The sequence below is a fragment of the Adiantum capillus-veneris genome, chromosome 17, assembly GCF_014529385.1.
Source record: "Adiantum capillus-veneris isolate H3 chromosome 17, ASM1452938v2, whole genome shotgun sequence".
Classification (NCBI taxonomy): Eukaryota; Viridiplantae; Streptophyta; class Polypodiopsida; order Polypodiales; family Pteridaceae; genus Adiantum; species Adiantum capillus-veneris.
Genome location: NC_140947.1, coordinates 4,562,345 through 4,706,523, shown reverse-complemented (window position 1 = coordinate 4,706,523; position 144,179 = coordinate 4,562,345). Strand labels below are relative to the sequence as shown.

At 42.0% G+C, this 144,179-nt stretch overlaps 2 protein-coding genes across 3 annotated transcripts; one reads left to right on the top strand and one right to left on the bottom strand.

Moving 5' to 3' along the window:
* Positions 1-49: 49 nt before the first annotated feature.
* Positions 50-16,528, top strand: LOC147436743 (aquaporin NIP1-1-like). 2 transcript variants are annotated; one of them, XM_086486172.1, is made up of 5 exons: positions 50-593; positions 778-1,011; positions 12,152-12,352; positions 12,542-12,606; positions 16,184-16,528. In XM_086486172.1, exons 1-5 carry the CDS (start codon positions 576-578, stop codon positions 16,350-16,352), a joined length of 687 nt encoding a protein of 228 aa, XP_086342298.1. In that variant the 5' UTR covers positions 50-575; the 3' UTR covers positions 16,353-16,528. The 2 variants fall into 2 exon arrangements, with proteins under 2 accessions (XP_086342298.1, XP_086342299.1); XM_086486173.1 differs by having other exon boundaries at positions 53-593; positions 781-1,011.
* Positions 16,529-72,562: 56,034 nt separating this feature from the next.
* LOC147436742 (1-aminocyclopropane-1-carboxylate oxidase homolog 1-like) lies at positions 72,563-126,720 on the bottom strand. Its single transcript, XM_086486171.1, has 4 exons — positions 126,474-126,720; positions 126,203-126,393; positions 73,131-73,449; positions 72,563-73,043 (listed from the first exon to the last, which is right to left on the bottom strand). Exons 1-4 carry the CDS (start codon positions 126,696-126,698, stop codon positions 72,795-72,797), a joined length of 984 nt encoding a protein of 327 aa, XP_086342297.1. The 5' UTR covers positions 126,699-126,720; the 3' UTR covers positions 72,563-72,794.
* Between the last annotated feature and the right edge of the window lie 17,459 nt (positions 126,721-144,179).

Sequence of the window (144,179 nt, the reverse complement as noted above, 5' to 3'; positions counted from 1 at the left end):
TCTTTTATAACTTCCCATCGACGGCAGACAGCATACCAGCTAGAGACAAGGGCGAGGAGGGCCAGGAGGCCCAGGCCACCCTCTCTCTCTCTCTCTCTCTCTCTCTCTCTCTCTCTCTGTGAAGCTGCCAAATCAGATGTGGAGGACGAGAGTCGACAGAGAGAGGGAGACTAGAGAGGGAGCGCAAATTACAAATGGCCCACAAAATGAAGATCTATTTGAGAATGGCTAGCTAAGCCTACATGTAGCTTATATTAGCTACAGCAGAAATTTCACGTGGTCCCGCCCTCACAGCAAGTTGCATGCGAAGCCCATATTGATTCAAAGGACGTGAAGAGTCCCAATTCTTAAGAAGGAATACTAGAGAGCTTGTGATGTTATTACAAGTGGCAGTGATCAGCTAGCAGAGCTTGGTGGTGCGCGGCTGCAAGTGCAGATATTTATACATTCTGCAGCTGCAATCTATTGTTGTGTAGGCGTAGCATGGACAGCTTACAGGCGTGCAGGAAGAAGGCGCAAGCGGCAGCTGCATTCGCGCTGTTTTCAGCCTGTCGGCCATCAGGGAAGCCCTGCACATGACCTTATTGCGAAAGGTTAAGTACACAGCCCCCCCCCCCCCCCCCCACCCCCCCCCCCCCCCCCCCCCCCCCCCCCCCCCCCCCCCCCCCCCCCTCTCTCTCTCTCTCTCTCTCTCTCTCTCTCTCTCCCCGCTAAGCGCACCATCTCTCTAGTCTTAGCAAGTGATGTGCATAATGTGCCCCTAATTTGTTTGTACAGCAGGCCACAGCAGAGCTCGTAGGGACATTCGTGGTGGTGCTGGCCTCCTGTGCAGGGAGCATCGCAGCGGCGAAGGAGATCGGGTACACATACGCCGAACATGGTGGTGTCGCAGTTGGCAGCGGCATGGCAGTAATGCTGATGGTGTGGGCGTTGGCCCCCATCTCCTCCGCCCACCTCAACCCGGCCGTCACTCTGGGCTTTGCTGCTGCCCGTCTCTTCCCTTGGCGAGAGGTATTGCACATTTCTCTCATCCTTGTTTAAGTTTTTGGCATAGGCATATGTACGCATATTATCACAAGAAGTTTTGGACAAATTCTCGCAATAATTCCCACATTGTGACTTACCTCAACATCATGAGCTTCTGTGAGGGAGGCATCGCATACCTAGCTAGGTACGATTGGGGGCAGGGGACCGCTGGCTCGGTGGGGGGGCCGGTGGTCCCCTGACCCCAATCGTGCCTAGTTAGGTATGCGATGCCTCTCGAGCAGAAGCTCATGATGTTATTCATTGTATGAAAACCACCGAAAAAGACTCCATTTTCCGACATGAGAAAATTTCTAAATCTTCTTGTGTATGTAGCTTGTGCTCATCTATTTCGTTAATGGCATACAAAAAGCCGCACTAAGCTAAAATGCCTCATTTATGCCGTTAGAGTCCATGCAAGAATTTGAACTTCCTCCCCTTACAACCCCTACACGTAAAATCGGTAACAAGGTGATTATCAAAGATCGTGTAGACTATGAGCCTTTTAAAAAAACATTTTCTTAGAGCAAGGTTGCGATCACTTGAGCGGAGGTGAAAAAGTTATAACCTCTAAAACATTTAAATTGCATAGTGTTCAGTAAGAACACATCGCTCTTAGCTCAAAATCTCTTCCTTCTAGTTAAAGTGTCACTGTCATTGAAATTTCTTTCATGTTCCCACCAAGCTTATTGAGATTTAATAATCAAGCCTTTACCATGAGAAAAATTATTGACATGGGGTAAAGATATTAGTTTATTACCTTGCACAATATAAATCATCATTCGTTGTCGTTATAAAGGGAGTACTTGTCTAAGATTCTTAGAAATTCTTGTTTTAAGGAGGGATTAGTCTCCCCAATCTCTTAAAATTAAAAAGCCCTTCAAAACATCAAAAGGGAATAAGTGAAGGGTGAGTTTAGAACATGAAAGACCTATCACAGTCGACCAAAAACTTTTGTATTTATATAAAGAGATATGGTTGAGTGCACATTACTACATTTGTGGTTTTTTTGTCATAATTTTTCTTTAGTGTTTTATTCTCTCTAGAGTGTCCTTGCGCTATGTGTGTATAGTGAATATATTTATTTTGAATCCAGCATATCTTTACTAAATTATCATTCATTGTAAAGGGCCCATTACACACTACCTTACAAGTGTAATTAATACATTAGCCATGCATTATTGTACACTTGGATTTGGGAGTAAACACTACCTCAGTGGAGATAAAACCTTCCACTTGCTTATGCATGTAGCATCTCTAAGGAGGACATGATGACATTATGCGGGCATTATGCCGACATACCACATTCTATACTTCAAAGGAGGAATGTTCAAAGAAAGTGTGCATGCTCCACGTGAAAAACACCCTTCAGTTAGTCGAATCTCATAGAATATATCACTCATAAAATATTCTAGATGTCATAAGAATATCCATGCTCATATCATATTTCAATGGAATCTTCCAAGAACCTTCTAGAATTTCTAACATGCTCTAGCTCTAGATATAGGCTATAGATATTTGCACATGGCAAAATACTAGCATACATATCTTCCACTTACGATACCCATGTGGCCCAAGAGCATTATAGATTACAAATGATATTTTAGCCTCTCTATGCCTTAAAAAACGCTACCATAAAAGCATTGTAAGTGAGTTTGTTGATCGAGAGCAATACATGATTGTTAGCCCCTAGCTATTGCAATTCCATTGTTACTCTCTCTTACTCTACATTATCTTTCCATTATATGTTGCTCGTTAGTAATGAACACATTAGTGATTATGATATATGCTAGAAAACCATAATCAATTATAATGTGATTAACATTACTAAGATGCTAGTTAATTCCATTAGTTACTACATTGGATTGCGTCCATTATAATGTATGTATTCCTTTTTAGTTCTTGCCTAACAAGACACATTATAATGCATACTCTTTCAATTGCCATAGCCTTTATGAAGGGGTTGGAGTCCAGAAAAGCCCTTTAATTGGGCATAAGATTCTGGAGGTGATAATTTTTTTTGCTAATGGGTTAATGCTAAGTGTGAGAATTTTGAGTGTGTAAGATGACTCAAGGGACCCTCCCCCCCCCCCCCCCCCCAAAACAAACATAATTTTTTTTTCCAAACTCACAGTTGTGAGCTATGCATTGAATTCTCCAGAATAAATGTACAAAGCAACCTCAAGCTCATATCAAGCCTTGAGGGATTTTGTAATACATCGATAAGCTACATGGCCTCAACAAAAGGCAAACAACTATCCATGTTCTGATTAGCATGCACAAATTCTATCAGCATGACGTTGATGGCTCTATACCACTCGTCTCTGAGTTCTTTTATCCATGGAAACAATTGATTCCCTGCTTTCTTGTAAAATGTATGTGAAGCTAGCTGTTGAGAGAACATTCTCAAACACTCGACATGAATTCCTAGCCTTCCAGATTTACTTAAAATAACAAAACCTAAAACTTTGTGTGTAGATAAGCAATGCTTGGCTATTCATCATGTATATCCCTCCTAAGAACATGTCGTTCTTGAAGAACCCTATTTTCCAAGTCTTTTGTATCCATTTGTAGATCTTCCCTATCAGGCGACTTATAGCCTGGCACTCCTAGAGCAAGTGAGGGAGTCCTCACTAACCAGTTTCTATCCCAAACATCTATTAAAACCAATATCTTTGACTAGAACCTTTACTCACGTCAACAAAGTCCCCCATATTACCTTCCACAAAATGATCTTTATCGCCAGTGGCCATCGTGGATTCAAGATGTTGTTTGCTATCTCCACCCACCTTGCCTCCCGCCATTGCTTTTCCCATTGTTTGTTAAGGGGGGAGAACCAATCACTTGAGATAGTTAGAGTGTGGTAGACATCCTTGGTTTGTGGCTTAAAGAAGTGGTTGCTCTTGGGCCATCGCCAAGATCTCCACTCGTACTTGGACTTGCACACAGGCATACATTGGTGGTCAAGCTCTTCGACATCTTTGTTGATCAATAGTCTTTCAATCTCATTGAGGTGGAACTGGGTAGCCAGTTGATCTATTCCTTTCTAGCTCCTACTATTTTTGTCCCAAAAATGGGTCAGTGATTTGAGCCCTTTATTATTGATCGTTTCGGCAATTTCTCACCAAAATGTGTTCAAAGGGATGCTTGTTTCTTTAGATATCCAAGGGAACCAACGAGTTATGGACTTTTAAAAGATATCTTGTTAACTCTCCCCACTCTAATGCCTCTGATGCTTTAGTACACTTTCGTACTAGCTCATCTATTGTGCCTCCAAGTCTTAGGCTGGTCCACTGAGGGGCAAGTAGTTTGTCATGCACCTCTAGGTATTTTCACTAGCCACCTTGAGAAAAGATTTTTGCCTTGTCAATCATGTCTCTGCATCTGCCACATGGTTGATCTCCACCAAGGGGAAAGCACCCAAGCTTGACTATATAGCCGAAAGACGGGCGAATCCCAGTAGTCTCCATCACCAAAGCAGAAAGAAGATGCACATCACCACGCATAAATCTACACCACCCATTATGAAACCATATGCAGTCCCATCAAGTTGGTCCACCAACCCAATAGGCATTTAGAAGAAGAGTCAAACACCTTCTAGAAAATCACTCTCCATTGCCACCATGTCAGACCAAGCCTACCACCCCTCGCTAGACATGCCGGAGAGCACCCTTAGCCATCCCTAAAAGCCAGCCCAAACTTAGAACCGAATATCCATACACATCTCACAATAGCGCCTTGCATCTCAGAGAACCGACCTCGTGCTCTACATCCCAGGAGGGAGTCTACCCCAAGCAGCATACCCTTCCAACTGTCCAACCTTACCAACAACACCCAATCACACTTGTAGGCCATTCTCCTCCCTGAGAGGAGGCGGCAGGACCTCCGGCCCTCAAAGCTCCAAACAGATAGGTTGTTTGTGGTTGGGAACCCCCAGACTCACCCTACTGTAGTGTCATCAATGGCCCCCCCACCCCTAGGACCGATCTCATAGGCTGAAAGGCCACGTAGGCCCAACCCATAGCACGTGCTAGGTTTTTACTAGAGGTCCCTAAAGTTTGGACTATCCTATATAAAGAAAAATTACAAGAAGTGACAATCTTATTATTTACTCTTTCATGTTGTTCTAACTCTTCTCAATGACTCAAAAGTAAAATGCTAGCTTTTACATAATACAGAATTTGTTATCTTTCACATCATCGATGTATTTGGAACACCCCAAAACCCCGAGAACAACTCGCTTCATGCCCCATTTGGACACCGAAACCTCTAGAGGCACTATCACACGCGGTGCAAACATCTCCCTACCCCTTATTTTCACGACATGCGGGATAGTGCCTCTAGAGGCCTTTTTTGGGCCTAACAGCCTCTGGGTGTCCAAATGGGGCATGTAGCTAGCCGATCCTGGGGGGTTTGGGCATTTCAAACGCATCGATGGTGTCAAAAACATCCAATTTTGGTGTATCTGAAAGTTATAATTTTATATATTGTGAGGTAATTGAGATTTGATATTTATGAACTAGAGGATCATAACTTTTGGGGTTAAACTTTTATCTTGTTTTTAGCAGATAAAAATGCTTCTCACTTATCCTTTTGTCGTTACATAAATAAGAAAGTTCTTGGGTTAATATTTCTAGCTTGTCCAATAGCATCTTCCCATATGTCCTATAATGGTTCGATCAAAGGGTCCTCACATTTAATAAGAGAGACCTCATCTTGTTGCCCCCTCTCCATCACATCGCCTTGCAAAGGTCTCCTATCACGTGGTGCGGGAAATGAAAGCGACGCGGTGAGGGAGCTTGGATGCAGTGATATAAGGGTGTTTGAAAACATAAGAAGAGCTCTTAACGCATGGTACATTCTTGGAATCTATGTGGTGAGGAAGCCCAAAAGTAGCGTTAAAAGGGGTTGTGAGAATGCTCAAAGTGCTCCTCTCGTGCCATCGTGGAGGAATCGAGAGTACTATGGACTTGAAACATGCATGTGGGAGTGGTAAGTAGCTTATATACTTTCAAAAAAATATGATCGTTGGTGCCACATGGCATTAATTGACGTATGCCATGTGGCATCAACGATACCATGTACGGACAAAAGAATCTATATAAAACCTCTACAAGTGCTCCTTTTCCACTGACCACAAAACTCTCACCCTTGATTTTTGGAGCATTGCTTCATTCTCTCAATGTAGTATGACACGACACAAAATGATGGGGCCTTCTCATACTTTTTTAAGCCCATCCATTCACTTTTTTTGGGCTACATTCCTTATTTGGGTCACCTTAGCTCCCCGCACAATGCGATAGCACTTGTTTGTGATTCCTAGAAGCTCTGCCATTGCATCATTTAGACTTATGGACTCTTTCCGATGACACGGGCTGCTCATCACATGTTCTGCATTCGGGATCCTCCCCCTCCTGCACGACACGATAGTAGGTGTTTGTGAATCCAAGAAGCTCCCCCCTTATGTCGTTCGGGCTACTAAACTCTTCCCAGTGACACATGCTCTCCATTTCACTCACCACTAAAATTCAAAGTTCAGAAACATCTCTCATCTAAGAAAGTAAGGGGGCCAAGCTTGGCTCCCCTTTCAATCTTTCATCCATGCCTGCCAAGGTGGCTACCAAGTCTGCCAAGCCAACTCCTTAGAAGCCAACTCCTTAGAAGCCCAACTCACCACCCCCCAAGGAACCCATTGCCAATTCTAGCAATCCAACCCCTAAGGAGCCCAACTCACCACCCTCAAGTCTCCCATGCCAACCCCTCAGGAGCTCAAGTCACGAAAACCCTCTCCTCAACCTCTTTCAGCAATAGTTGATCACAACAAACAAAAAATGCAAAGATTCTTTGAAGATCTTAAATCATATCATGCAGAAAGAAAAGTTGATTTGGTTGGTTGATTACATTATTCCACAAGAGTTGTATATAGTTTTGTTCATTTTGTCCATATGAGCAGACACTCTTTTTGAGACTATACTTTTGTACTAAAATATTTGATGTCAGCAATTCAATTCTTAAGTGTGTATCATGTTGTTATTTAGATTTGAATGTACGTAAAATACGGGTCACATCAACAAAGTAGAAAATACATGTATGTTTCCAAATTGTAGTGATTACAATATTGGAGAAATCCACTTCAGCTTATCAAGTCCTTGCAAGTGGCTCAAATGCAACTCTTTTTTGGGAAGACATGTGATGCATGAGGTTGCATTCTCCATCCTTGTGCTCAGAACAATGTCATCAACTTTGAATTTATACTCAAGGGATGTTTCTGGATGTTCCATTAAGAAACTTGAGAGATTCTTTGACATCTTGTAGTCTCTAGTTTGATGTTATTATAAGGTTTCTAGGCTCAATGAATGGATGGACTACATGATTTTAAACTCAAACTGTGAACAATTCTCCTCTAGAGGGACCCAACTACCTAGCTTGCTTCTCCACCTCCTGCAGTCATTGCCCAAAAGTAATGACTGGTGGCATAACTCGTATGAGATAGACATAGAGTTTGAGCTTACTCTACAATTGATATTGTCTCCACTATGGAAAGTCTCCTTGGTACCCCATCCTTCTCCAAGTACAGTGCCTAGTTCAGTCATATATAATCTTCTATTAAGCCACATCATTCTTGGCCTCTACAAATCCATTGTTTTGGAACATGAAACAAAGACATAAATAGGCAAGAACCATTGAATATTAATCCATATTGAAATCGTGCTTGGAGACATAGCTTTGAGGATATCTTCTTTGATTTTAAATTTGAAGGTACTTGGATCAGGGCTTCCCATTCTAGTGATCGGATGGTGGGAACAGGAAACTCATGTAGTTCTTCATGTGCACCTTCTCTTGATAAAACCCTGTAGTCTGCAAAATACACAAACATACCAACTGTTTTGTTAAAAAGGTGGCTTGTCAGCATCGAATGCAATCCCTTTGTGAATAGCTTTGAATTGGCCACTCAAGCTTCGATAGGCTCTCACTCCGTAGGTGTTGATAGAAAGATAACTGAAATCAAAGCAAAAAAATAAATAAATTGAGAGGACAATGAGAATCAAATATATAAGCTTTTGTGTTCCCTACAATGAGAATGGCCTATGGAATGTTCATCCAAGTTTAGCACCATGTCTTTGGCCATAGCCATTGTTGGTCACTTTGAAGACAAGAACACGACCTTTTCAATGGATTATCACTTTATCTTGCTTAGTTTGTTTCATTCTATGTGCACCTTTGCTTGAAGGGACCATTGTTACCCAGTCGTTCAAACAAAACAACATGGGTTTTCAAAGACCATTTCTCTGATGTTATGAAAATCTCAAGAAGTTATACTATGAGAAGGACGACGTGTAGTGGATGCCATGGAAGCTCGGAGATTGGAGAGGAAGAGTGTGTAACTTGAAAATGCTATAAAAAGAGAAAAAACCCTCACAAAACAAAGGGAAGGTGAAAAAAGTAGACGTTTGAAAAAACTAAGTGATTTGTCATTAATGGCGTTGTTTTTAGAGCCTGAAAAGAGAGATTTTCTATCTTCTAACTTGATTTTGTGAAATATAAAATGGAATAAAAGGCCAGTAATTTGGACCCAAACTTTAATGTTAGTTAGCAAAAACACTTAAGTATAGTGATTTTAGCCAAACGATCAAGACATTTATCCGTTCTCCACCAAAATAGGACCATAAAGACCCAAGGTAGAGGAGACATGAGTGCCATACTTTTGTATATGTGTCAATTTACTATTGGACTATTTCCTAATCCTTAGATTAACAAACAACCCTTTTTTAGCCGTTTTTGGCCCTAATGGTTTGGGCATACTACATGCTAGTGTACATGAAACTTGGCATGTTGTTCCAAGGACCAAGTTCCCACATGTCCACCATCTCCCGACTTAGCCATTTGGGTTTTTTGGATCCAGTTAGTATACTTGAAGAGCCCGAGTCTTCAATAAGGAGCCATTTCCCTTCTTATGGAGTGTCTTAAAGGTGCTCCCACAATTCGACTCTTTCCTTAGTAGTGCAGAGTCCATATATGTTAATAATGGTGAATGTTTGATTTTTCCACTTGACACTCACTCCTAAAGCTCTTCAAATGGATGATTGAAGACCACCTTAGGCTCTAGGTACCTATCCACATTTGCGAGGATGCCACTTTATCCATCAACTCCTTCTCTGTAGAATAGCAGCTTCTTCCCCATTGCTTGATTTTTTTTTATAGAAGCATCCAAGTGATGCTCTTGGATGGCCCAACAGTTGACTTCCGTGCCTTTTCAAACTTCCTCCTAGAAGAGGGAGTTCTTCTTTTGGGTTTTTAAACCTTTCAAATTCCATAACTAGTAGATAGCAACAGGTAACATTATTGAGAGAGGGGTATAAACTCCTCCACCTCGAGGAACTCTTCCTCCATAATCTCTTTCCTTATGTCCTCCTCCACTGGTACTTTTTCACTCACAGTGTGTGAGACTGACATCTTAGTTGTCATGAGATTCTCGGATTGGAATTTTGAATTACCTCAAAGATGTTAAGGGAGGGGGTTTTGGGATTATTCGATGAGGTTTCTTTTAGTTGTTCAGCCATCATATCTTGCGATTTTCTAATTGGGCAGCATACGAGAATCAGTAGTGCAAAATGGCCTTCTCATTTCTATTCTAGGCTTGATAGGGTTTTCATGGTTTCTCTAGCGTGTTTTTGTTCTCCTTTAGCTATTGATCCTTCCCTACTTGTTTGACAACCTTCTCTGATGGAGTCCCTATTTTAGGTTCTATCTGAGGTTTTTTTGGCTAGTATTTTTCCCCTTTAATGGCCAGAGCCTATTGCCATTGCCCATGCAACATGACATTAGAGAAATTATGAACCTTGAAAGGGCCCTTTAAGTTCAAAGATGCTTTTGGAATGTACTCTATACACCAATGAGAATGGGCTTGTGGACATGGTCACACCAATTTTTTCATTCTTTCGAATGGAAATAACTTGAGCATTTTAACTTCAAATTTGTCGGACAATTGTGCATTGGGAGCGCATTTCCGAGCTCTTTCCATAGATATGTTACATGATATAGTTTTGAGGTATGTGGATATGGGCTATCCATGCCCCCCCTTTTATGTCCTATTGTTGACTCAAATCTTATTGGTTTCTCTTACAAGGCCCCTTTGGGGTTCACATTTTTCCTAATGACGAGACCTTGCAAAGTGCCTAAATTTTCTACACTTGAAGCAAGCACCAAAAAGATGCCAAAGTTCAATGGAATGACCTTTCTATGGCCTCCACATTCACTACAAGGTTCTTGGGTTGGGACTTTGTAAGATCCCACCATATGCACACTTTATTTGTTGTGGAACTTGCGGCTCTTCTGGTTGGCACAAACAGAGGGATAGAAAGGGATGTTGCCAAATGTTTCAAGTTGTTCCTCAACCACATCGGGAGGTTTACAAACTCCACCCACACCACGCACATGTCCTTGAATGCATTGTGGATTCAAATGAAGGATCCCATGGGAGCGCACACATGGGTGCTCAATTGAACAATAGTGGGCTTTTAGCTAGTATTTTAGCCATTGTTGCCTCATCATTAGATTGTATGGAAAAGAAACCTTTTGCAAGATATTGGCAGTCACAAGTGACCCACTTTGATTGAGGACATTATCACTATATAACCAATTTATCAGCTTTGCTTTGGGAGGTACCTTGCCCATAAACCTGAACACAAGTGTCGAGCTAACCAACTCAATGAGTTGTTTCTTAAGTACCACCAGAGGGATAGCTATGTTAATTGCATCTTCAACTTCAACTATTTGTGGGAGCATTTTCTTGAGAGCTTGGAAGTCTCTGTCTCCCTTGTAAACTGCTGATTTTTGGAGCATAAAAAAGAAAACGCTTCATATGTAGATGCCAATTGCTATGTTGGGGTGATAAGGTAGCCAAGCCTCCCACACTTGCAATACCCCATCGATGGAAACAGATGACAAGTACCCTCTGAGCACAGTAGATAGTCTCTCAGTAGGCAAAAGGGTAAAAGTCACAAAAGTGACTGCCCTTTTGTCAAAACATTCAACACCTTTGGTTAGGGCATTAGAACTAAATCAAACACAACCCCAAATTCATGGGTTTAAAGTGTGTCTAGCCTCAAAACGGGTGAGCACTATAGCCAATCGACCAAATTTATTTAGTAGGCACAAGGGGAAAGTCACAAAAGTTACTATCCTTTTGTCAAAATGTCCAACACCCTTTGGTTAGGAAGTTAGAACTAAATCAAACACAACCCCAAAGTCATGGGTTTGACATGGGTCTAGCCTCATAATGGGTGAGCACCGTAGCCAATCGGCCGAATGTGCTTAGTAGGCAGAAGGGTAAGAGTCACAAAAGTGACTTCCCTTTTGTCAAGATTTCTCTTTGGTTAGGGAGTTAGAACTAAATCAAACACAACCCCAAGTACCCTATGCAATCAAACCCACACACGCGCGGTGGCTCAGGTCAATCACTCACAGTCACCCTTCAACCTGCTCTCTTGTGTAAGAGACTCATCCTACAACCCTCCTCTCTGTGCAGCACAACTCACCCTTCAAACCTCCACTCGAGTGTAGACCATTATAGCAAACCCTCGAACGTTCCCATCTCAGCTCAACGTATCTTTCATTCTGCTCCACACATTCATTTTTCCAAGGCACATAATCTTATTATGTATACTTTGATGATAGGTCAATTGGTAAGATGCTTGCGTAGTCGGGTTTAAGCATGCAAAGTGTATCCCATTGTTGCCAAACTTGAGAGAAAGAGTGGCGTACATGAGTGGATATGTGTGTTCTCCCCAAGCTAATAAAATAATTACATTGCATTTCAAAACAATTCTTCTAGCTTTCCAACAACTCTGAACTTTTGAATTTCCTTTTCCATGCTTGCACATCTTTGTAGAAATTCCATTTTCAAAAATTGTTGGCATACTATAACTTGATAGGTGAAATGAAACACCTTTGCTCAAAGTCCAAACTAGGTATAATAATTGAGCATTCTGATAGATGATGTTAAATTTAAATTCTGATAGATTTTGTATGCTCTCTTACAATCTTTTTCCAAGTGATTAATTCAAAAAAAAAGTATTAATGAATAATGCTTCGATATGCTAACAAGTCATCCTTCATTTCTATCTAGGTTGGTGTCTACATATTGTCACAAACTATTGGTGCATTGTTAGCTTCTCTAAGCTTACGAGTGATTGTACATGAGCCTACACTCTTCTTTGTGGCTATCAACGAGCCTCTCAACCATCCTAGTGCATCCATTACAATGGAGTTTGTGGCTACTTTTATTCTCATGCTTATAAACATGAAAGTGGCATGTAATCTTGGTGAGGTATAATTTTGGTGAATTTTGATCATGCATTAAGATTTTGCAATATATATATACACTCACTATTGTGAGTTTGGAGGGACAAAAAGATTTAACCACACTTGTATATTGTTTGGAATGTATAATTTTAAGAATAAACATAGAAATATTGAATATGGCTGAGTATGCGATTGTGGATGTTACATTTTGCAGAATGGAGATCTTGGAGGAAGCTTTATGATTGGATCTACTGTTGCTTTACTTGGATATTATGGAAGGTGATTAAAAGAACTCCATATCTCATAAAGAAACGAAGTAAGAAATTTATTTAGAGAAACATATGATTTAGTCAGCATGAAGTGTTCTTTTCTTAAATTCGTCCTCCATTGAGGCACATGATGATGACCTAAAATCAAATAATTTTATACATACAATAAGGAAGCAATCAAATCTCTACCTCTGTGTGAAATAGTCACACTAGTAAGGTCCCAATCATAAACGTATGTTCACATGATACATATGCAAGAACCATAACTTACTTCATAAATAAAAAGCTGAGCTATACCATATTCTTTATATGTATGATTATGTTTGTCTTAGTCTTTTTTGGAGCGATCCAGCATTCTCACCCTGGGCAGATACAAGAGAACGTCTTGAGACATCACCCACCTGCAATCAAACCCATGACCCGGGTCACGTAGTTCAAATGCTCAACCAATTGGGCTAGCTCTCGTCAATTGTGTTTGTCTTAGCCTTAAAAGATGGAAAGAGGTTAATTAATTAACTTCAAATATTATAAATAGTGAACTATCCCAATAGGTGGGCCAAAATGTCTCCCTTGATTTTTAGAGTTGAATAAAAAAGGAAAGGCAAAATGGTTTCCAGCTGTCTTGCAAGGGAGGTACAGGAGCCTCAGCATGCATGTGTCACATCGCAGGCAGCCAAGTCTATGAGGAAAGAACAAACGCACACATGCATGGATAGCTGAGGACAGAGCCTATGTGAGGCAACAGGTGCAAGCAAGCATGTTTTTAATCCGCCCATGTTGTACGTAGTGCATTGAATTGCTCGTGGTGGATTGGTTTACAGGAGAAGTTTTACTCTAAATACGAGCGTCTTGAGCTCGATTTGAGATGTTGGAGGGGAGTTTTCTTACTTAAGAACAAAGAAACCCCTTCCATGGTCGAACTACATAGATTCTATCTAATTGAGAGTAGCAGAGCCAGTAGTAGTAGTTATAGTTTGATAACAATCTTTCATAGCTTCACTAAGACCTACATAATACTATTGAGAAGAATTTCATAATGATAGGCTTCTTTGTGAGAGAAGAAAATAGAAAGTTACACTAGTATTTTAAACGTGTGGTATCACAATAAAAATTCTGTTTTTTGAAAAATAAAGTGTAACAATAAACTATTTAGATTACGACATATTTCAAAAGCATTAAAAATAATGATTGAACAAACTCTTGAAAGCATTGTAAAAATTTGAAAAAAAACAAAACAAAATGAAAGAGGACGAGAAAAATTGTGTTTGACACAATACTCAATGCCCCTCTTTAAAGGGAGGGGTACACAAATGTCAACACCCTCTCACAAGGGCCTACAAGGAATAATAAAAAAAGGTTTATTATCATTAGCTCGACATGTGGCACTAATCCACAAGCTTTATCCAATGGTCTAGAGATGCGCCCAAAATCCAACCCTTTACTAAGAACTACTTATGTAGTCCAAAAATAGGTGGGTCTTCTTCAATTCCCTCTCATTTTTATAGAAAAGTGAGGTTGTGTAGATAAATATTGTAGAGGCATCTAGATGCCAAAAGCAATAGCACGTGGCAATAGCACACGTCCGAGGTGGCAAGAGGTGCACACGTTGAAGTTGATAGAAATAGGGGGAACATGGTAGTGGAGTATGGGAGTGCTAAGTGGGGTGGGGAGCAATGCCTTCTTTTTATAAAGGTTGAAGGTTTGTACATGCTACAAAACTAGATATTGCTTGAGTGGTTAGTGCAATAGTCGTAAACGATTGTGCAGGTCTGCTAGAGTTCGAGCCCATGCTTTGCTAGTTTTTGATTTAACCTCAGTAGGGGGGCTTTGAGGATAATGTGGAGTCTTCTATGGTATCTTTTTAGATTCCATCTAATGAGAATGAGAAAGTCATCTTATCTAACATGGGTTTCGGAGCAAAGTAAGCTAGTCGAGCCTCATCACTATATCACACGGGCATGGTCAAATGGGATCAATGGTGGAGGAGGAAAAGACGACGCGCGTCAATTATAGATCGTCAGATCTGAGGTTGCCCCGAATTTACTAATCGGCCCACATTTACAATATGACATACTCGAAATGCTTATATTTCAACGGACGCATGAGGGTGTAGTGGTTAGTGTACATGGCTCGTGGTGGGGAGGTCGGGGGTTCGAGACATGGGGTGCGGATCGACCCGAATTTACAAGCCTGTGCGAATTTACTTTTCTTCTTGAATTTTCCAAATGCGCATCCCAACCATCGATCCCATTTGAGCATGCGCATGCTAGATAGTGTGGAGGGGGGACCTCTTCAATCATAATATTATTTATTGAGATGAAAGCTTCAAATTGTGTCAAGTACCTTAGGTGATGAGTTTAGGAGGAAAGCCCAATGAATCACTAGAGGCAAATAAATATAAGTACCCATAGTACGAACTCAATGGGAATGGCTTTCTCAACATAGTGGCTTTACATGAAGGAGCAAAATAATCATACATGTGACTTGAAAAACATCGCCTAAAATGTACTACAATCATTCAAAGGGGCTGTGGGAGCTATTGGGGTTTTTTTCCCTTGCCGAATTATGTCTCCTATGTTCTGGCTGTTCAAGGGGTGAGTTGTGGCAGGCCTTACTCCTTGGTGGAAACCCTAAGTCTTCCTATGTTCCCTATTGTGAGATTGGCCTCAGGGTCGGCCGGTTTATTAGCCGATGTATCTGGTGTATCTGGTGGTGTGGGATGTGGATGTTGGCAGATGCTATGGCTCGGGTGGAGCATGGCATTCTATGAAAAAAAAAGATGGTTTCTTTTTTTAATACAATTATTGCTGAGTTTGTGAGTTTGGGAAAAAAAGAAGCTCATGATCAAATTGATTTATTTGTTGGGTATGCCACCTTAATGTACATACCTTTTGGTGGCATTAGACTCTAGAGACTTTGTAGAGTTCAGGGGCGAGAGGTTCGCAGAAGCATTCCAATGATCTTCTTGCACCAAGTAATGCAGCTCTATCTTTTTGATGGAAAAAATAGATGGGAAATGTGGTGCCTATCTTGCTCAATGGTATTCAGATAGAGCTAAAAGAAAGCACTGGGCTAGTGGGATTCAGCAAGGAATCAAAGATCAAGCATTCGAACAAGTACACTAAATTAAATGGGCTAGAATTTAGGTCGCATGTGACTAAATTAAACTGATGGACACGGATTTGTTTAGGATAGTACACTTCTTCATGATCAATCGAGTGTTAAGACTTAGGAATTTGTCAAATAATCCAACTTACATTCTCATTCTCAGTAACAAATTATTTCATGCAATTTTCATTGTAATATTTATTTGCAAAGACCTGTCTTCTAAAAATGTAAAACGGTACCATTTGACCTAAGCCGACTTTTATTGAAATGTGAATGTATTGTTTGGTATAAGGATATATTTCTTCTCCTTAAATGCTTTATCTTGGGTGAAATTTGTATCCTCTATGATACTTGAATTTGTTTGTTTGTTTGTGTGTGTGTGTGTGTGTGTGTGTGTGTGTGTGTGTGTGAGAGAGAGAGAGAGAGAGAGAGAGAGAGAGAGAGAGAGAGAGAACCGAGGCTTGATTTTTTTGCATTAGGCCACTATGTGGTGGTTTGTCTATGAACCCTGCAAGATCACTTGGACCAGCACTAGTTGCCATGAACTTCAATTACTTGTACATCTTTATCATCGGACCAATAGTTGGAGCGATGCTCTCCGGCTTAACTTACACAGGAATCAAACCAACCAAAAGTGAAAGCATTTGATAGGAAGGCAAGGCAAATATTGCAAGCATGCCCTTTTTTGAAGTAAAGTACAACAAGGCCTTTACTTATCAAAAAGTGGAAATTGTATTCTATACTCATGTAGAATCAAGGACAGATAATTCCAAGTCTATGTACATAGAGCTTTTAAGAGATAATAAAAAAATTAAATTTGATTTTGCATGTTTGCAATTTTATATGTAGAGTGACCAACTAGTGTAGGCCTATTCAAGCCAACTTTTGAAATCTTCTTACTTGCATAATATATCAGAACATCAATGAATCTTCCAAAAGAGGTAATCGTATAGTTTGCAAGTACTCACCGAAATTTGCAAGTGTTATAAGTATCTTTTAATTGTGATAATTATCCCATAGTGTCTTTTTTTGTTCACTCTATTCAGCAACACTAGACAGGCAACAAGATATTTCTATGTCCTTGCATATCTGATGCCTGCTAAAAATGCGCAAATCCAATTGGAAAGAATTTTTGAATGATTCTTATGGAAGAGCAACATGAAAGCCACAACCCCTTGCCAATGGGGGAAATGGGAATGGATAGCAAGACCAAAGAAACAAGGTGGTATAGGAATCATTGACCCATGTTGCATGCAGAATCATTGAGTGCCAAATTAGTTATCTCGCCGACAGATCAAAATCAAGAATGGGACATCATGGTTTGGGATATGATAAGCAAAGCAGAGCTTGCCTTTGAAGGGGGCACATGGAAGGAGGCCACACTTTACGATAAGATTTTGGCGCTTCCCTGGGCAGTCCTGAAGCTTGGCGGAAGCATAGGGGAACTTGCATGAAAGAGTAACAAAGTGGCCTCAACCCTAGAATGGGGGGAGAAGTTCAGATACTTCAAGGGCTCCTCTCTCCATTAGTCCCCCTTGCTCTCTAAACTTGGAAGGGATTCCTTGAACTCCTTTTGAAGGAAAGTTGCACGATAGGCAGGCAACAAAGGGATCTCTAAACTATAACACCTTTGGGATGACAGAAACTTATGTTGGAAGGATGTGGAGCTATTAGCACTTCACCATAATTTGGGTTTGTACGAAAGGCCTCCTGGTCTGTAGACTCTTGTAAATGATGTTATCATCAGCTTCACTAATCTTTGGGTCAGAGATAGACTAGAAAGCCTGGCATTGGCCAAAAGATAGAGTGTTCTTACTCTCCAAGACCCAAGATACCTGTAGTGATCTGGTATACAAAGAGGATTGGTTTGCCCCATTCCCCAAAATATGGAAGAAAAATTATTCTGAAGAGCGTTGGCAAAGAAGTGTTAGTGCCATCTGGAAGATCAAATGGCCTAAATACATGAAGTGTTTTATCTGGAAGGTCCTTTAGGGAGCCATGCCTATTTGGATTAAGGTTCTCGCTAGAGGGATCGACAATGACACTTGCTCTGGTTGCAGATCAGCTTTTGAGGGGGCCCTACATCTGTTTAGCAAGTGCCCTGCCTTGTACTGAGGATTAGTTGCTAAAGTCTGCAAATGGATAAGAAAGATATGGATGATTATCTTTTTCATAAATGACCTGATCCTAGGAGGGTGTAGGTTCCAAAGCCAGGCTGTTACACACAAATCACCAGATTTTGTTACCTTAATCAGGTCTAGTAGTCTACGAATCTTTAGGTTCTTGAGGCTATCTGGTTGTGGCTCAATTTGATGATATTATGTGTTTGATCATCGAGATCATTCATATTGTAGGAGCTAAAAGATGGTCAACAGTTAATGATAAAGAGTGGCACCATGCACTGAGCGGCTTAGACCACTTGAAAGGTTTTTCATAGCACTCCTCTTTTGGTGTCGGTTGTGGTTATGCCCAAGTTCCTTATGGAATGTTTGCACACCTCAAGGCACATATAGTGCTTGAGGGAAATTGTATTCTTTTTAAGTTAATATAGATTTTCTCCACTCACAATTGTGAGTATGGAAAAAAAAAGTCATTTTGTCTAATTAAAAGCCAATATTTAGCTATACCAATTTTAGAGATGCTTCCATGCTTTATTAAACGCATGAGCATGTTCACTTCACACCTTATGCAAAACCTAAAACGGGGTTGACTATAGCATATACATATTAAACATATTATCTCATGGATTTTCTATCATATCACCATTTAATCGTGAGTGGTGAAGTTAAATTATCTCATAAATGAATTTACAATAAACCTTAAGCACTATATGTGCCTTGAGGAGCCAAAAGATACAAAAGAGTGAAGGCCTTTGACTTTTCATAGCCTTTAAAAAATCTAAATGGGAAAGCATGTCCAAGAAGTAGGCAATAGTGGTGGACATGTGGCCTATAGCTTCGTGGCGTAGCACACCAGGCTATACCTCACAAGCCTTCAGTATGCTAACATAGCCTCTAGACTAGATAGATGATACTGCTCCCATCAAGTGATTGGCCCTTGATTGGGTGCCTCTGTTAGTTAAAATGAAGTTTGATACCTCCTAGAGCTTATTGGACCACTCATCACTATCAATCAAACTAAGATGGATCAAAGGAGAAGATCACTATCCTAAAGGGAAAGAGAAGGTAGGGAACCACCTCTTCAAGGAATCCCCTTTCACAAGCCTAATCAAAACAACACTTACCAAGCTTAAAAAGATGTGAATGTGGATAGCCCAAGGGCTTGGGACACTCCTGGTTGGAGTATCCAGACGGCGATAAAAAGAATAGAGTTAAGGATGAAACATGCTCATCAGGACCAACACAAAAGAATCAAAGAAGTGTAAGCCTTGACTATCAAAAAGCAAGAAGGGATGGCCATCGATGTAGAGCACAAGAGATGGCTCGAAGTTAAAGCACATCTTGTTAAGAATAGCTACTTGAACAAATGAGGAAGGCAAGATTCTTACTTTAGATCTCAAAAAAAAAAGGAGCGGGCATCATCACAACAATAAAAAATGATGTAGAGAACAATGAGAGGTTCCCAATCCATTGACACTAAAGTCGTGATGGGGTCCTTGACAAGTCTCTAGGAATAATAAAAATTAGATCCCCTAAGCAAAAAATCGAAGGAATAGACCCTTACCATTGGCAATGGCTTGAGACTGTAGTCCTATCTCCCAAGCAAAAACGGGACAACCCCTAAAAGACCTATAGCTTTTCCAACCCTATAGCCTCTGCAAATGGGATAAAGAATTATCTTTCAACATTTAGTTTTCCTCTATGCGAGTGAGGGCACAGTTGTTGTTAAACTCCTCTTCCACTGAAGTAGTTTACCAAACGTTAATGCGTGGGGGAGGATAGTTACCCAACTAAATTGGGTCCACCCATCCATGTTTGAAAACCTTAGTCCATCCCCACTTACCACCCCGCACGCACACATGCTTCTTTATTTTTTAATTACTACCATATTTCTTTTACACTTAAAATAATGGTTCCTTTCTATTTTCACTAGCAATGATTCCTTAAAACAAGGTATTGAAAGCATTATTGAAAACATCCTTCATCAAATAGACATATTTTGACTTAATGTAATGTACTGTCAACTAGAAAACAATCTTTGACAACCATGACCAATACTCGTCTTATCTCAAGATCCCCTATACAAGGGTGAAAAATGGCACCCAATCCTTTATTCAAATTTTGAGGTGAAAGAAGAAATCATCCAGAAGTTCGGGTACCCATACAACAGGACGATTCCCCCAGCATAAGAAAATGGTATCCTAACTTATGTAGAAACATTAAGACATGAATGGAGTAGAGACTCTGTAAAACCCTCGGAACTGTCGTGTACAAATCCTCTGCCCAATCTCCCTTTTATAGCCTCCTGGCCCTAGGATCCCTTCTCCACCGGGCAGTGGGCCCTTGGCCAGGTCCTTGATCTTCAGGGTGGCCCTTGGCCTGACATTGCTCCCCCCTTGGAGAAGCGTTTTCGTCCTCGAAAACACAAGTAGTATCTTCGTAAGAACACTGATGTTTTCCTTATTGGCATCCCATACGCGATCCAATTGTCTATATAATACTTGGTGCAGTGATTGAGGAGGTTCAATGAACCAAGAGCAACATCTTGATTATCAACATTGTTGTCCTTTTGCAACCACCTGTATCTAAATGGTAACTCAATCTATAACTCACTTGAGTACTTTAAAGGAGTAACCACAACTAAGAGGTGTCTAAAGACATAACTAGTTTTCATACTTTCCGAAGATACTAGAAAAAATACCAAAAAACCTTGGTGCAACTTTCCATGAAGTTGTGAGCCAGATTTCCAACTCGTGTGAGTATTTAGAAAAGCTCATAGCTACTGAGGGACAGAATAGGGAGTGTCCTCATGTCTGAACGTTTGGGAATACACAGAACTACATGTTCACCCCTAATGAAGGTTACCTGCCAACATACTTTGTCAGCACACCTATTAAGTCCTCGACTTATGAAACTATTGAAACGGTATCCAACCCCACCACAACAGGTGTTCAAAGTTGAAAACCTTACTTAAGCAAAATTCTAGAATAGGGAGTGAATCACCCCTTCAGAATGCCTGCTAATGTATGCTCTTAGCAGATCCTTTAGCAAGAAATACTTGTAAGCTACCCATCCAACGTGGGATGAATAGCAGCAATGAGGGTGAGGTACTTTCCCCCAACCACTTACAGACAGTCTTCCACGACTGACGATAAACTATGACTCAACCATTGAGTATCTAGCCATATACTCGATATGGAATGGAGACAACCAACAAGGTTGCAAGTGGATTGGAGTTTAAACCAGCCAATCACAAACACCCAAACTGAGCCATTACCTTGTATGGCAGGGTGTAAACTCATACTAAATCTGCAAGAGAGATTGCACTAGCAGTGCAAAAGGGTGCAAAAAGAATAAAGTCCATGAATTTTCATGCTGCTCTGAACAAATTTGTGTTAAACACTAGGTCACATAACACCTAGTGTGCATGCATTTAACACAAACATATCCGAACCGCAATTCCATGATGAGACTTTCCACGATACGTACGTGAAAGTCTTGCAACAAAGTTGGACCGTAACATAATGTGACAACCTAGTCACACCTAGGTACCAACCATGAGACATTCCCATGAATGTAGCATACTTTACAATGTGTAGAAACAACCCTTCATTAAGGTGGTTTCATAGCACTTGTAATCGCAACAAGTCTGTACTTAGTACCCGACAATTTCTGGTATCTCTCTGAAACTGTGCCTGATACTGTGTGCCTCAAATGGTCTAATGAACGGATGCGACCAGCACCTAGGGACTTTTTCGCGACACATCAGTAGGAATTGGGCGCTAGTGTCAGTCCTAGGGACTCATAGTTGCCACATGTGGAATATGTCTCAAATAAGGATGTCAAGAAAAGTGACATCCATCAAATACGAGTTGTATGTGTGTGTGTGGAGGTAACTGCAAACACTCTGCGATGGGAGTGAAAGGGACCTCATTATCATGCTCCACACTGACTAAGCTGAACTCCTTGAGTTCCTAGACCATGATGTATCCCGTGTGACAACATGTGCCAAATCAAACCCGACAAGTGGGTCATAACAGCATAATGTATATTGGACACTACAACCCAAAATACTTGTTCGAACATGCCCTTGGCATGGCTCTGAAACATTCAAGCGTACTTATACGACTTGAAAAAACCAAGCAAAGCATACTAAAAAATGGAATAACACCAAATCAATAGATAAGTACCTGGAGATTTGAACTTAATGGTCACTTACCCGTATTCAAATGTAGAGGAGCATGTCGCCCACCTGAGAAAAAACCAAGCAACATTGCACTAGAGACCCTTGGTGTTGCCTTCGCAATCCAAACCCGTTGGTTAGAATCTACAAAGTCAAACCCCTTGGTAAGACCCTTTGTAGAAACTCCTCAACTAGAAGGTAACGATAATGAACATAGTCAACCATGTACAAAATGAATGGAATCAACTTAAAAAGTTGAATTTATCCACTACCGCGTGGTAAACTGCGGAACTCTTCCCTTGAAAGTATAACAGAAATGGATCAAATTGTGATCCTCAATGCCGATGGGATGATTCGGTGAACATCCACTGGGTCTTACCCCAAAACTGTACTTCCATAGACACTCATAGTGCTATAAAGAGAGCACGATATCAACACAAGTGAAATGCCTAGCTCTTATGGACATCCATGCTGTCACAACGGTTTGCTGCAGCTAGACCTCCGTGATAGAGATCAGCTAATGTGAGTTTAAGGCTATCAAAAACTCAAGTTGAGCATCGCACTAAAAACACGTAGTGCAAAAATGACACTCTAAACATCCGTATTGACAAGACTCTTGCTTGTCCATTAACGTCGATGTGTATTCCACTGGGTAGATTTGTTCAATCATGAAAACAATCACCCAAGGAATGCCAACAGTTGGGTCTTACCCGAGATATGACAATGACTCTTAGCCAGCATGTGTGGCTCATATCCCTCATGACTCTTAGCCAGCGTGTGTGGCTCATATCCCTCATGGCAATTAGTGTTCAATCGTTGAACCGATGAAGACTAATTTGGATGGCATCTTGCCAATTTCTAGCGGATAGTTAGAGCACCTTGGCTCAGGCTGACTCGCGAACAGAACATGTATCAAAAGATTCTTAGAAAGTTTTCATTATTCTTCGAGAGAAATAATAGAGAGAAGAAGAGCATGCTGGGCTAAGGAATTTTCCTTAAATTTCTAGAGTGTGTACCCAATCTGGGTGCTCTTACGCATCTTATGCCTGACTTGCAGCTTATCCTATAAGCATGCATCAATTTGCTTGTATAACGCTCTCATTGAGAGAGGTAGCAGAAAACACAAGCCACAGCTTGACCCACCTACCATGTATGGGGTCATGACTTTACAAAAATGACTTAAATATGGCACTTTGCCTGTGAAATAAGTCCTAGATTTATTTTCCTTTTAGTGTTTTTGTGTGTGGATAGTAGCCCAAAAAAATCATGCAAAAAAATCCTTCACTTATCTTGTGTCCTTGACAGAGTTGCTAGTGTGATAGCGGAAGCGTAATTCATGCAGCGGTGAAGTTCATGCCACTTGGTTAGCATGCCTTGCATGCAGAATTGTAAGCCCTTGCCGAGAATGATGGACGCAAACGTGAGAACCAAAACCAGAAGTGCCTTGCACAGTAGCATGCACTATTAGGGATACATCCTAACTTGACGTTGCCACACCTAAAATGGGAACAAATTTCTGATCGTATCAATTCCCCAAACTTGTGTGCCAATGTCCTTGAGTTGGAGTCAATGGGTTGTATTGTGGCATATGGTAGAAGCCTTGCTTCTCTTGAAACTGCCAAAGCACTTTGCTTTGCACAACAGATAATAGTTTCCAAAGTAAACATGAAAACATGAAAAAGTAAGAAAAACTGAAAATTGTCTAACCTGGTCGTCCTGCTAGAACTAGTTGTTCCGAGATTTTGTAGAAGAAAACTCGCTCCAAACCGGCTCATAGCCATATCTGCTTTGCAAGAGAGAATTGTCGTGTATATACACATGTCTTGTACGTTCTGAAATAACGGTCAATTATATTGCCAAATCCTTCCCAAGTTTGTATGCTCATAGCATATGCCAAACGTGAGCATTCGCAATGCCATATGCCCAAATTGAAGCCTTGCTTCACACAAATATTTTTATGCTTGTAGCTAATAGATGCTAATATTGGCATACGGAGATCGACCTTGTCAAACACTTCCGGTTGATATGGGCTACAAGTGTTGTATATCAAGTATCTCCGCCGAATTTTAGAAGCGGTGAGAAGTAGTTGGCAATGCCAAGCACATAGCACCCTGCATCAGGCCATTCAATAGGCGGTGCTGATCTCCTTGAGATACTAAAACATTGCCAAGTTGCTATGTTGTTGCATCAAAATGGAACCACTGAGGAGCCGTGCTACGGCTCAATACGATTGGGAGTCAAGCCGTGCTTGATTTGAGGTTGTAAGGCAATTTTTGGGCTTTTACGGACAATGTATGCAACAAAATATCAATGGATCAAATGGACACAAGCCGTGCTTGTAGGTAAAGTGCATCATGCGAGTCTCAAACATGACTTTATGTAGAGATACGGCAATAAGGATAGATCAAGTTATGCAGATAACAATGAAGCCAGAGCATCTGGAGGTACTGACAAAGCATACCTGAAATTGTTTGACGTTGCAAAAAAAATGTAGTGCAAACCCTCATTAACCGAACACATCCAGCCTAACTTCCAAGACATGTCGTGCATGCCGGATCATGCGGATGATCAACAAACCTTCGCGCTTGTCATGCTTGCACATTTCGGAATGTCTACAAATGCAGCTGGGCCTCAGACATTCTGTAATTATAATTGATGCTCCATGCAATCACCATGGCCCCTCCATGCTTGCCCACGATTATGGACATGCAGGCCATGGAAGCCTCCGATGGGAGGGGCAGCCATGGGACGGCCCCCTAGGGGATGCCCCTTGGGCACCCCATGGGCGCCCAAGCGACCTTGGCCAAATTGTTCAAAAAGAAAAAATTTACTTGAGCGATGGTGGGCATATCAAACCGACCTGCACAGGAAAAAATTAAGCCACCGTGGACGCATTGATGCGTTTTAGGCTTAGCTGAAGAAGCGAAAAATGTTGTGCAGGCTTGCGTGCATCAACCAAGCCTCATAATTCACCATTTTGTGCAGGTTGAGAGCATGGCATGTCCTCCATGCAAGGGTATGTTCCCACCATTCCTTAGCCTCTGTCAAGCCCGCCTGCGGAGGAGCGGCATGCAAATTCCAGGAGCTTCTTTAGCCATGCATGCATGCTTGCATTCAATTCCATCTGGCTTGGCTTCATGTCGATCCAAGCTCGCCATGAAAGGGAATCCATCCTTCACGAGAGAGAGAGAGAGAGAGAGAGAGAGAGAGAGAGAGAGAGAGAGAGAGAGAGAGAGAGAGAGAGAGAGAGAGAGAGAGAGAGAGAGAGAGAGAGAGAGAGAGAGAGAGAGAGAGAGAGAGAGAGAGAGAGAGAGAGAGAGAACAAGAGGGAGAGAGAAAACCATGCTTACAATCCCTCCTCCATGGCTGCTTTCCTCCCCTGAGCTCTGGTACCAGTGTAAAACCCTGGGAACTGTCGTGTACGAATCCTCCACCCAACCTCCCTTTTATAGCCTCCTAGCCCTAGGATCCCTTCTCCACTAGACAAGGTCCTTGACCTCCAAGGTGGCCCTTGGCCTGACATACTCATCGTTCACTGGGGTGGTTGCCTTAAAAGTGTCCTTACAACCATCATTGTTCATCACATGAATTGAAAATATATCAAGGAATCAAAGGTGGACTTGAGACAACTTGTATTAAGGATGATCAATTAAATCTTTCCTAGTTCATCCAGACTCACCAAAAAGTTTCTTCCCTAGCTTAACAAACAAGTGCATCGTGTTTCTTGGAAGGTGTCCTTTCGTTATCAGTGAATTTTAATAGTTCATATTGGATGCACTATTATAACATAAAGAGCTTCTACTAAATCATAGGAGTTCTCAATAATGAAAGTTCCACCTGGGATTGACGCAATGTTGGGATCTATTGTGGCTCAGGGGCTTGGATACTCTCATCTATCAACAAATTACTCTAACCAACCTCATTGTCATTAATGGCCCTAGCCCTCTTGGCGGTGATCTCCTCTTCTCTCTAAGGATTTGCAGTGTTCTTCTGGGAGCCATTTTTGTTATCCTTATAAAGCGATGCTTAATCATTAAGCAAAATATTGAACCTCAAAAGCTTACAATAAGATTTTGTTTTTTTCCTAGCTTAAGTAATAATATTCATTTTTTATAAAATCTAGGTCTTTTTATTAGATTATAGTACTATAAATAATTATTGTTAGGTATGATATATTTATCATGAGTTTCTTATACATTGATTTTACCTTGAAAATTATCATGTAATTTTTTGAGCTAGAAAGTTGCTAACTTTTTAGCTAGATTGCTAATTTTTCCTCTTAGTTTATGACCAATTTTTGTTATACTAATTGCCTAAATTTTACATTTGATCAAGATATTTTTTCACAGTTACTTGATAGTGGTTTGCAACTCTGGAAATTACTCGTTAATTTTGAGGGTCAATTTACTAATTTTTTCTTTTTAATTTATGCTCAAAAAGACAATTTTAGATACAGTAATTATCTAAACTAATTGTTTGGTTGAAGTTTTTTTATCACGGGTTTCTAAAAGTGTACTTGAACTCCAAAAATTATCTCATAGGTTTCTAATTTAATATTATAATTATCTCCTTTAATTTTTTGTTAAAACTAGAGAATTTTGGACATAGTAATTAGTAAAACTAAATATCTAATTAAGATAGCTTTAAAATTATCTAATAAGTTTTTAGGTTAATTTACTATTTATCTCCTTTAAGTTTTTGCTAAAAATAAAGAATATATCAAGTACTAAAACTGAATATCCAGTTAAGATATTTTTATCACAACTTTATAACAATTTAATCCAACTCTAAAAATTATCCTATAAGTTTCTAGGTTAAATTACTAATTATCTTTTTTGATTTTATACTAAAAAATAATAATTTAGAGCATGATAATAAGTAAAATTAACTATCTAATTCATATATTTTTATCATAGCTTTCTAATTATGTAACCTAGCTTTGAAAATTATCAACATAGAATTTTGTACATATTAAGTAGTAAGACTAAATATATAATCAAGATATTTTTATCACACCTTTCTAGCACTATATTCTTACTCTAAAAATTAATCCATAATTTTCCAAGCTAGTTCACTAATTTTCTCTTTAATTTTCTATAAAAAATAGACAGATTTATATCTAAAAATCATCAAAACTATCAAATTATCTCATGAATAATTAAGTTATTTTTCTAAATTTCCTACTAATTGTAAGCTAAAAATAGACATTTGTTACTCTAGTAATTGTTACCATATACATGTGGTAGTAATGTGTGTGAACACACTAGGACCGCCGGGGCATTTTTTCCCTCTTTAGGAGGTTTTTTCCCCCGAGCATTGTATATACGCCCATCACTCTAGGGCTATCAATCTTTCCATTGCATACTAAGTAACACACTCTCTATTGTGTGCCTTGAGCTTCCTTCGTCTTCTCCAAGCTGTGAGCGTTTCTCTGCAACCCTAATTCCAACAATTGGTATCAGAGCAGGTTGCATCCTCCCCGGCTTAGTCGCCAGCTGCTCCAACACACGCCTGCTCACTTTCTTTGATTTCAGTGAGCTTTGGCAAGTGTTCATAGGTCGATAAAAATTTCAGGGGAGCGCGTAGAGCTTAGTCTACTCAGATTTTTGATTCGGGCTCATTTCGGCCTTCGTTTCCACTACAGGCAGTACTACACAGGCTATTTCGTCATTTTGTGCAAAATTTATGTCAGTGCCGTTTTTTGCATAATAGGTGCCTCATAGTCTTTACGGTTTGTGCTATATAGCACATGTTGTTCCCGCTCCATTTCTCCTATTTTTGGGCAATTTTCACATCAGGTGCAGCATTTACCATGGCTGACAACAACACAAATGTGTTCAAGATGTTTGCTGTTGAGGACATGTTGGATGGGGACAATTACCCTATGTGGGCTTATATGATGCAACACGTTCTTGTGTCAAAGGACGTCTGGAATATTGTGCAGGGAATTGATGTACGTCCTCGTTCTAAGGATGCAGGCGATGTTGAGGATGTTGCAGGTCTTGCTGCAACGATTGCTGCTATTAGAGTTGTTTTGCCTATGGTAGAACAATCTCATTGGGATGTAAAGGATGCACAGGCTCATGCATTGATTGCGTTTTCTGTGAAGCGCACCATTGTTCCTCACATTCGTTCAGCAAAATCTGCAAAACAGGCTTGGGATATATTGGTTGGTCTATATGCAAGTCGCAATGAGGCTAAAATTGCTTTGCTGCGTAAAGAGCTGGAGTCGAAGATTATGCATGAGGAAGATGATATGGAAACTTTCCTTGCTAGTGTCAAAGATATCAATGAGCAACTTATTTTTGCAGTTGAAGTCATTTCAGACAGTTCCCTTGTGTAGACTATTCTTGATGCCTTACCAGATTCTTACCAGACTTTTGCTAGTACTTGAAGACTTATGACCCAAGGAAATCTAGAAGTTATCAAGTTTGATGCATTATGCACATTGCTGTTGCAAGAGTCACTTTCCAGAAAAAACAGGACTAGACAGCGTGCAGTTGAATAGGCTTTTATTGCTTCTCAAAGAAAGGGTGATAACAGCAATGCAGCCACTTCTTATGGTTCTACTACAAGTGGAAAAACTTCTGCTCCCAATGCTTCTGCTGGCAACACTTCATATAGCAATTTTGATGATAAGGGAAAAAAGAAAATGCGTTGCCATTATTGTAAAGCTAATGATCACTTAATCAAGTCGTGTCCTAAGTTGAAGGCCAAAGAGGCTAAGAAGAAAGAGGGTGGTTCCACTGCAAATGCTGGTTCCACTACAAATGCAGCCATTGTTGAGTCTTCTGTAAAGGGAGACTGTAATGCTGATGTTGATGCAGAATGGGCTTTTAGTGCAGAGTGCACTTACAATCCTGTTGTCCATGATGCACGCTTGTCAGTTGCTGCAGATTCACCTGTGTGGTATTTTGACAGTGGTGCTACAAAGCACATTACCTCACATCGTGAATTGTTCACCTCTCTCGAGTCTGTCTCTCATGGGAATTCAGTCACTTAATCTAGCAATTTTGATGATAAGGGAAAAAAGAAAATGCGTTGACATTATTGTAAAGCTAATGATCACTTAATCAAGTCGTGTCCTAAGTTGAAGGCCAAAGAGGCTAAGAAGAAAGAGGGTGGTTCCACCTCAAATGCTGGTTCCACTACAAATGCAGCCATTGTTGAGTCTTCTGTAAAAGGAGACTGTAATGCTGATGTTGATGCAGAATGGGCTTTTAGTGCAGAGTGCACTTACAATCCTGCTGTCCATGATCCACGCTTGTCAGTTGCTACAGATTCACATGTGTGGTATTTTGACAGTGGTGCTACAAAGCACATTACCTCACATCGTGAATTGTTCACCTCTCTCGAGTCTGTCCCTCATGGGAATTCAGTCACTTGTGCCAACAATGCCTCTTATCCGATTCAGGGAGTTGGAAAGATTGTGCTTACTGCTACAAATGGCAATTCTTTCACACTTGTTGATGCACTTTATGTACCTGGGATCAAGAAGAATCTCTTGTCTGTATCCGCACTTGCTAGACTTAGACTTGTAGTCAAATTTGTGGATGATAGATGTACAGTTCATGATCTCAGTTTTGGTGATGAAATTGTTGCATCTGGCCTTTTGTGTCGTGGGCTGTATAGGCTTACTTTGTATGACAAGTGTGGGACAAATTTTGCAAATGTTGTTGCTGATTCAAGGGCTATTCTAGATGCAAAACTTTGGCATGCACGTTTTGGTCATCTGAATTTTGTCAGTTTGCTGCGTTTGCAGAAATCTAATATGGTTGCTTCTTTTCCGGCTCTTGAAGCACCTATCAAACATGTTTGTGAAGGCTGTATTTTGGGTAAGATGTAGCGTTCTAAGTTTCCAAAGGATGGTTCAGTTTGGGCCACATGCAGGTTGCAACTTGTGCATAGTGATGTTTGTGGGCCCACGCAAACTCTGTCCTTGGGCAATTACCTGTACTTCGTGGCATTCATTGATGATTACTCCAGGCATGCATGGGTATTTTCGCTTAAAGCAAAGTCCGAATTTTTTATGTGCTTCAAACAATTTCTGGCTATGACTGAAAATGTCTTGAAATTTACTATGGGCACCCTCCGTTCCGATCGAGGGGGAGAGTATATATCTCATGAATTCAATGCATTTCTGGCTAGTCATGGGATAAAACACCAATGTACAGTGCCTTATACACCTCTGCAAAATGGTGTTGCTGAGAGGAAAAACAAGTCACTTACGGACTTGGCACGATGTATGGTCAAAAGTCAAGCTTTGTCGCATTCCTTTTGGCTTGAGGTCATCATGTGTGCCGCTTATGTACTAAACAGGTGTCCTACAAAAGCTTTGCAGTCTATTACTCCATATGAAGCATGGCATGATAGAAAGCCTTCTATTGAGCACATGCGTGTTTTTGGCTGTTTGGCATATGCTTTGGTGCCACAAACACAGCGCAGAAAATTGGATGATAAGGCTGTCAAATGTATTTTTGTTGGTTATAGTGCTGAAAGCAAAGGTTACAGGTTATATCATCCACAAACAAAGCATATTCTAGTTTCACGGGATGTAGTGTTTGTGGAAGATTCTGTTCAACCCTTGTTGTCATGTACTAGAGACAGTAATGTAAGCTCACATGACATTTATGACACTTTGTTGCCTCTTTTTAGTGGTGGAAATACGAATGTAAGTTCCAATGAGGCAAATGTACAGCCTATGGGGGTTTCTAAAAATGTTACAGATCAGCCTATTACTGATGCAGATGTACATGATGTACTTGATGAGGAGAGGGCTGAAAATGAGCAGGCTAGAGGTATGTTAAAATGGCTGCTGCACACTTTGCATGACAGTAAATTGGATGCACCTTTGTCTAGTCGTACTCGTTCAGGCTCTCGCCATGCATCCTATGCATCAGATTGTTATGCGTTGGCTGTGTCTAGCTATGTTGAGGAGCTTGTCTTTTGATGAAGCACAAAATTCAAAAAATTGGATGGCTGCCATGCCCAGGGCAGTCACTTATCAAAAGACCCCTATATCACGTGCGTTCAAGAGGTAATTAATAATACCCCAATATACATACTATACTTACACTGCGAGCCTATTTAAAAAACCCCCACCCCCCTCTGTATGTATACATTTTTATACATTTTGGTCTTTTAATAATCCTCTCCGATTAACTCACATGATATCATACACGTTCTAAAAAGTGACCGCCCCGGGCTGCCATGCAATCAGAATATGATGCACTTATAGAAAATGACACATGGACTTTATGTGATTTGCCTCCTGGCAAAAAGGCCATTGGTAGGAAGTGGGTTTACAAGTTCAAACGCGAGCCGTATGGTGAGATCGATCGCCATAAGGCTCAACTTGTTGCAAAGGGTTATGCACAGCAAAACTTGGAGACCTTGAAATGCCCAGGGCACAAACAACCTTTGTTGAAGCCATACGCAACACAATAGATGCAATCAAATTACCCAAGAGCGGACAGGAGCTCTTTCTTAAAAGGTTCATCACCACAATGCTTATGAATGTTAAGTGTACATCTACCTCAAAAGTGAATGTTTCAGCTGCATCTAAGTTGCTAAATTTGCACAAGAGGAACTTCATAGCTGCAAAGAATCGGTTGAGGGCAGCAGGTGATGGCAATTTGCCAATCTCTTTGTGTGCTCAACAGCCCATGGATCGTGGCTTCATAACACCTGATGAGAAAGAGTTGATCTTCTCTTTTTGGATGTCTAACACTCGTGTTTCACCCAATAAGAAGGATGTGTGCAGAAAGTGTATTGGAAGAAATTCATATGTCAAACATCCTGTGCATCTTCTTGAACAATCTCAGGTAATAATTTGCTTCACTATATCCATTTTTGTTTTATAATATTTGCATTCATGACGTATATTCTCTATAAATCGGTTGATAAGAGTAGATATGAAATCGGATATGAAGGAAGTTATAAATGGAAATAAGGGGAATCTATATTTGGTCCTAGACTAAGAGTAGATAAATATTGGATGTGAAGGAGAATATAAATGGAAACATAGTTTTTATCATACGCGTATGTTTGTTGAAACATACGTTTGCAGACGCATACTTTCACACGCGTATGATATGTATAAACTGGTTAGGTAAAAAACTGGTTTACATAACCAGTAAAAATCTTTTAACACCTATTTCTCACTGGTATACATAGTGGTTAAGTGCTCACATGTACTCGTCAAGTGTTCACATGTACTGTTTGTCATGTCAGATAGGTAAAAAACATATCTGTTTGAAAGGAAAATAGTGGTTTACATATCTAGTAAATTTTTTTGTACACTTATTTCTCACTGGTATACATCGTGATTAAGTCCTCACATGTACTGGTTAGGTAAATAACATACCGGTTTTAAATGAAAAGACTGGTTTACATTAGCAGTCAGAACATTTGAACTGGTAGACACTTATATACCATTGGAACGTACCAAGGACATGTGTTCATTTTTTTAAACACATTTTTCTCACTGGTATACATCGTGGTTAAGTGCTTACATGTACTGGTTAGTAAATAACATAGCGGTTTTAAATGAAAAGATTGGTTTACATCAGCAGTAAGAATATTTGAACAAGTTGACACTTATATACCACTGGTATGTACCAAGGACATGTGTTAATTTCTTTTAACACTAATTTCTCACTGGTATACATCGTGGTTAAGTGCTCACTTGTACTGGTTAGGTAAATAACATACCTGTTTTAAATGAAAAGACTGGTTGACATCAGCAGTAAGAACATTTGCATTGGTTGACACTTATATACCACTGTAGCGTCCCAAGGACATGTGTTCATTTTTTTAACCCTTATTTTTCACTGGTACACATCATGGGTAAGTGCTCACATGTACTGGTTAGGTAAATAACATACCGGTTTTAAATGAAAAGACTGGGTTACATCAGCAGTAAGAACATTTGCACTGGTTGACACTTATATACCACTGGTACGTACCAATGACATGTGTTCATTTTCTTTAACACTTATTTCTCACTGGTATACATCGTGGTTAAGTGCTCACATGTACTGGTTAGGTAAATAACATACCGGTTTTAAATGAAAAGATTGGTTTACATCAGCAGTCAAAACATTTGAACTGGTTGACACTTATATACCACTGGTACGTACCAAGGACATGTGTTCATTTTTTTAACCCTTATTTTTCACTGGTACACATCATGGGTAAGTGCTCACATGTACTGGTTAGGTAAATAACATACCGGTTTTAAATGAAAAAACTGGTTTACATCAGCAGTAAGAACATTTGAACTGGTTGACACTTATATACCACTGGTACGTACCAAGGGCATGTGTTCATTCTTTTTAACACTTATTTATCACTGGTATACATCGTGGTTAAGTGCTCACTTGTACTGGTTAGGTAAATAACATACCGGTTATAAATGAAAAGACTGGTTTACATCAGCAGTAAGAACATTTGCACTGGTTGACACTTATATACCATTGGTACGTACCAAGGACATGTGTTCATATATACTGGTTTACCTAACCAATTAAGTGAAAAAACATAGCGGTTTGAAATAAAAATACTGGTTTATAGTAATGTAACAGTTTTCCTCAAAACCTGCAGTTTTCTTCAATGTTCTTTAACCATATATGTCTTTCATTGTAGGTGGAGCTCTTTCTCAACTTCAAAGAACAATACAGTGAAATTGTAATAAGGCAGCGGGTGTTTGAGTACATGAAGCCATATTTTGTGCGGAATTTGAGAGACCGATATACTTGCTGCTGCATTTCACATGTTCAAATGTCCTTCCTAAAGGATGCCATAAATCACATGCGAAGTTCTGTATTCAGTCTGCATGGAAAAGCTTGCCATTGTCAATGCAACATATGCAAAGACAATGGTGGATGCAAGGCACCAAAAAACCCTATCAAGAGTGTAACAGCCTTATTGGACTCTATATTGTGTCCTAAATCAGATACGTCCACCTTCCATGCCCTTGCCTGCTTGAGTGGTCAATGTAAAAGGTGTGGCCCAGATAAGTTAGACTTCTGTGCTGCAGAGGCTTCATTTATTGCTAAAAAGATTGTGGTGAAGATTTTTGAGGACCTAGAAGTAGGAACTGCACGTGACGGTCTGAAGAAGAAAAGGAAAGTCTTGTCGCATAAGGAAATATCATGCTAGGATCTCTCAGTCATGTTCAAAGACCATCTTAAGAAATACATAATGCATAATTTTGTGTATAGATGGCAAGCAGAACAATATAAGGAATGTATACAAAGATTTCCAGAAGATGTTGTTGTGTCATTTGTTGACTTTGCTGAAAATTATAGTTTCAAAGAACAAAATGAGATTCAGTCCATGCACTGGTATTCAAATCAAGTAACTATTTTTGTGCACATAACATATTTCCGAAATTGCAGGTAACGACATCACCCTAGATCAGTATTATTTCTTTTGTATTAAGCCTTCAATAATTTCTGATTTTTATATTATGCAGGTGACATCCACAAGACAATTCACTTCTTCATTTCAGATGACAAGCAACATGACACACATTTTGTTCAACACTGTTTTGTGAAACATGCGGAATGGCTAAAGCAATTTGGTCTAAATATAAAACGTCATTGGGTATGGTCTGATGGAGCAGCTTCACAATTCAAAGCAAGAAGACCATTCTATTTCCTTGCCAGGTATACCATGTTCTAACAAACATTATCTGAAGGTGGTTTTAATATAGAGACCTATAATAGTGGCATTAAAGTTGTAATAAAATGCTTGTCTAACATCAGTAATATTATAATACGTGTTTTTTTTGGTAATTTTATCGTGCCAAGAGTATATTAATCTTCTTCTGTCCATTGAATAAATTGCAGATACAATGTTTTTACGGGATGGAAAATGTCTTGGAAATTTTTTGGATCCGGACATGGTAAGGGAGAACACGACGGTGCGGGAGCAGTGATAAAAAGGTCTTTAACTCAATACTAATTCCAAACTGCCCAAAGATAGACTGTGCTACAGATGTTGTGGAATTATTGAGACGGACCTTGTCAGATGGTGCTACAGCCACCTATGCATCCCAGGCCTGTTCTGTAAGCAGGATTTTTCGGGTGATTTAATTGGGAGATGTCGAAAGGGGAAAAAATTGGGATGTGAAGGCTGTAAAAAATACCCGCTCAATGCACTCTGTTTTTGCATATTCAGAGCATGATACAACTGCTTTGAGAACACGTTCACTGTCTTGTTTCTGTAGTGCATGTAAACAGGAAAAGTGGAGGCGATGTGTGAGCAAGTCACACGTTCCTTTCTGGACATACCTTATTTTGGAGCCTACAGAAGAAGGGGAAGACGATGACGACGAAATAAATGAGGATGCAGCATATGAAGGACACTATGACACCCTCAGTCAAGCTCTTATTATTGGTGATAATTTTGTTGTTCCCGCACCAAATGACAATGAAGAAAAAGTGGATTTCTATATAGTGAAATGCACTGCAGCTATTCAAGAGTTTCATTCAGACGCTGAAGATGACTGGGGCAATATCATTGGGCGAGGATCCTATGCTATCAAAGGGTTTTACTATCGTATGATAAATGAGCAGACCTACGAGCTTTTGGACAAAAATCCAGAGGTGTTCATATATTCACATCTTGTTCGGGCAATCAAAATCCCCATGATACCCCATCCCAGCAACTCAAACTATATACAATATCACTTGATGTCAGTGAGTCTATCTACAATAGTATGCCTTTTGAGCTGTAACCATCTTAAGAAATGCATAATGCATAATTTTGTGTATATCTGCCTATTACTGTAAACTGAACTGTCTCCCTCTCCCTCTCTCCCTCTCTCTCTCTCTCTCTCTCTCTCTCTCTCTCTCTCTCTCTCTCTCTGTGTGTGTGTGTCACTTCTCAGTATCATTTCTGTGTCATACCAGTCATTTCTCAGTATCATACCAGTATCATACCAGTCAATTCCCAATATCATACCGGTATGATACAGTATCATACCAGTCATTTCCCAGTATCATACCCATATCACACACTCCCCCCCTCTCTCTCTCTCTCTCTCTCTCTCTCTCTCTCTCTCTCTCTCTCTCTCTCTCTCTCTCTCTCTCTCTCTCTCTCTCTCTCTCTCTCATTTCTAAACATCATACCAGTCATTTCTCAGTATCATACCGGTATGATACTGAGGAGTGACTGGTATGATACCGGTATTATACAAGTTCCTCTCTCTCTCTCTCTCTCTCTCTCTCTCTCTCTCTCTCTCTCTCTCTCTCTCTCTCTCTCTCTCTCTCTCTCTCTCTCTCTCTCTCTCTCTCTCTCTCTCTCTCTCTCTCGTTAGGGGCACACAGCCCTAACAGGTATTCAATGCAAGTAACATGCAGTTATTCAGGAAACAGGAACAGTACACTGAGTATTCATACACAATACTGCAAAGTAAATAAGTAAAGAACACCATAAGGAAGAGGAAGAGAGACTGCCATCAGATTATCTTCATCATCATCACCCAATTACAGAGAGTAAACAGTAGTACGAGATCAGGAGAGAGAGAACTGCATCGACAGGAATGCCCATAACTGCCCCTCGTCATCAGATACCATAAGGCACATTCACAACTACCCAAAATTATAAGTACTAATGTCCACATATCCCTAAGGTTCAAAAGTTAAAGGTCTTTAGTTATAGCTCAAAAAGTAATAGCCTGACTGCCCTGAAAGCCCTGATAAATCAGGCACTAACATCTCTCTCTCTCTCTCTCTCTCTCTCTCTCTCTCTCTCTCTCTTTGTCATTTCTCAGTATCCTCTCTTTGTCATTTCTCAGTATCATACCAGTCACTTCTCAGTATCATACCGGTATCATACCAGTAACTCCTCAGTATCATACCGGTATCATACCAGTAACTCCTCAGTATCATACCGGTATCATACCAGTCCCTGTGTGTGTGTGTGTGTGTGTGTGTGTGTGTGTGTGTGTGTGTAACGTCTCAGTATCATACCAGTCACTCCACAGTATCATACCGGTATCATACCAGTCCCTCTCCCTCTCTCTGTCACTGCTAAGTATCATACCGATCACTCCTCAGTATCATACCGGTATCATATACGTCACTTCACAGTATCATACCGGTATCATACCAGTCACTTCTCAGTATAAGACACTCTCTCTCTCTCTCTCTCTCTCTCTCTCTCTCTCTCTCTCTCTCTCTCTCTCTCTCTCTCTCTCTCTCTCTCTCTCTCTCTCTCTCTCTCTCTCTCTCTCTCTCTCTCTCGTGTAACTTCTCAATATCATACCGGTCACTTCTCAGTATCATACCTGTATCATACCAGTCACTTGAAAGAATCATACCGGTATCATACATGTCACTTCTTTGTATCCGACTCTCTCTCTCTCTCTCTCTCTCTCTCTCTCTCTCTCTCTCTCTCTCTCTCTCTCTCTCTCTCTCTCTCTCTCTCTCAGTATCATACCAGTCATGCCCAGTATAATACCGTTATCAGACACTCTCTCTCACTCTCTCCTTTTATTTGCAATATACTTCAAATATAGAATACAACATATTTCCGTGCAACTTGCTTGTAAATGTATTATACATGAATTTTGTTACATTGATTGAGCCTTTTGGCTGAGTAATTCTCCATTTACATCCATCGACAAAAAAATACATTGACAAAAGTCGCCCACTTCACAGACTTTATGAAGCTTTCTTTTTATATAAAAAATTTGTTCCTTTCTTCTTGAAAAAGTCAATCCGCCATTTCCAATAAAAACGACGCACATAGGTGTCGTCAGGTTGTCCGTCTGCACAAATTACAGTCCTCTTTGTATACTCAATTCTGTCCTTAGAGTACAACCAGTGTGCCAGCCAGTGTATGACAGTGGTTGACAGAAAACAGGCACGCACTTCTTTAGACTCCTTTTCTAGCTTGGGAAAAACAAGAAATGACCCCAAGGGATTAAACATTAGCTTATATCCAGAATCATCAAAGATAAGTGTGTCAGGTGGTAGGTCAGGAAAATTTTCGAGATTCTTGTGGAACACCGGTTTATCTGTCGCGCCCAATTTAAAAGGGGCCCTTGTGCACTGCGCCTGACTTACCACTCTATTGAATCTTTTGTGGTGGTCAGGGAACACTGTCGCTAGCATGCGTTTGAGCTTCTCAAACTCGCAGCAGCTCCATATCCACACTTCGAACCATCTGAAACAAAAATTCAAACACTTCTGCATTGGGCCTTACCCAAAACTGTGTATCCCCTTCAACAACATACCGCATTTCTGGCCAGTGGGGCAATTCTTCACCATATTTTCCATCAAATTTCTTGAGCAGTAATCCATTAAGGTCCAAAATGAGAACCCTACGCTGGACTCTCAACGGAGGTGGTGGCCTTGGCCATATCAGTGGGATTCTTTTAATTAGTCTATACCATAGAGGAAACACGAGCACTGTAGGAGACAACACGCAATTCCATATTGCACGAATGTCAGCCCTGCCATTCTGCTTGTCAGCCCTGAACCTATCTGCAAGGCGACATTCTTCAACTGAAAACATATCTGCAGATGCAAAATTACACAAGACTCAAATTTAAATATGCAATTAGGACATATCTATAGATTGAAATCATACAATAAAAACACACAATGTTCAAAAATTAGGCACAAGATGAAAGAGACGTCAAATGGGAAAGAAAGTTATATTAATTTCAGAAGTGGTTACATAAAAAGAAACATGGGGGGGAAAACTATAATCTTTTGCAGGCTCTAGGTTTAGGGTCAGAACTTGTGTCGGTATTCTGCATCTCCTTAGTGTCTTCTATGTCCATCTCCTCTTCTGGCTGCCCCTGGGTCTCTTCCTCTTCCTTGCTTTTTTGCTCCATTTCAGGCTTCTCATCTCCAGTCTTCTCGATTTTTTTTCTTTTTGCCTTTCTTATATGCTGAGCAAGGGTCTCCTCGGGACTTCCCTCCAACCTGACATCTACACGACCATCAGCTTTAGAAAGTTGTGCAGCAAGAGATCACTTATTAGAGCCATAATCAATGAAAAAACTTACTCTTGCCACGTTGGCCTCATTTTCTCGAGGTCTTTGATCTTGTCACCCGCACGCTGTCTAGCAACACATTGTCTTCCTCATTCTGGGTTTTCTCTTCAGTACCAGTCGTACTCTGCTCCTTTACCTCAAAGTTTTGTTCTTCTTCTGTTGTTTCCGAAACGGGTTTCTCAGCATTACCAGGGACATTTTCATCAAGCAATACCTCCACAGGTGTCTTGTATACAGGCGTCACTGCATCGTTCCCTGTGTCTTTACCGGCAGTAGTTCTAAAGCAGCTTGACTCTGAAAAAACATCAGAGAGAAGACAAAAATCAACCACCTAATTACCCATTGAAACATTTTTCTCACCTATTTTTGGGCATGATTCAACTGGCTTCTTCTTTAGAAGGGATTGGTCTTCTGCAGAAATAACTCCGAGGCAATCCTTAAGCATGCACTTTCCTTTCTCAACCAAGTGAGCATAGCAGAATGCATGGTATGCATGTGAGCAAGGCAATAGAACAACATGGCTTGAGCGATTGTGATCATGAATTTTTACACCACAAGCATTGCACACATCAATGAGAACAACACTATGTCCAGGAGCTGTTACTCGTGCAGGCAAGACTATGGTTTCAGGTAGCATTGGTTGACTAATCATGCCTGTCACAAACGTGACATAGAGACCAATGGTTTCCTCACGGTCCAAGCATTTGGATAATTCTTCCTGTAGGCAAGAGACCTCTGTTATCAGACAATGTCAAACAGGTATAAAATCGGTATGAATGCTTGAAAATTGGTATAATGATGTTATCATACCGGTATGATTACATCCTGCTGGTATGATGTTATCCCACCGGTATAATGTTATTATACTGGATAGTATAACATCATACCGGTAGGATAACATCCGGTAACATCATACCGGTAGGATAACAGTATACCGGAAGCATAACATCAAACCAGTTGGATTTTATCATACCAGTTGGATCTAACCATACCGGTCGGATGTAACCATACCAGTAGGATGTTATCATACTGGTAGGATTATCTCCTAAATCCTACCGGTAAGATAACATCCTACCGGTAGGATATAATCATACCGATAGGATGTAATCATACCGGTAGGGTATAATCCTACCGGTATGATAACATCCTACCGGTATTGTCATCTACCCTTACCGAATATGATATAATCCTACCGGTATGAAAAATCATACCGTATGGTACTTTGCATGTATTATACTACAATCAGATGGAGTTAAAAGCATACCTGTGCCTGCTGTAGGGTGGCTTTTGCTTGGTCAAATTTTTCTTGGAGGTTGTCAAGCAAGCCTGTTGGTACATTGGCATCATCAGGGAAGTGCATTCGGATGGTGTCAAGGGCACCCTCGCAACGGTGCACATCAGCAACAGATTTTGTTAAGTATGGAGCCTGATTTACCCTTGTAATTTTCTGTGGTAAAAGCGCACATTTGTAAGGCCCCCATTATGAGGAGAAGCCATCGTGCGCGAAGAAAAATCACTCACCGGAAACCAAAATTTTCACGGACAAGAATCAGGGGCAACTTTAAAGGCCGGAATATTCTTTTTCGCCAGAATATTATGGTCGGACGGCGGCCGGAAAGTGGTCGGAAAACAACCGGTCGGTTGGCCGGTGGCCGGTAGTCAATGGCCGATGGTCGGTGGTCGGAAGTCAATGGCCGGTGGCCGGTGGCCGAATTCAAAAGCGGACTTGTCTTTTCAAGGGCGGCCACGCATGGGCGGATTGGAGGGTCCGATTTGGACTTATTCGCACAAGGGCGGCTACACATGGCTGTCTCTCATAAGAGAGGGTAGCCCTTTTGGCCTATAAAAGGAGGCCATTTCTACACACATTTCATAGTGTGTGAAGTTGATGCAACAAGGTGAGTGTGAGGTGGTGAGAGTGAAGCAAGGCGGGAGCTCCATTAAGGGTATAATCCCTTTGTAAACTACTTCTTGTTTTGAAGTACTAAAGCCATTGAGTGACTGCTTTCCCATGGACGTAGCCCACATTGGGTGAACCACGTATATCGTGTGTACTCTCTCTCTCTCTCTCTACTCTATAATCTTGTGTATATAAATCTGTCTCTCTCCATTAAGTAATCTACTCAATTATCCATTTAGCTACATCTTATTTCCTAACAACTGGTATCAGAGCAAGGTTTGCTCATAGCTAAATTAGCTCAAGGAAAGGATTCCTTGAATTAAGTGGGAGTTATGGCGGAGGAAGGGAAGCTCAAGATTGAGAAGCTCAACGGCAAAAACTAACAACATTGGAAGATGCAGATTGAAGAATATCTGTACCAGAAGGACCTCTATTTGCCACTAGGCGGTCTTGCGAAGAAGCCCGCAACAATGGCAGATGAAGCATAGATTGTCCTTGATCGAAAGGCACTGGGAACAATCTGGTTAAGCTTGGCTTCAACGGTGGCCTTCAATGTTTCGGAGATGAAGACCACGGAGGACTTGATGAAGTCACTTGACGACTTCTACGAGAAACCATCGGCATCCAATAAGGTATTTCTTATGAAGCGCTTGTTCAATCTAAAGATGGCAGAGAATGGTTCAGTTGCAGAACACCTAAATGACTTTAACACAAACATAAGTCAACTTCGATCAGTGAAAATCAATTTCGATGACGAAGTGCGAGCTCTCCTTATACTATCATCTCTACCTGATAGTTGGGACAGCCTTGTGATGGCTGTAAGTAATTCTATCTCTGGCACAAATACTCTTAAGTTTGATGATGTTGTGGGTGTTCTCCTAAGCGAGGAAATGCGAAGGAGAAGCATAGGAGAATCATCAAGTGCTGCACTATCAGTGGAAACAAGAGGAAGGCTTAAGGAGAGGTTCAAAAACCAAAAGGGTCGTGATCGCTCAAGGCGGAGCAAGTCACGCACAAAGTCAGTTCTTGAATGTTGGAACTGCGGCAAGAAGGGCCACGTCAAGAAGGATTGCTAGTCCAAGAAGAAGAAGGAGACAGAGTCTCAAGACAACAAGCCAACATCGGAGGCCAATGTGGCAGGTAAAGTAGAGCAAGATGCTCTAATTCTCTCATTAAACAATGTGTCTAATTCCTGGATAGTAGATTCCGGGGCTTTATTCCATGCGACACCACACAAGCAACATTTCCAAGACTACACCAAAGATAATTTTGGGTATGTATACTTGGGAGATGATGAAGTTTGTGAGATTGTCGGCAAAGGTACAGTTTCTGTCAAAACTGCTAACGGAAATGAATGGAAGCTTAAAGATGTTAGGCATGTTCCTTCTCTTCGCAAAAATTTGATCTCTATAGGACAATTGGACGATGAAGGTCACAACATTGCATTCGGAAACAAACGGTGGAAGATCTCAAAGGATCTTTGGTGGTTGCCAAGGGTGAAAAAGTCGGTACACTTTACTTGTGTACTGTTAGCACGCAACCTTCAACTTGTGCAGCAACTACAGAAGTTGACAGTGCGGTGTGGCACTACCGACTTGGGCATATGAGTGCCAAAGGAATGCAAATCCTTCAAACAAAGAAGCTTCTACCAGGTTTGAAAGAAGTGGACTTAGAGTTCTGTGAAGATTGTGTTTATGGTAAACAAAAGAGGGTAAAATTTCAAAAATCAGGAAATGAAAGAAAAAATAAAAAACTTGAGTTGGTTCATTCTGATGTTTGGGGTCCTGCAAGTACACCATCACTTGGTGGCTCATTGTACTATGTAACATTCATAGACGATGCGAGTAGAAAAACATGGGTTTATGTCATGAAGAATAAATCCGATGTATTTTCCATATTTCAAAGGTGGAAAGCCTTTGTGGAAAATGAAACAGGTACCAAGGTTAAATGCCTCAGATCCGACAATGGAGGCAAATATTGTAGTCAATCTTTTGAAAGCTTTTGTGCTAGAAATGGCATTCGGAGGCAAAGGACAACCCCAAGGACACCTCAACAAAATGGGATTTTGGAAAGGATGAACAGGACAATCATGGAACGAGCACGAAGCATGCGGCTACATGCAGGCCTACCACTTGAGCTTTGGGCGGAAGCTGTAAGTACGTCTGTGTACTTAATCAATCGTTCACCCTCAACGGCATTGGATGGGGGAGTTCCAGAAGAGGCATGGACAGGTAAACCGGTGAATTATGCATTTCTCAAAGTGTTTGGGTGTGAGGCTTTCATGCACATAGATAGAAGCCTAAGATCAAAGTTAGATGCAAAGTCAAAAAAGTGTTTCTTCATTGGCTATGGAGAAGGAGACTTTGGGTATTGCCTATGGAATCCTGAAGATGGTAAAATCTTAAGGAGTAGGGATGTAATTTTTAACGAACAAAATATGTACAAAGATTACTTGGAAAGAAAACAAACAAAAGAAACAGGTGATGAGTACATGGAGCTTGAGGACGGTGAAGACTCAAGGACTGCAAACGGTGACAATGTGCAACAACGTCAACCAAATGAGGAGCCTCAACCTATTCCCCGAAGATCTACAAGAGCAAGTAGACCTCCAGAAAGGTTTGTTCCTTCCTTCAACCATCTCTTGATCTCAGATTCTGGAGATCCGGAATCATACGAAGAAGCTATGCAACATGAATCCAAAGAAGAATGGACGAAGAGAATGCAAGTGGAGATGGACTCACTACATCGCAACCAAACATGGGAGTTGGTTGAGTTGCCTAAAGGTAAGCGGGCACTTCAAAACAAATGGGTGTACAAGCTAAAGGAAGAAGAAGGTGGGAAGAAAAGGTACAAGTTTAGGCTTGTGGTAAAAGGTTTTTCTCAAAAGAAAGGTATTGACTTCAATGAAATATTTTCTCCTGTTGTGAAAATGAACTCAATTAGGCTTGTCTTAAGCCTTGTGGCTGCTCATGATCTAAATCTCGAGCAAATGGATGTAAATACGGCATTCCCTCACGGTGACTTAGAGGAGGAAATCTACATGCTTCAACCAAAGGGGTATGAAGTAAAAGGTAAGGAGAAAATGGTTTGCAGATTAAAGAAGAGCTTGTATGGTTTAAAGCAAGCATCAAGATAATGGTACTTGAAGTTTGATCGATGGATGTTGGATCATGGATTCACAAGATGCAACTCGGATCACTGCGTCTACACAAAGAATTTGGGAGATGGGAAATTCATCATCCTAATGTTGTATGTTGATGACATGTTGATTGCAAGTGCTAACATGCAGGACATCAAAGACCTAAAAGAGGAGCTATCCAAATCTTTTTCAATGAAAGATTTAGGTGCTACAAAGAGGATACTTGGTATGAAAATATCAAGGGACAGGACGAAGAAGACAATAAAGCTATCTCAAGAAGATTACATCAAGAAGGTACTAGAAAGGTTTGCAATGCAAAATGCAAAACCAGTTTCTACACCTTTGGCTGGTCATTTTAAACTAACGAAGGATATGTGTCCAAAGACACAAGAGGAGATAGCCTATATGTCTAAAGTTCCATATGCTGCAGCGGTAGGTTCTCTAATGTATGCTATGGTCTGGACAAGGCCAGACATTGCACATGCAGTGGGAGTTGTGAGTAGGTTCATGGACAACTCAGGTAAAGAGCATTGGCAAGCTGTGAAGTGGATACTTAGGTATCTAAAAGGGACAACAACAAATGCTTTGTATTTTGGAGGAACTGATATTTTTCTAGAAGGGTATGCTGATGCAGATATGGCAGGTGACAAAGATACTCGAAGGAGCACTATTGGCTATGTGTTCACGGTTGGAGGCACAGTAGTAAGCTGGGCTTCAAAGCTGTAGAAAGTGGTTTCACTTTCTACCACGGAAGCAGAGTATGTAGCAATGACGGAGGCAAGCAAAGAAATTATGTGGCTTCACATATTCTTAGAAGAGCTTGGATTCAAACAAGACAATTGTGTCTTGTACAGTGATAGCCAAAGCGCTATCCATCTTGCGAAGAACTCAGCCTTTCATTCAAGGACAAAGCACATTGAGGTGAGATATCACTTCATACCCACTCTTTTGGAAGAGGGACAACTAAAGCTAGGAAAGGTGCATACAAGTGAAAATCCTGCAGACATGTTTACAAAGGTGGTCAACAAGGAGAAGTTGAGCTTTTGCTCATCTTCAATCGGCATTCAAGGATAAGAAGCCAGAATGGAAAGCAGTCACAGGTTTGGTTTGGAGATCAGTCTCCAAGTGGGAGATTGTTAAGTATGGAGCCTGATTTACCCTCGTAATTTTCTGTGGTAAAAGCGCACATTTGTAAGGCCCCCATTATGAGGAGAAGCCATCGTGCGTGAAGGAAAATCACTCACCGGAAACCAAAATTTTCACAGACAAGAATCAGGGACAACTTTAAAGGCCTCGCGGGCGGAGGCCCCCGAGACTTTTTTTTCGCCGAAATTTTCTTTTTGCCGGAATATTATGGCCAGACGGCGGCCGGAAAGTGGTCGGAAAACAACCGGTCGGTTGGCCGGTGGCTGGTAGTCAATGGCCGATGGCCGGTGGCCGGAAGTCAATGGCCGGTGGCCGAATTCAAAAGCGGATTTGTCTTCTCAAGGGCGGCCACACATGGGCGGATTGGAGGGTCCGATTTGGACTTATTCGCCCAAGGGTGGCTACACATGGCTGTCTCTCATAAGAGAGAGCAGCCCTTTTGGCCTATAAAAGGAGGCCATTTCTACACACATTTCATAGTGTGTGAAGTTGATGCAACAAGGTGAGTGTGAGGTGGTGAGAGTGAAGCAAGGCGGGAGCTCCATTAAGGGTATAATCCCTTTGTAAACTACTTCTTGTTTTGAAGTACTAAATCCATTGAGTGAACCACGTATATCGTGTGTACTCTCTCTCTCTCTCTCTACTCTATAATCTCATGTATATAAATCTGTCTCTCTCCATTAAGTAATCTACTCAATTATCTATTTAGCTACGTCTTATTTCCTAACAGATTTGACCACTGAATCCTTAGCCTTCTGACACTCGGCTGATACATTGTCATGAGATTTTCTAACCTCAACAAGAAGTTCTTGCAAGGAAGTGGATACTTCAACACTAAAGGCAGACTGAGTGGTCGCAAAAAGTCCACTTCCGACTAGTGTACTTCCGGATGGGGTATTTACTAAGAAGATGACAGAACCACTTGGGGTACCTATGGATACTTGGGAAGTCTCTAACTTCCATTGTTCTCTTTTCCTATCTAAGTGACCTTCATTGGTCACATTCTTCACCACCTCAGATGCAAACTCAGCCCACTTTACCGGACCTGTGCATACGAAATAAACATATCCGTGTGCAAACTTGACTCCCAGCAGATAGTTTGGTGGTTTGGATTGGTACACCTGCTTGTAGAGCTGGTAGAGTGCCTTGTAGTGATCCGGCCTTGTGGTTTTATCGGCACTTTTTTCTCCTTCACTAGAAGACACGTGAAAACTTTCATCCAGTCGGATATGGGCACATCTGCATCTTTCAACTTCCTAACATCTTTCCCCTCAAGACTTAACCCATATTCCCTGTGAAAATCCTCCTTTGTCGTGCAGAATGCCTTTAATGGCACCTCCACATCCTTGGGGTGAACAAAGCGGTTGATTTTGGGAGGAGGCTGTAACTTCTGTCTCTGAAAGGAATAAATCCATACTCATTACTCAATGTATCCACACCTCAGTACTCCACTACACACAGGTCTGCTGTAAACAACATAGAGAGAGACAGAGAGAGGTGACATACCTTCGTGGGAGAATGTCGGGTCTTTGTGGGGGAGACCTGTCGGGCTGCATTCCTTGGGCTCTTTCTTAGGTTGATATCCATAGCGAAGGATAAGCAACGTGCACAGGGGGCTGTAGAGCGAGCTGAGAAAGGCGAAGAAGGAGAAAGGCACAAAGATACAGAGAAGTCACAGTCATGAAAACATTCGACTGAACATTCGTTCTGATGTGGGCTCCACACGTGTTTTTGAATCCTCCACATGATTTTTAAGATTTTGTATCCTCCACACGAATATTTAATTCAAACAATTATTGCCCATAACACCAGTTTCATACCCCCTAAATTTTAAGCCTCCAAAAGAAACTTTCAACCGGTTAAAACCGGGTCACCTATTCATGCATCCACCCTAAAGGGTGCTAGCTATTAATTAGTGATACCAAGCCTTTGTTGAAGATGTACCCCCAGAATATTCACACCTGCCGCTCCATCCAGTATAACACCGGATAGTGGCTCCCATTGTTTCTTGACCTTGTAATCCACCTGGATTACTGGCACCTCATCATCTCTAACAACAGCTGACAGATCAACTGCTTTGGTATCAACTTCAGCTTTTCTCCGCTATCTGATAAAATCTGCTGCTTCAGGTAAAATCTTCCTGATATCATCTAATTCGATCGTCAATTTTTGAATTTGTTCACATATTTTGACATAGATCTCTTCTCTCTCCTGGTTAGAATTATCATTAGAACTCAAAGAATCAGGACTATCTTCACATTGCCAATCTTCTGTTCTGTTGTCTGTACTGAGCCTTGACTGACACTGAGAAAGACATTGTGCTTTCCCCAGTTCAGTGTTTTCTATTGTAGTCAATTCGATTTGACATGCCCTAGATCATCCACCACCAATCCTTGCACTGTAGCGAGCATGGTCTTAGGGATTTCAGATCATGATTGTTATGGCTGTCTTTTCTTAGTTGACGGGGCTTGTATCTTTTGAATAACACGAGCATCATAACTCTCTTGCTATTCTGGTGCTTCTTAGCTAGATCCTCTGTGATCTTAGTTGCTAGTTCTCGCTGCTCTTGCCATTCATTAACTACCTTCTCCTTGCCCTTCACCTTCCACATTTCTCTCTGTTGAGTCCATTTATTGGTTTCAAGAATGGTTGGTTTCACAGGCTCGTCTAGAAGTTCTTCAATAATCACCCCTTTATTGCGAGTGATTGCCTGTACTAGAACTGGTTCTAAAGCTTTTGCCTCAGTAGCCTCAGTACTAAGTGCATCTGAACACTGAGCTGCAAAGTGCCCATATTTCCCACAACTATAGCAGTTAAGACTTCGCTTCTGGAAATTTCCATGACCTTGGTCTCGGCCAGTACCCCCTTGGTATGTGCCGTGCCCAGTACCAGTCCCATTGGTGCTTAAATTTTCCTCTTTAGGCCCCTGGTTGTCTCTACCTTAGCTGATTCAGCATTTCTAAATGAAATTAGAGACATATCCTTACCTTTCTTGAAACAATGGATTTGAATGCAATGGTTATTCCACAGATGGCCATACGCAATACGTGCACTGTGGGCATTCGTTGGAAACATGATCTTTGGATTTGCATTTGGAGCACCATGTTTCCATCTTCCTGACTGGTGGTCTGATCTGGCTGATTTTAGCAGTCTACCTAGCCATTTTGTTGATTTTTCGAGACCAAGACCCTTTCTTAGCCTTGTCCTTGCTCTTTTTGTCTGAACTACTATCAGAATTGTTGGAAGTCTCACTAGAGTTGAAATTCTTTGTAGAAGAGCTGCTACTACTATACCTCCGCTTCTTATGGCTTCGCTCATTCTTGGCTTGCTACTTGAGCTTCAAAGCTCTCTGCACCAAATCATTAAACTTCTTTGTGGGTGTAGGTACCTCTTTCTCTCTCAGCTTCTTGCTGCAAAATCCATTCAAAAACCATGTACGCAATCTTTTTTTAAAAGGTGGTTCTTGCAGTTGTCTGGTCAACTCTTTGATGTTTTCCACATATCTTCTTATAGACAATTTTCTTGCCTGATCTTGTACAGCTCATAGAGAATGTCTTTATCGCCTCTATTGTCTGAGTACTCAAGCCCACAAGCTTGATCAATTTATTGTAAGACCTGAGCTGGCAAGCTGGATATCGGTAATACCAACTTTTTGCCGCATCCTTCAGTGTTTGAGGAAAATACTCTCCCCAGTCATCTTCATCAATATGCTTTAATTCAGCATATTGTTCAAAGGCTTGAATGTGGACATCAGGATCGTCTTTTTTTTTTCCTTTGAAAATTGAAAAAGAGATCTTTAAAGAACCAATATAATCATGCATGTCTATAACATCTTTGGTTTCTCTGGTCTTGGTATCCTGACTGCGTCTGGATGACTTCTTGTAATGATCAGTGTCGGCATCCGAGTGACCATCCTTTTCAGTTTTAGTCTCAATCTCTACCTTGGCCTTCCTGCTCGTACCATGATGACTACCTTTGCTACCCTTGGCCTCAGCTATCTTGTGTGTGGACCTAGAACCTTGAGTCCTGGTGTTGCATTCCTCACGCTTAGCGCTCCTCCTCCTTGAGTGACTGGAATGATGAGAGTCTCTGGTCTCATCAGCATAACTCTACTCATCCTGAGCCTCAGTCTCACTCTCGGGGTCCCTCTTAGTATCAGACTCTCTTCCTAACACTTCTGGAATAGGGTCGACTCGTGTGGAATCACTGCAAAACCGGGTTGATGATTTTAACCACGACTGACTCTTGGCGGCATGTTTGTAGCTAAGAATTTTAACTGGGAGATAGAGCTCGCTAGTCTAAAACAATCAGCTCTAGCCACCATGATCGCCAAACTAGAATGAGAGCTGGCCTCTTTAGACAGTTGTTCCAGTGTTAGAGTTCAGAGCTACTAATTACCTACGCAATTCAATTAGTGAGAACTGGAATTAAGTACTCGACTGAAATAGAGCACTGAATTGGAATAATGTACTAAAATAGAAGACACAAACTGGAAGACTAAAAATGGTATTATAGATTCAGATCAGTAGTACAAAGATAATTAGTACAATGTACAACAAGCTTAAGCTCAAATGAAATATGAGGATTGATTACCTGGAGTAAGTGATTACAAAGTTGAAATCCAAAATCCAAAAGCTTATGAAGTTAAAAGTCTAAAAGAAAAATCCCGTAAGCAAAAAGTAAAAAGCCCAAAAGAAGCCCCGGATACAATGTAGCAGCTCCTATTTATAGGCTTACAGAGTTACTGCAGTAATTGTTGTAATTACTACCAATGTAGTTGTGCCCGCTGGTCGGCCCTCTAAGGAGAAGGTCTCGCCTTCTGGGATTGTCCTCGCGTTCTACAAATTGGATTCTTATGTTCAAGTGACACGGTCGTCACTTTTGTGAAGGTATCCCCTTACTCCTCCCTTCGTAATTGGAAGCAAACTTGAAAGTAGAAAAACTTAAAATGAACAACGCATATGCTCTCTACAATGACATTTGCTTTGGTATGAACCATGAGTGGTAAGCAAAAAACTTTGGAATGCACCAACTTGCAATTTGAAGGCAAATAATCTTAAAACTTCCTTTGTGCAAGCATCAGTGATGATTTATGCAAGAGTAAAACCCTTTAATCAATGGTGGTGTAAGAGTAAAAATGCAAAATTATTAAGAGTGAACATGCTCGTGTAGTGAGAAATGTTTATGCAATGGAGTATGAATAATTAACAAACTCTTCTTAAGATGGGATTTAGGCTTGCCTCTTCTACCGTGGAGAGGATTACTCATGTAGCTAAGAGAGGCTTAAACATTTGGTATTTTCCAATTGACAAGAGTGGGGAGGGGATAACATTACTTGGAATGGGAATCCTCTTTTAAAAAGAAACTCCTTTGCTTATGATAAAATTACACTTCAAAAGTGAACTTTCTCTTGAGAGATTTAGATATTAACTTAATTATGTCACTAAACAAAATCTTACACACATACTTTTTAGAGAGGGAAAAAAAGATTCTATTTCTTCATTTTCAAGCATAATCAAAGAAAATGTTGTGAGCCTTTCATAAGAGCATTTCTTTTAGAGAAATTATAATGCTTCTTTTGAAAAATAAGGTTAGTTCCGAAAATTCCAATATTTATTGCCTTTGATTTATGGAATTTATCTCTTTGAAGTAGTTTAGGTAAGAGATAAGAGTAACTTAAAAGTTGAAAAGAAATATTCGTTGGGGTTTAGGGATAAGCATAGATATTAGTCACCATTCATCATGCATACTATATAGATAAGTATGATATCTAGGTACCTATGGACAAAGAAATTTCTTTCTACTCATTAGGAAAAATATGAACCCTCTAGGGGCCCTTTGGGAAAAAGGCTAATTAGAGGATAGCCAATAAGAAGAGGGTGGTGGACACACTCTATACCCTCAAAAAAGTAGGGGGACAAGATAGCCTTACACCTCTTAATGGCCTCTTACCTAGTGGCTAGGGGAAAGGGGGAGGCGGGGGGGGGAACCACTTTGACCTCTTTTCACCACTATTTGACCCGGATTTAAAAATACACTAAAAATTTCAAATTTTCAAAAAAAATTAAAATTCTAGTTTTCCCTCCTAAAAGGTCCCCAATCCTATTTCATGGTCAAAAAAGCATTTTTGACCTCCAAAAGTAAAAAACATGCACTAAAAAATCCCAATTTTTTTTCTTTTAATACAAAACATCATTTTCTTCCCTCCAAAGTCTTTCCAAACCTATTCTATAGTTAAAAAGTGATTTTCTCTCTCTACAAACCCTTTTCCAAGCTCTCCATTGTTGTAATAGCCACATGCACCCCCTATAGTCCAGCATTATCTCTATGATAGCTTTCTCCCACCTCCATTTTAGCACCAAGCAAGCTCCTCCCCCATCTCTTCCCCTTGCCCACCACATAGTTTCACACCAAGCTAGCTCCTCTCCCTTCTCTCACCTCCATTACAACATGAAACAAGATTCTACTCCTTCTACTTTCATTCACTCAAACTACATGGAAACCTCTACTCCCGAAGGTGGCAAAAGTATGAGCTCATATGACTTTCATACCACAACATCAAGAGGTGTAAATAGTGTGTGGACATTGCAAGGGTTCATCTCCAACATAAAGATAGAATGTTAAGAAAACTACCCTTGTAGCTTACATTCAGATTTTAACATCATCTCCATCTTTTAAGTTTATCATGCTGGAGAGAATTAACCTCTTTATGGCTTTCAATGTTAAGGCTTCACACCTTATAACACTGGCTGGTGCTATTTTGTTTATGGCTTTGGTGCGCCATCTATATTTGTGTAGCATGTGATTGAGTCTCACAATGCAAGTAAGTTGTGTTATCTATGGAGAGTCATCAAAGATTATCCTTCTAGTTTATTCTTTGTATAGTTGTCATTGGATTATTATAATGATATCATTTTGTATTATATAACTTTGTGCTCACATAATGTGTTGTTTACTTACAGAGTCAACTTTTTTTGAGAGGACATGAGCAAGAAACTATGTGCAGAGATGTAAATCACTCTATTTTTGGTCCGTGAGGAACCTTTCACTACCATGTTAAAAGATTTTGATAAGAATAGTAGGATTCTTGTAGAATCTTGGACCAATAGGTACTCTTTAGGATATCTTAGAAAAGCCATCCATAAAGTACTACTATCTTCCCTAGAGTCATAGACACACAAATACTCAAGTGTATATGAATCTCTAGATGAGGAAGACAAATACTTGTAAAAGAAGCCTAACAGCAACAACATTGTCTCCGTTTGTAATTATTTTCATGAAGCTGGACTCCTCTATAAATGCAATATAAATATGTTTTTTTTGTTAAATGGTGTCGCATTGAGTGAGAGTATTTAATTTAGATTACTGGAGTTTCATACAAATTTGAGAAATATTTTTGACCTTTATGGGTATTTTGATTTGTCTGTAAGATGTTTCAAGTCTCAAGTCTTAATCACTCCACCACAAAAAAATTCAAGCAATATTTTGATTTTAGTTTAATCATTAATGGTTATTCTTATTAAAGTGGATCATAACCTTTGTCAAGATGTCCTCATTCGGGGATGTTGAATATATATCATTAGCAATGTTTCACAAGTTGACAAAGCTAAATTCTTGCTTTCCAGCATGTTATTATTTCCATACTATGCCTATGCCAACTTGAGATGGAGGTGTCGATGTATAGAGGTGACTTATTATTGATTTGTGTTTAAGCATACATATATTGTAAAGCCTTTGAGTTTCCACCTTTTTGAGTAGTGTTGACAAGTTTTTGGTATCGAATCTTCTTAAATATCCCTATTCATTAGCTAGAGGTAGTTATTTCTTTGGTATTGCTAAAGATGCTACCAATAGCTATCACCTTGTGAACTTAACTGTTAAATTGCGGATTTGATTTTTACTATGTACCTCATTTGGATAGAGAAAGTGTAAATATAAATTATAGATACATGCATTGTTAACATAGAAAATATGTACCACTCGAGCCTATGTAAACTGCTAATCAAGAAACCTTTGGTTGGATACTATAACAATAGGGGTCACATGTGGTTTCAAATACCAAAGAAATGGCTTAACCAAAAAATTTCCAAGAACACGATGTGGACACAAGGAAGTAAAAATTGGCTTCTTGTTTGACTGATTTCTAGTGTTGAATGTTTAGTGCACAGGATTTGTGAGGGCTTTGACCTAGGGATTTCACTAAAGTATATGTAACATAGCACATGTATTCAACAAAAGGGATTTTATATTCTTGTAAAGTTACAGAAACATGTGTGGGCCCTAAGCAAGAGTGGCCACAAGGGCGCGTGAAATGCCCATCCAAGACTTTTGGATGGGCATTTCGCACACCCTTGTGGCCACTCTTGCTGAGGGCCCGGGGGGCCTTTACATGGAAAAAATTTGCAAAATTAATGTGTATGAGCATGTACAAGGTTTATGTGTTTTGTTTTTCTTTTTCTTTTCAAGTATTAAACTTTTAGGCTGTTTTCAATAGCTTCTAGCTTCCAATCGACTCCAAATCTGTCCGGGCTTATCTCACATGAATTTGTTCATCTCGTTGTGCTCTTCAACCATCTTGTGGTGCAAAAAAATCATATCTTGCTCAGACTCTCCGAAAATCAACGTGCAAGTTGGCAATTTCTTAAAAAATGATATAAAACAGGCATTTCTTACTTTTTCCTTAATCTACGGGCTCCAATGCGCATTAAAACCATGGAATCTAAAAATACTCAAAGAATCAATTTTTTTCATTGTGTTAAGGACTGTATTTCTTACGTATAAAACTTTACCAAAATCTCGCCCTAACACCTTCAAAAGTGGCTTCCAAGGAGTGCCCTCGATCAAAATTTGAGACTGAAGGAAAACAATCAAAATGAACTCCTAAACTGTGTACAAACTTTAAAATAACCAAAATTTTCTTCAAAAAATGTTATTGCTAAAAATTTGAAAATAGGTATCCCTTGGACTTCCCACAACGATAAAAATCAAAGGGTTCAAGGAGAGGTATGGTGTCACAAGTGCATGGTAGGAATCTCATCGAGGTTTATTCCGTCAAGGTCTCTTGTACTTTATCATGTCTTCTCATGTACAATCTTACCAAAAAAAATAAATTTACACTTTAAATGACTACAAATCACATTTAACTTTCAAACAATCTGAAATATGGTAGACCTAGAGTGCTCTTACACATCAACAAACAAAAAAGTTAAAATTTCATCTCATTAACTTTGATAAACATACATTCATGAACAACTTCCAAGGAGTAGTGCGGTCATAGTTCTTACATCCATTCCATGACATAGTATGCTCATGGGCTTACCTATCACATAAAAATATCTTTAGTGAGGGTGCGCCCTCATGTTAGGAAAGGGTGTGTTGCTAACAAAAAGCTGTTGTATTGTTCTACTAGGGATATCTCCATGTTAGCATAATGATTTTTTGTGTAGTGGGAGCCACATTGATTGAGAAGAGCTTTGTGCCACCGTAAAAGCTTCATGGTATGTCAGTTCCTTGAGTTATTCTTGCAAACAACACTACTCAACTAGCATAGTAAGAGGTCACCTTGTATCATGACGTGTTAGAGACATGTTCTTCAAACAAAAACATGTACGAATTCAACATTTGCAAGCTGTATAATAAAGACACTTGTTAAGTATATGATGTAAAAATTTGCAAGTATTTCCATCCAACTGGGAATAAACAATCCTAAAATATACATTAGGATGAGATTACCCACCTCTAATAAGCATGGATTTGAAGCACCTACCTGCAAGATGTAACAAAGAAGGTTGTTTTAGAGGAAAAGTGGTGACACTTGACCTCTCTAACCTGCAGTCTTTCACTATTTGTGTACAAGGCAAGCACTACAAAACAAGTAGAGGCAACACCTTAGACTTCAAAGTCTATGATCAGAAGAACACAACCAAAAGTAGAAAGTATATTGTTACCTTGCACCAAGGGGTGTTTCTTTCAAATATGTGATGATATTGGCAAGCTTCATAATGTATACATCCTTTTCCTACAATTGTTGTTAGAGAGTTTCAACCTCCCTCTTTAAAGAGGCAATACTTTCTTGTAATGCCACTATTTTGAGATGAAGAGCTTGACATTCGTGCATCCACGAATGCAAAAAAGCACATGCACCCATACACAACCAGTTGCAATAGCCTAACAAGCCTACTTCTCCCATCCCAAGATATTGAAGATCCATCAACATTCGTCTCATCAACGGTACGGCGTTCTTGGGATGACCTCTCCTAACCCTAACATGCGGCCTTTGGTGCAAACTCCGGGGACAAGCAAATCTGTACTCTTCTATTGTGCAAAGTACATGGTGGTGGAGACATACAATTTGTGATGTCTGTGAGCACCATGGCAGCTGTTGTGTGAGGAATCAAAGGATGAAAAGAGAGAGGGGGGGGGGAGAGAGAGAGAGAGAGAGAGAGAGAGAGAGAGAGAGGGGGGGGGGGGGGGGGGGGGGGGGGGGGGGGGGGGGGTAGGGAGGGAGGGAAGAGGGAGGAGGAGAAGAGAACAAAGGTTTTTGTTTTTTGGGATTTTATTTTTAAAGTGGACTTTCAGTGCTTGTAGGTTTAAAAAAGGGTCAAAAAATGATTTTTTGATATGTAAATATGTTGGGGGGAAGTTTTAAGTTAAAAATAAATAAAAATAACTTTTCTATTAAAAAAAATCAAATTTTGGCTCTTAGTGATCCACGTTTTTGTTGATGTGGACACACCTCTTTACTCCCTTCACTTTCAAAAGGCTAAAGAGAGAAAGTGGCCTCTTAGGTCCACATCTTAAATGTGTCTAAAAAAAGGCTAGAAAAGCCTCCTCAAAACTAACTTCTTGAATGCCCTTGTCCCCTTGACCCTACACAACATTAGCCTTAATCTTTAGAAATTAGGATTCTTTACAAGGCCCATGCAAAGTCCATATTTCTCATAATGTCTCTCTAGGTGCTATTAGCAAGTACTCTAAAGAACTATAAAGAGAAGAAAATATAAATAAAGGAGAAGAGAAACACAAATGTAAGGAATTCCTAATGGCTTCACCAAAAAAATATTTCAATACCTGCGTTATATTTGTGATGAAGCTTGATGAGTGCGAGATTGTCAAAAGTCAACGTCCCAAAAGGGAAAGCGTTATGCTTAAGAACAGAGCCTTAGTGGGCGTCGATGTTGAGCTAAATGCCAACGAGAAGGGAAACACATGTTTAGGTGTTCAGTCCAAGAAGAATATTTAGTGGCTGGCAGCTTTCATCTCCCACATGAGACACATGAGTCCCTCAAATGGTATTTTAATCACACCCCAATTGTTGATGTCATTTATTTTGAGGTAATCAGCTTTATAGTGTCAACAGCCTTGTGTTTCCCATAAGAAAAAGCTTCTTGAAAGAAAAAAAATCTAAACAAAATGTCAAGTGCTTTTGCGACATTTTATGGAAGAAATGGAGCTGCAAGAGTTTCTTGACAGCTTGGAGATGGCACATCTCATATCTGGGAGAGATGAAGAGGAAGTGAAGCTACGAGCCTTCCCACTTGTTCTCAAAGCAAAAGCTAAAGCTTGGTATGTGTAAGGTCTCCACCTTTCTAGCTGTAAGGAAATGAACTCAAATATTTAGGAGAAATCATTGGGTGTACAAACAGGTAAAACCTTATCTTGAAAGCAATTAAAAATGGTATTTTTAAAATCTTAAGCACGGCAAACCTATATCTAGGAACTCTCAGAACTAAATTCTATTAAAAACTGACACCACTATCCTCTCTGAAAGATTCACTGTCACTTTAAATTGTAAAACTAATTGAACGGTTTTAAATAATCATTAAAGTCAAAGCCTTTACCTTAACCTCCTAGATATTTATTAAATATTTACCAGATATTTTCAAAAAAACATAAAATTCATCCAAAAATGGTAAAATTGACCAACCAAGTTGAGCAAGTGCTAGGGGAGGCCATCATTGACCTGCCTAGTACACAATTAGCAGCAGGAGGCACCATCATGAGCCTGGGGGCTGCTTGAGCTGCAAGCAAGTGCCAAATTCAGCATGTGAGAGCCTTTGAGTGCCAGAAAATGCTGTAAATAGAACCCTAGGCTTCTCATTTTCACTTAGACTCCAAGTCCTAGCTAGAAATCGCTTGTGCAAGAGAGACACTTCACAAAAATCACTAAGAAAGCATAACTAAGTGATTAAGCAAGGTAGTTATGCTAATCTCAATTAATCAATAATTTATATCTTTTTTCAATTAACCTATTAATTAAAAAAAGATAAGATTTTTCTCTATTATTAAACACTCTATTATATTGTGTTTCTTTGATGATTCCTTAATTTTATTAAAGATTAATAATTTACTTCATTATTAATTCAAATTACAGCTAAAATTTATTAATTTTTACCTTAATTAATGGAAATTATATCAAAAATTTTGAATTAGTTTTAAGATAATTATTAGAGCTAAATTATATTGTCTAAGAAAATTATATCATAATTTTTTAATTAATTTTTATAAATAATTAGATTAAAAAATAGATTTTTTAAGCTATAAAACTAATGGGAAACTTAGTAAAAACAACTTAGCAAATCATGAGATAACCATCACAATTAGAGAACATTGTTAAAAACACGGGGTAATTATCTCAATTGTAGAAAAATAATCTAGCTATTTAATTAAGCCAAAACATATTGATTTTAACTAAAAATTAAAGAGAGAAATTAGCTAATCAAGTTAGATAATTATAAGATAATTAACAGAGTTAGTAAACATCAATAGTAAGCCATGATAATTAGCTTATGACCAAAAAATATGCTAGCTATTTAATTAAGCCAATTTAAACAAATTACGTGAACAATAACCAACCATCTACTGTCCAAACTTCTTACCTCACCTCTTATAAATTAGTAGTAAGAAAATATTTTATCCTTATTCCACCCCATATAGATAAATAAGCATCAAAAGCCAACTTTCCACTTTTCTTTACCAAAGATTTATGATCTAGCCTTATAAATCTCCTTTGCCCTACCTAGGTGGCCAAATATCTCCTGAAATCTCCACATAGTTTCTCTCTCTTCTAAAAGGAAAACCCCAATTGTATATCATTTTCAAAAGCAAGTGTTTTTGGGCCCCTCCTCTCTTTGTTTAAGCAGCATACCCTTTTGAAAATGCATGATTCCCCTTGGATGCAAACAAGCAAAGGGTCCATACAAGAAGACTTGGATGCAAAAGGTTCCCTGGCCTATTTTGGACCTTCCAAAACCTAAATTCTTGGTGCATGGGCGTGAAGAATAGTCCAAATTCATATCAAACACTTTAAGAAGGTCAATTTTTCTTTTTGAAGCATGTCATTCCGAGCTACAGGTCAAAAGTCGTGGTGAAAATAGTGTAAACCCGTCACAACCGCAGCAAAAGAGGACTGTAATTTAGATAAATCAAGAGGGTAAGATAAAATCTTACCCTACTCCTCTTCTAGAATATGAATTAATATTTAAGGTAACATGCATGATATGGGACCGATCTAAGGATGCTTCCAAGAGCAAGACAAACAAGTTGATGATACCTACAAGAGCCACCCGTAGGGCATCGTGGGGGTCCACATACATTATGCACCCCTATGGAGCCTTCACAATCAAAAATGCTAATTTTTGTGAGTAAATAATCCATTTGATATCCAACATTCAATAAGTGGTCAAAGGACACTTAATTAACACTAATCACTCACCCTAATTAAGTGTAACATAATCCCACTCTTGCACAGCTATAAACAACCCGGGGAGAGAAACATACCTATCCCAAGTCCATTTTGGTCTTGACCAATAGTAGAGAAACCCCTAAACTCTCTCTCACTCACATCTCAATCTCTCAAACCTAGCCTTCTTCTTGGAGGAAGTGTCATCCTATTCCCCTCTCCCTATCCTATAATCTCTTACCCCATTAATCCAATAAGAGTTGTAGCACCTCAATTGTATGTAAATACATCATGATCTCTCTCATTCTCATGGTTAATGAGCATTGAGTCGTCTCCGACAATCAAAACATTGCAACGCATGATGGTTCACCAAAGTCTTTCCTCCTCTTAAACTTGCGCAAAAACGAGTAAGTTTCTATTCTAAATTTTTCATTGGCTTGTTTCTTCACACTTCCTCTAATTATTTTAACAATCATTCTTGCTCCAAATCTCTTGTTTCATCCTATATGCATGTGGCTCGCTCTTATGGTGATTGTATTTGTCGTGTCATTGCATGGATGGAGATGAGCTCTCTATGCAACACATGCTAGTTTATTGTATGTAATTTCTTTGTGGAAGAGGCAAGTCTGTGCATATGGTCTTTGATGTGTACTTAAGTGAAGTGGAGTGTAGATATCCTATGTGTTTCTCTTATGGGAGAAGGTGAAAACAAGTCCTAAATTTCATATTTGCTTTTGGTGTATCGGCTTATGTTGCTCAAATTGTTGGTGGTATCAAGTGTCCTAAACATGTATGGTAAGCGGTTCTTAAAGCACATTTCTTGAGTGGGTGTGTTGTGTGTATTTTGTGAGGTTCGATTCATTGGTTTGGGATTAGAGGCCCCATTTCAAAAAGTCCGATCTCACTAGGTTTAGTGAACGAGTAAGGTCATCGTGTGTTTATTGAGTTTAAGCATATACCTAAAGATACATGCGTTAAACACAAAAAAAAGGCCCAAAGAAGTTGCTCCCTTTTCTTTAAAGGCTTCCATGGGAAGCAGTTCTAAGCATCATACTATTTGTGTTACAATGAGAATTTGGGAATGTGAAGTTCACCTAACTATACAAGCGTGAACCACATTATGTTATGCCTCATTTGTGAAAGCAAAAGAAGAAAATCGTGACCCAAAACATGTTTTGTGTTTTATTGGTTCAATTATGCTAAATGTAGTAAAAAAAGCTTTAAAAATCATTAGGCTAGAAGCAATAAGTTTAATTTATATTGCTTATATTTTTGCAATAGAGGATGAAGGGATGATGGAGAAGATGTAAATTTTCTTGTTAGCGGTCTCTTGTTAGTTGTCTTTGAGGTATAACTTACACACCCAAAGGTCCAAAGGTGGAATGCAAAGCTCGACCAAAATAGCATTGCATAATGAAGATCTTTGGTGGCTACATGTCATATCCACAGTAGCATTGACCTATGCCTCTCTTGTTGGCCAACTAATACATATCAACACAGTAGCATTGACCTATGCCTCTATTCTTGGCCAACTAACACATATCAACACACCTTCACGGAAATTTTGCCAATGACCTTGGGAAATTTACTTTCACATATTTTGTATAAGCTACGCATTGTACTTTGTCGGTAAGAAACTCATTGAAGCCTCTTGGGAATCCAAATTTTTGATGCCACAACCTAACGTTTTGAATGAAACCATTCAATAAAATTGTTTAGCTATGTGAGACCCTTATAGGTGACTATTACAACTTTCTCATGATGCTAGAGCTTCTAGGTGACCACATGATATTTAAACCTTGCCTCTCAAGGTCTAATTGAGGTTGCTCCTTTTGTGTGGCACATGTTACCATATACATGCGGTAGTGATGTGTGTGAACACACTTAGGACCGCCGCGGCATTCTTTCCCTCACTAGGAGGTTTTTCCCCCCTGTGCATTGTATATACTCCCATCACTCTAGGGCTAACTTATCTTTCTATTGCACACTAAGTAAAACACTCTTTATTGTGTGCCTTGAGCTTCCTTCGTCTTATCCAAGTTGTGTGTGTTTTCCTGCAATCCTAATTCCAACAATTGGTATCAGAGCAAGTTGCGTCCTCCCAGGCTTACTCGCCAGCAGCTCCAGCACACGTCTGCTCACTTTCTCCAATTTTTGTGAGCTTTTTGGCGAGTGTTCGTAGGTCCTCGACCAAAATTTTGGGTAACCTCAAAGAGTTAGTTTGCTCAGAATTTTGATTTGGGCTCATTTCGGCCTTCGTTTCCACTACAGGCAGTACTGCACATGCTATTTTGTCATTTTGTGCAAAAATTTTGTCATTGTTGTTTTTTGCATAACATGTCCCTTGCATCCTTCTACGGGTTGTGCTCTATAGCACGTGTTGTTCTTGCTTTGTTTCTCCTCTTTTCGGGCAGTTTTCACATCAGGTGCAGGCATTCGTCATGGTCGACAACAACACAAATGTGTTCAAGATGTTTGTTCTGAGGACAAATTGGATGGGGACATTACCCTATGAGGACTTACATAATGCAACATGTTCTTGTGTTAAAGGTTTTCTGGAATATTGTGCAAAGCATTGATGTACGTCCTCGTTCTGAGGATGTAGGCGATGTTGAGGATGTTGCAGGTCTTGTTGCAAGGATTATTGCTGTTAGAGTTGTTTTGCCTACGGTAGAACAAGCTTGTTGGGATGTAAAAGATGTGTAGGCTCATGCATTAATTGTGTTGTCTGTGAAGTGCACTATAACTCCTCACATTCGTTGAACAAAATCTGCAAAACAGGCTTGGGATATTCTACTTGGTCTTTATGCAAGTCGTAATGAGGCAAAAATTTCATTACTGCGTAAAGAGCTGGAGTCGAAGATTATGCATGAGGAAGATGATATGGAAACTTTCCTTGCTAGTGTCAAGGATATCAATGAGCAACTTATTTCTGCAGGTGAAGTCATTTCAGACAGTTCCCTTGTGCAGATTATTCTTGATGCCTTGTTAGATTCCTACCAGACTTTTGCTAGTACTTGGAGACTTATGACCCAAGGAAATCCTGAAGTTGTCAAGTTGAATGCATTGTGCACATTGTTGTTTAAGAGTCGCTTTCTAGAAAAAACAGGACTAGACAGTCGTGCAGACGCTTTTATTGCTGCTCAAAGAAAAGGTGGTAACAGTAATGCAACCACTTCTCATGGTTCTTCTGCGAGTGGAAAATTACCTGTTTCTAATGCTTCTGGTGGCAGCAATTCATCTGGAAATTTTGGTGATAAGGGCAAAAAGAAGATGCGTTTCTATTATTGTAAAGCTAATGATCACTTGATCAAGCAGTGTCCTAAGTTAAAGGCCAAAGAGGCAAAGACAAAAGAGGGTGGTTCCACTGCAAATGATGGTTCCACTACAAATGTAGCTATTGTTGAGTCTTTTGTGAAAGGAGACTGTGATGTTGATGTTGACGTAGAATGGGCTTTTAATTTAGAGTGTGCCTATAATCGTACTGTCCATGATGCATGCATGTCAGCTGTTGCTATAGATTCACATGTGCTATTTGACAGTGGTGCTACAAAGAACATTACCTCACATCATGATTTGTTCACCTCTCTTGAGTATGTCCTCATGGGAATTCAATCACTTGTGCCAACAATGCCTCTTATCCGGTTCAAGGAGTTAGAAAGATTGTGCTTACTGCTGCAAATGGTAGTTCTTTGACACTTGTTGATGCACTTTATGTACCTGGGATCAAGAAGGAACTTTTGTCTATATCTGCACTTGCTAGACTTAGTCTTGTAGTCAAATTTGTGGATGACAGATGTACAGTACATGATCTCAGTTTTGGTGATGAAATTGTTGCATCTGGCATTTTATGTCATGGGCTGTATAATCTCACATTGTATGACAAGTTTGGGTAGAATTTTGCAAATGCAATTGTGGATTCAAAGGCTATTTCAGATGCAAAACTTTTGCATTCACATTTTGGCCAGTTTGTTGCGTTTGTAGAAATTTGATATGGTTGCTTCTTTGCCTCCTCTTGAAGCACCTATCAAACATGTTCATGAAGGTTGTATTTTGGCTAAGATGAAATGTTCTAAGTTTCCAAAGGATGGTTCAGTTAGGGCCACATGCAGGTTACAGCTTGTGCATAGTGATGTTTGTGGGCCCATGCAAACTTCTTCCTTGGACAATTACCTTTACTTCGTGACTTTCATTGATGATTCCTCTAGGCATGCATGGGTGTATCCGCTTAAAGGAAAGTCCAAAGTTTTTATGTGCTTCAAACAATTCCTGGCTATGGCTGAAAATGTCTCAAAATGTACTATGGGCACCCTCCGTTCCGATCGAGGGGGGGAGTATATGTCTCATGAATTTAATGCATTTCTGGCTAGTCATGGGATAAAACACCAATGTACAGTGCCTTATATGCCTCTACAAAATGTCTCATGAATTTAATGCATTTCTGGCTAGTCGTGGGATAAAACACCAATGTACAGTGCCTTATATGCCTCAGCAAAATGGTGTTGCTGAGACTAATGCATTTCTGGCTAGTTCGAATGTAAATTCCAATGAGGCAAATGTACAACCTATGGGGGTTTCTGAAAATGTTACAGATCAGCCTATCACTGATGCAAATACACATGATGTACTTGATGAAGAAAGGACTGAAAATGAGCAGGCTAGAGGTATGCCAAAATGGCTGGTGCATACATTGCGTGACAGTAAATTGGATGCACCTTTGTCTAGTTGCACTCATTCAGGCTCTCGCCATGCATCTAATGCATCAGATTGTTATGCTCTGGCTATGTCTAGCTTACATGATATTGAGGAACCTCTGTTTTTTGATGAAGCACAAAATTCAAAAAATTGGATGCCTCGCGGTTTTGTCAAGAAAGGATAAGAGGAAAAGGTGCGCAAATGTAACAAAGCTTTGTATGGGTTGAAGCAATCTCCTCCTGCTTGGTATGAGAAGGCTGACACTCATTTGGTCAAATGAGGCTTTTGTAACAGTCCAATAGAAAGCACGTTGTATGTAAAGTGTGAGGGTGATGTATTTTTCAATATTGTGATTCTTTATGTGGATGATTTGATGATCATTGGACCAAATGAGAGACATATTGTTGAATTTAAGGCTAATTTGAATGCTACTTTCAAGATGAAAGATGTGGGGTTGTTGCATCATTACTTGGGTATACAGTTTAAGCAATGTGATGGTGCTATTGCCTTGTGTCAGAAAAGTTACATAGAGACATTTCTATGTAAGTTTGGACTTGAGGATTGCAAACCTATTGCCACTCCCATGGAAACAGGTTTGAAATTTTGTCTACATGATGCTACTGATGCAAATGTCACTCTTTACCAAACTGTTGTTGGATGCCTCATTTATGTATGCAACATGAGGCTGGATATTTAGTTTATAGTCTCACAGGTCAACAAATTTATGCATAGCCCAGAGTCTAAGCATTAGCAGGCTGTCAAGAGGATTTTCCGCTACTTGAGTGGAACTTTACATCCGATTTATCCCAAGGGGGGATCATTGTTGCTAGACCTACATGCTTTTTTGGACTCAGATTGGGCTGATTGTTTTGACACTGACTATCCACAAATGGTTTTTGTTTCATGTTTGGCAGTTTATGTATAGCATGGTTAAGAAGCAACCTACTGTGGCCACTTCGAGTTGTGAGGCTGAGTACAGGGCATTCTCACAGCTACGGTTGAGTGTGTATGGATCAGACACCTTATGGATTATTTGGGTGTTGGATTGGACACTATCTACACTAACAGTGAGAGTGCATTGGCAGTTGCGAGGAACCCAATTTTTCATGCTCGCACAAAGCACATTGAGGTGCATTACCACTATGTCAGGGAGAGGCTCTCAGCAGGAGAGATCAGCTTGGCTTATGTGCCAACACAGGACAACCTTGTAGATCTTTTCACAAAGGCATTGTCTTGTGAGAAGTTTGAAGTCCGCAAAGCTTTGGGCTTACTCCCCTTCTGGACTAATCATGTCCTCAAGGCATGGCACTTCCCTTTACTCTAAGTGTTAGCTCTCATTCACCGCATCACTCCACGGGGGATTTGTTACCATATACATGTGGTAGTGATGTGTGTGAGCACACTTAGGACCGCCAAGGCATTTTTTCCCTCACTAGGAGGTTTCTTCCCCCTTGCATTGTATATACGCCCATCACTCTAGGGCTAACTAATCTTTCCACTGCACACTAAGTAAAACACTCTCTGTTGTGTCCCTTGAGCTTCCTTTGTCTTCTCCAAGCTGTGTGTGTTTTCTTGCAACCCTAATTTCAATAACACACCCTTGTTATGCTTGGAATTTAATCAAGCATGTTACGCCCTCTCAAGCAGCCACTCATTTGAGGATAGTTGTTTTCCTTCATGTGACTCTAGTACTACTCTTGCACATAAGCTCCATGACCTTTATTTTGGGTGATCAAGAGCCAAAGACATTTTGACCAGTCAACATTTGATTTTGGAGATTTTCCTCAAATATTTGGAGTCTCTAGTTTCTCTTTTTACACCCCTTCCTAAGCATGAGGGAGTCACAGTGAGAGTGAGATTCATCTTTCTCCATAAAATGTCCATGTTTCTGAGATGGTATTGCACAATATGGATTGATTTTACCAACACCAAATTATTATCAACATGAATTGATTGATTGAGTTATGGATGGTACTCTTGTTACAATTTATGTAGCTTGCCTTTCTCAATTGTACCAACCACCCAAAGTAGTTCCTCAAAGAGGAAAGTCCCTAAACTTTTCGAGTAGTTGTTTATCTTTGTCGTTGGTGGTCCCTGTCAACTAATTAAGCTAGAGGTTGGTGAGCTTCTTATGAAATGAGTGCTCTCAATGAGTTCCTTTCACATAGAAATCACTTAAAATGTTGATAATGCCTTTAAAATGAGTTTCTTTCACATAGAAATAGAAATGAGTTTCTTTCACATAGAAATAGCTTAAAATGTTGATAATGCCTTTTAAATTGTTTAAAAGAAAGAATTAAAATACCATTTCTACAAACATATGCTAAATGGTCACTTTTTTGAAATTACCATGAATTGTGGCTGATTTCCCTTTGAAGAAAAATTTTCCTTCTATTGAGAATTTTTGTGTATTTTCTCAAATTTTCATCCCTTGAAATAGTCTAGAGAAGTTGCTCCCTTTTCTTTAACGGCTTGCTTTCTAATAGTATGGTCGTAGATGCACATGAAAGTTGATATGCCGAGACTAAGAAATTCTTCTAAATAAGAAAAAATGTCTCAGAGATGTTGCCCCCTTTGCTTTAAAGGGTTCCATTCTAAGAAGTTCTAGGCACCACATTGTTAGTGGTACAATGAGAATTTGGGAATGATAGGTTTAGTGAATTTCAACATGTGTAAATTGTATTAAGCGTATACCTAATGATACAGGTGTGAACCACATAAAAATATGCCTCAATTATAGAAGCAAAAACAAAAAATTTATTACTTGAAACATAAATGTTGTGTGTTTGGGTTTTAATGGTTCAATTATGCTAAATGTCGTAAAAAGGTTAGAAAAAGCATTGATTTAGAAGCAATAAGCCTTATTTATATTGCTTATATTTTTGCAAAAGAGGATCAAGGAATGATGGAGGAGATGCACTTTTTCTTGTTAGTTGTCTTTGTGGTATAACCTACACATCCAAAAAGTGGAATGCAAAGCTCAACAAGAATAACATTGCATTGATTACATCATTTGGTGGTGATCTGTCATATCCACATTAGCAATGACCTCTACCTCTGTTGTTGGACAATCACACCTTCATGGATATTTTGCCAATGAACTTGGTGCATGCCTAGACTCCCATTGCATGTATTCTATTACTTATTAAACTATTGTAAATTATGCCATGTTTTGTAGGAGCTACACATTGTACCTTGTCAGTTTGGGACTCATTGACCCCTCTAGGGAAGCCAAATTTTTGGTGCCCCAGGACAAATGAGCTTTTTGAGTGATAGCCTTTCAAGGAAATTGACTCTTACAACTTTCTCGAGATGCCCAAGCTACTACGTGACCACCTAATATTTAAGCCTTTCCTCTCGAGGTCTAATTAAGGTTAGCCCTTTTAAGTGGCACACCCTTGTGTCTGCTTGGAATTTAATCAAACATGCTAGGCCCTATTGTGCAGCCACTCATTTGACTTTTAGGATAATTTGTCTCCTTCTTGTGAATTTAGTAATGCTCTTTTACATGAGGTTTCATGACCCGTATTTTGTGTGATCGAAAGCCAGGGACATTTTGCAAGTTATATCATTTGACTTTGGAAATTTTCCTCAACGTTTTGGAGTCTCTCCTCAACTTTACACTTTTTACACCTCTTTGTAAGCCTGAGGGAATCGTTGTGAGAGTGATATCAATCTTTTTCTATACAATATCCATGTTATTGATATGGCATTGCACATGATGGATTAATTTTACTTACATTAGATTACTATCAACATGGATTGATTGATTGAGGGATGAATGGTACTCGTGTGCTAGAATTTATGCAACTTCCCTCTCTCAATTGAACCAGTTCCACCCAAGTAGTAGCTCCTCAAGGAGGCAAGTGCCTTAGCTTGCCAAGTAGTTGTTTACCTTGCCACTAGTTATTATGTGAGATCTTTCTCAAGCTTGGAGTCATTGAGGGAGTCAAAGTGGTCTCTATCACCTATTTAAGCTAGAGGTCAATGAGCTTCTTTAAGCAAAATTAGATTCTTCTTGACCGTAGGAGAGTAGGTGAATGCATTGATTTGTAAATCCTTGAATGGAGTGGGGCTCTTTACAACATAAGTAGATATTGTGATGTCTTCCTATGTCTTTATGTTGGAATTCTTTATTTTTCATTGGTTAAAATTGTGAATGAATGATCATTATGCGATCAACTCGTTTTACACTAGTGTCAAATTATCTTCTTACTAATGTTCAATCAAGAATAGCATTGGCCAATGGGTACACTTTAGTCATTCTACTAAGGGTTAGCATTTTAGCTTGCCTTGACCTTGCAAGCACAAAGATCTCCCGTTCTACTAGGTACACTCCCAAGACATGAAAGATGCAAAGTGTTTTTCTTATTCTTCAAAATTTTTGGAGCTATATTATTTTTCTAGACCTTAGGGCCTACAATTCTTAAAGAGACCATAGGTGACCACCCATTGGATTACAATAAGGGTGTGGACACTCTGAGATACCCCAAAATCTAGAGGGTAGGTTCAAGGGGAGCATGAAGAGAAACAATAGCAAGAAGAGGTGTAGCAAGAGGTTTTGTGGTGAGTTTATCACCACAAAATGTGTAGCAAAAGGTTTTGTGGTGAGGTAATAGCATGAAAGCATTTTTATAACAAAAGACTCTATATTGTTTTTTTTTTAACCTTTACAAGTGCCCCAAGCTAACCTAGCGCACATGGTAGCATCTCGAGGGCCTTTTCTGAAATAAAGCACTAGCAGAAGACCACAAAACTATGACTCTATTTTGTTGGACGATTAGATTAGTTTTGCAAAGCTATAGCATTAATATTCTATGCATGTGGTTGTTGTCAACCTACAAAGGCATGCCTTATCTAGTTTCTTGATGGTACAAATATCTTGGAAAACTACCATAGATAGAAACCTAGCATGCCATTTGTGCCATGACTATGATTAGCTATTGTTGTGATTACGTACATTGTAGCAAGTCTTCCCTAGCATTATTCTCTTGCATTACAAAAGAATTTGTAATTATGTTTATATAACGAGAATCTCATTCTATCCAACTATACAAGACAAGTCCATTGAAGCTCTATTATGTTGTTTCATCTTTTTTCTTGGGTTTGAGCTATGCACATTTTTGAAAAATTTCTTGAAATGACAATTAGAATTCATGGTGCATGTTGTGGTGATGATGCATATGCTCCATTGGTGGTCCATTCATGCAAAAAGAGTGCATGTGATGTTGTGGTAGTCAGCAAAAGGAGATGATGTTCCAAGAAAAATGAGCTATTTAGACTCTGGTAGGGTTGAGTTACATGAGAATATTATGGAGACCTTGGTGTGGCATGGAACAGTGATAGCATGCATGATTATGAAAGACAGTCAAAAGTGTAGGTTTGACTATGAGTAGATGGAGAGCAATAAAAGGGGATCAATAGTTTGCAATAATGTGGCTAATATGATGCTACATTGAACTTGACTGTTGCTCAAGGCACAACTAATCTGCTCAAGGAATGACCGGTTGAAGTTGGAGGTGAGTAGTCCTCGACTTGAAGAGCTTGAACAGGAAACTTCAAGGGTCAGTAGGATGACATGGAAGACAAAATTTTCAAGAATGCCACCAAATTTGAAGAGTGAGTCCTATAAACATCGTACCAATTTTGGTGAGAGAGGAGAAAATCTCACCCTAAAAATTGGTATGGAGACAATGTCTCCCACAAATTAGCTCTAAATGAAAAATTTACTAACAAAAAGGCATTCTCAAAGGTATTCTCATAAATGCTCCTACTAACCAAAGTCAAAATGCTAAATCATGGTTGTATTGACTTACAAGTAAAACTCAATTAGAGATCAACAAAATCTAGTAATTAAGAGTAATACATACTAACTATGGGTGCCATGAACACTATTAATGTCACACCTAGATGTTCTAATTCCAGTAAAAGAGGGTAATGACAAAAAATGGCATATTTCATGCTAATCATATTGGTCACGCCAACAGCCAAGCCAATGGTAGGACCAAGGGGGGGGGGAGCCCCTAGGCAAGTCCGGTTAGGCATGCAATTTGGCGGCTTTTAAAGATGTGCTAGATGACCTATAAGAGAAGATGGTTGGGTGGAGAAGAGCATGCTTGAGTCTCTTTTCCTTTCAATGGTATCAGAGAAGGTAAGTTTTTTGGGAAAGGAGGGTTGCAAAGAGCCACTCTTGTATGTGCATGGGCATGAAAAAGCTTCCATGGCAAGCTTGAATGAGCGGTGAGCCACACGAAAAGCAAGTCTTGCACACAAGGAAGGCGAGGCCTACATAAAAATGGACGGCTACGACTCCGAATCTCATCGCCCTTTTGGCATGAGTTTTTTTGGCTTCATGAGAAAATTGAAGTTGTGTGGACCGCTACGAGCGTAACTCTCTCTTCATGTGCTGCCACATGCTACCCATGCCATAGACCAAGATTCCTTTCATGGCAGGCGCCCTTGAAGGGGTTGCGCCCTTTAGGGGTTGATTAAGTGGCCCTTCCAAGGGGACTCTTCTCACATACAAACCAAGGCTTATCGAGTCTATAGAAGGATCCAACAACAATATCAAAGTTTGGCTAATAACGAGCTTAAGTAAAGTTATATATCTCTTGAAATTTCTGAGATTTCTCAGGTTTTTCTCAAAAAGAGTTACACTAGACACATCTGGTCTCGGATACTTAACCTCCTAAGAGGGACACACACCCTATAAATTCTCTATCTAATAATACTGATTTTACACGAGCTCAAAGAGAAAAAATTTGTTCCTATCAGATTCACATACCAAAAGAGATGGTCGTATACTCCGAGCAACAGAGTAAGATGATGTTGAGAGCCAAAATTATCAACTAGAATTTCCATAGTCATGAGATATTCCTTCAGTTGGACATTTTCCCAATTCAATTTTGGTTATTAACCACAAATAAAATAGATACTATTTATTTATAGAGTTTGACTAGATAAATCATTTATCACAATATACCTCATTGGAATAGTATAAGATCATTGTTTTACACTAAGTGTGTAATACAGGAGTTTCCAATTCTTTTTTTTTTTTCACATTATATTTCTCTTCTAAAATATTATGATGTGTATATCACTATGAGCAAGTACAAACTCTGTTGCTAATTTTTGTGTTTCTTATTAGCATTACTATTTTAGAACACTATTGAGTGTGTCATTTGATGTTAGCTTTGGTCACATCTAGCCTTCTAGGGTCACTTTTGGCTACTCAAACTTACACTTTTGGCTACTCAAACTTACACCTTTTAGCCTTAAGGACATGGTATAGGTATGTAGGTTCAAGAATTGTGCAATGATGATTGGGCACACTATAACCTCCCTCAAATTGTGGAGTGAAGAGGTGTAAGGATTCCCTTAAACAAAGATACTTAACACAAAGCTCTTCTTTTTTTACAAAGAACACCACCTGTTTTGAAATTTACTCCACATGTGAAGAGTAAATGTGCCCATAGACTTAAAAATAGGGTACCAACCATTTCTTATGTGTCAAAGGCAAGTCCATATGCTAAACAATCATTAATTGATTTACATTAGTAGAAAGCATTCAAAAGATTGCTAGAAAAGAGAGAGAAATAAGTTTTGCTTTATTCGGGCATATCGCTTGAGATAAGCTCTACTATTAGTTGAGAAGAGAGAGTACTAAGCTTTGATCAATCAGAGCATCTAGCATGAGAGATACTCTACAATTAGTTGAGAAGTGGAAGCGACAAGTTTTGCTAAGAGACAACATTTCACTTGAGGTAGGCTCTACTCTCAATAGTTAGAGGTTCCTTTTGGCCAAAGGAAATGTCTCTTAAGAGGATATTTGATTACAATTATTCAGTTCAATTTTTGCTACGAGTAAATAGCTTCGCATATGAGTACCAGATTTGGTATTTATTAAGTGGATCAATCAGCCTGAAGTAGGTTCCAACTAGGAAAACATTGATATTCTTAAAAGAGTTGTTTTATTGCTGTTTTCGAGACGCATATGAGTACAAGAGGAAAACATTGGAGGTGAAATTCTTTCAAGTATACCCTACCAAATTTAGCAAAAACTTGTGCTCATAGGTGTAAAATACTAATATGTAGACAACACAATATATATTCTGGTTGTGAGATGTAATACATATGATTCTATGCATAAATGGATTGCAATAGAAGTCAAGCATGCATGGTTGCGAGATGTATTACATATGATTCTATGTATGAATGGATTGCAATAAAAGTCAAGGATGCACTTGAAACATACCTCACTAGCTTGCGATCTATAGATTTTAAGGACAAAAGTCATTTGAATACAGATGAAAAATCTTCAAATTATTTCAAAATATATAAAATACCTGCAATGGTGAAAGAGAATTCTCTTTTAAGGAATAGTACTTCAAATTTTTGCATCAACACCAAGGGTAGTCACCCTGCTAAAGACCTCCTCTAGATAATAATGCTAACTCCAGGAAACAAAACTACCTCCACCTCATTGCTTACATACATGTCTCCTACACCTTACTGAGGTACAAAGTAATTATCAAAGGTTTTGATTGGTCTCATTCTTCATCAAACTCCTCTGTGAATGGTTATTGACAAGCTTTGATCTTTAGAAGAATTACACATTTCACTAGCCTCATAGACTCAAGAGACTATCTCCATGCCATGGGGGAGTACTTTCACCTCCACAACCCTCCAGCCTTATCCACTAACAAAGCTAATCAATAACCCATGTTTCTCCCAGAACACACCTACATTTTAAGATTGTTATAAATTTGGGGATCTTCTGCATGGAGGCTAGGTTTTTTCCCCTTGTTTTTTTCTCTTTGTGGTTGGGGCCCGAGGGGGGGGGGCGGGGGGCGGGGCGGGGGGTTTACATCTATTACCACATGTAGTATGTTCTATAAGACAATGATCATGCGATTCATGGTTATCAGTTACTGTTTTAAATGATTGTGCCTCTCATGCATGGTTGCAGGTGCACTAGTTTTACGCAAATGTTTTTATAACTGTGCCGATTTCGGCATAGTTCCATCAGTGACACAAGTAACGTATTACTGATAACTGGTGCACGCATGACCACATCCTAAAAGGTTTGCCTCGTTGGATTCTAATCAAATCTCTTATCAAGCAATTTGAGGATTAATACAATTAGATACAAACAATACGTTGTAAGAACGCATCAGCACTTGGCACGCATTGGTGGTCCTTTCTCCTCTTCATAATCTGGCAAAATCTAAACCATCTGTTGCTGTGTCATCGAACCTCACCTTCATGTAGTGTTGGAGGTAATCACGGTAAACAACTGCCTTGTACAGAGCTGGGTTGCGTTCACCAATGAGGTGAGCAAGGGGAGAAGTTGTAGCCTCCAGTGAGGGGCCAATAAAGCATGGCACAGAGAGGCGGGGCCTATCACCATTGGTTACCACCCTATGTAAGATGCTGGCAAATTGCCCATTTGAGAGAATCTGCAAGTCATCAAGTGAGTCGATGAGCTAGCATACATAATCAGACACGACAGTAAAATCAATAAGGACACAAAAGCAACTATCAACCTCCATCTGATCCGCTATATTGATGGTGAGCGAATTGGGCACGGGGTCGCAGGCAATCCATTGCCCATCCTTCAATATCTCCAGACCGCCCACTTGATCTTGAAGGAGGACAGTGATGAAGCCTGCATCTGTATGCTCACTCAGTCCAAAAGTAAGGCTGGGGTCAGGACAAGGAGGATAGTAATGCATCATCATGTTACACGAAGCCACATGTTGTTTCGACATCTCCTCCACAGTTGCTCCCAAGGACTCCACAATGGCTCCATATAGCCTTTCCCCTAGTTTGTGAGCCTCTGTCTTATACTCCAAAGCGGGTTCCCTGGTACGAAAAAGCATTCAAATAGCACATTCAGATAACATTCATACCATTCACAAACTTCAAAAGATTGATTGAAAAGTACTCTCAACATCGCATAGCTCAATACACAATTCACATTTCTCGACTGACAACCATCTAAACTACTCCTCAGATATAGCTACTTGAAGACATGAAGTTCATCTGCATATCAACATTCGTTAAAAACTTAATCCACTGTCTGTACCTGCGGTGTCTTCGTATGCACGCTTCTCTAATGAACATCTTGATTCCCTGGAGTCCAGCATCAGAAACATCCTTTGAAAATCTGCTTCCCATCCTTCATTAATCGAATGTGACTAATGACAGATGGTGTACTGTTGAGGATGATAAATGATGGAGTCCAAGCATTGAGTCATTGACACACTCCCATAACTGCGCTCCCACTCAATCCCTTGGCTTCGAAAAGTTGCTACTGAAAAAGCCTCCAAGTTCATAAGAGTCGAAGACCACCGTTACGGTCGCTTTCCAAAGGCATAGTTGTTGCCATTCAATTGCGAGAGAAAAGATAGGAAAGGTAAAATTCTTGATTGGTTGATCCCCTACGAAAGAGTAGAACTGGGACCAATCTCCCCACTCCTCGTGACTAGTTGCTCCATCATGGACTTCCTCTTCTTGTACTTCTTCATCTTGGACCGAGTTAAAGTCAGATTCATCATCCCTTGCAATTGTCGATGAGGGCGTGGGTATGTGACGAGGCTAGGACAGGTTGGGATGAAGAGGGATTGTCAAATCAGCCCACAAAAGCTCCGGATCAGCCCCAAAAGGTGAAAGACAGCCATGACCAGTAATAAGCCTCTTTCCGTCGCACCACCATAAACTCGCACGGATCACCGATCCGACTCAAGAGCACCCCTTGGCTATGATACCATGTCAAAGTTGCAACAGAAAAGGTGAATCGGATGATGATATGTCTGATACCACGAGCAAGCCCTCCCTCATGACCAGGCAGCCACTGGATCTCGAAGCTACCGCAAAAGATCTCCTTTGTAACGTTCTCCGTGTGTCTACCGCCCACCAAACAGGCCTCGGGTGCAACAGTCAGAAGTAAGCAATGCCAATGGGGAAGGTGGTAGCAGGAGGTGGAGCGCTAGACGCCAAAAGAGAGATCACAATGCAAAACGCTAGAGAGAGAGAGAGAGAGAGAGAGAGAGAGAGAGAGAGAGAGAGAGAGAGAGATGCAAACGCTCGAGAGAGGACAGAGGAGAGAGAAACGTTAGAGAGCTGTGAAACCCCAAAACACTGGCTACACATCTTGGGCTCACAATCCTCCCCTACGTCCACCATTTTGATAGCCATTTGAACTGAGCTGGACCAGCGTCAATACATCTTTCTTTACACACAGGCAAGTTCATCAATTCTTTTCAATCGGGATCATGCCACATCACATGGCATTACGCTGTTCATTTTACACTCATCATACAAATCACCTTGATGTTTACATAGACTACAAATTGTTACCTTGCTTTTTTCCTTCCTCTTGGTGATAGGCCATTGAGGGTCTCCAGAGGTCTCTTATGTATATAGAATAAAACCCCTTTTCTCGCCAAAAAAAAACCCCAAAAGGTTGGCTATAATCTCCAATGACTCAATGATACAATACAACTTAAACAAGGGGGTAGGGATCTCAACAGTTGACTTCTATAGAGGACCATTTTGACCCCTTGGGTCGTCAAGAATTGTCTCCGCAAGAAGAGACAGCCTAGTCTTGAGGGACTGCCTCTACATCAGCTGGGGATTCTCCCCATGTTGGCCCTCACACGCCCGCGTGCGCACACACCCCGGCCTACACCCCTGCCTTTGAGCCCCCCCCCCCCCCCGCAGTAAGGTGCAACAGAAGTGAATGTTGAACTTATCTCAAGATGAGTGCTCCGAACTGTGCTCAAGGGTTCCTTTCACTTACGGAAGGGAGAGCCTTCCGTTCCTTTAGTGAGCGAGTGCAAATGATCACAAACAAAGTGACTGACACTATGAATGAAGGTGCTGAGACTGAGAGAAAGAAAGAAAGAAAGAAAGCTTTATTTACGCCTTCTAAAGGCCGAAGTCGGCCTATGAGACAAATCAATGTACATCTAGTGGTAGTCTGGGTGTCCGGAAAAGAAAATACTGAAAATAAAATGCTAAAATGAAAGCTAATCTAGAACCGGGATGTGCAGTGTGGTGGTATGATGGTAATGAGAGAGAGAGAGAGAGAGAGAGAGAGAGAGAGAGAGAGAGAGAGAGAGAGAGAAGAATACGACACCAGACGGTTCTCAAACCCTCCTCCAAGGGCCTCCCTCTCTAAGGTGAGAGAGGTCTATGCTATTGATTGCACAAATCTAGTACAATGGTCTAGATGCAATGGACTTGCCAACAATGTCCACGACAATGGCTGAAATCTGAAAACGCTAGGGCTGAAATCTGCAAATATGCTGAATCCTGACACGGTGTCGACGAGGATGGCGATGGCAACGACGCGACGACGATGCGCTGAAAACGCAGATGCTGAAATCTGCGGACAGCGGGCTGAAACTGAAAACACTGGCTGATTTGACGGTGCAGCGAGGATCTCCTACGGGTATGTGAGATCTGCAAGGCTAGGGGCTGAACTTGCGGTGTCTTAAGCGCTGAAAACTGAAAACGCTGATGCTAGGGCTGATCTGAAGCCAGAAATCTACAAAACACTGATGCTGATCTGCAACCAAAAACGCTAGGGAATCTGTAGCAAAAACGTTGGTCCTGATCTGCTGTAGAAAACGCTATACTGATCTGCAATCTGCTGGCGCTATTTGCTGGGATCTGAAAACGATGGCTGATCTGGGATGTCCAAAACCGCCAGGTTGTCTTTGTGGCTGAAAACGCTAAGTCTCCAGCCGGTCTTGCTGAGGTGCACTACAAGTTGCTAGAATTTCTCGCATGAATCGTGCGATACTTGAACTTCATGAAGGTCTGCAATGCTTGCTTCTTTGGGCCGCGTCGAAAGCGACACAAAGTGATTTGTGGCGGCTTCAATGCTCCTACTTCGACTATGGTCGGGCGTCTACCTTCTTCAAGAATCTCCGAGAAGGAAAATTCTTGAAATCACTTCCAACACAAAATCAAGAACATATCCATTCCATGTAGAGTGACTCGAAAAATACTATGCTTCCTAAATGGCTGTGCATGCAATTGAGATGAGCCAAGTGATGGAGTGCCAAACCGTTCACCAAACACACGCAACAAGTGAGATCGAATCTTGCCTAAACCTATAAATTGTGGCAAATCACAATGAAAATGCCAATGCTTGATGTATGAAAAGAAAAAGGAGAAGGAGACTCTCTCGGTCTTTTCTTCTCCAAAGCACGACACACATGATTTGCATGATGAAGATGTGATTATTCACAAGGATGATGATTTGCATGATAAAGCTCTGGTTGTTCACAAGGATGATGGTTTAGTTGATGCTTTTCTAGTGAAGCTAACCTCATTGCAGACACGATCAATCACGGAGACCCAATCTTGGTTGTGAGGTGCAGCGGAAGTGAATGTTGAACTTTGCTCAAGATGAGTGCTCTAAACTGTGCTCAAGGGTTCCTTTTACTTACGAAAGGGAGAGCCTTCCGTTCCTTTAGTAAGAGAGTGCAAATGTTCATGTAAGGTGCAGCAGAATGAATGTTTGAACTTTGCTCAAGATGAGTGCTCCGATGTAACATTTAATGGTCTAGTAACTTGTGTGTAGCGGAAAATAGCATGAACATAGTGAGCATTTCATTAGAATAGCTTCCTAATGAGAATAACAAGAGTGCTTGGGTGGAAAGAGCAACAAAAAGCATAACACCTAGTTAGATAGCATGAACAATACTTCAAAAGAGAGAGAAATTAAGCAATTGACAACAATTGAGGACCGGATTTGCATGGAGCCGGTCCCCCCTCCAAAAGGCTTTGTATTATGGTTTCTCTCATCAAGAGAGACATTTTACAATACAATTCTTTGTGTTCCTTCAATACTAGCTAGTGCAATGAAGATGGAAACTTCATACACTAAGCAAAACACTTATCAAACACAACATCAATTCCCTCACGGTCTCAGACCCAAGACCTCACACACCTTCGAACATGGTGAGAGCTAGCGGGGTATGAGAGTAAATTGAGAGGAAGGAGTATTCTTACGAGAAAGATGTACATCTCCTCACATAATCACTCATATTAGCATAGCTTAGCTTAATAATTAGCATGGTAGACGAGATGAGCATGCATTGAAGCTTTGCTCTTGGTTGGATTTGCATCACAAAGCCAAGAGTTGTTGGTGTAGGCCTCCCATCTCACAAGCTTGGAGTAGGTGGTAAGCTTTCCATTAAAGCTTCAGAAGGAGAGAGAGTCTTCTTTGCTTCACACATGAGATTGTGTGAGTGTGTGTGATAATGCCTTGCAAAAATCAGCCCCCTCTCTCTCTTGGTCGACCCCCCTTGCTAATTACTCATGCTACAGCCCCATTGGACCTCCCCAGCCTCAACCAATGGAAATTAAGCAGCATAAGTGATAGCCTTCTGACATGTGTCCCCCTTTCCCCTTTTGTGAGAGCTTTAGGTAATTATTTAATTCAACTAAACTCTCATTGGATCCCTTTGCCTCCTGGCCAATAGGAATCAGGCAAGCCATTGGGCTGCTGAATGCTCATTGGTCCCTTTGGAAGACTGTGCAATAGTCTTCTAGAGAGCTTAATTCCTATTGGTTCTTTTATTAAGTGTTTTTAAATTAATTAAACTAGATTTACTCTAGCCTAATTCTCATTGGTCCACCTCCATGGCCATCCAATAGGATTTGAGTACACCTTGTGGGCATCTGGCCTAGGGAGCTGACATGTGTCCCTCTTTTCCCTTGTGTACAAAGGGAGCTTGTGTGTATGTGTGTGGGTGTTTCTCTCTCATCCCCTACTTCTTGGGCTCGCCCCCTCCTATGTAGGGCTTGACAAAGACTTTCTAGGACACACACAAAGCATCCAATTCCCCTAATGTTTGACCTTTGGACACAACCTTTGAATTTTGGATCCCTACTGTGGCCGATCTGCTAGCTTAACCAATATTCTAGCTTTTTCTCCCCTGGCACTTCCCCATATTAAATGATCAGTTTAACATGAGAAAATCATTTAGGAGAATTAGATATTGATTATTATGACATTACCTCCCTCTTGAAATCATAGTCGTCCTCGACTATGAGGTAGAGAAGATAAAGCATATTCATTGGTCGTTTTCCCTAGCGGGTAGAGGATCCCTATGTTACCTTACGACATCGTTCCAGAATGGATGACTAGTCCATTTGGCGCTTGAGAGCCTAAGCTGCCACAAGCATGTCTACACATTAGTCCTATCAGTCTTTCATAGTAGAGTGACAACCTCTACTTGGTATTCGAGAGACGTCGTCTCCGCAAACTTGATCTAAGCATGCATACTACTTCATTTTTGTACACAATAAAGAAAAAGAGAGTCTTATAAGACAAAAACTTTGTTCATTTTAAACATTTGTACATTTGCTTATTCTAGCGAAGCATTGTAAGCATTGACAAGGTTTAGGTTATCCTTTAATTGTATGCCTTGCATCCATCTACCATCTTCAAAAGGATAATTCTTGAACTTAATAAGATATCGTCGGACAGTCTTACCGCCTCTTAGTACCTTGTCTTCATGTTGGAGAATGGACTCGGGATGCAGCACCTCTTCTTGGTCCTCGATCTCCGGTGGGTCTTCAATAGTTGATTCTTGAGGTGGCTCTCCTTTGATTTGATTTGATTTGATATTTACGTCCTCGGGGAGACAAAATGACCCATGGGACCCTCGAAAACTCTAAGCAAACTCCCCTTGCGGGGGTGTGTGGTGTGTAGCACCCTTTGCCTTTTCCATGAGTAGTGTGTGATGTTCTAGAATACTGGCTAGGTATATGCCTAGAGCTGTAGGAGATGGGTCGGTTTTAGAGAGCAATTCCTCAAGAGTAGTGCATCCCCTTGTAAGCTGCTGAAAATCAACGCGTATGTCGGTGTATGCGGGGCATTCTAGAGTCACATGTGTCTCATCCTCAATCTTTTGTAAACTGCATTGGGTGCATTCTCTTTGGCTTGCATCAATTTTCAGCCATCCTCCTGTCTCTACTTTCAGCCTGTGAGCTCTCATACGCATCATAGTGATGGCTCTTCTTGTTCGGTGACACATAGGAGTTCTTATGTGAACTTGTGTTTCTGACATTTTGTATGCCTCCCAATACTTTGTGTGTATGTTTTTGCAGTAGTATTCAAATTTAGATCTGTGTGTAGCCGTCTTCCATTTGTTGTGGAGACTGTCTAGCGCTGTCAGCTCAAAATTCAGCATATAATCTCCTTCTTTTCCTTCTTCCATAGGCATGTCTACATATGCTTCCACATTCCATCTTGCACACCATCTCTTGATGTCTTGTACCAGACTTGAGGAGAGGATTTTGCTCTTGTTGGTTTTTTGTGGTGCACAACCGACTCCCCATGCCACTTGTGGTATTCTATTGGGAGACATCTTCTTCACTTTCATAATGTATTTGTACATTCTCTGCAATGCTTTCATTTCTAATGGCCTGTTGCTTGTTTCCAACATCATCACGGAGTATGGTGTCATCGTTTTGACCCCAAGATGTCTACATAGGAACTTCTTTTGTATCTTTTCTATTTCGTTCCATGTACTGGCCGATATGCTAGCACCCCAAACTTCCACCCCGTATAGTATGGTCTGTACTACGCATGTTTCAAATACCATTGCTTTGATCTCCCATCTTCGGATATTGCTTTGTGTACACATTCTCAAATTGGTAGTATTTGGCTTTGGCCGCATCAAGTCTGCTTCTTACACAACTTCCCCATGCATGATTGGAAGGAATATCCACTCCCAAATATTTAAAACTATCCACCACTTCGATTGCTTGGTCTAGGAACATCACCTTGGGCTGATTTTCTATTTTGTGTGTTCTTATGGACATAATCTTCGTCTTTTTCACATTGACAGCTAAGCCTGTAGCTTCACAGAAAGCATGCACGGCATCCATTGATCTTTGTAATGACCTGAGGTTATATGCAAAAAGGACTACATCATCCGCATATATGAGAAGCCAAAGTATGAAAGCTCCAATACTTGGTCTATCTTCTTCTTGTGCGAGTGCTTGTTGTATGAAGTCCTCAAGTTGATCTATGCGTAATCCAAAAAGTGTTGGGGACAAACGGCAGCCTTGTTTCACTCTCATGTTACTTTCGAACTCTTGGGAGAAACCCGTTTGCATTTTCAACATGCATCTCACCTTTTTGTAGAGACGAGCCACCGCCGCTCTAAGGTTGTATCGGTACTCCAATGTTTTCCATTCTTTTCCACAAACCATCTCTGCAAACTGTGTCGAACGCTTTTTTGAAGTCCACAAAACAACAATACAAAGTTTTGCCCTTCAATCGGCTTTCTTCCATCAATACTCTGAGCGACATGAGGTGATCTATAGTGCTGTATTGACATCTAAAGCCTGCTTGACCAATTGCACGTTTGTCATTACATTCAGCCCATACACTGCTCTTTTTCCAAAGAGTTTTGCCATGCATGAACCAACCATGATAGTGCGATAGTTTTCTGGCTGATTTCTGTCCCCACTTTTGAATAAGGCCTTAATCCAGTTTTCTTGCCAATCTGCGGGTAGATCTTGCGTGGCTAAGGAGTCTATGGATCCATTCCTTGGCCACCTTGCCTGACCATTTCAGCATTTCCGAGCTCATGTTATTGGTGTCTAGTGCTTTCCCATTCTCAAGCTTTTGTATACCTTTTAGAGTTGCCTTCATAATCAAGGGTTCTTTCGTTTGCAACTCGGGTTGATTTCCAATCATTTCCTTAGCGTCTTTGTGTACATAAAGTTGTTCCACATAAGCATACATGTCTTCTTGGCTGATGTCTCCCATGATATCCTGTCGTTTCCCTTTCATTTTCCACCATGCCCCTTTCGGGTTCTCTGTGAAATGCTTGATCTCTTTTTGTTCTTTTTCCAGCTCATATCTTCTTCTTTTCTTTCGTAGGAGTGCATTATATTCTTTGACTAAAGGGACCTCTGACTTGAGTGTCATTCTCAACCTGTGTTTGGCTGCCTTACATTCTTCATCAAACCATGAATTATGTGGCATGCCTTTTGCATCTTTCTTCTGTTTGCGAGCTCTACCCATTACAGCTTCAAGGGTTGTGATCATTGCTTGTTTGAAAATTAGCCACGTGTCTTTAATATTGCAGGGCATGTCATGTACCATGAGTATGCTATCAAGAAAAGTCGCATATTCCTTTTTCTTTTCTATTTGCATTTTGTATGACCAAGTCGGCTTTGCTACTATCTTTTCCTTCCTTTGTGTGGGCACTCGTAACCATACGTGAATGGGTGTGTGGTCCGAGTTTGGGGATCATTCTCCCACCGCAAAATCATGTATTATGTGTGATCCAAAAGTAACTAACCAACATGTAGTCAATGGTGCTCATCCCTTTATTGGCCGTGTAGCATGTGTATTTACCCGAGTTTGCAAATTTCCGCGATCCATTTATGACTAACATTTGCATGGAGTTCATCATGCTAATCAAGGCTGATCCTTGTGGATTTGTTATTTGGTCATGAGAGCACCTCTCCCACATAGGATCAGGGGTTTCATATCCCTCCTTATTGGCAGGATCTAGTGTGAAATCCACAACTTGCATTTGAGTGTGTGCTATACGAGCATTCAAGTCTCCCATAAGCATGACTATGCCCTCTTGTGTGTAGGTTTCAATATCTGCATACAATTCTCCAAAAGGATCTCCTTTGTCTATTTTGAAGGCATTATAGAATGACGACTCTCTATGCGGTATGTAGCATCCAGCAACGAATATTGGCTTATCCTTTGTCTCAATTTTGATCCAAATATATCTTTATATTCATCAACCTTGCTTATTTTGATCACCTTGTGCAAATCCTCCTTGTACATCACTGCAACCCCGCCTTGACCCCTCATTTTCATACTTGGCATCCATATGGATTGTGTCATACATCCCTCAATGCAAGGGATACGGCATGCATCATGTTCCCATGTTTCAAGCAAAAAAAGTACATCTGCTTTAGGCAAAACTTCTTGCAGACCATCTCCTTTGTGCCAGGGGAAACCCCGACAATTCCAACTTGTTACGTGTATATCTGTGATCCCATGGGTCCCTACCTATCATGCCTCCTATGATGTCCCCGTATTAGGGGATGCGTTCTTCTTTATGCGTTCTTCATATGCCTGTCTCCGTTCTTTTTGTTGCATGGGCGTCCTGTCCTCACTAATGTAGATTGTGCTATCTTTCAAGAAAATCCGTGCATTCTCAAGGATGATGGCTCGTTTGCGCGCATCTAACAATGTGCATACAATCGCACGATTGCCCTCGGCTCTTTTTTTGCCCACACGGTGTGCCCCGTATACGACCACGTCTTGCATTCCAAACTTGTCTATGATGATATCTGTTACATCTGTGTTCAATGTGAGCACTTTTTCATTGTCAAATTCGGGTACGCCACGAATCACAATGTTCATATTGCGTTTCTCGCGTTCATGGTATTCTGTCTCATCCACATTTACATACCTATCTGTCGCATGTGATATAGCATGTGAATTCGCATGGCCATTCCTTCCTACATTTGCCCATGAGTTTGCATGCCCAAGTACATTTTGTTGTATGTCGCATACATTTGCAAGCTTCTCCTCTTGGGTAGTTACCTGCTTGTTTAAAGTGTCTTGTAATGCTTGAAATTTCTCTTCTTGTTGCGTGATTTTCAGGTCCTGCATCTTGATTGTGTGCTCTAACTCCTGGTTTTTGAGAGCAAGTTTCTTAATGTCCTCACTCTGCCTCATCATCATTTCTTGCATAGATGTAATGAGACCCCATATGTCTTGCATAGAGCATACAACCGGACCGTCCATTCTTGTGATTGTACCTGTGTTTTTCCCTGTACCTATACTTGTCCCTGTACCTGTTTCTGTTTTGGGTGGAGTAGCTAGTTTTTCTTTCGTGTTTGCCATTGTGCGTATTGGTGATGATCGTACTGATAGGCCACTTCTTGAGACTCGCAGATTGACGGCCTCACTCATACATGAAGAGAGGGATGCTCTACTATTGAAAATGAGACAGCCTGCACGCGAGCAACAGGCATTGGCCTGCGCCTGAGGGAGAAGGGCCTGACCTGCGCGCGCGTCAGCAGCAGCAGGCAGCAGATGCACGCGTCAGCGCACGCGCACACACACACACAGAGCATTGTGTATGAGCCAATGGTTGGGCAGCTTGAGTTGATGGGCCATCTCATTGATTGGCCTAAGAATCTGAAAGGGATCATAGTACCTTTTTGCTAACTTAGCATAGTACTTTTAGTGTCCCGTAGGATTCTTGCCTGTCGTGTGCCTTAATCAAGCCTTGGGAAATTTGAGTAAGACCCAATCATTTTCTTTAAAGGCTTGGGCTCTTCTGTGCTTGTCAGTAGCAACCTTTTGCCTTTGCTGTGAGATAGAAATAGCATCCTTAATCTTTTGGAAAGTTTCTTGTAGGTCTCGGCTATACTCATCTGCAACGAAGATCTTCCCGTGTACCTTAAGTAGCAAGGGACTTTTTGATCTTCCCTCAATTACCTAAGGTGCTTTTCCCATGGAAGTATGTACAATGTTATTGTAAGCATACTCCACTAAGGGTAAGTACTTCTCCCATTGGGATCTTTTATCTACTTCCATTACATAGGCTTTTGGTAGATCAAGAATTGTTAGGTTAGCTATTTCACCTTTGCCATCCGTTTGCGGGTGATTGGCCGAAGAGAAGTTTAGCCTTGTTCCTAAATTCTCAAAGAGACCCTTCCAGAAATTACTGGTCATTCTAGGATCTCTATCCGACACTATAGACATTGGCATGAAGATTTGTGAAATGAAAAGGGTTGCCATTTGATGGGCTTTGATAGTCTTTTTGACAAGTATAAAATGAGCTTGTTTACTAAACCTGTCTACTATCGTCCATATTCCCGTATTCCCATGGATAGACTTGGGCAATCCAAAGATAAAATCCATGGATATGCTCTCCCATGGTGAATTAGGGATTGGCAAAGGTTGAAGCAATCCAAGTTGCTTTCCTCTATCAAACTTCTTCTTTTGGCATACCACACATTTAGAAACATACTCTTGTATGTTTGCTTTTATGGTAGGCCAATAGAAATATGTTTCAATTCCCTTTAGGGTAGACTGAATCCCTCTATGCCCTGCATAAGGAGGAGCATGAGATTCATACATTACTTTCTCACGTAGTGAACTAGTAACGCATAGTCTATTGCCGTAGAGAAGATAACCATCTTGTAAAGTAATGGTTTCTCTTTCTTCCCTAGTGCAAGGGCTGAAATCACATCTCTAAAATCGGGATCAATAGCATACTCATCTATCATAGAAGATAGATCATTGTGAGTTGCTATGGAAACCGCATTTACTCTCGGTCGTCTTCAGAGTGCATCGGCTACTTGATTATGCTTGCCAGCAATGTGAGCAATATGAAAATGAAATTGTGAAAGAAAGTTTGCCCACCTCATTTGTTTGTCAGAGAGCTCGGTCTGCGTCATGAAGTACTTAAAAGACTTTGGTGATCCGTTCGCAGAATGAAAGGAGTCCCCAATAAATAGTGCTTCCATGAGTCTAAGGCATGTAGAACTACGAGGAGTTCCTTTTCATATATGCCTAGAACTTGCTCAACAGAGTCGAGCCTTCGACTTTCATAGCCTATGGCGTGCCCTTCTTGGAGCAAAACAGCTCCAAGGCAATCACCACAAGCGTCACATTGGACATCAAATGGCTTTGAGAGATCCGGTAATGTAAGCACACGTTCAGAGATAAGCTTTTCAAAAGCATTGTTCTCCTTGGCAGCCATGTGTACCTAACGTTTTTCTTTGTTAGGTCATGTAATGGTCCTGCTATTAGTGAGAACTTTTCTATGAAGCGTTTATAGTAAGCGCACATACCTATAAAGCTTCTTAACTCATGAAGATTCCTTGGTTTAGGCCATCCTTTTATTACCTCTAACTTTGATGGATCCATTTGGATGCCATCTTGAGAGATAATGTGACCTAAATAATGAATCTCTTGTAAGAAAAATTCACTTTTCTTTCAATTAACATAAAGTTTATTCTCTCTTAGAACTTGAAATATTACCTGGAGGTGTCGCTTGTGTTCGTCTAATGAATTAGAGTAGATGATGATATCATCAAAGAGAACTCCAGTAAAGGTTCGGTGAGGCCTGAATAGCTTCTCCATCAAGCGGTTGAATGTTGTTGGTGCATTGGTCAAGCCAAAAGGCATGACAATGTATTCGTAAAGACGAAACGTAGTGCGAAATGCGGTCCTTACAATGTCTTGATCAACTATCCTTATTTGATGATAGCCACTTTTTAGGTCAATCCTACTGAAGTAGGTGGACCCTTGTAGCTTATCAAATAGGTCTTCTACCTACGGAACGGGAAACCTATTTTTGATAGTGATCCTATTTAGTGCTCTATAGTCGACACACATACGATATGTGCCGTCTTTCTTTTGCACTAGTAGCACAGGAGAACAAAATGGAGATGAGCTAGGCTTAATGAAACCAGCCCGTGGGGCGGTAGGCTTTGGCTTTTACCCAAATTCTTTACTTTAGACACACACAAAGCACTTTGCAAAGGTAACCTGTAACGGGGACTAACACCTAAGTACACACACGACTCGGAAGATAGAATGCTCCGAGCAGACGCCGACAACCTATAGGCCCCAAAATTGGCAGTATCCCCACGCAATAGATGACTTTCCCGACGCATACGGACTCTTTGCAAAACCTGGCAAGAATCTGCAGCACGCTGAATTCTCTGTTTTCTGCCCCGAAAATGCGTCAGATCACCTGTACAGCGGTCCCCTCGCGTCCCCGAACCTCTTGGGGGTATTAGGGTCCGTTTAAGGCCGAAACCCTAAACCTGCAAAAAATACACAGCAGGCTGCAATTCCCTGTTTTGGGCTCCGTTTCGCGTGCCGGTTGCATCTGTAGCAAGACCTCGAGCTCCCGCACCTGTAGGGCTACTTGCCCTTTGAATCGGACGAGATTTCTCACGTGAAACCTCTCCGAATTCACCTGTACCACATATGAATTCAATGTAATAGATGGAAATGACAAAAGTATGAAGGTCTCATTAAGTCATTTGTATCTATGTGTTATGACCTTTCTTGCGGATACATGCGATGATAAAAGAGTGTTTATAGCACAAGATCATCAATGGCGTGTATTTATGGTATGCAATCGAGGACGTTTGCGATTTCAAGAGGGGGGTATGTCACGCGGACGTGGCAGCTGTTAACTATGTCACGAGGATGTGGCAATTGCTAACTTTAGTTGTTGGTTTCTTTCCAATGGGTTTTGTTTTATTTTTGAGACCCTCTTCTTGAAGTAACAAACGGTCGGATATTGTATGGCCAATGTGAACGGTAGTTTCACCCGTAGACGAGAAGTGGTCGGCACTGGAATTGGTATAGTAAGAGGATGTCTAGGCTCAAAGCAAGATCATATAGGTCCCCCCGTCGCACTTAGCAAGTTGGTGGATACTAGGAAGTGAACTCAATAAAGGCCTAAAGTCAAGGTGTGACTACCAACAGAAAGTATCCGACAATAGGGCCACATTGCACTTTTGGATGCGGTCCCAATGAGGATAGATAGTCAGATGACCACAGGGAGCCCAACGGAATCATTTCCTAAAATTTAGGGAACTGTTATTTTGGGCCACGAAATGTGTTCTCGTCATTACCTCCGTATGACTAGGGGAACACTTTACAACTCTGCCGCGAAGTCAACTGAGCGACCATCGGGAGACTTTTAAGCGGCAGACCCGAAACGGGAAATGGTCTGTAAATGCGCCAAGTGGCACATTCCTGTGCACTTTCCTCATGCAAGAAGAAGTGGCGCTGAATTTCATGCTCAGAGAGGCCTCATTTGCAAACTGTCACAGGTTAAGAGCTATGGAGTGCTTCCTTTCCCCCTTATGTACAGTGCGGTGCCAGAAGTGATGCCCTGCATGCTACGCGTACACTGCTCTCTCTCTCTCCTATGAGCAGTATGTTATGCCCCTCTAGTGGGCTTTTCATTTGACCAATGTACAATTATGTGGGTTCATGGGCGATTGCCGAGGCAAGAGCCTCTTACACAGGTACTGGATTAGCTAGCGGCTACTAGCTCTATCATTACCCCTCCACGTTGGGTTGGGGTATATGTAGGCTGTAATCCAAAGGCTTCAAGGTAAAGTTGCAATACATTAGGTGACTCTAACAATTCATGCTCTTCCATCCACTTTGCATCCATAGGCGGATAGTTCTTGAACTTCACCAAATAGCGTCTTGCAACTTGTTCTTTAACTTTTTTGTCCTTATGTACCAAAACTTGCTCAGGTATTAGGATCTCATCAAGTTCCTCAACTTCTGGCTGATCCTCATCTGGCATATCTTCTCGCACATCACCCACGAAGGGTCTTAGAAGACTCACGTGAAACGCATTATGAATCTTCCATGCATCAGGCAATTTCAGCCTGTAAGCCACATCACTGATCTTGTCAAGCACTTGAAAAGGCCCATAGTAACGCATGCTGAGCTTAGGAAATAGTCGTTCCATGCCCTTCATCTTCTTTAACCTTGCCTTTTCGAACCTTAACAGAACCCAATCACCATGTGATAGTAGAAATTCACGACGGTGACGATGAGCAGCCTTTTTCTGCTTTGCCTGAGTCTTCTCCAAGGCAACTTTAATTTTCTTATACATCTCATCCATGTTCTCAACATATCGATCTGCCTCAAAGATCTTATCCTTTGTATGCAAAATGGGAGGAACCTTTTTGCCGCCTTCAACAATCTCAAAAGGTGCCTTGCCTGTGGACGAATGCACCGTATTGTTGTACGCATACTCAAGGATAGGCAAATACTGTTCCTACTTGCCCTTATTATCTGACACATAACATTTCAGCAAATCTAAGACAATAGAATTAGCCTCTTCTGACTGTCCATCAATTTGTGGATGAAATGAAGACGAGAACTTGAGCGTAGTGCCCATGTTCTCAAACAATTCTCTCCAGAACAAACTTGTCATGCGAGGATCACGATCATTGATAATCGATTTGTGGCATACCATGGTACTTAAACATATTGTACATGAACAAGCGTGCCATCTGATCAGATTTTATCTTCTTCTTGACAGGGATAAAATGGGCCTGCTTACTGAACCTGCAAATAATGGTCCATATACCATCATTCCCTATTGGCGTTCTTGGAAGACCAAAGATAAAGTCAATAGCAATGCTTTCTCATGGCTTATCCGGAATCGGCAGTGGTTGTAACAACCCTGGTGCCTTTTGCCTGTCAAACTTGACCTTTTGGCAAACTATGCATTCTCGCACAAAGGCATCCACTTCTCTCCTCAAGGCAGGCCAATAGAAGAATGTCTCTACCGCTTTAACTATTGCATCAATGCCACGATGCCCTACATACGGTGGGACATGACTCTCTTCCATGACCTTATGTCGCAGTGGCCTAGTGACACAAAGTCCGCCATGCATCATCATAAAACCATCTCTGAGGAGGTAGTGCTCGTGATGTTGCCCCTCTTGTAACTGTTCAAAGATCCTTGCAAAATCTTCATCAGCAGTATACTGTTCTTTCATGTCATCTAGCTCATGATGATAAGGAATTGACACAGCTGAAATTTGTGGCTTTCTTGATAACGCATCAACCACAACATTCTTCTTGCCTTCCACATGCATAATCTGGAAGTGGAACATGGAAAGAATGTTTGCTAATCGCATATGCTTTTCGGATAACTTTGACTATGTCAAGAAGTATCGCAAGGTCTGATGGTCTGTTTGGACAACAAATCAGCACCTAAGAGGTGCTTCCAGCTAGAAAGCGCATGAATCACGGCCAAGAGCTCCTTTTCATAGACTTGCATAGTCCTCTCTGGCCCTTGCAAAATTCAGCTTTCATAAGCTACTACCCGTCCGTCTTGCATTAGCACTGCTCCGATGCTACTGCCACACGCGTCACACTGGACCACAAATGACTTCCTGAGATCTGGCAAAACGGTAACTGGATCTGAAGTCAACTTTTCCTTTAAGAGACTAAAAGCTGAAATCTCTTTTGGGGTCCATCTGAAAGTGACCTCTTTCTTTTGCAAAGCGTGAAGAGGCGATGCTATCTCTGCAAATTTCTGATAAACCTTCTATAGTAGGAGTACAATCCCAAGAAGCTTCTGACATCGTGCACAGTCTTCAAGTCTGGCCATGTCTTGATAGCTTTGACCTTTGCGGGATCCATTCTAACACCATCCTTTGAGACTGTGGCCAAGAAAGTGGATCTCCTTTGAGGAAGAATTCACTTTTCTTAGGATTGACAAGTAACCTGTGACTGCGCAACTCTTCGAACACAATGGTCAAGTGATGCCTATGCTCCTCTTCATTCTTCGAATACACTATCATGTCATCGAAGAACGTCCCACAAACTGTTGATGCGAGCGGAAAGTCCGGTCCATCATTCTGTTGAACGTGGCAAGAGCATTTGTTAGCCCAAACGGTATCACTAGAAACTCATAAAGACCAAATGTCGTTCTAAACACAGTCTTGTGCACATCCTCTGGCCTTATATGAATTTGATGGTACCCACTCTTAAGGTCTATCCTGCTGAAAATTGCAGCACCCTCTAAAAGATCGAGAATATCATCAATTCGAGGAATAGGAAACCTGTTCTTATTCAACGCACAGTAATCAATACACATGCACCACAAGGTGGTACCAAACGTATTGTACGTGGCGTATATGTACGTACTGTACATTGTTCCGTACAAGAAAAAAAATTACGTACGTAAAAATACGTACTCTTGTAAAAAAATCGCAAAGTACTAAATTTTCTAGGACATTTCCAATAAAAAACAAGAGAGAAGCCAACAACTTATACAGACATTCAAAGACACGTTTTACAAGACAACCATATACTATGTAATTATTGCAAGAGACTTGGATTTTTATTTTAAATCAGCACCGTACGGGCTTTCCACACCGGGGGGGGGGGGAGGGGGGGAACCGGTGTATGGATCATTCCGTACGGTACGGAACGGATCAGTATGTACGTTTTGATCCAACCTTGATGCACCATGAGCCATCCTTCTTCTGCACTAGGAGTACTGGGGAGCAAAAGGGTGAAGAACTAGGCTGAATCAGCCCCTTCTCTAATAACTCCTCAACCTGGCCCATAATCTCTTTCTGCTGCGCCGCACTAACCCTGTAGGGAGGTCTATTTGGTGGGCTACACCCTGGCACCAAATCTATCCGATGGTCCTCAAGTCTCTCTGGCGGCAATTGCGGCGGTAATGTATCAGAAAAACAATCACTAAACTTTTGCAAAAAATGCTGACCTTTCTTTATCTAACATAGATAAATTTGACTGATCACTATCTGAGACATCACGTGCAAAAATCAAGTACACAGAAAGACGATTCTTTATTACAAAAGTGATAGCAGAAGCAGATACAATAGGGACTGACTCTCCTTTAAGCTTTACATCCAAGATGTGAGTTTTTTCCCTATGCTGTACAGTGATCTTTTTGTTGTAGGCATCCAAGACTCCATGCACTCAAAACATCCACGGGATCCCCAACAAGGCGTCACAACCTTCCAGCGGCATGATGTAGAACTCTTCTATGTCCACATATGACTGAATATGCAGACGCAGTTTTCCAATGATGGGAGTAACACACTCTGAGTGGCCAAGACATGCCAACCATGCCTCTGCTGTGTACCCCATCTCTTCAGCTCTGATGCCCAGCTTCATAGCTAACTCTGGTGAGATAAAGTTGGCTTTGGCACCTGGATCAAAGAAGATGAGTGCCGTCTGATCCCTAACTTTGCCCCATGCCCTGCATAGCTCACTGGCATCTGTATTGGGCCTGTCACCCACCATGTCTGGCACTAAACCTGACGTGGGTTTAGGCTTCTTGCCTTTCTGGTCTTCTTTAGCCTCTGAGTCAGCTTCCTTTGTGGACAATCGGTAGCAAAGTGACCAGGCTGCTCGCATATAAAGCATTTGTTCTCAGCCATTAGGACCTTCTTTTCCTCGAGCGACTTGCGCACAAAAGGCTTCCTTTTCTGTTTCTTTGCCTGCGCTCCAGAAGTCCCAGCTGAATCCTTGTCTTTGGTGGCCTTTTTCTGTGACGCATCAGGAGCCATTTTCACAAAGAGCTTCTTCGCTGAATTTTTCTTTTGCTGCCCTCCTTTGTCGTTGCTCAGAAATCCACTATCCTCTCCTTTCAACAAGGCAAGACCAGTGTTCTCAACTTCCATAAGCTGAGTGAGGGTAGCCACTCTGTTCTTTGTACAGTAATCATGAAGCCCTTTAGGCAACCCACAATAGCACTTCTCTATCTGCTATGTCAATGGCACAAATCTATAGGAGGTCACTGAGAGCAACGCTTTACAAAACTCCTATTGTACTCCAGCAAGCTCTTGCACGAAGCTGAAATAAGCATTGTCCTTTAAGAAAGTGGCAGCTTTCCTGAATTTCCTGACTCTGTAAAATTCCCTCCTGCATATGCTGTATCGAACTGCTGGAGGAAGGTAAGAGCCTTTGTCTTATCCTCCAAACCACTGAAGGTACTGAACTTTACAGCTGCACCACCTTCTTTGTAAGCCTTCGGCTTCTCTAGTGCCCCCAAGTTGTCATAAGGGATGGTCTGCAACATGCGCACTGTAGTAGGCATGATCGGCACATCTTAGCCATTGACATTTTTTGTCAGAGGTGCGACATCTAGCTGCTGTCCAGAAAAACCAGCCATGCCAAAATGACCCTGTGGCACTGCAAACCAACCCTGGTTGTAGTGAAAACCTTGCTGCATGCCGATACTACCATACATGGGGTTTGGCGTGATGCCTTGCATACCCCCGAACTGTTCCTGGCATGTACGACTGACTTCCACCCCCGAAATACCCAGGATGTACCGTGGGTGGTGGAAAAACTGGGTGCATAGCTTGGTATCCAGTTCCCTGGCCATTCAAGACAGCATGCTGGCTCTGAAAGGTGGCGAGCTGAACTGGCATAACCTGTAGAACGCCACCTGTTCAAGGACGGGAGGAACCTGTTTTGGAGCCCCTGACTCCGCAACATGCGAGTGTTCCCTATCCTCCTGAGCCACATGAAGTACCTGGGCTTGAGCCTCAACAAGCTCCGTACGCAGCGTAGGTTTCCTATTTTGTTGTTGCATTGGTGGCGCTTGCAAGAACTCCATAAACCTTGGATTCTGCACCAGCTGCGAAAAGACATTTACCGCGGCAACTAACTGAGTCTTGCACGCATCATCCTCAAGTTGCCCATTCATAAAGCCCTGTACTACTGGAGGGACATTCACATTGACAGGAGGTACAGACTGACGTGGCCGTGAGCTCTCGCCAATCTCGAAAACCATAGTGATCTCCTGCCTATCCTTTGAAGAGGAACCCTCTTCCATAATGCCCTTCCCCTTGTCGGCCATCGTGTAATCCCACGTTCCTGCACTTTGTGTCTTTACCCAAAACAACCGAGGCTCACTCTTTAAGGAAAAAGTGATTGATGTCCCGACAACAGAACCATGAAACCAGCCTGTGGGGCGGTAGGCTTTGGCTTTCACCCGAAATTCTTTACTTTAGACACACACAGAGCACTTTGCAAAGGTAACCTGTAACGGGGATTAACACCTAAGTACACACACGGCTCGGAAGCTAGAATGCTCCGAGCAGACGCCGACAACCTGTAGGCCCCAAAATTGGCGCCCCTTTCAGTATTTCTTTATTCTTTAACAGAGGGAATACAACCTGTGATCTCCTACGAGCTGCCCCGCACAATCTAGGCTAAGAAACACTTGCTCTGGCCCGATTTCGATAGCATAACTGTACTAGGATGCTTCACAGTCAGTATCCCCACCCAATAGATGACTTTCCCGATGCATAAGGACACTTTGCAAAACCTGGCGAGAATCTGCAGCACGCTGAATTCTCTGTTTTCTGCCCCGAAAATGCGCCAAATCACCTGTACAGTGTTCCCCTCGGGTCATCGAACCTCCTGGGGGTATTAGGGTCCGTTTAGGGCCGAAACCCTAAACCTGCAAAAATACACAGCAGGCTATTATTCCCTGTTTTGGGCTCCGTTTCGCGTGCCGGTCGCATCTATAGCAAGACCTCGAGCTCCCGCACCTGTAGGGCTACTTGTCCTTTGAATCGGAGGAGGTTTCTCACGTGAAACCTCTCCGAATTCACCTTTACTTGCGGGGGATTAGCCGCTAGCTAATCCAGTACTTGTGCAAGAGGCTCTTGCCTCGGCTTTCACGCATGAACCCACATAAATGTACATCGGTCAAATGAAAATCCCACTAGAGGGGCATAACATACTGCTCATAGGGGAGAGAGAGAGCAATGCGTAGCGTGCAGGGCATCACTCCTGGCACCGCACTGTACATAAGGGGGAAAGGAAGCACTCCATAGCTCTTAACCTGTGACAGTTTGCAAATGAGGCCTCTCCCAGCATGAAATTCAGCGCCACTTCTTCTTGCATGAGGAAAGTGCACAGGAATGTGCCACTTGGGGCATGTACAGACCATTTCCCGTTTCGGGTCTGCCGCTTAAAAATCTCTCGCCTGGTCGCTCAGTTGACTTCGCGGCAAAGTTGTAAAGTGTTCCCCTAGTCATACCAGAGGTAATGACGCAAACACATTTCGTGGCCCAAAATAGCAGTTCCCTAAATTTTAGGAAATGATTCCGTTGGGCTCCCTGTGGTCATCTGACCATCTATCCTCATTGGGACCGCATACAAAAGTACAATGTAGCCCAACTGTCGGATACTTTCTGTTGGTAGTCACACCTTGACTTTAGGCCTTTATTGAGTTCACTTCCTAGTATCCACCAACTTGCTAAGTGCAACGGGGGGACCTATATGATCTTGCTCTGAGCCTAGACATCCTCTTACTATACGAATTCCAGTGCCGATCACTTCCCGTCTGCGGGTGAAACTACCGTTTACATTGGCCATACAATGTCCAACCGTTTTCTACTTCAAGAAGCGGGTCTCAAAAACAAAACAAAACCCATTGGAAAGAAACTAACAACTAAAGTTAGCAGTTGCCACATCCTCGTGACATAGTTAATAGCTGCCACGTCCCCGTGACACCTAACCATGCCCTTCTCAACTAACTCATGCACTTGCCGCATAATCTCCTCTTGTTGAGCTTGAGAAACTCTATAAGGAGGTTTGTTAGGCGGTGAACTTCCTAGAAGAAGTTCAATTGAATGGTCATCATTGCCTTGTTTAGGAGGTAACTCACAAGGGATGTCGTCAATAAAGACATCTTGAGACCCCTTGAGAAAATTGGATAACTCCAATTCCTTTTGATTGTGTATATTTTCTTTTGCTAAAACATTAGATTCATTTTGAGAATCTTTAACAAAAATCTTGTACACGGAAATAGAGCTCTTTATTGACTTGTTGAAAGCTTGTGTATGTACAATGAGTATAGTGTTACCCATTTCCTTAGCATCTATATACATATCTTTTTCCCTGAACTTAAAGGAGATTCTCCTTTCAGGGAATTTAACATTGGCAGCCATGCGATCAAACCATGGTGCCCCTAGGATTACATCCTCATGCTTGAGAGGAGAGATAAAGAAGTCCTTTTTGTCCACATAGCTTTGGACATGGAGCCTCAATTTCCCGATTAAGGGAGTGACTAAAGCTTCTTGCCCCTTGAAAGCACCGTCTGTGCGGGTAGGACATCTCCCATCTCGTAGGCTTGTATGCCTAGCTTGGTGGCCAACTCTATAGATATAAAATTGTGAGTAGAACCAAGGTTAGAATAAAAGCATCATGTTCTCTTACCTTTCCCAAAGCATGGCATAGAGGAGATCCTCTGTGTGAATTTCCTCCTCTTGGATTTCGACCAAGGTAGCTCTAGGAGGTTCATGGCGGGTGTTCTTTTGGGGACAAGCGCGGTACGCATGCCCTTGCTCGCCGCACTTGAAGCAACGGTTATCCTTGCGGTAACGCTCAAGCTCTTCAGGAGAGAGTTTATTTTTGCCTTTATAAACTCCCTTCTCTTTAGTTGTGTTGGGGTTTCCCTTAAGAGACTTTTGGACATTGTCCTTCCCCTTAGGCTCATTGGAACCCTTGTTTTCCGTGGGCTTAGAATTTCTTTTAGCCCCCCTTTGAAGATTGATTCGAGAGGCCACCATAGTATGGTGTATAACCACCGATATGGTGCATGGCCTTTGGGAGTTGACATACTCCGCCATTTCTTCAGTTAAGCCCGCACAAAATTGCTGCTTTTGCTCTCCAAAATCCAACTTTTTGAAGACAGTGGCTTTGAGTTGTAGGTCCCAAAACTCGTCTACATATTTGTGAATGGATTCGTAAGGAGAGAGCTTTAAGCTTCGCCATTCGGTGAGTACTTTGTCTCTGGCATTGGTGGCCAAAAATTACTTCATAATGGAAGCTCTTAAAGCTTTCCATGTTCGTGGAGCTTCATCGTTTGCCCGTAGGCTAGACCACCATTGCCTGGCGGACTTTTGAAAGTGCATAGCTACATGGCGTAGCTTAGAGGACTCCGTGAAGCCCTCATCTCCAAAGCCGCATCGAATTGTTGGATAAAGGCCAAGACTTTGTCCATAGCACCAAAACCATCGTAGGTAAGGAAAGAGATGCTCTTCCCTCCCTCTTTGAACTTCTTGAGCTTGGATGACCTCTTCCACACGGCATAGGATTTCCTATGGCCTCTTCTTTTTTATGGTTCAAAGGTTGCACCATCACTTTCTTCAGAAGATGAAGAATTTGAGGAAGATGGAGAAGAGGGTGACCTCTTTCTCGCCTTTTTCTTGCCTTGATCTTCATCGTCTTCACCATCACTTTCATAAGAGGAAGAGGATGAAGAAGATGGCGAAGAGGGTGTCCTCTTTCTCACCTTTTTCTTCTCTTGCTTTTTATCATCCCTCTTTGAAGTATGGTGTGGAGAAGTATGCGATGGTCTTCTCCGTTTTGGAGGTGATGGAGAGTGTTTAGCCCGCCGTCTTCGTGGAGTCATCTCCGCCGAGGTGGCGGGAGACACTTCTTTCTCGTTTCTTCGGTGGAGGCTCTTGAGTTCTACTTTGAGAAGGAGATATGTCATCAAGGAGAAAATTTATGAGCCCTTCATAGGGATCCTCTTCTTCTTCCCAAATCGGAGAGAGACCTCTTTTGGAAGTCTCGCAAGGAGGCTTCCTAGGTGCTCTCTCGTCATGGTGGGGAGCTTGGAGAATCCCATGAGCACGAAGCTGCCGTTGTACTTCACTTTGGAGGGATGGATTTCCCATGGCTTGTTGAAGCCTAGAAACAAGATAGTTAACAAGCATCGGTGCATCATTAGTAGCTTGCTCATTAGCAAAATCAAAGTTATCAACATTAATTTCACTCTTTACTATTGTCAGCCATTCTAACAACTTTTAGATGTAAACGTTTTAGGTGTACTTTGGCACTTCAAGCCCTAGTTGCTACTCCTCTTTACCCCTTTAGAAAAAGCACTCAAGCTACTGTACCCGTGGCTCGAATACCATTAATTGCAAGGAATAGAAGAGAGGGTCATTCAACACCAAAACAGTACCGGTTCCTGTCAAGCTTCTAATAGCTCAATAGTGGTTAAGCCGTAGGCAAGCCCCGTAGGACTCCACAATTAAGACCATAGCTCTCGACGGTGATGCCCCGTTGACTGCACAAAGCCAGGCGCACTGCAAGGCTGACAAATCCCTATTCTACTTACTCACATGCAATTAAAAGTACCAACCATTTATAACTAGCTTGAGGACCTCCCTTCTTGAGCAAGAAAAGAGAAACCTTGTGCTCTGATACCAATGTAACATATAATGTTCTAGTAACTTGTGTGTAGCGTAAAATAGCATGAACATAGTGAGCATTTCATTAGAATAGCTTCCTAATGAGAATAATAAGAGTGCTTGGGTGGAGAGAGCAACAAAAAGCATAACACCTAGTTAGATAGCATGAACAATACTTCAAAAGAGAGAGAAATTAAGCAATTGACAACAGTTGAGGACCGGATTTGCATGGAGCCGGTCCCCCCTCCAAAAGGCTTTGTATTATGGTTTCTCTCATCAAGAGAGACATTTTACAATACAATTCTTTGTGTTCCTTCAATACAGCTAGTGCAATGAAGATGGAAACTTCATGCACTAAGCAAAACACTTATCAAACACAACATCAATTCCCTCACGGTCTCAGACCCAAGACCTCACACACCTTCGAACATGGTGAGAGCTAGCGGGGTATGAGAGTAAATTGAGAGGAAGGAGTATTCTTACGAGAAAGATGTACATCTCCTCACATAATCACTCATATTAGCATACCTTAGCTTAATAATTAGCATGGTAGACAGATGAGCATGCATTGAAGCTTTGCTCTTGGTTGGATTTGCATCACAAAGCCAAGAGTTGTTGGTGTAGGCCTCCCTTCTCACAAGCTTGGAGTAGGTGGTAAGCTTTCCATTAAAGCTTCAGAAGGAGAGAGAGTCTTCTTTGCTTCACACATGAGATTGTGTGAGTGTGTGTGATAATGCCTTGCAAAAATCAGCCCCCTCTCTCTCTTGGTCGACCCCCCTTGCTAATTACTCATGCTACAGCCCCATTGGACCTCCCCAGCCTCAACCAATGGAAATTAAGCAGCATAAGTGATAGCCTTCTGACATGTGTCCCCCTTTCCCCTTTTGTGAGAGCTTTAGGTAATTATTTAATTCAACTAAACTCTCATTGGACCCCTTTGCCTCCTAGCCAATAGGAATCAGGCAAGCCATTGGGCTGCTGAATGCTCATTGGTCCCTTTGGAAGACTGTCCAATAGTCTTCTAGAGAGCTTAATTCCTATTGGTTCTTTTATTAAGTGTTTTTAAATTAATTAAACTAGATTTACTCTAGCCTAATTCTCATTGGTCCACCTCCATGGCCATCCAATAGGATTTGAGTACACCTTGTGGGCATCTGGCCTAGGGAGCTGACATGTGTCCCTCTTTCCCCTTGTGTACAAAGGGAGCTTGTGTGTGTGTGTGGGTGTTTCTCTCTCATCCCCTACTTCTTGGGCTCACCCCCTCCAATGTAGGGCTTGACAAAGACTTTTTGGGACACACACAAAGCATCCAATTCCCCTAATGTTTGACCTTTAGACACAACCTTTGAATTTTGGAACCTTAGCATTTTGGAAGTCTTAATGGGCTGAACCTTAGGGTCTTTTGAGCCCATTGTTGCACATAGCTCTTTTGCATATTGGATCTCTACTGTGGCCGGTCTGCCGGCTTAACCAATATTCTAGCTTTTTCTCCCCTCGCACTTCCCCATATTAAATGATCAGTTTAACATGAGAAAATCATTTAGGAGAATTAGATATTGATTATTATGACACCGAACCGTGCTCAAGGTTCCATTTGTTCTTATGGAAGGGAGAGCCTTCTGTTCTTAATGAGAGTGCAATGGACACAAACAAAGTAAATGGACACTGCGCGTGAAAGTGCATGAGACTGAGAGATAGAGAATACGACACCAAAGACGTTGTAAAACCCTCCTCCGAAGGCCCCACTCTCTATGGCGAGAGTGGTCTACTTATGATTGCACAAAACTCTACAATGCTTGGGCTTGCCGACGATGTCGACGACGATGAGGACGACGACGAGACGGGCTGAAAACTGAAAACGCTGGTTCTAGGGCTGAAGCTGTCGCAAAGATCTGCAAAAACGCTAGGGCTGAAAATTGACCTTGCGGGAAATCTGCTAACGCTAGGAAATCTATTGTATTGCTGTGGGAATCTGCTAACGCTAGGGCTGATCTGTTGTCTACTGTCGTCGGGAATCTGCAAGTGCAAAAACGCTGGCTGATCTGGTGCAAAAACGCTAGGCCTTCTGCTGAGAAAAATACGCCAGAGTTGTCGCGGGGGTTAGTCTTGCTGAGAAGTTACCTGTTGAGCAAGATGCTCCTGCTGCCTCTTTTGCCAGAAAGTGCTAGCGCTAGGTTTCTATTGATACAAACTTAGTAAATTTGCCCTACCTACTTTCCAACAAAAGTCACTTAAAAATAATAGGTGAAAAATGTCAAAAATAGGTAAAATAGGTTAAATGCACTGGAAAATTCCCCTGAAGGATTCTGATGGGAATGCTTATGATCATGCTGTGTGCAACCGGAAGATATGCATCTACTCTAAGTGCTTGGGCATGCACGGTCTGCGAACAGACTCACAAAAGTGCCAGATCACTTCCTATTCTAGATTGACTTGACTGAACTGAACCCTGATCATGTTGTAGCTTGTCCACGGACACAGGGGGTTGCGTGCTGACGAATCATTCGAACACATAGTACTTCCTGTAAGGGTTCTTTGGACCTAGGCTCGAGAGGCAAGATCGGTTCTTCCCGTTTGATCGAATCTTCCTGTGGGGGTTTTGTAGACCTCGACTCGAGAGTCAAGATAGGTTCTTCGTGATTGATTGAATCTGCAATGAGGTTAGCTTCACTAGAGAAAGTATCAACTAACACATCATCCTTGTGAACAATCACATTGTGATCATACAAATCATCATGCTTGTGAGAAATCACATGGTGATCATGCAAATAATCATGCTTGTCATTGTCATCCAAATCATTATGCTCATCATTATCATGCTTATCATCATGCAAATCTTGTGTGTCATGCTTGGGAGAAGAAGAGACTAAGAGTGTCTCCTTTCTTGATTCTGTGCAAACTGGGCCTGCACAATAGAAAAAAGTCGCCACAATTCTTTCATGTGTTGGTCGCCCTTCTCTTGTCTTGCTTTGTTCTCGCGATCAAATTCTGCTTGTCTTACTTTGGCTTCCAAGCGTGCTTGCTCGCGCTCACGTGCTATGGCTGCCATTTTGTCTTGGTACTGACAATCAATTTCTACCATTCTTTCTGTTGTTCGTGCTTCGCGTTCTAACTTCCTCTCCAAAAACATCTGGTCTAAAGCCTCCATAGGAGTTAGTGCAATCCTTGACGTAGATGGGGAAGGGTCGGAAAAACCTCCTGGTGGGAAAAATTCTTCTTTGCCTCTCTCATGCTCATCACCTCCAAGCGAAGTATCCATTCTGCTTCGAGTGATGACAATTCTGAAGTCGCGGGTTCTTGTGGGTTCTTGTGGTCTTGGATATTTTTAAGTTCACGAGGAACTTGGGTTCTTGTGGGTCTTGGATCTTGGGGTTCTTGGGTTCTTGGGGTTCTTGAGGGTCTTCTTTTGCTTGCAATCTATGTTAGAGAAGGATCTTCTCTTCACCCGAGTTCTGCTCTTTTCCGCAGGCGCACCCCTTGGTGGCCTTGCGCTCACACCAAGGTTGCTTTTTCCCACCTCACGTCGATTGGCATGCCACTAAGTGCACGGTCCTCTCTCAATGAGTGGAAAGCGGAACAAGGGGAGGCTGGACAAGCCCTTCTTTCTTTGGGTTTCCTGTCACTCTTCAAAAACACAATTAGTAATCAACACGCCCAAGTGAACTTGGGTTCGTGCGACCTCAACAAGCAAAAAAAAAAAAAAAAAGATTCTTGTGGTTCTTTCCTTGAGTGATACAGAACACTGCCAAAGCTCTGATACCAATGTAAGGTGCAACTGAATGAATGTTTGAACTTTGCTCAAGATGAGTGCTCCGAACTGTGCTCAAGGTTCCTTTTGTTCTTATGGAAGGGAGAGCCTTCCGTTCTTACTAAGAGAGTGCAATGGACACAAACAAAGTGAATGGACACTGTGCGTGAAAGTGTATGAGACTCAGAGATAGAGAGAGAATACGACACCAGAGATGTTGTAAAACCCTCCTCCGAAGGCCCCACTCTCTATGGCGAGAGCGGTCTACTTATGATTACACAAATCTCTACAATGCTTGGACTTGCCGACGATGTCGATGACGATGAGGACAACGACAAGACGGGTTGAAACTGAAGACGCTGGTTCTAGGGCTGAATTTGTCGCAAAGATCTGCAAAAACGTTGAGGTTGATCTGCAAACGAAAAACGCTAGGACTGAAAACTGACCTGCGGGGAAATCTGCTAATGCTAGGAAATCTGTTGTGTTGCTGTGGGAATCTGCTAACGCTAGGGCTGATCTGCTGTCTATTGTCGCCGGGAATCTGCAAGTGTAAAAACGTTGGCTGATCTGGTGCAAAAACGCTAGGCCTTCTGTTGAGAGAAAAACGCCAGAGTTGTTGCGAGGGTTGGTCTTGCTGAGAAGTTGCCTATTGAGCAAGGTGCTCATGCTGCCTCTTCTGCCAGAAAGTGCTAGCGCTAGGTTTCTATTCATACCAACTTAGTAAACTTGCCCTACCTACTTTCCAACAAAAGTCACTTAAAAATAATAAGTGAAAAATGTCAAAAATAGGGAAAAATGGTTAAATGCACTGAAAAATTCCTCTGAAGGATTCTGATGGGAATGCTTATGATCATGCTGTGTGCAACCGGAGAATATGCATCTACTCTAAGTGCCTGGTCATGCACGGTCTGCGAACAGACTCACAAAGTGCCAGATCACTTCCTATTCTAGATTGACTTGATTGAACTGAACCCTGATCAGGTTGTAGCTTGTCCACGGACACATAGGGTTGGATGTGTCACGTGACAGTTCACAAACAAAGTGGATAAACACTGTATATGAAGCTGCTGAGACTGAGAGAGAGAGAGAGAGAGAGAGAAGAATACGACACCAGAATGTTGTCAAACCCTCCTCCGAAGGCCCCACTCTCTATGGCGAGAGCGGTCTACTATTGATTGCACAAATCTCTACAATGCAATGGACTTGCCAACGATGTCCACGACGATGAGGACGACGACGAGCCGGGCTGAAAACTCAAAACGCTTAGGGCTGAAAACTGCAAATCTTGTATCTGCTGAATTCTGACACTGTGTCGGTGACGACGGTGATGACGGCGATGCATCGACGACACGCTGTAAACGCAGATGTTGAGATCTGTGTTTTATGGGCCGAATCTGCAAACTTCGGTGGATCTGACCGTGCGGCGAGGATCTGCTGCGAGAAGGTGATATCTGCGAGGTTTGGGAGTTCTACTGCGGTGTCTTGATGTTGAAAACTAAAAACGCTGATGCTTCTTGGTGCTCTGTCGCGGAGGATCTGCAAAACGCTGAGTGGTCCTGCTGATCTAGAAATGCTAGGCTGATTCTGTGCTGATGCAAAAACGCTATGGATCTGCCGATGCTTGATGCAAAAACGCTAGGCTAAGTGCCGGAGTCTGCTACCGCCAGTGCTGATCTACAATGCAAAAACATCAGGGCTGCATTGATAAAGAAGGCTAGGCTGTCTGTTGGCTGAAAACGCTTGGTTTTGCTGTCGGGGACGTCACGATTCTGACTATGTTGCAGTATTACGTCTACTCCTAGTTGCAAATACGCGAAGTGCCATGCCAAGGAGGACCCCTGCGCTTGGATGGTTACGACCCTTCACTCAAGAGACGTGCCTCTTCGCCAAAAGCCACACTCCTTCGACGATTGGTCACACCCCTTCGCTCTACGGGTGCGACTCTTCGCCCAATGGTTGCAACTCTTCGCCGAAAGGATGTGTCTTTACATCTAAAGTCATGTCTCTTCACCAGGAGATGTGTCTTTTCATTTATGTCTCTTTGTCTCCTATATAAGGAGCCTATTATACTCAGTTTTCAACAAGTCATATCAATCAATCAACACAGAGTCTTCTAAGTCAATTTCTTAAGTCTTAATCATGAGTTTAAGTACTTAATTAAGGATTAATATCTAGAATCCTTACAGTGGTATCAGAGCAAATTTTTTCCCGGGACCTGAAGGTTGAGAGCCTCTCACCCTCGCCGCTATCCTCTCCCCCCCTTCCCGGAGTTACATGGAAGCAGAAGAAAGGTGGTACGCATGTGCATACGAGCATATGAGGTAACCTAAACCTTCTTTCTCCATTCTGTAAACAGAAAACAGAACACAGGTGTGTGCGTGCGCGCCACATACGCGTGAAAGGCGATGCTGGTGGTCCTGCTATTGCCCTTTCAGGGGATGTACCCTTTGGATTTTGCTTGCACCTCTCTGCACAAATAGCCACATAGCCAGCAGGCGTGCCCCTTCGTGCTCGCACCCCTTCCAGACAGCATGCCTCTTCGCTTGCTACCCATTGGCGCATGAAACGCTGGCTGAATGCTGGGCTGAATTGAGCATATGCGTTGGCAGCCAGCAACCCCCTTTTCTCATGTACTCACACCCCTTCCCAAGCAGCATGACCTTTGGCGCTCCTGGCTGTATTACATCAACTGCTGTACCTGTTGGCTGAAATTTTCAAGCACCTCTTCGCAGAGAGCCGGTGTTCGCACCTCTTCACGCGCCCCTTCGCTGGCTGAATTGTTGAAGTGCTGCCTATATTGAACCGCTGCCTGTATACACGCTGGAATAAACTGACGCTGGGTTTTTTTAATAAACAGATCGCTGGCTGTGCTTTAATCGCCCAAGCATAAGCATCCTTTAAAAAATTTTGCCACATCATCACTTGATGCCATGTCACCATAAGTTATAGGATGATGTTACAATTTAATGCCACATCAGCAGAAAAACAAAGCCTCTAAGCAAGCATCGTAAAAAAGAAATTCAGCCAGCGCTTGCATAAAAAGAAGGCAGCGTAAGCAAAATTCAGCGCCCCTTGCTGACCCAAATTTGATCGCCCCCCTCTGCTGGCCATTTTCCGGGTACTGCCCGCTCGTGTGGACACGCCCCTTTCCCTTGGCAATCAAATTTCAGCAGCCGACAATGGAGCTTCAACTCCTGTGAATGTGCCATGGCCAATTCTCGAGATGGGTTCGAAGACTTTGCGTTCATCACGTGACTGAGTTTCGTGGACGATATTCCCTCTGAGCTGTCAATATTTCCGGAGAAGGCGACGACGATATTTTTCCCGAGAACCCGATAGCAGTTCTCAAAAAGCAGATGGGAGCACTTTCAACAAGCCTCGCATCAATTCACATTCGCTTGAATCAGATGCAAATGCAAAATGATGAGCGCGCGGCAGTGTGTGCAAGTGATAGAGCACGCGAAGATGTGCAGTGTGTGCAGAGAGGGGTGGCGAAAGCCAACAGGAGAGGAAGCGCTATCAGAACGAAGAGGGAGAGAGAGAGAGCTCACGTTTTTGGGGAAAACTCAATAAGTGAGTTTTGGGTTTTCCCACTTTTATTATAAGTGACCTTTAAAAAATGTGTCTAGGTTCAATATGAACCTGGACAAAGTATAAAAATGTACCAAAAGGGGTTATTTAGGCCTTTAACCCAACAACCTCCCACTTAAAGGCATAAATGACGCCTTTAAGTTAACCAACTCCCACCAGCTGTATGCAATGCTCATGTTGAGCCTTAGCAAGACTCTTGGTGAGAACATCTGCAGGGTTATCCTGTGTGTAAATCTTAGTCAAGGTGACTAGACCATCCTCCAATACCTGTCGTATGAAGTGGTATCGCACATCAATGTGCTTTGTCCGTGCATGAAACATGGCATTCTTGGCCAAATAGATAGCACTTTGGCTATCACATCCCAAGACAGGAGTACTAGCAGGCATACCAAGCTCTTTGACAAGTCTGCCCAACCATATGGCCTCTTTAGAAGCCTCAGTGGCTGAAATATATTCAGCCTCAGTAGTACTCAATGCCACAATTTTCTGCAGTCGTGAACACCAAGAGACAGCACCACCAGCAATAGCAAACACATAGCCACTAGTGGACTTCCTGGTATCCAAGTCACCTGCCATATCTGCATCACAATAGCCCTGCAACTTCAGGTCACTTTTGCCATAGCATATACACCTAGATTGTGTACCTGACAAGTATCTCAGAATGCATTTCACAGCTTCCCAATGTGCTTTGCCGGGATTGGACATGTATCTAATAACAACTCCCACCGCATGGGCAATGTCAGGACGAGTGGCAACCATAGCATACATAAGAGAACCACAAGCTGATGCATAAGGGATTCCCTTCATAGTATTCACTCCCACGTCATCCTTTGGGCAATCGGCTTTGCTAAGTTTTGTGTGTGGAGGTGAAGGTACTCCAAGTGACTTAGCTTCAGCCATGTTAAACCTGTCAAGTACTTTAGCAATGTACTTTTCTTGAGATAAGAAGAGCAATTTCAACTTTCTATCTCTCTTGATTCTCATGCCCAAGATGTGCTCAGCATCACCTAAATCCTTCATTGCAAAAGCTGAATTCAGCTGACGTTTAAGAGCATCAATGGTAGACTTATGCTTCCCAGCAATTAACATATCATCTACATATAGCACAAGGATTATAGGACTTCCATCATTATCCTTCTTTGTATACAAACAATGGTCTGAATGGCTGCGTTTAAAGCCTTGAGACAGCATAAAAGTATCAAACTTTTTGTACCACTGACGTGATGACTGCCTCAAACCATACAGTGCCCTTCTTAGTTTGCATACAAGTTCCTTTCTACCAGGAACTACAAAACCCTCAGGTTGCTTCATGTAGATATCTTCATCAATGTCACCATGAAGAAAAGCTGTTTTTACATCCATTTGATTCAATTCTAAGTCAAGCACTGCAGCGAGAGCAAAAAGGACACGCAATGTCGTAAGCTTTACAACAAGAGAAAAGATCTCTTGAAAGTCAATCCCCTCTTTCTGTGCATACCCTTTGGCAACTAACCTTGCTTTAAACTTGGGCTTTCCATCAACACATTTGACCTTGTAAACCCATTTGTTAGGAAGAGCCTTTCTTCCTTTAGGCAATGGCACAAGATCCCAAGTATTGTTTGCATGCAAAGATTTGATTTCCTCTTGCATCGCAAGCTCCCACTTACTGCTTAACTCACATGATTTTGCCTCTTTATATGTAAGAGGCTCACCCTCATCTGTCAACATAACATGATGCAAAGAGGGGTGAAAGCGCTGTATCAACCTTCTGACACGAGTAGACTTGCGTACCCAATGATCTACATTCTCAGGCACAGATTCTACATCAAGAGGCAACTCATTTTCAGCATGCTCATGCTGCTGAAAATCATTTTCAGCCATGACAGGTGGCTGTCCATCCTCATTTGGAGCATCTAAATCATGTCCTACCTCTTTTGGCTCAAGGTTAACCGGCTGATTATCAATTTCAGCTTGCGGTAATGCATCTTGAGGCTCTTTTTCAACATCAATAGGTGGCAAGAGAGGCTGAAATTTGACCGATTTCTTATCAATTTCAGAAGATGTAGCATTTTTCAGCAATTTAGCCTCATTGAACACTACATCTCGGCTGCGTACTACCCTCTTAAACTGAGGCAACCATATCCTGTACCCATTTCACCCTCTTCCCCATAACCTAGGAAGAGTCCTTGGATAGACTTTGCATCTAGCTTTGTCCTCAAGTCATTACGAACATGGACAAAAGCCTCGCAGCCAAACGCTCTCAAATGATCATAAGAGGCAGGTTTGCCAGACCAAACCTCCTCTGGAATGTCATTTTTTAGCGTACTGTTAGGAGAGCGATTGCATACATGAACTGCAGTTTCCAAAGCCTCTCCCCAAAACCCATGAGGGAGATTAGCCGTGGACAACATGCAACGCACTCTCTCACATAAAGTACGGTTATACCTCTCAGCCACACCATTAGAAGATGGATTATAAGGGGCTGTCAACTCCCTTTTAATCCCATATTCTTCGCAATAACGTTGAAATTCAGCAGACATGTACTCCCCCCCATTGTCAGATCTCAGACATTTAAGCTTACTACCCTTTTGCGTGGTCACAAAAGCATGAAACCTCTTAAATGCATTAAATGTCTCACTCTTATTCTTTAACAAATATGCCCAGCCTTTCCTAGTGCAATCATCAATGAATGTAACAAAGTATGATGCACCACCAAAAGACTTAACAGGCATTGAACATACATCGGAGTGAATTAAATCAAGAGCATTAGCTTTGCGCGAGACACCAGAATAATAAGAAGACTTCTTTTGTTTACCATACAAACAGTCATTACAAAAATCTAACTTGGTGCCCTTTACATCAACCCTCTTCAAAGAGGAGAGCACATCAAGTCCCTTCTGGCTCATATGGCCAAGTCTTTTGTGCCACAACTCCAAATGAGAAGCAACTTCGGCCACTGCAAGAAACTTGCCAGGCAAAGCTTTGCCATGTAAATAGTACAATGTACCACTCTTGCATCCCTTGACAATGAGCATTGATCCCTTAAGCAACTTCCATGAACCCCCAGAAAAAATGGTTGTATAACCCTGTGCATCCATCTGGCCAACAGACAATAGACTCTTCTTGATACCTGGTACATACCTTACATCTTTAAGCATAAACTCTTGGCCATTGTTTAATGCCAAGCGCACAGTGCCCATTCCTTCAATGTCACAAGCATGGTTATCCCCAAGGTAAACCTTGCCATACTTGCCTACATGATAAGAAGCAAAACACTCCACAGATGGAGTCACATGAAATGAGACACCCGAGTCTACTATCCAAGACTGTGTAAGGCCATCATTTGCACTTAGCAACGCATCAATGACATCTCTACGTGAGATAAGCATGTCTTCTGCATTTGCTACAACAAAATCTGAGGGGCATGAAGCTGCAACCAAGATCTCCTCACTGTCGAATAACTCTATGATAACCACACTAGAGGATGCATTGACAGTCTCCGAATTCTTGGAGGAAGTACCTGCTGATTTTTCCCCTTTCTTATCCTCTGTCTTCTTCTTCTCCTGTGATTCCTTCTTTCTTTCCTCCTCTTTCTTGAAATACCTGCAATCTGGCTTCTTATGGCCTTTTCTGCCACACTGGTAACAAGTCACATCCTTATCCCTAGACTTGCTTTTCCTCCTGTTTTGAGTCTTGGTACCTGTATTTTGCTTCTGACTTCTGCCTCTCGCATTGTAAGCAGAACTGCCACCTTCCCCACCACTAAACTTGCATCTAATTTCCTCATTTAAGATGGAGCCTCGCACTCCATTATATGTGAGGTTGGGGCTATTACTCAAAGAAACCACAAGCGTTTCTCAAGAGTCTGACAAAGTCATCAACAAAAATATGGCTTTCAACTTGTCATCAAAAGGTTGAAGCCCAGTATCCTGTAGCTGACTCATAACATTGGTGAAAGCACTTAAGTACTCAGAAGCCGGCTTGGTTTCGTCAAGCATCATGTTCACCAGCTTGCGCATCAAATACACCTGATTCACAGGGATGGCATTCTCATAAGTCGCCTTCAACTTATGCCAAATTGCATGTGCACTGTCCAAGCCCTTTATGTCCACCAAAATGTCATCGGTCACAGCCATTTTGATATAGGCCTTTGCCCTCTTGTTGAGCTTGGCCCAATCCTCATCCGGCATATTCTCAAGCTTTACAGCCAAAAGGGCGTCCTCACAATCCTTCAGGAATAAAATCCCCTGCATCCTGTCTGCCATAGGTCGAAACCAGTACCGTCAAATCGCTTGATTTCCATCAAGCTCTTGGCATGAGACGACGAGAAAGTAGAGGCCATTTGCACGGATAAAAATGCAGCAGAAAGTGTCTACACAAAATCTGAAAATTTTCAGTGATCACAATGTACCGCACGTTGCATACAATGTGCTGAAAATTTCAGCAATTAACAAGTATCCCCAATGCGTACTTGCATAAACCCACAAATGGCGTACATAAACCTCAATTTGTGTACATAAAAACAGTCCAATTCTGAATTTTCTGCAAATTTACTGTTTTGGCGCATCAATTTGCGTCAAATGGACCTGTTTTGAGTGGGAAAAGCAAGGGGCATTCACGGGAATCGATTTAGAACACCTGCGTTTTTCTGTTTTGACCTGTAATTTTTTTGTTTTTACCTGTTTTCAGCCTGTTTTAGGCTGTTTTGGAAACCCTAATCACCCTAGGTGACACCGGAAGTAAGGGGCTTCGCGATGAAAGCGGAAATTTGACGCGAGAGAAGCCTTTCGCCTGCTGTCCAGCCACTTGCGCAAAGCTTCTGAAACCCTAATCTGGCTCTGATACCAATTGATGAGCGCGCGGCAGTGTGTGCAAGTGGTAGAGCACGCGAAGATGTGCAGTGTGTGCAGAGGGGTGGCGAAAGCCAGCAGGAGAGGAAGCGCTAGCAGAACGAAGAGGGAGAGAGAGAGAGCTCACGTTTTTGGGGAAAACTCAATAAGTGAGTTTTGGGTTTTCCCACTTTTATTATAAGTGACCTTTAAAAAATGTGTCCAGGTTCAATATGAACCTGGACAAAGTATAAAAATGTACAAAAAGGGGTTATTTAGGCCTTTAACCCAACACAAAACGCTTCCCGGTCACCCAACAGCTTCTGGGACAATACATGCATTTTCTTCCGACGCTTCACTGGTCGACCAGAAAGAACCACTCAAACATAAGCCTTCGGAACCGAAATTTTCTCACCCAAAGCGGTTTCTCAAAGACAACTAGACACAAAGTACCTTCGTGCGAGCAGCAAAAGTCTCAGCATGAATATTCTTGGAAAAGTTACATTACTAAGCAACCAACTTCTTATTCGAATCATCGGCAACAAAAGCAGCAATATGAAGCTTCCAACGGATCATCATCGATATCAAGATGGGCTTACTTAGTGGCACATATATCCGGCCCTAGTCGAGTACTCGATCGTGAATGCCGCGACGCTGGACAAGTTCTCCCTCGCGAGCCATGCCCTACATTTAAGTCTTTCTTGTCTGGTGGTGGTAAAGTTACAAATTTATTGATCCTTTCCTTGTGCAAGAGGATCCTTTAGAGGGCTAAGAGGCAACAACTTTCTCAACCTCCCCCTTGTCAATTGGAAGCCTTAATACCCGCTTAGAAAACTGAAGATTCAGAAGATTCCAGTTCTTATGTGACAACCAACAAGCACATAAACTCTTCTTTGGCCGTGATCCAAGCAAGAAAATTGGCCTCGTCACCGCCCTTGCAGAATACAGTCTTTGTTTCTAAACAGATACCAAATGCAGTGATGAATGATAATTCTTCAAAGTTGACTCTTGCAGCACGACTTTAGTCGCTACAACTGAATCGTTGGACAGAATTTATTCCACAGATAAACCTTTACAGATGGAAATACCTCCAAACACTTCTCTGTCTCAGTCTGCGACATCCCATCAGGAGGATCTTATTGTTCCAGACAAACCAATGGAATACCTTACAGATTTCCAACCAGTGGTCATCACTCAACAGACAACTCAAGTCAGTTTATCAATAATTTCACTCGAAGCAGATACAAATTCAATCTTTTCTTGGACAAAGCTCGAAGTTACAAAAGACTTTGACAAAGGCACTTATCAAGTTGCAGATACCATCAGTTTTCAGTTTGGCAAAATAGTCATGGTCAATAACAGTGCCATGACGTGGGACTTAACACAAAGAGCTTTGGATGCAGAAGCACTACAACAATACATTTCCTTCTCTCAGAGTTTCTTCAACTACCTTGGGTTTTATTTAAAGAGGGAGGGAATGTCACGATTGTGACTATGTTGCAGTATTACGTCTACTCCTAGTTGCAGGTACGCGAAGTGCCATGCCAAGGAGGACCCCTGCGCTTGGATGGTTACGACCCTTCGCTCAAGAGATGTGCCTCTTCGCCAAAAGCCACACTCCTTCGACGACTGGTCACACCCCTTCGCTCTACGGGTGTGACTCTTCGCCCAATGGTTGCAGCTCTTCGCCAAAAGGATGTGTCTTTACATCTAAAGTCATGTCTCTTCACCAAGAGATGTGTCTTTTCATTTACGTCTCTTCGTCTCCTATATAAGGAGCCTATTGTACTCAGTTTTCAACAAGTCATATCAATCAATCAACACACAGTCTTCTGAGTCAGTTTCTTAAGTCTTAACCATGAGTTTAAGTGCTTAATTAAGGATTAGTATCTAGAATCCTTACAGGGGAAGATCTTACTGAGAAGGTCCTGCTGCCTCTTCTGCCAGAAAGTGCTAGCGCTAGTTTTCTTATATATATCCTTAGCCAATTTGCCCTACCCAGTTTCCCAACAAAGTCACTTAAAACTAATAAGTGAAAAATGGCTAAAATCAGGAAAATAGGTTCTGTGCACTGGAAAATGCTCTTGATGGATTCTGTTGGTAATGCTAATGATCATGCTGTGTGCAACCAGAGGATATGCATGTACTCTAAGTGCCTGGACATGCACGGTCTGCTAGCACACTCACAAAAAGTGCCAGAACACTTCCTAAGCGAGGCTAACTAACTCAACTTGATTGAACCGAATTGAACCCTAGTCATCAAGTAGCTTGTCACGTACACATAGGGTTAGATATGCACGTGACATCCCCTCCTTTTCAAAGTGAGATACCGGTACCGAACTGTATGGCGTCGAGGGAGATCGCCACAGCGTCTGGAATCCTGTGAAAGACTCTTCACCGGTGCACTCTGATGTGTGGGTCATGCGATACTTAAACTTCATAAAGATCTGCAACGCTTGCTTCTTTGGGCCGCGCCGAAAGCGACACAAAGTCATCTGTGGCTCCTTCAATGCTTCAACTTCGTCTATAGTCATGCGTATATCTTCTTCAAGAATCTCCGAAGATGAAAATTCATGAAACAACTTCCAACACAAAAATATGAAAATACCCATTCCCTATAAAGTGACTGGGAAAATTGTAGTCTTTCTTAAAGACTGTACATGCAATGTAGATGAACATATAGATGGAGTGCCAAACCGTTCATCAAACATACGCAAACAATGGAATCGAAATTTGTCTTTCTGACCTAAATCTATCAATTGTGGCAAATCACAATGGAAATGCCGATGCTTGATGCTCAATCCTTCTTGTGCTCTTTCGGATATTGTGTCATGCCAAGGAAGAGACATGCAATGTGAATTCCTTGGGTGCAAACATTTCATCTTGTCACGAGTAATCCGCATACATCCGTGCTCATTCATGAGTGAATCGTGTTCATCGTATAATATGGCATGTCTATAAAAAAGAATCACATAAAGACGGTGACTAAAATACAGGAAACCATCACGATGAAACACTCGAACAATGCGTACTGACTAATCATGCACACACATAATACTTCCTGTGGGGGTTCTTGGGACCTCGACTCCAGAGCCAAGATCAGTTCTTCGTGATAACTCGAATCTGCAATGAGGTTAGCTTCACTAGACAAAGTATCAACTAAACCATCATCCTTCGGAACAATCACGTCTGTATCCTGCAAATCATCATGCTTATCATTATCATGTAACTCATCATGCTCCTGAATAATCACATCTTGATCATACAAATCATGTGTGACGTGCTTTGGAGAAGAAAAGACTGAGAGAGTCTCCTTCTCTGGATTCTTTTCAATCAGCACATTAGAAAATAGTAGGACCGACTCTTGCGTGTGTTGGTCTCTCTGTGCTCGTCTATCTTCGGCTAGGCTAAGTGCTGGAGTCTGCTACCCGCCAGTGCTGATCTGCAATGCAAAAACGCAAGGGCTGCATTGATGAAAAACGCTAGGCTGTCTGTCGGCTGAAAACGCTTGGTTTTCCTGCCGGGGAAGGTCTTGCTGAGAAGGTGCATGTTGAACATTGTGTTCCTGCTGCCTCTTCTGCCAAAAAGTGCTAGCGCTAGTTTTCTTATATATATTCTTAGCCAATTTGCCCTACACAGTTTCCCAACAAAGTCACTTAAAAATAATAAGTCAAAAATGGCTAAAATAGGGAAAATAGGTTTTGTGCACTAGGAAATGCTCCTGATGGATTCTAATGGTAATGCTGATGATCATGATGTGTGCAACCAGAGGATATGCATCTACTCTAAGTGCCTGGACATGCACGATGTCACGTGACACATCCAACCCTATGTGTCCGTGGACAAGCTACAACACGACAAGGGTTCAGTTAGTCCAGTCAGTCTAGAATAAAAAGTGATCTAGCACTTTTGTGAGTTTGTTCGCAGACCGTGCATGTCCAGACACTTAGATTAGATGCATATCCTCTGGTTGCACACAGCATGACCATCAAATTCCCATCACAATCCTTCAGGGGAATTTTCCAATGCATTTAGCCTATTTTCCCTATTTTTGACATTTTTCACTTATTATTTTTAAGTGACTTTTGTTGGAAAGTAGGTAGGGCAAATTGAGTAAGTTTGTATATAAGCAAACCTAGATTAGCACTAATTGGCAGAAGAGGGAGCAGGAGCACCGCTCAACAGGCACCTTCTCAGCAGGAACCCCCAGCAAGGCCTAGCGTTTTTGCTACACAGCAGAGAGGCTAGCGTTTTGCATAAGACCCCAGATCAGCCAGCGTTTTTGCATTTGTAGATTCCCGGCGACAACAGAACCACAGATCAGCCTAGCGTTTTGCATTTGCAGGACATCCGACGAATGCAGATCAGTTTTCAGCCCTAGCGTTTTTTATTTGCAGATCAGCCCCAACGTTTTGCAGATTCACCACGATGGAACATCAAGAACCATCAGCGTTTTCAGTTTTCAGCCCTTAGACACCGCAGATCAATTCCCAAACCTCGCAGATCTCACCTTCACACAGCAGTTCCTCGCCGCGCGGTCAGTTTCCGCAAGGTTTACAGTTTCAGCCCGGAAAACGCAGATTTCAGCATCTGCGTTTTCAATGTGTCGTCGTTCCATCGTCGGCATCGACATCGTCATCGACATAGAGTCAGAATTCAGCAGATAAAGATTTGCACAGTTCAGCCCATAGTATTTTCAGATTTCAGCCCGTTTCGTCGAGTCGTCATCGTCCTCATCGTCGTCGACATCATCGGCAAGTCCAAGCATTGTAGAGATTTGTGTAATCATAAGTAGACCACTCTCGCCATAGAGAGTGGGGCCTTCGGAGGAGGGTTTTACAACATCTCTGGTGTCGTATTCTCTCTCTATCTCTGAGTCTCAAACACTTTCACGCACAGTGTCCATTCACTTTGTTTGTGTCCATTGCACTCTCTCAGTAAGAACGGAAGGCTCTCCCTTCCATAAGAACAAAAGGAACCTTGAGCACAGTTCGGAGCACTCATCTTGAGCAAAGTTCAAACATTCATTCCGCTGCACCTTACATTGGTATCAGAGCTTTGGCAGTGTTCTGTATCACTTAAGGGAAGAACCACAAGAATCACAGAATTTTTTTTGCTTGTTGAGGTCGCACGAACCCCAAGTTCGCTTGGGCGTGTCGATTCCTAATCGTGTTTTTGAAAAGTGACAGGACCCAGGAAAGAAGGGCTTGTCCAGCCTCCCCTTGTGCCTCTTTTCACTCATTGAGAGCGGACCGTGCACTTAGCGGCCGGCCAATCGACGTGAGGTGTAAAAAAGCAACCTTGGTGTGAGCGCAAGGCCGCCAAGGGGTGCGCCCGTGGAAAAGAGCAGAACTCGGGTGAAGAGAAGATTCTTCTCAAACACAGATTGCAAGCGAAAGAAGAACCTCAAGAACTCAAGAACTCAAGAACCCAAGAACCCAAGAACCTCAAGACCCCCAAGAACCCAAGACCCACAAGAACCCAAGTTCCTCGTGAACTTAAGAACCCAAGACCACAAGAACCCACAACTTCAGTGGATGGTCATCACTCGAAGCAGAATGGATACTTCGCTTGGAGGTGATGAGCATGAGAAAGGCGAAGAAGAATTTTCCCCACCAGGAGGTTTTTCCGACACTCCCCCTTCCCCATCTACGCCAAGGATTGCACTAACTCCTATGGAGGAGTTGGAGCGGATGTTTATGGACAAGAAGTTAGACCGCGAAGCAAGCAATGCAGAAAGAATGGCAGAAATGGAACGCAGATACGCAGAAAGAAACGCAGAAAGAGAAGCAGAAAGAAAGGCAGCCAAAGCCAGACAAGAACAGAGCAACCGACACACGAAAGAGTTTTGGCGACTCTTTTCTCAAGTTCAGGCACAGATGCAAGAGATTTGGGGAAAGGAGACTCTCTCGGTCTCTTCTTCTCCCAAGCATGACACACAAGGATTTGCATGATTATGAGAAGCATGATGAATTGAATGATAATGATGAGCATGATGATTTGAATGATAACGATGAGCATGATGATTTGGATGACAATGACAAGCATGATGATTTGCATGATCAGGATGTGATTTCTCACGAGCATGATGATTTGCATGAAGATGATGTGATTGTTCACAAGGATGATGTGTTAGTTGATACTTTCTCTAGTGAAGCTAACCTCATTGCGGATTCGTCAATGACGAATAACCGATCTTGGCTCTTGAGCCGAGGTCCACAGAACCCCCACAGGCTGATTTAATCAAACACGAAGAACCGATCTTCGATCTCGAGCCTAGGTCCAAAGAACCCTCACAAGAAGTGTGTTCGTATGATTAGTCAGCACGCATTGTTCGAGTGTTTCATTCATGATCATTTCCTGTATTTTAGTCAACGTCTTTATGTGATCCCTTTTCCTAGGCATGACATATTGTTAGGTGCAGCGGAATGAATGTTTGCGCTTTGCTCAAGATGAGTGCTCCGAAATGTGCTCAAGGTTCTTTTTGTTCTTATGGAAGGGAGAGCCTTCCGTTCTTAATGAGAGAGTTATTGATCACAAACAAAGTGAATGGACACTGTGTGTGCAAGTGTATGGAACTGAGAGACAGAGAGAAGAGAGATACGACACCAGAGACGTTGTAAAACCCTCCTCCGAAGGCCCCACTCTCGTTGGCGACAGTAGTCTACTTATTGATTGCACAAAGTGGTACAATGACGATGCATGCAAACTGATGCAACTTGGGACTATGTCGGTGACGACGATGATGACTTACAGGCTGAAATCGGAGATCTTCTATCTGCTCAAAATTTGCCACACTTGGGGCTGTTTTGGGGCGATTGAAAACGCAGGTCTGACTGCGTTTCTAGTTTTTAAAAACGCTGTTGTTTTGATGTTGAAAAAACGTTGATGGTGCTGCTGTGATTCAAGGCTGAAAATGTTAGGTGCAGCGGAATGATTGTTGCGCTTTGCTCAAGATGAGTGCTCCGAACTGTGCTCAAGGTTCCTTTTAGTTCTTATGGAAGGGAGAGCCTTCCGTTCTTAATGGAAAGTGCTATGATCACAAACAAAGTAAATGGACACTATGCGTGCAAGTGTATGAGACTAAGAGATAGAGCGAGAAGAGAGATACGACACCAGAGACGTTGTAAAACCCTCTTTCGAAGGCCCCACTCTCGTTGACGAGAGTGGTCTACTTTTGATTGCACAAAGTGGTACAATGCGGATGCAATGGACTGATGCAACTTGGGACTATGCCGATGACGACGACGGTGATGACGATGACGACTTTAGGGCTGAAATCTATGGTCTTCTATCTGCTGAATTTCGAGGCTGTTCGGTGGCTGAAAATGACTGTTTTGGCTGCGTTTTTATGGGCTGAAAATGGGGGTTTTCTGCATGGGACTAGGGCTGAATCTGCTGCTATTCTTGCACGCTGAAAACGTTGCCTATCTCCTGGGAAAAACGCTGATCTGAAGGTGGTCGCTAGGGCTGAAAACGCCAGGAGTTTGGGCTGCTGTCAAGGCTGAAAACCACAAACGCCAGGCTGATCTGCTAGCGTTAGTGAAACGCTGACCTGTCTGTGGAGGATGCGACCATGCAATGCTGACAAACGCCAGGCTTGTGGGCGATGGTGAGAAACTGAAAGTGGATAAGGGTGTGGGCGATGAGGGGATACCCAAACGCGAGGGTTCTGATGGGTTCTTGCTAAGAAGGTGCCTGTTGAGCGGGAGCTCTTGTTACCTCTTCTCCCATTTAGTGCTAACTTGGGTTTGCTTATATACAAACTTAGCAAAATTGCCCTACCTACTTTTGTTGGGAAGTCACTTAAATTAATAAGTGAAAAATATCCAAAATAGGGAAAATAGGCTAAAATCACTGGAAAATTCCTCTGACTGAATCTGATGGATTTTGAAGGGAATACTGATGATCATGCTGTGTGCAACCAGAGGATATGCATCTACACTTAGTGACTGGGCATGCACAGTCTACGAATAGACCCACAAAAAGTGCCAGATCACTTCTAATCTAGACTTGACTGGACAGACTGAACCCTGATCATGCTGTAACTTGTCCACGGACACATAGGGTTGGATGTGTCACGTGACGCCCCCTCCTTTTCAAAGTGAGGTACTAGTACCGAACTGTATGGCGTCGAGGGAGATCGGCAATAGCATCCGGAATTCTGGAACGGACTCTTCGCCGGCCCATTGTGCTATGTGGGTCGTGCGGTACTTGAACTTCATAAAGGTCTGCAACGCTTGCTTCTTTGGGCCGTGCCGAAAGCGACTCAAAGTCTTCTGTGGCTCCTTCGATGCTTCAACTTCGTCTAGAGTCATGCTTCTTCCTTCTTCAAGAATCTCCATGGCTGAAAATTCCTAAAACAACTTTCAACACAAAAACATGAATATACCCATTTCATGTAAAGTGAGTGGAAAAAATCTTGTCTTCCTAAAAGATTGTGCATGCCATGTCGATGAACACAGAGACGCAGTGCTAAACCGTTCACCACATACACGCAAACAATGAGATCGAATCTTTCTCTTATGATCTAGAGCAATCAACTGTGGCAAAACACAATGGAAATGCCCACGCTTGGTGCTCATACTTTCATGTGCTCGTTCGGAAACTGTGTCATGCCAAGGAAGAGACATGGAATGTGACTTCCTGACATACATACTTTTCAGCTTTTCATGACTAATCCGCATACATTCGTGCTCATCCATGAGAGAAACGTGTTCAACATACAATATGTCATGCCTAGGAAAAGGGATCACATAACGATGCTGACTAAAATACAAGAAACGATCACGAATGAAACATTCGAACAATGCGTACGTATCAATCATGCGAACACATAATACTTCCTGTGAGGGTTCTTTGGACCTAGGCTCGAGAGCCAAGATCGCTTCTTCATGATTGATCGAATTTGCAACGAGGTTAGCTTCGCTAGAAAAAGCATCAACTAACTCATCATTCTTGTGAACAATCACATCTTCTTCATGCAACTCATCATACATGTGAGAAAGCATATCTTGATCATGCAAATCATCATGCTTATCTTTGTCAATCAAATCATCATGCTTCTCATAATCATGCAAATTCTGTGTGTCATGCTGTGGAGAAAAAGGGACTGAGAGAGTCTCCTTTTCCTGAATCCTTTCAATCTTGTCCTGCATATTAGCAATGAGAGATGGAGAATGAGCAATGTCCTCTCCATGAATGACAATAGGAGAATCACTGTCGGCATTGAGAGTTATAGTGTTAGCCGAAAAATTCATGAGAGCGTCATTATCACGAAACCATCGAATGCCCAAAATCATATCACATCCTGAGAGAGGAGAAACAACAAATCGTCTAGTGAAGGCAGCTTGTTGAATTCCAAACAACACATCAAGGCACTCCTCTGTGATGAGAGCGTCCATACCGGGACGAAAGCCAGAGACCTCGATAGGAGATCTCGGACTAACTTCGAGGCGGGCTCTCTCAACAAAAGAGGAACTAATCACATCATGCATACTACCTCGATCAAACAATAAGACAAAACGCTGCCCCGTCGTACGACCATAACATTTAATGAGAGGGTCATGACAAACTTGGGGCACACTCGTGTTATCATTCATTGCATTGACAGAGGAAGTGGGTTCTGTGGGTTCTTTAGATTCATTCGTTTCAAGCTTAGGACATGTTCTTTTTATGTGACCTTTAATGTGACAATGAAAACAACAACCTTCCTTAGAATAAGTGCTTTGCTCTTCTGACATGATGTATCCTCCTACAATTCCTTGTGCTACCTTTTCATCTAGAGTAAGCTTAGGTTTAGCAATTGTGTTAGCCTTACCCTTAGATTCATTGGAAGAATTCTTTTCTGAGAGACTTTGGAAGATTGGTTAGAAGAGTTACCATTCTTACCGTTCTGAGGGTTCTAAGAAGTCTGCGAGGTACTTGTGGAAGTCTTGTTCTCCTTAGGCTTTCCCTTGTTGTGCTTCATCTCCTGTGCGAAAGCAATCGCTACCGCCTTGTTGAGATCGATTGGATCGAGAACCTCGACATCGTACTTGATATACTTGTACAATCCAAAGAGAAAAGCCTCTTTGCGCTCATCATCCGATTTTCGTAATTGAGTACCTACCTGCAAAACACGATTAGAAAAAGACATAACCAGCATACCATTTTGCTTGAGAGCGCGTCAATCGTCCTTCAATCGTGCAAGGTACTGAGGTGGCATAAACCGCGCCTTGAGCTTGTCTTGGAAATCAACCCAATTGAAGGAAAGGGACGTAAATCCGTCGGCTTCCTCTAGGTGCGCGGCTAGCTGTGCCTCTTGCCATGCGTGGTACCAATTAATGGCATCACCGGCAAGGTACATAGCTGCCGTCAAAACTTTGCTATTTTCTCTCTTCTTAATTGTCGCAAAATAGACATTAAATTGATGCAACCAAGAATGAATAACCATAGCATCGATCTTACCGTCATACTTACTGAAGGTCAACTTCTCTGTGACTGGATGGTTGAAATCCGTATCGTGGCTTGCGCCACTTGATGAACTCCCACGATCTTTGGGTGGTTCGGTCTTTGAGGCAAGTACTTGTCGAATATTCTTGAGTGCGTAGTTCTCATTGAGCCTCAGCTCGGTCTCCAAGGCCGCGATTCGTGCTGCCTCTTCCGCCTTTCTTTGTTGTTTTCTTTCTTTGCGTACGTCGCGTTCGCGTTCTAAAGCAAGGCGATTTGCTTCTTGTTTGTCCATCATGGCCATCATCTGCTTGACCATTGCTTCCATAGGGTTTGGTACACTTGGTGGCGTAGATGGCGAAGGGGGAGGGTCGAAAAAGTCTCCTGGTGGGGAAAATTCTTCGTCGCCTCTCTCATGCTCATCACCTGTATGCGAAGTATCCATTCTGCTTCGGGTGAAGACCATGCGATCCTTGGTCCTTAAGTCCACGAGGAACTTGGGTTCTTGAGGGTCTTGGGTTCTTGGATTCTTGGGTGCTTGGGTTCTTGGCTTCTTGAGGGTCTTGAGGTTCTTGAGTTCTTGAGGTTTTCTTTCGCATGCAAACCGCGTTTGAGAAGGATCTTCTCTTCACCCGAGTTCTACTCCTTTCTGCAGGCACACCCCTTGGAGGCCTTGCGCTCACACCAAGGTTGCTTTTTCCCACCTCACGTCGATTGGCCGGCCACTAAGTGCACGGTCCGCTCTCAATGAGTGAAAAGAGACACAAGGGGAGGCTGGACAAGCCCTTCTTTCTTGGGATTCTTGTCACTCTTCAACAAAACACGATTAGGAATCGACACGCCCAAGAGAACTTGGGTTCGTGCGACCTCAAGAAGCAAAAAAAAATTCTTGTGGTTCTTTCCTTGAGTGATAAAGAACACTACGAAAGCTCTGATACCAATGTTAGGTGCAACGGAATGATTGTTGCGCTTGCTCAAGATGAGTGCTCCGAACTGTGCTCAAGGTTCCTTTTAGTTCTTATGGAAGGGAGAGCCTTCCGTTCTTAATGGAAAGTGCTATGATCACAAACAAAGTGAATGGACACTGTGCGTGCAAGTGTATGAGACTAAGAGATAGAGAGAGAAGAGAGATACGACACCAGAGACGTTGTAAAACCCTCCTCCGAAGGCCCCACTCTCGTCGGCGAGAGTCGTCTACTTTTGATTGCACAAAGTGGTACAATGCGGATGCAATGGACTGATGCAACTTGGGACTATGCCGATGACGACGACGGTGATGACGACGACGACTTTAGGGCTGAAATCTATGGTCTTCTACCTGCTGAATTTCGGGGCTGTTCGGTGGCTGAAAATGACTGTTTTGGCTGCGTTTTTATGGGCTGAAAATGGGGGTCTTCTGCATTGAATTCGTTGGGTGCAAACATTTCATCTTTTCATGAGTAATCCGCATATATCCGTACTCATTCATAAGTGAATCGTGTTCATCGTATAATATGGCATGCCTATAAAAAGGATTCACATAAAGACGGTGACTAAAATACAGGAAACCATCAAGAATGGAACACTCGAACAATGCATGCTGACCAATCATGCGCACACATAATACTTCCTGCGGGGGTTCTTGGGACCTCGACTCAAGAGCCAAGATCGGTTCTTCGCGATTGATCGAATCTGCAATGAGGTTAGCTTCACTAGACAAAGTATCAACTAAACAATCATCCTTGTGAACAATCACGTCTGTATCTTGCAAATCATCATGCTTATCATTATCATGCAATTCACCATGCTCGTGAATAATAACATCTTGATCATGCAAATCATGTGTGTCGTGCTTTGGAGAAGAAAAGACTGAAAGAGTCTGCTTCTCCTGATTCTTTTCAATCTGCGCCTACACATTAGAAAACAGTAGGACCAACTCTTGCATATGTTGGTCTCTCTGTGCTCGTCTATCTTTGGCCGCCAAGCGCGCTTGCTCACGCTCACGCTCCAAGTCTGTCTTCGGCCGCCAAGCGCACTTGCTCGCGCTCACGCTCCAAGGCTAACCATCTTTCTTCGGGCTCGTGATCCAATTCGGCTGTTCTTTCTTTGTGCTCGCCATCCAATTCTGCCTTTCTTTCTTCATCCGCCAAGCCTCACGCTCACGCTCTATGGCTGTCATTCTTTCTTTGTCTTCACACTCAAATTCTACCTTTCTTTCGTTGTGTTCACGATCAAATTCTATCTTTCTTTCTGTGCGCTTGCCCTCCAAGGTAGCGCGTCGCACTTCTTCCTGTAACTTCATATCCATCATCATCTTGATCAAAGCTTCCATAGGATTTGGTGCAATCCTTGGCGTAGATGGGGAAGGGGGAGGGTCAGAAAAACCTCCTGGTGGGGAAAATTCTTCTTCACCACTTCCATGCTCATCACCTCCATGCGAAGTATCCATTCCGCTTCGGGTGACGACCATACACTAAAGTCTTGGGTTCTTAAGTTCACGAGAAACTTGGGTTCTTGTGGTTCTTGGTTACTTGAGATTCTTGAGATTCTTTCTTTGGCTTGCAATCTGTGTTAGAGAAGGATCTTCTCTTACCCAAGATCCTCTCTTTCCCGCGAACGCACCCCTTGGCAGCCTTGCGCTCACACCAAGGTTGCTTTTTCCCACCTCACGTCGATTGGTCGACCGCTAAGCGTACGATCCACTCTCAATGAGTGAAAAGAGAAACAAGGGGAGGCTGGACAAGCCCTTCTTTCTTGGGTTTCCTGTCACTCTTCAAAAACACGATTAGGAATCGACACGCCCAAGTGGACTTGGGTTACGTGCGACCGCAACAAGCAAAAAAATTATTTTCCTTGAGCTTTGATACCAACGTAAGGTGCAACGGAAGTGAATGTTGAACTTTGCTCAAGATGAGTGCTCCGAACTGTGCTCAAGGGTTCCTTTTACTTACGAAAGGGAGAGCCTTCCGTTCCTTTAGTGAGAGAGTGCAAATATTCACAAACAAAGTGGATAAACACTGTGAATGAAGGTGTTGAGACTGAGAGAGAGAGAGAGAGAGAGAGAGAGAGAGAGAAGAATACGACACCAGAATATTGTCAAACCCTCCTCCGAAGGCCCCACTCTCTATGGAGAGAGCGGTCTACTATTGATTGCACAAATCTCTACAATGCAATGGACTTGCCAACAATGTCTACGACGATGAGTACGACGAGAAGACGGGCTGAAAACTGAAAACCCTAAGGGCTGAAATTTGTAAATCTTGTATCTGCTGAATTCTGACTCTGTGTCAGTGACGACGGTGATGACGACAATGCGACGACGACGAGCTGAAAACGCAGATGCTGAAGTCTGCGTTTTCCGGGCTGAATCTGCAAAACTCGGTGGATCTGACAGTGCAGCGAGGATCTGTTGCGCGGGAAGGTGAGATCTGCGAGGTTTGGGGGTTCTACTGCGGTGTCTTGATGCTGAAAACTGAACACGCTGATGCTTCTGGGTGTTCTGCCCTCGCGGAGGATCTGCAAAACACTGAGTGGGGTCCTGCTGATCCAAAAATGCTAGGGCTGATTCTGTGTTGATGCAAAAACGCTATGGATCTGCTGATGCTTGATGCAAAAATGCTAGGCTAAGCGCTGAAGTCCGCTACCGCCAGTGCTGATCTGCAATGCAAAAACGCCAAGGCTGCATTGATGAAAAACGCTAGGCTGTCTATTGGCTGAAAACGCTTGGTTTTGCTGCCGGGGAAGGTCTTGCTGAGAAGGTGCTTGTTGAACACTGTGTTCCTGCTGCCTCTTCTACGAGAAAGTGCTAGCACTAGTTTTCTTGTATATGTCCTTAGCCAATTTGCCCTACCCAGCTTCCCAACAAAGTCACTTAAAAATAATAAGTGAAAAATGGCTAAAATAAGGAAAATAGGTTCTGTGCACTGGAAAATGCTCCTGATGGATTCTGATGGTAATGCTGATGATCATATTGTGTGCAACTAGAGGATATGCATCTACTCTAAGTGCCTGGACATACACGGTCTGCGAACAGAGTCACAAAAGTACCAGAACACTTCCTAAGCTAGGCTAACTGACTGAACTAAACTGAACTGAACCCTAGTCATGAAGTAGCTTGTCCACGTACACATAGGGTTAGATGTACACGTGACATTGGCTCTCAAGACGAGATCTAAAGAACCCACTCAGGAACGCATTGTTCGAGTGTTTCATTCGTGACGGTTTCTTGTATTTTTGTCATCGTCTTTATGTGTTTCCTTTCCGCAGGCATGCTTTGGGTCTTGGTGTATACAATGAGTTACAGCATGTATTAGACACACTGGTGCTGCCTCAAAGCCTATCGAAAGGTTTGATATACCCAAGAAGATGACCTCCAAAAATCTAACAAGAGCATCATAACTACTTTACACTACAGTGGTAGTGTTTCTGGCCGGGCACTAGTACTCAATAGGGGTATTGTGACTATCTTGACTCAAAATCAGTTTCTCATCATTGTTTCCGGCGTGGTTCTTGAGTGTTTATAGGATTAGTACAAAGCAACCTCTCAACTTTGCCTACTTTTGGTATGAAGGGCTGCCTTTGTAAGGCCCCAATGGGAAGAGATGCCATTTGTGCATACCTTGGCTTTGAAGATGTAATAGTAGCATATTCATGTGGCACAGAGCCATCTACAGATGATATCCCCTCTTGCAAAGGTGAGGAGCTACAATCCAATTCGCACCTCAATATGGTCTCCAATTAATGGGCTCCTCTTAATGATGTCTCCACAAAATGCCAAGTAATGCCTCCAAGATAGAGGCTCCTCTTGGGTCTTCTATGAGATCTCCAAATGATGGAAGCTATGGATGAATCCTATATCAGAATAGGCAGTAATGATGTTGAAGATATGTCATCGTTGACAACTTTATATGGCAACTTGATGATGTGGCAGCACGAATCAAAGTACAGCCAGCAGCCCGCATTTTTCTCAGTGTTTATGTTATGAGATATTTGATTTTTTGTCACGATTGTCGTCAGCTTTGCTTGACAGTAGCGATAAAATGTACCAATAGTCTAAGGAATCTCAACTCCTCCGAGCAAGTTTCTCCTACTTTTACTTTGGCAGAGACTACAACCAAGGGTTGCCACTCGCTACTCCATGAAACATGTCTGAAGCTCAAAAAGGCAATCACTCCCATAGACACATAACTTGTATGAGAAGAAGAGGAAACTGAAAAGGAAGAAGCTGAATCTTCTAGAGCTACTAATGAGAGATTTCTTATATACCCAATTTGGATCACACCGACCTAGAAAAATCATAGAAACACCAGTATAAAATGTACCCAAGACACCTAAGAATAACATACCAATGGTGACAACAAGAGGTCAAAAATGCTTAAGGGTCAGAATGTAGCACACATCTGGCCTTGAGTCCATCAACAAAGCAAGGCAATTAACAACACTGTGATGTAGCCCTTAATCAACCGGAAAGAGGGATAATGCATGGATAAACTCTTCTTGGAAATGAATGGAGTGCTAACAAGTCTGCAATCAATCATGTCAAATCTATCAAAGGTCTACTTTTATAAGGAAAGTGGACGCCTTCTAATCTCAGTCAATGAAAAATGAAGAAGCCCCAGATTAATCGTGTAAAAAATCTCTCTAAATAGATAGTAGAACGAAGCCATCATATTCAAAGAATTTAGACACATAGGGTTATTCACATACATATTGACAACGGTTACCAATCGGCCACTTAGTCAATGCCCTCATATGTATGGCTCGTACATATTTGCGGTGTCTTTAATTATAATATACCAAAGCATAAGGTTGTTTGGTTACCATCTTTACAATCAAGACTAAATATTGAGTACTCATTTTACAATATAAAACCTTAAAGAATTGAATTTCATCAGTCTATTTGTTTTTAAAATTCGGTGCTTTCATTAATCAAGGACCTTGGCAAGTACCTAAGTTACTATGTAGCATTTGATATCCTTCGCTTGTCTCCTCGTTCTATTCAAAGGATTTGACTCTCAAAAATGTAACGAATTCAATATTACATACATGTATGCTATGTAAGATTAAAACTAATTACTGTCTGCCTTCTAGCCAATGCGAAACTTACATCAAGAAAGATCATCCCATTTTCCCTACTCAAGAGAAGAGAGTGTTCAAGAATAAGTTAAAACCTTTCCATGTGAACCACATTTGCATTTCTCATCTATTGCATCATATATTGATGCCAAAGCTAATGTTCAGGAATCATCCAATAATTTAACACGACAAGACTTACATGCAAAAAGCCGGTGCACTGGAAATGGATCTGAAAGCAATGGTCTCTTTCCAGTTGACGCAAGCGGATCGTTTGTCACGAGGGTCATCCACAAGAAAGAGCAAGCGATCCTCAATGGGGAGGGAGAAAAACTTGTCTGCGGCGTCCAAGAGGCGCTCGAGAAGAGAGGGGGGGATGCCATGGTTGATAACCTGCAACGCAATTCGTGGAACAATTCACCCATCAAAAAAAGAGAGATGTGAGGAGCTGGGCTGATAATATTCTCTCTTACTTGGAAGAAACCATAGTCTCTGCACGCATTGCCTATTTGGGCTACAGCGAGGGGTCTTTCAGGGGTGTCGAGAGGAGCCAAGTCAATGACAGGCGGGGAGGCAAGAGGCTTGAAGGTGCTGTTGGGGCGCGAGGGGAACACGTACTTGGAGGGAACGGACTTTACTCCTTGGTCAACCAGCTCCTTCAGGCTCCCTGTGGTTGCCATGTGCACGGACGATGCCATTGATTACTTGGTGAGCCAAAGGATCTTTTTTTTTCTCTATCTGGTCGTAGAATCGACCACGTGGCAGAGCTCAAAATTAAACTATCTTTTTTTCTCTGTCTAGTCGTAGGAATCTATCTGGTCATAGAATCGACCACATGGCAGAGCTCAAAATTAAACTAAAACAACAAGGTAGTGAAAAGTTGTTAATAAAAAACGTTGTCGTGAAAATAATAGCAGCATCGCATCACAAGTTGGCAAGTAAACAAAAGTAGGTTCGCAGAGGCAGCCTTTCAAGAGCAGGTTCACAAAGGCAGACGTTTGAAGACAGAGGAGGTGGGTGCTCGCTGAGAGTCCTGGAGCCCGCACAGCACACGATAGCATTGCCTACTTGGATCCATCTTCGAGCTGTTGCACCTCTGTGAATGCGACCTCTTGTTGTGCCCCCACCTGCTGGCGGCCCTTCTCCCTATTCATTCCAGCAAGACAAGGGTGGGTCGACAATGTCACTGTTCGCCCCATCGGCATATTGAATTGGCCTTCTTTTGCAGTGAAGCCTCAATACCTAATTATAAGCCTACCTGCACCTTCCCCGCATAGCGATCATAGCAGCTTTGTGTGCAACAAGACCCAGTGGCCAGCTGAACAGTATGTCCAGCTTCAACTACACTTTACTCATCTCGTTTCTACAAGCGCAACTAGTTATGGCCAATATTATGCCGCTCCAAGTATAGCTCATGCAGATTCAACAACCATGTGCCCTCGGCCATCCTTCAATGTTCATGGAAATGATATGCAGCAGGTCTCCATGCCTAATTCTCAAGATTCACACCAATTGTTTTCCGTGCAGTTTGCCCAGGCAGCATGCACGGCAAGCCGGGTAGAACCGGATTAAAGGAGTATCGGAGACCTTTCAAACCCTGGTTATAATATCTCGCAGATCATCAAGCTGGAGGGTACTTCGGATGCTTGCCGACATGATGAGCACTCTCAAAGATCAGATATTTCGTGCGATCAACCAATGACAGAGGTCTGTTCTAGTGCAGGTACCTACGCTGCCAACCAGGATCAAAAGAATAGTCAAAGAGCAGAAGCGGAATCTAATTCTTTTTTAATCCACATAATGAGATTTGATGTTGGAGAAGCCGAAGAACAAGAACTACGGAGTAATGGCATTTTTGGAGACAGGTATGCCAATATGTCAGCACCTATTAGCATCCAACAGCAGTTCAAAGTGCTGACCATTCAACAGCTCGGTGGGATAGCAGAAACTTTACAGACAATATGGCCACTATTGCGGCTTGTAAAGAGCTTCTCTTGCTAAACCACGTGCAGGCGGCAGCCAATGCGGGCGCAGTTGAGATTAGCAATAACAATATACTGCAATGTTTCTCTTCAGTAGCTGCATACGAAGTAGGGAATGCTGGTGGTGTGGCTTTGAACGCACAATAGTTACTGCTTCGAAGCTCCCTTCTTGCCAATAACCACGATTCAGTGGCGGATCCTATGATTAGCAAAGGTCCATGTACGCAGCAGCTCTCGGATCAAGTTCAGATAGCTGCAGATGGCAGACATCAATTTGGTATGCTATTCCAGGGCGGACAGTGAAAATCTATTCACATCTTCTCAAAGGTCTTTTGTACAACAGGCGGTCAAGGTAGAAATTCCATATAACAGTCATAGTATACCGAACTGGCCGAGTGCAATTATTGCCAATAGCGACTTAACATTCCATAGCGCAAGGCATGCTACTCTTAAAATATTGTCTGAGTATGGAACCAATTTCAGCTTTAAGAAGACAGAGTTTGTCTACTGTTGAATGCATTTTGCAACCTCAAGATTCAAAAATTATTTTATTCAGATATACACTCAATATATCATACATGTTGCGTGCCAAGCGCCCTCTTGTGCAAATACATTCCTCATAATGCTGCATCTTATCTCGGTTTTCTTGTAGAGATGAGACAGCTTTCTTTGCATCTCTTACTAGCTTAGCATATAAGATCCATTACATCGACAAAAATTCAAGGAGGGTTGGCTGGGGTGCTGCGGATTGGAGGGCTGCCCAGGCTTGAGAAGGAGAGTTGGCCGCATGGGGTGGTGGTAGGTGACATCGATTGGACTGAACATATGGAATCAAGTTGTATGCAAAAAAGGGCTAGATTTCTTGCAGGCTTCATGCCGCCACCTTAATTACATCATTAACAGAACTACTAGTACCTTTGTCATAAGCACTGGCTTCTTCATCTTTTGGAGGGATCGCACCTAAACATCCTTCAAGTTGCATCCTTTGACTAGAGATGGAGATACCGACCTCTAGGAAGCATGATACATAACGTAGGTTAGTCACCAAGGAGGCAAGGAGACATAATTGCTAAGGAGGCAAGAAGACATAATTGCTGACCGAAACAGCTTACAACACACACACACACACACACACACACACACAAGGTAATATTGATCATAGGACATAGAACATAAAGTTACATCTGTGTGTTTTGTGTATGGCATGGAGGACATGTATTCACAACACTGCACGTTCCAATCGCACAAGCTCAACTCCAGCTCAACAACACTGCAAGGTCCATTATCTGCATCCAATTTTCCATGCGCATGCGTTTGCTTGGCGCAACACATAAACGCTACGGGGCAGGGCACGGCTTCCGTTTCTTATAATTTTTTGGAGAGACCACATTGCCAACTCTCCACCTTACTTTTGTATGGCACCTCTGTATGACATACACTGTATACTTTGCACTTTCAGTCTGTGACGTTTCATTGCAAGATGATATGTTTAACTATTCACATTGCTTTTTTGTAGCTTGACTCAAATATCGGCCTACAGATTGGATAGTTGAAAAGCAGCAATACAACATTACAGGTCAGTAAAGCACCTCATTTTTTGTTGTAGTTCATTCATGCTTTATTTATTTACTTGTTTTAGAATTTTTTGCATTACTTCCTTTGCTTCGGTTTATTTGGATCTCGTTTTCAAAACTATACACTCGATGTCGATCAACATCTACACATGTTAGTTACACACGCAACTCTTTGCATACGATTGCTAGCCAATGCATCTGATGTTTTGCAATAGTGAATACACAAATAATGAATGCATGTGGTGTATCATAGTAGTGAATTCACCTTGTGCATCTTTACTTTAGCTCTAAATAATTGATACCATACAGCTAGGTGTCTAAATAATTGATGCCATACTGTATATGTCCTCATTTCTTCAACCCTAGGTGTCGGTATGAAGTTCTGAAGACCAAGAAGATTACGGTCCAAGCGTCAATAAGCTTGGGAGAAAACTGCAGCCAACTTGAAACTAGATTATCGTCCATATGCTAGGTCATGGTTTAAAATTACTATATTGTATAAAGATTGGAGCATGCTATATGACATCTTTGCTCACCAATCTAGAAATATGTCCTAGATGCACGACGACATACCTCACATATATAGAGATATCTGAGATCGACAGACAAATGAAATAGACACTCCTGTTGCCCCCACTTTTGTATTATTGTCGGGCGCTTTGCCATCAGAATGGCAACAACAAGACTTAACAGCATTGCATCTATAGTCCATTGCCAGTTCAAGATACCAACCACGAATCAACAGTATCCCCTCTGTTGAGATGTCGAGCTCTACACCTTGAGCTGGCATCCACTACGGGTCTTGGCCGCTTACGGCATTTACTCACTGGCGCGTTAGGTGACCCACACGGAGGATCTCTGCCAGTGATTCTACAGCTGAACTACACTTATAGTGCCAGCCTAGTACACTTCTAGCGAGTTCACACTTAGTGACCGCATGTACATATGTGCTACTTTTCAGCTTTAGCACTTAGTCATTTTGTACTCTCTTTTCTGTAAAGAAGAAGAAGAAGCTTTCCATCTCTGTGTGCTTTGTTCTTGTCTTGTGTAGCTCTCTTGCATCCTCATTCTTTACATGGTATCAGAGCCTGGTGCAGGCAAGAGAGCTACACAAGACAAGAACAAAGCACACAGAGATGGAAAGCTTCTTCTTCTTCTTTACAGAAAAGAGAGTACAAAATAACTAAGTGCTAAAGCTGAAAAGTAGCACATATGTACATGCGGTCACTAAGTGTGAACTCGCTAGAAGCGTACTAGGCTGGCACTATAAGTGTAGTCCAGCTGTAGAATCACTGGCAGAGATCCTCCGTGTGGGTCACCTAACGCACCAGTGAGTAAATGCCGTAAGCGGCCAAGACCCGTAGTGGATGCCAGCTCAAGGTGTAGAGCTCGACATCTCAACACTCCCCCTCGAGCTCTGCATGTCGCAGAGTCCAAGCATAGTCCGAAAACGTCGAAGCTTCTTAGCTCCGAGGGCCTTGGTAAAGATATCCGCTATCTGCTCCCCTGTGCTGACGTAGACCAAGTCGATGTCGCCCGCCAACACTCGCTCTCGAACGTAGTGGTAATGGACCTCTATGTGTTTGGTCCTAGCATGGAACACTGGGTTCCTAGCCAACTGCATGCTGCTGAGGTTGTCACAATGAATGACAATCTGCTGGTCCACCTGCACTCCCAAGTCCTCAAGTAATGTGCGTAGCCAAGCTACCTCGCACGCCGCAACTGCTGCACCTCTGTACTCGGCCTCTGTGCTCGATAAAGCAACCGTAGGCTGCTTTTTGCACACAGATGTTTGGGGTCCAACCGATACTACAAGTATACATGGTTGCAGGTATTATGTCTCTTTCATTGATGACCATACAAGGAAAGTATGGGTCTACTTCATGCGTAACAAAAGTGAAGTGTTTGGTCACTTTCAAGACTTCAAAGTCATGATTGAGAAGGAGACAGATATGCAAATCAAGACATTGAGGTCAGATGGAGGGGGAGAGTACTTCTCCAATGATTTTTCAGATTTTCTGCGAATGCATGGTATACACAGGCAGTTTACATGCAGATATACTCCACAAGAATGGGGTCGCAGAAAGGAAAAACAGGCACATTGCAGAGTTTGCACGTGCATTGATGAATGAGAAGAACATGCCTCATCATTTCTGGGCTGAAGCTGTAAATACAGCTGTGTACATTATGAATAGGACACCTACAGCTGCGGTGCATGATGTAACACCTGAGGAAAAGTTTACAGGTACAAAGCCTGATTTGGCACACTTGAAAGTGTTTGGCTGCATAGCTTACGTGCATGTACCAGATGAGTTGCGTAGGAAATTGGATCCTAAAGCAGAGAAATGTATTCTTGTGGGATATTCCCTTGAACAAAAGGGGTACAGGTGCTACAATCCTACTACACGAGAATTACGAGTGAGCAGAGATGTAGTCTTTGATGAGATGAGCAGCTGGTACAGTAATGCACATGGCACTATTGGGGCTGATGTAAAAGATGATGTGGTTGTACAAAATGTGAGGCCACAGTCACAGGTTTTGAGTGGACCACAAGAGTCCTCTTCTCGTGGCTCTGTTGAGAAACCATGGAATGGTAGACTACGTACGCAGGTTACTCCACCAACAGGTACAGGGAATGTATCACGAAAAGGAAAGGAAAAGGTTGATGAACCTCCCTTTATGGTTGATGCATCATCAGGTTTTTCACATGTAGACATGGATTCAGATGGTTCTGAACAAAGTCTTGATGAGGAATTTGGAATTCCGGCTGTCAGGACACCTGGTGTAAGGAAAGTACAAGAAGATGCTAGAGGGCAAAGGAGTGACCAAGGACCGCGCAGATCTAATAGAGTCAGAAATCCAGTTCAGAAATTGACTTATGATGGGTATCTAGCGCATCACCAAGCCTACATGGCTAAGGTGATACAGGATGTGGAGCCCACATGTTTTGAGGATGCAGTTGGAAATGTGCATTGGGATGATGCAATGAATGAAGAGATGGCTGCATTGGAAGCAAATGACACATGGGAGTTGGTGCCATTGCCAAGTGGCAAGAAAGCTATTGGCTGTAAATGGGTGTATAAAACCAAGCATAAGGCTGATGGTAACATTGAGCGTCACAAGGCAAGGCTGTTCGCAAAGGGTTATGCACAGACGTATGGCATAGACTATGAGGAGACCTTTGCTCCAGTGGCAAAGATGACGACTGTGAGAGCTGTCATAGCAGTGGCTGCATCTAGAGGATGGATTATGCATCAAATAGATGTAAAGAATGCCTTCTTGAATGGTGAGTTGCAAGAGGAAGTGTATATGGATCAGCCACCTGGTTATGTCAATCCAGGTTACCCAGATTATGTATGCAGACTTCTCAAAGCTTTGTATGGTTTGAAGCAGGGCTCTAGAGCATGGTATGACAGGATTGCCAAGTATCTTGTCAGTATTGGTTTTAGGAGAGCTCATGCTGATCATTCACTCTATGTACGTGAGAGTGATGTGGGGATTGTGGTCATTACCATATATGTAGATGACCTTATTATTGTTGGTGACAATGCTATGGAGATTGACCATGTGAAGGGTCTTCTCAAACAAGAGTTTGAAATGAAAGATTTGGGCGAGTTGCGCTACTTTCTTGGCATTGAAGTGATCAGGACTCCAGAGGGTGTATGGCTGTCACAGAGACAATATGCTTTGGACATGTTGTCAAAGTATGGTATGGCTGATTGTAAGCCGATTTCCATTCCCTTGGATATGAATGCAAAGCTAAGTGCAGAGAAGGGTGATGTTGTTGAGGATGTCAATATGTACAGGAAGATGGTGGGTAGTCTAATCTACTTGACTATCACAAGGCCAGACTTGAGCTACACAGTAGGCTTGGAGAGTCAGTTCATGCAGCTTCCGAGGAAGCCACATTTGGATGGAGTACGACGCACACTTAGGTACGTGCAAGGGACTTTTGACTACGCATTGTTCTATGCAGCAGATGCACCATTAGCATTGTATGGGTATACAGATGCAGATTGGGCAGGTAGCATTGTTGATAGGAGATCTACGAGTGGCTTCATGTTCTCTTTTGGGAGTGCTGCTGTTACTTGGAGCAGCAAAAAGCAGCCTACGGTTGCTTTATCGAGCACAGAGGCCGAGTACAGAGGTGCAGCAGTTGCGGCGTGCGAGGTAGCTTGGCTACGCACATTACTTGAGGACTTGGGAGTGCAGGTGGACTAGCAGATTGTCATTCATTGTGACAACCTCAGCAGCATGCAGTTGGCTAGGAACCCAGTGTTCCATGCTAGGACCAAACACATAGAGGTCCATTACCACTACGTTCGAGAGCGAGTGTTGGCGGGCGACATCGACTTGGTCTACGTCAGCACAGGGGAGCAGATAGCGGATATCTTTACCAAGGCCCTCGGAGCTGAGAAGCTTCGACGTTTTCGGACTATGCTTGGACTCTGCGACATGCAGAGCTCGAGGGGGAGTGTTGAGATGTCGAGCTCTACACCTTGAGCTTGCATCCACTACGGGTCTTGGCCGCTTACGGCATTTACTCACTGGCGCGTTAGGTGACCCACACGGAGGATCTCTGCCAGTGATTCTACAGCTGGACTACACTTATAGTGCCAGCCTAGTACGCTTCTAGCGAGTTCACACTTAGTGACCGCATGTACATATGTGCTACTTTTCAGCTTTAGCACTTAGTCATTTTGTACTCTCTTTTCTGTAAAGAAGAAGAAGAAGCTTTCCATCTCTGTGTGCTTTGTTCTTGTCTTGTGTAGCTCTCTTGCATCCTCATTCTTTACACCCTCTCTATTCAGGAGACCGATGAGCGATATTTGGACATTAAAGAGGCAGATATTATAATTATAGACGAGCTATTCATGTTAACCCAAATGACTTTTGACCTTATCGTAAGAAAAAATGTCGACGTAACAAGCTGTACACTGGCAGATCCCTTCAACAACAAATGTGATCTCTTGCTCGGTGATCTTGCCCAACTACCCCCAATTTGTAGCCATTCACGGGAGCTTTGTAACACATGCCATATCACAAGCTCGGTCCACTGGCTACATACAATTTTGTACAAGATGTCATGCTCTATAAGGCATGCAACGCACCCTAAATTGCTTCAGTTCTTAACCATTATTCGTGAAAGAAAACCAGTTGTAGATGAGATCAATTGTACCTTGGGTGCATGTATTATAGATGAAGCTCATGTGCAGGACTGCATCAACAATTCTACTACGATAATTAATCTGTACTCACAAATGAGACGTGCAACACTATAACAACCTTTCCTTGAATAAGCTGTACAATCAAACTGACATTGCAAAAGTTGAAATGAAGACGAACGTGGGTAACAATATAAATGTCCTTCAGTACTGGCTTCTAATGTCCTTCAGTAGTGGCTTCTAGACCCTAAGTTCAATGAGCTGGATTCGATCGCAATTGGCCTGTGTTGCATGATTATTCTATAGATGTTATATAGCATAGCCCACCAAGCAAGACTTCGGAAAAGCTTCGAGGTCAATCCTCACTATCTCACACGTGCATGGGCAGGTGGAGATCAATCATCAATGGCGCACGTCCTATTCGGGGATCGGGCTGTCGGATGTGCTTTGTGTAAATTCGAGAAAATAGGTTGACTCGGGATCACCAAAACTTGTAGATTCAGGCAGCCCCCGGATTCGAACGCGAGACGTCACCTTTGCAAGCCCTTAACCGCCTCACCTATGTGTGCTTGGTGAAAGCATTGGGAGAAGGGTTTCTTCTATGGTGAACCTAGTGCATTGTAAATTCGGGTTGATTCAGTAAACTCGGGAAAATTGGTATATCCAGGGTGTGCCACAAGATCGGCAGCCCACGATGCCCACGCTCCCCGAAAAAGGCATGGGCCATTGATCCCCTCCTGCCCATGCCCGTGTGAGATAGTGTTGAGGGTTGGCACGACCTTTTGACAGAAAAGGAGGGACCCCAGAGGGTATATGCGAGGGAGTTTCAATCCGTGGACAATGGAGCTTTTGGAAGGTATGTTTTAATTTTTTCCTCTTTAACTGAAGAATCCCAATCTCCGTGCGATCATATCCGAACGAGCACTAAACCAAGCAAACTAATCCAAATAAAATGAAAACAATCAAACCAATTGGTGTTGACCTTCAATAGTTTAAAAAAAAGGTATAGTCAAATGTATACTAAAGAAGACTTTGTAAGTTAATGTGTTGCTTAAGAGGCAAAGCCAGGAAAATCAAAACTCCATCCTATACAGTCCTAGGATGGAATTTTCTAATAGATCTAAATATAGGCAAATATACTCGACGCACTGGATATATATGGCATATTGGGTCTATGCTTGGGTTCATTAATTAATTAACGAAGGAGATTCCGCGCTGAGCTCCTTAGCCGAAGCAAAACTTGACTGGTCGGCGGTTCCCACGCTGCATCCGGTGAGCAGCAAGACCCTCGCGGTATCTACCCACTGCGTATCAATAGCCAGCTCGTGCTATCCCTCTGCTGCGCATCACTGCTCCGCTATCACAGCATGCAGACAACCCGTTCATCTGTGGGTCGCAATGGAGCAATCCCCACCTGTGGGGCATCATCACTAGCTTGACAGTTTCCATACAAGCCCTCGATCTGCGGATATCGGGGACTGTCAGCTGCTCCTACTCGAGCAATCCCGTGGCCCACCATTAGCCATTTTGAGCTTCGATAACGGATGTTGCACGACAACAATGGAGCGTCACGTGCGCAGCATGGCCACCATCCTCTTTAAATAAACAGAACCACCTTCGTGCTTAAATAAGTAGCTGCTGCGACAGTTACAGCTGCCCACGCCATTTCCTGCGACGCGTCCGGCTCACCTTGTCCATGCCCACTAACACGCCACCTCACCTTCGGCTCTCCTTTTCCTCTTCACCTCCCGCTAAAGCATGGCACATCTTCTCAGATTCCTTTGACCTGCTGCCAAGATTGCGGCCACATACTGGATATATTGAATACTTTGCAAATTAATGAGTTTCTTACAAGGCAAAGCCAAAAGATTCAAAACTCCATCCTCCAAAGTCCTTGGATGAAAGTTTCTTATGAATCTTAATCCTAACAAAAAACGGTTGCAATGGTATATGGCACATAATCCAAACATTCGGCTATAAGTAACCTATTGACGTACAATTGCTCAAGTCCCTCCGAGAGCCTGAAAAAGTTCTTTCTACCTTGGTTGAAGCAGCGTAGTGCATGAACTCATCTGAAAAAGTTCTACCTTGGTCGAAGCAGCCTAGTGTTGTCTCGCTCGGTTCATATTCACGATGTTTATCACTGTGTTGTCAGTACGGTCATGCAAACAAAAGATATGGGAGGTAAATTAGAATGAAAAGGGGGAATTGGCCACTTAAGGAGACAAGGGCATGTGAGTCCAACCCAAGAACATGAAGATACACATAGTACATGTGTTTGAATGGCACACATGATTGCTTTTTGGATTCTCTCTTTTGGAAGTCCTCACATGTACATCGTGGAAAATCTGAGATTTTGATCGAGTATGTGATCCTCTTTGGCATGGACCCTCTTTGCTGACATAGAAATTATGTGTTTCATTGCACACAATAATCACCTCTTTCACCAATTCTACTACAAGGTTTCTCCCCAAATTGATCCTTGTTTGAGAATCTTTTGTAAGCTTTGATCTCCGTTTGACAAGCTTCCCACCCCTATACTTAGGCCAAAAGGCACTAGAAACTCTATCTCTTGCTCTCAAATCATCTCTCAAAATTGTAGCTTGTGACCTTGACTGAAAGACAAATTTATTTACCTGCAAGTGTTCTACCTCACTTGGCAATAGTTGTGTCCCTTGCGCTATAGCCCAAACCCCTAGTGTCATACCAGGTGGACCCACAGTCATGTCAGGTATCCGCTGCCATGTATGCATGTTACTCAAGTTGCAAAATGAAGAAAGCCCCGCCATTTTTGGGAAGCCCCATGGTGCCATCCAAATCTCCCGCGGGTTTGGACATGTGCTAGCCTCCAGCTCAGCTATGGTAGCAATCTTGAAATGGTAGTGTGTAAGGCATAGAGCCACCCAAATGGACGTGTTGAGGTACTACTAGCTTTCTATAAAGCAAATAGCGGGCACTCCTTTCCAGTGTGTAATCGGCCTCAGTACTATGCACTAGGCAAATAGATAGATATTCTAACAAGGTCTCTGGAGACACACGTCGGCACTGCCTTTCACACAACAGAGAGAGAGAGAGAGAGAGAGAGAGAGAGAGAGAGAGAGAGAGAGAGAGAGAGAGAGAGAGAGAAGAAGAAGAAGAAGAAGAAGAAGAAGAAGAAGAAAGACTATAGTGCAGAAGCACCAGTAAAAGGGTAGCTATCACGAGGGGACTCGTTCCAACACTACAATGGCTCAATCAATCATGTGAGAGGCACAAAAGATGCTCAACATGAAGATGGTAGGAGAAAATATACGTCGACCTTTGTGATGCTGCATACAGGCTATGCAGTATGATAGCATGATCTCCGAGGCTAAAATGAGATAAGGGTGTAGCAGAATCAGTTACCAGGCACATGCTCACTAGGGTTGAATCCACACACCCACAAATGGGAAGTTGGTACATCAACATTAACTATCCAACAAACCGAACGTCGCTGCTTGTTAATTGGGCCAGTGTTTTTTCTCCATACGTACCTTGCAATTGGAACCTTTACCCTAGATTAAAGAGAGTCTTATCGTATCTCGAGCGATATTTTGCGATCAAATATAAATTTGAGCAAATAGTTAAGGAAGCACATGCATTTATGTCATGAATGTGTACATGATTGATGGAGGACTCTATCTACTTCCCCTATCTACCTCTGCCTCTACTGCTCACTTTGGCTACGTTTCTCTGCTGTTGACTTTGACTCCTCTAATATTAATTATGATGTCTGGAATTGTCCTACTACTAGGCAAAACTTTGTTTGGTCTGTTGTGCATGAGAAGACATGGCTCTCCTACGATCGATATGTCTCTATTGTCATCCTCTAGGGCAATCTCTCGAGATGGCCCATCGTATGACATCTAAGCTACCGGTTTGGTTTGCTCATGTGACAACATCCTTTGCAAGTATGACACCCCTACTGTAGCTGAGAAGAAGTGGATCTATTGCAACCAATCTATCTTTGATCATCATCCCCTAGTGCAATCCCTTTCCTTATGGCCATCATAAAGCATCTATTTGCCTTTGGCTTGTAGTCCCAAGACAAACGGACCCACATTTTCCTTGAGGCCTAAAATGGTGCCGAGGAAGCTACTAAATTCTAGTTGTTGCACTATCCATAGCCGATGGTCAATTAATTTGGATCATTGAGGTGGCTAGAGACTGGAGATTTTTCCAAGCACCTCCAAAAGACTGTCAAAAAATTGGTCTTGTTACCATCCCTTTAACTAGCATTTCAAGATGCTTACAAAAAAACCGCTCCTAAGTGGACTAAGCATTGTAGGTTGCCTAACATCATTTCAAATTGCTGCATAAAGCTACAGGCCATAAAAAACTGCTACCTCAGCAAAGCCAATATCACATAGCAATTGATGCCATGAATGGAGAGCTCTCTCCAGAGCCGTCCTTCCAGCGCCGCCTACACCCTGCTTGATGCTCGTAGAAAGGGGCGGGGGGGAGAGGATTTCCACAATTGAGATTATAAACATCCCTTTTTGCATTGGAAAAGGCTTTATTGGCATTACTAAGTGCATTTATAGATTTCTCCGATTTCTTAGACTACATCCAAGTACTTGGAGAAATTCTGAGTTTGGATCAACAAATGCACGGACTAAGGCTAGGTTCAGACGACCTAGAAAAAGGAGGCAACAAAGGTGCATGCTTCCATGCATTGCATGGACATTGTCCAAAAACAAAAGTTACACTATTCCGGAGCAATGCAAAAATGGGCGACTCCCCCCCCCCCCCTCGGAAATCAAACTCTTCATCCCGCTTTTCAGTGAAAATTGTGAAGATGAGAGGTTGAACTCGCATAGATGGCATGATAAGTCTGCATCAAACCGCTACGATGCAACTCTTTGGATGCTCTCAAGTCTTCCTCCTCCTCTTGTGAAGAAAACCTCAGCAACCTGGGAAAATTGAAAGCCTTGGCCGCCGCCTTCGTTTGAACCCGTCCCAAGAAAGCAGAAAGGTTTGGGGGATGGGGAATGGGAATTTTTTTAATTCCATGTGGACTTGTGCAGTGCTCCATACCCTGCTGTTGCCTCAGTAACAATTGCACGCCGTGCGCTCATTCTACAAGTGCCATTATTGGTAGCGAGCATGCATACTTGCACTATCCTATTGCAGTCAACTCCTCATGTTCAACTTCTGCATCACAAATCAAAGGCCTAGCACATGCCACATGTAACATTTAATGGCCTAAAATCTTATGTGTAGCGGAAATTAGCATGAACATAGTGAGCATTTCATTAGAGTTGATTCCTAATGAGAATTACAAGAGTGCTTGGGTGGAGAGAGCAACAAAAAGCATAACACCTAGTTAGATAGCATCGACAATACTTTCAAAAGAGAGAGAGCAATTAAGCTATTGACAACAGTTGAGGACCGGATTTGCATGGAGCCGGTCCCCCCTCCAAAAGGCTTTGTATTATGGTTTCTCCCATCAAGAGAGACATTGTACAATACAATTCTTTGTGTTCCTTCAATACTAGCTAGTGCAATGAAGATGGAAGCTTCATACACCAAGCAAAACACTTAATCAAACACAACTTGAATTATCCCCGTTCTCAGACCCAAGACCTCACACACCTTCGAAGATGGTGAGAGCTAGCAGGGTATGAGAGTAGATTGAGAGGAAAAAGAAGTAACTTACGAGAAAGAAGTACATCTCCTCACATAATCACTCATATTAGCATAGCTTAGCTTAGTAATTAGCTTGGTAGAGAAGATGAGCATGCATTGAAGCTTGGCTCTTGGTTGGATTTGCATCCACATGCCAAGAGAGTGTTGATGTAGGCTTCTATCTCACAAGCTTGGAGTAGGTGATGAGCTCTCCATTAAAGCTTGGGAGGAGATAGAGTATTTTCCCTTCACACATGGTCAAGTGTGAGAGTGTGTGTGTCAATGCCAAGCAAAAATCAGCCCCCCCTCTCTCTTGGGCGAGCCCTAGCTGCTAAATAAGTCTGGCCTTTGCCTCATTGGACCTCCCCAGGTCAAGCCAATAGGAATTAAGCAGCATAAGTGATAGCCTTTAGACATGTGTCCCCCTTTCCCCTTTTGTGAGAGCTTTAGGTAATTAAATAATTAAACTAAACTCTCATTGGACCCCTTTGCCTCCTAGCCAATAGGAATCAGGCAAGCCATGGGGCTCCTGAATGCTCATTGGACCCCTTGGGAGACTGCCCAATAGTCTTCTAGGAGACTTAATTCTCATTGGTTTCTTTTATTAAATGTTTTTAAATTAATTAAACTAGATTTACTCTAGCTTAATTCTCATTGGTCCACTTCAAGGGTCTTCCAATAGGAACTGGGCACACCTTGTGGGCATCTGGCCTAGGGAGCTGACATGTGTCCCTCATTCCCTTTGTGTAAAGGGAGCCTGTGTGTGTGTGTGTGTGGCTTTCTCTCTCATCCCCTAGCTTTGGGGCTCGCCCCCTCCCATGTAGGGATGTGCAAAGACTTTTAGGGCACACACAAAGCATCCAATTTTTCCTAGGGTTGACCTTTGGACACAACCTTTGAATTTTGGAACCTTAGCATTTTGGAAGTCTTAATGGGCTGAACCTTAGGGTCTTTTTGGCCCATTGTTTCACATGGCTCTTTTGCAGATGGCCCCCCCTTTGGATCCCTATTTTCCCTCCTTTGGATCCCTACTGTGGCCGGTCTGCTAGCTTAACCAATATTCTAGCTTTTTCTCCCTTGGCACTTCCCCACATTAAATGATCAGTTTAATATGAGAAAATCATTTAGGAGAATTAGATATTGATTATTATGACATTACCTCTCTCTTGAAATCATAGTCGTCCTCGACTATGGTGTAGAGAAGATAAAGCATATGCATGAGTCCTTTTCTTAGCGGGTAGAGGATCCCTATGTTACCCTACGACATCATTCCATAATGGATGACTAGTCCATTTGGCGCTTGAGAGCCTGAGGCTGCCGCAAGCATGTCTGCACATTAGTCCTATCAGTCTTCCATAGTAGAGTGACAAGTTCTACTTTGGTGTTTGGGAGACGTCATCCCCACAAACTTGATCTAAGCATGCATACTACTTCATTTTTGTGCACAAATAAAGAAAAAGAGAGTCTTATAAGACAAAAATTTTTGTTCATTTTTATCATTTTGTACATTTGCTTACTCTTGGGAAACATTGTAAGCATTGACAAGGTTTAGGTTATCCTTTAATTGTATGCCTTGCATCCATCTAGCATCTTCAAAAGGATAATTCTTAAACTTAATAAGATATCGTCTGATAGTCTTACCGCCTCTTAATACCTTGTCTTCATGTCGGAGAATGGACTCGGGCTGCAGCACCTCCTCGTGGTCCTCGATCTCCGGTGGGTCTTCAATAGTTGGTTCTTGAGGTGGCTCTCCTTTATAAGGCTTTAAGAGGCTCACGTGAAAAGCATTGTGTATGAGCCAATGATTGGGCAACTTAAGTTGATAGGCCATCTCATTGATTGGCCTAAGAATCTGGAAGGGACCATAGTACCTTTTTGCTAGTTTAGCATAGTATTTTTGGTGGCCCATAGGATTCTTGCCCGTCGTGTGCCTTAATCGAGCCTTGGGAAACTTTAACAAGACCCAATCGTTTTCTTTAAAGGCTTGGGCTCTTCTGTGCTTGTCAGCAGCAGCCTTTTGCCTTTGCTGTGAGATAGAGATAGCATCCTTAATCTTTTGGAAAGATTCTTGTAGGTCTCGGCTATACTCATCTGCAGCGAAGATCTTCCCATGTACCTTAAGTAGCAAGGGACTTTTTGATCTTCCCTCAATTACCTCGAAAGGTGCTTTTCCTGTAGAAGTATGTACAGTGTTATTGTAAGCATACTCTACTAAGGGTAAGTACTTCTCCCATTGGGATCTTTGATCTACTTCCGTTACATAGGCTTTTAGTAGATCGAGAATAGTTAGGTTAGCTATTTCACTTTGGCCATCAGTTTGTGGATGATAGGCCGAAGAGAAGTTTAGCCTTGTTCCTAAATTCTCAAAGAGACCCTTCCAGAAATTACTGGTCATTCTAGGATCTCTATCCGACACTATGGACATTGGCAAGCCATGGTACTTGAAAATTTGTGAAATGAAGAGGGTTGCCATTTGATGGGCTTTGATAGTCTTTTTGACAGGTATAAAATGAGCTTGTTTACTGAACCTGTCTACTATCGTCCATATTCCCGTATTCCCATGGATAGACTTAGGCAATCCAAAGATAAAATCCATGGATATGCTCTCCCACGGTGAATTAGGGATTGGCAAGGGTTGAAGCAATCCAAGTTGCTTCCCTCTATCAAATTTTGTCTTTTGACATACCACACATTTGGAAACATACTCATGTATGTTCACTTTCATGGTAGGCCAATAGAAATATGTTTCAATTCCCTTTAGGGTAGACTGAATCCCTCTATGCCCCGCATATGGGGGAGCATGAGATTCATACATTACTTTCTCACGTAGTGAGTTAGTAACGCATAGTCTATTGCCATAGAGAAGATAACCATCTTGTAAAGTAAATGGTTCTTCTTTCTTCCCTAATGCAAGGGCTGAAATCACATCTCTAAAATCGGGATCAATAGCATACTCATCTATCATTAAAGATAGATCATTGTGAGTTACTATGGAAACCGCATTCACTCTCGGTCGTCTTGAGAGTGCATCGGCTACTTGATTATGCTTGCCAGCAATGTGAGCAATATGAAAATGAAATTGCGAAAGGAAATTTGCCCACCTCATTTGTTTGTCGGAGAGCTTGGTCTGCGTCATGAAGTACTTAAGACTTTGGTGATCCGTTCGCAGAATGAAAGGAGTCCCCAATAAATAGTGCTTCCATGAGTCTAAGGCATGTAGAACTGCAAGGAGTTCTTTTTCGTATATGCCTAGAGCTTGCTCAACAGGGTCGAGCCTTCGACTCTCATAGCCTATGGCGTGCCCTTCTTGGAGCAGAACAGCCCCAAGGCAATCACCACAAGCATCACATTGGACCTCAAATGGTTTTGAGAGATCCGGTAGTGTAAGCACAGGTTGAGAGATAAGCTTTTCTTTAAGCTTTTCGAAAGCATTGTTCTCCTTAGCAGACCACGTATACCTAACATTTTTCTTTGTTAGGTCATGTAATGGTCCCGCAATTTGTGAGAACTTTTCTATGAAGCGTCTATAGTATGCACACATACCTATAAAGCTTCTTAGTTCATGAAGATTCCTTGGTTTAGGCCATCCTTTTATTACCTCTAACTTGGATGGATCCATTTGGATTCCATCTCGAGAGATAATGTGACCTAAATATTGAATCTCTTGCAAGAAAAATTCACTTTTCTTTCGATTAACATAAAGTTTATTCTCTCTTAAAACTTGAAATATTACCTGGAGGTGTTGCTTGTGTTCCTCCAATGAATTAGAGTAGATGATAATATCATCAAAGAACACTCCAGTGAAGGTTCGA

Coding starts and splice junctions, on each gene's coding strand:
- LOC147436743 (XM_086486172.1), top strand. Junction 1,012..12,151: donor GTCTCTTCCCTTGGCGAGAG/GTATTGCACATT, acceptor ATTTCTATCTAG/GTTGGTGTCTACATATTGTC. Junction 12,607..16,183: donor TTACTTGGATATTATGGAAG/GTGATTAAAAGA, acceptor TTTTTGCATTAG/GCCACTATGTGGTGGTTTGT.
- LOC147436742 (XM_086486171.1), bottom strand. CDS start 126,698: ATGGCATCGTCCGTGCACATGGCAACCACAGGGAGCCTGAAGGAGCTG. Junction 126,394..126,473: donor GAGACTATGGTTTCTTCCAA/GTAAGAGAGAAT, acceptor ATTGCGTTGCAG/GTTATCAACCATGGCATCCC. Junction 73,044..73,130: donor ATATAGCGGATCAGATGGAG/GTTGATAGTTGC, acceptor GATGACTTGCAG/ATTCTCTCAAATGGGCAATT.